Source organism: Schistocerca nitens, chromosome 2, assembly GCF_023898315.1.
Source record: "Schistocerca nitens isolate TAMUIC-IGC-003100 chromosome 2, iqSchNite1.1, whole genome shotgun sequence".
Classification (NCBI taxonomy): Eukaryota; Metazoa; Arthropoda; class Insecta; order Orthoptera; family Acrididae; genus Schistocerca; species Schistocerca nitens.
The window spans coordinates 675,799,451-675,943,629 of NC_064615.1; the positions used below are offsets into that span (position 1 = coordinate 675,799,451).

Below are 144,179 nucleotides of genomic sequence, written 5' to 3' on the forward strand. Positions count from 1 at the left end.
CGTAATCTGAAACCGAAAGATTACAGGGGTTACTTGTCGACTTTATGAGCTTTATGTGAAAAGGTTAGTTTCTTGACATAGATCTGAGAAATCAATACAGAAGGCTGATGGATCACTGAAGATCAATATTGCCGGTCAATGCTAAGGGCAAGGAGAAACCGCAGCAGCTAATATCCCAAAGGATGCCTCAAATTGTTTAGCCAGGAGCGAATGGAGAGATAAAAGTAAGGAAACTGGGATCACTGGTTATGCGAAATGAACCAGCGATCCTGCAGAAGGAACCACAGCAACGCATCTTAGGTCATCATTCCTCAGACTCATTGTGGAACTAAACTTAGCAGGGCTGCAAAGTTGCAATATGGAATACGAGAATGCTGACAAGAAACTGGAAAGTTAGAAAAGTAGATAATAACCAAGAAGGAAAAAGAATCAGATATGTTAGTTGTAACAGAAACTGGAAGGGGCGATCAAGAAGAGTCCATTCGAAGGGCATACAGTCCATAGTTGGAATGCCAACCTCGCAAAATCCGCCATGAGCACTGAGCAATAATCCCACCTACGCACCAGACTGAAGACATCCATTTGGTAAAACACCGTGTCGTGCTACGTGAAGAAGTCTAACTGTGCGCTGCACATTTTCGTCCGCCAGGAATCGTCGACTCCTCAAGGACTTTTTTAAGGGGCCTAGGGCTTGATAATCACATGGAGAGACATAAGGACTACAGAGTGAGTGCTCGAGAGTCTAGCAGTTGAGTTGGCGTAACTTCAGCGTTACGACGTTGGCTATATTGGATTATGAGGCGTCTTGCGTCAAATCGTGACCAGCACGGAGCACGGCGCATCATTCGACTACGATGGTTTTTTAAGGACATACTCCCCATATATATTCTTCATTCTTCGATGGATAGCTTTCGGTGTTTGTCCTACCGGAACCAAGAAATTAATAAGAGCACGCTAGTCCTGATAGGAATAATTTGGTAATAACGTCGCCTGAGACCTGATAGTCAAGGTAAGGCAGGATTCAGTTACGATTGTGGACGGCGCTGTAATCAGTTACTATTGGTTGCCTTTTACAGTTACACGCAGTTATTTATAAAACAGTAATTCCGGACTCAAAAATAAAATTTTAAAAAGCAACATGTTATTAATGAAGGAATAAACAACTGTGTAAATAATAGTGTTTTCAGTGCATTAAAATTTAGCAAATCACCATAAAATACAGATACAGATAATGTTAAAAAAAGCAAGCCACTGTGATCACGGCTGAAGGCCTTACATGCCAAGAATGGCAATAAATTAAGAACGTTTAAGAACTCGCTGCAATTACAACTTACAGGTATTGAAATATTAAAAAGTAAGTGGCCACAAACACACCAGAAGGTATCAGATGCCAGGAATGGCAGTAAATAAGGTTTTCAGGCTTATTGCTAAAATACAAATATCGAATTATTTTTTTCAGAGCAAATGACCACAATCACGGCTGAATGCCTTACATCCCAGGAACGGCAATTATATAAAAATTTAGAAACCTGCTGTAAAACATCAAATACAAGCAGAGGTTAATTAAACGAAACAAGCAACTGACAACCAAACGGGAGAAATAAGACGATGGTGACCTTGTAACACAACCCTTACACTGCTAGATTTATTCCAGAAGGCGACCGGGACTTAACTAGACATACATAACCTTTTATGTAGGCATTACAAGGTATGGTAAAAAATAATACAATAATAAAACACAAGGACCAATCACAGACGCTGCTCCAGGAATCGACCTCTGAGAAGGTCCAGCAACAAACACTTTCGCGAGCGATGAGATAGGCAGCCAAGAGTTGCATTCTGTTCACAAGGTGGTAACTCACACTAGTGGCAGTCTGTTGTTGTGGTCTTCAGTCCTGAGACTGGTTTGATGCAGCTCTCCATGCTACCCTATCCCGTGCAAGCTTCTTCATCTCCCAGTACCTACTGCAACCTATATCCTTCTGAATCTGCGTAGTGTATTCATCTCTTGGTCTCCCTCTACGATTTTTACCCTCCACGCTTCCCTCCAATACTAAATTGGTGATCCCTTGATGCCTCAGAACAAGTTCTACCAACCGATCCCTTCTTCTAGTCAAGCTGTGGCACAAACTTCTCTTCTCCCCAATCCTATTCAATACCTCCTCATTAGTTATGTGATCTACCCATCTAATCTTCAGCATTCTTCTGTAGCACCACATTTCGAAAGCTTCTATTCTCTTGTTGTCCAAACTAATTATCGTCCATGTTTCACTTCCATACATGGCTACGCTCCATACAAATACTTTCAGAAACGACTTCCTGACACTTAAATCTATACTCGATGTTAACAAATTTCTCTTCTTCAGAAACGCTTTCCTTGCCATTGCCAGTCTACGTTTTATATTCTCTCTACTTCTACCATCATCAGTTATTTTGCTCCCCAAATAGCAAAACTCCTTTACTACTTTAAGTGTCTCATTTCATAATCTAATTCCCTCAGCATCACCCGACTTAATTCGAGTACATTCCATTATCCTCGTTTTGCTTTTGTTGATGTTCATCTTATATCCTCCTTTCAAGACACTATCCGCTCCGTTCAAGTGCTCATCTAAGTCCTTTGCTGAGTGGCAGTCTAATGAATGAATAATGATAATCTTGATGAAGCTACCTGACGTCCAATAAACCAAATGTGAGAATGGAACAACGTGGTAAAGCCGGAACAGACTGCACTACGCCCCCAGAATTATGTGCTTAGAGCGCCCGGAATGAGAAAGGAACCACTACCACCAGAGTAGAAGCATCACAAACGGTTCACAATCAAGAAAGCAGTCAAAACTACTTGCCTTACCCGACAGCAGCGGCAAGGCGAGGAAACGTATAGTGCCGTTACATACATTAACTCCCAGGGCAGGTAACTGGGGCGTTAGTGGGCACCAGGCAGGAAAAATACCGCTGGTTGAACTTAACAAATTGTAACAATCTGACGTAGTAAATGGTAATAAGACTTCGAGGAATGCTAATCAGATCCGCTTTCCCCAAGCACTCCACTCGCTGCTCTTCGCCTCGGAGACGCTAGGAGCAGCAACACGAACCCAAGTCACTGGAGCGTCGCGAGATGTCACAGTGGTGGAGGTTTCTCTACTTGGATTGAAATGCACTCACCTTAAAGTTTGCTGGATCCGATTTACTACGAAGTCTTAAGCCCTCGTGACCACAGCCCTTCCATCTGGCAGTCCATGCGTGCCAACAGTGGTCCCGGCGTTTTCTCGCACTGCGCGAACTAGGCTCCTCCTGAGTCCCCAACCGAACTGCCACACTCACACGACACGGAGAAACAACGACGTCGCCCCAAAGATAGGGTAACAGTTACTACATATCGATAACCGCCACTGCTGTCACTGGCGGACAAGCAACGCCTGCGAAACTAGTGGCGCCAGTCAAGACGAGAAGAAGACAGAGAACTGCAAGTATGCCAACTAAAGGATACGGTCTGGCCTCCAACAGAGGGCGGAAACCTACAAACAGCAGCAACGCCAGCAGCAGCGCGGCTCATCGCCATTGTTCTAGATTTCGCATTTACCACAAACACGTCGGAAAGACACTAATGGCACTCTAGCGCTTTACCGACAAGTCGGTACATATACACCAGCATCGTAGTAGCGCTAAGTTGCATATACGATGCAGTGAGTCCTCTAAAGGAGACTTTTTGATCGCCCTTATGTACGTGAAGCCATGAGAGACTTAATTCGAAATGAAAATTAGGATTATGTGTTATAACAATTATTATTAAGGGTAATTGGAAGAACAGCGTGGTTGATCTATCCACATTACAAGTTTACTTACTAACGACAAAGAGAAAAGATGAAGGTATCAAACATGTGTATGCAAATAATTCTACAAAATGCGAAATGGACCAATAGATATCACGAGAGGAGGAACCCCCAGTGTCTAAGGAGGAAGCGTGTATTGTGTTGTCAGTAGAGCCACAATGACAATAGAAAGGGCCGTTCACAAGAGCTTAGTGGCTTCGAACGTGGACTAACCATTGGATGCCAAAAAATCCATCAGTGACTGTTCAACCCTTCTAGAGCTACCCATATCGACTGTTGGTGATGTGACTGTCAGCTGAAAACGTAAAAGAACAACCACAGCCAAACCGAAACGAGGCAGAGACGGACAGGGACGGTCGAATATTGTGGAGGTTGGTTGCAAAAAAATTCCATAAAATCAACGGAATAAATCACTCGTGAGATTCAAAGTACCATCAGAAGTCCAGCTAGCGCAATGGCTGTGCTTAGGGAGTTAAAATGAAAGAGCAGCTCCTCAGAAGTCATACACTGACATCCAGAGTATTATGACGACCTACCTAACAGCCGCTATGTCCACCTTTGGCACGGATTTCAACGAAGAAACGATGTGACATGGAAACAGTGAGGCCTTTGTAGGTCGCTCGAGCAGTTGGCACCACATCTACACACTCAAACCAACCTGTTTCCCGTAAATTCTGGGGAGAAGTGCCATGAGCTCTGACACCACGTCCAATCACATACAAGATGTCTTCGATCTGGTTCAGACCTGGCGAGTTGGCGCGCCCACACACCACCTGGAACTCGCCATTAAGTTCCTCGAACCACTCCATCACACTCCTGGCCTCGTAACATGGCGCATTATCTTGAAATATGCCACTGATGTCGGGAAATATGATCGTCACGGAGGGGTGTACGCTGTCTGCAGCCAGCGTGCGGTACTCCTTGGCCGTCATGATGCTTTGCTCGAGCTCCACTGGACCCTTGGATGACCACTTGAATGTTCCTCTAGCTTAATGAAGTCACAGCCAGCTTGTCTCCAGCCCGCAGTACAGGTGTCAAGGAGCTGTTCTCCTGGAATACGACATATTCGCGCCCTCACATCGGCATGGTGAAAAGCGTATCGGGATTCTTCAGAGCGTGCAATACACTGCCACTGCGCCAACGTTCAGTGCCGATGATCGCGTGCCCATTTTAGTCGTAGTTGCCGATGTCGTGGTGTTAATATTGGCACATACACGGGTCATCGGCTGCAGGGGCCCATAGTTAGGATCGTTGGTTGCACTGTGTGTTCAGATACACTTATACACTGTCCAGCATTAAAGTCTAATGTTAGTTCCACCACAGTTCACCGCTTGTTCAGTTTTGCCATCTGCCCAGCCTTATGACACCCTACATCTGTAATGAGGTGTGGCACCCCAACCTCATGACGTCTCGAAGTGGGTTCACCTTGATTTCGGCGCTTATTGAAGACACTCAGCACTCTTTGAAAACCCGAGTCGTACAGTTTCCGAAATGACCGTGTCGAGCCTCTGGGCCACCAAAATCTGCTCTCGATCAAACTCCGATAGGTCGCGCGCCTTCCCCCTTCTGCACACGGACGCCACGCTCACTGATACTACACGCACCGTATGTGTTCCTCGCCAGGTGACGCTGCTGTCGTCTGGACGGGTTTATATCAATAGTGGCTCGGTGGACATAATGTTCTGGCTGATCAGTGTACATTTCTATACTCAGTACTAAGACATGCTTGAGGTGGTGTAAAGAATGACACCACAGCACAGAGGATGACTGCACGAGAGTGATTCGGAGTGATGAAATCGCTGTATATCATATGGCAGTCTGATGGACGGATTTGGGTATGGCGAATGTCTGGAGAACGTTATCTGCCATCACGTGTAATGCCAACGGTGAGGTATATGGAGGTGATGTTATGTGTATAGGCAAGATCCCCTCATTGCACTTAAGAAAACACTAAATGCGAAAGGAGATGAACAAATTTTACAGCGTTGTGTACTGCATACAGTAAAGGAACACTACAGAGACGATGATTCACTGTATCAGCACAACATTGCAAGCTGTCATAAAGCAGCATCTGTGGGACAAGTTTATGGACAATAACACTCCTGAAATATACAGGCCTTCCCAGAGTCGCAGCTTGAACCCAATGAAAAACTTTGGGATGAGTTAGAATGTCAACTTCCTACATTCTTTGGTTTCCAGTCTTGAGGAAGAACGGACTGCCATTCTTCCACGGACGGCTCATTGAAAGTGTCCCCAGAAGAGCTGAAGCCACCATAAGGACGAAGGATGGATACATCCTATATTAATTGCACTAATAGATATCCGTATACTTTTTGTCAGATAGTTTATGAAGAAGCAGAGAAAATGCTATGAATGCCAAAATAATCAAATAGCTAAGGTTTTGATAATAGGAGACTTTATCACCTGTGTATACAACCACCAAAATCGAAAATTGGCAAGTAAATTTGGATTAGGAAACATGAATGATAGAAGCGAAAGCTTATGAATTTTGTAATCACTATGAAATGAAATTATGAAACACTTGGCTCATAGTTCCTGGCAGAAGAGGATCTACGCGAGAAATATCAAGATAGCGGGCTAAATTCCAAACAGGTTGCATACTTGTCAAATAAAGACACAGACCCAACAAATACGTGATCTGTATTCAGTAACACTTTAAACAGTTTTAGGAGCAGCGAAGTGACAGGAATAAACAATATCTCTGAATAATGCCGGAGACAAAGTGAAACAACATCTGTATGGAACTACTATATGTGTGTATGTTAGGAGAATGGATCACAACCAGCTGAGTTCACAAATGGTAAAAGTATTTCCATTTCTGAGACATGATGTGCCAGTAAGATTTCAGTCTGTACAGCATTGACGATACTGCTACTTGTTGCCGACATTTTGCTAAAGAATGATTAAGAGAGAGAAGAACCTGGATTTAGGAAAAAATAATTTGGATTTGGGAAATGAAAAGGAATAAGAGAGGCTCTAGCAGCACGAGAAGCTGAGAAGAAGAAAGGCTATTTGTATGCAATGTTCGTTCACTCTGAAAAGTTTTTAAGAAAGTAGATTACAAGCTACAGTTATGGAAGCGACCAATACGAAAGTAAACTTGAGTGGTAAAACGTTTACTCTCGATCCATACAAAACCCAACGAAACAGACATTCATTGCATTAAGAAAGAGGTTAGATTAATAAACGTCTAGGATAAGCTTCAGCGCTCTCTTCCCATTTATTCAGTTGGGTTACAGTTAGTTAAATGGACACAGTAAAAAAATCAATCACGTGTCAAAAATGAGAGAATTGCACTAGATTAGTGGATAGTAATGCATTCTTAGCAGGTTCAGAAACGGACATGAATTACATGTTATAATCTCGACTGATGCATTGTAAAACCATTTTTATATCTGTTAAGTAACTTAAATGTCTTTTCAGTGTTCTGATTGGCTATGTTTTATACAGCTGTATAAAGCATAATTTTCCCATGTATTTACTTACGGAGACAGGGACATGCATTCACCTACCCAACCCACCTCTATAGCTGAAGTTAGTAATCCTTACCTATCCTGAGGCGCTCAACTACTAGATGGCTGTTTGGAATCTTTTCACCACCACTATTTGGCCGGCAAGAGGAAGAGACGTAATGTGTAAAGTTCCTGACCGCGTCACCCTGACAGGCAGCAGGGCACCGAATGACAGGCTAACTATTTGGCAAACATGCATGGCAAGACGACCTCTTCACAAGAAGTGTTTTACAGCCGCATGCCCAGTAACTGCCGTGTTTGTCTGGGGGAAGAAAGATTTCAACTCACATTAACTTTGGCGACTTCCAGCCATTGTAATAAGATGAAGCGTCGCTGGCACGACTTGAATACAACACGCCCTGAACAGGGCATCGAGCGCAGTGGTTAACCAACTCAGAGAGCAGTCTGATGGAATGGCGTTCGCATCCCAATCCGGCATCCAAAGATCCAAAGTTAGGTTCCCATGATTTCCCTAAACCACGTAAGGTGAATGTCTGTATGGTCCTTTCGAAAGACCTCAGCAGATTTCCTCTCAAATCTTTGCCCATATCAAGTTCGTCCTCTGTCGCTAATGACTTATAGTATTTGTCAGTGGGACATTAAACCCTGATCTTCCTGCCTACTTGAGATGGATGAGTTCCTTCTCTAGCAAAAGGATCCACCACAACGTGATGCGTATAAGAATCAGTATACCTTCTTCCCAATAATGCTCTAACCAGCCAAAAAAAAAAAAATGTTACTTTTAGCAACCTTCTGTATCTTTTCGTACTGACTGTCGAGTTTGTCTTATGTTCAGCCTTTTTTTATTTGATTTGTTATTTCTATCGTTCTATGAACTGATTTAGAATGTTATCTAACACAACCCCAATGCCTTTTAAAACTATTGGTGAACTATTTGGCTTATCGTACGTCGGTAACGACGAAATTTAGCTAGGAAAAACCATAATGACGAAATTTAGCTAGGAAAAAATATTCGTTTCATCCTCATTAAGGTACACCAATGTTTATTGCAAAAATATTATCCAACTGTGTACATTTATCCCGACATCAAAACGCTTTGCTGCTTGATGGTGGCTTGATTGGGGATGACAGTGGTGACATGACTTCGCTATCGACTGAACTTTTCATTTATGACGCGTCATAAAACGTTGCAACTGAACTATTCACAGAATCGGTATGAAAAGAGAATTCATAGAGGTAGCATAAAGCACTCATTCACAACATATAAACTGCCTACCTCAATCCAGCTTTTCCTTCTAATGGTACAACATACATATGCGCACACCATTCAGAAAATACTCAAGAACACATTCACCGTTAGGTACAATCTCTCTCGACAAATTTACTCGCGGTAAGGGTGATCCAAATAAATGCCAGAGGCTAACCGTGTTCAACACAGACAGCTGAAAATGTGCACGAATCATATTCTTCGCTCCAACAAAACTGGGAGCAAACGATGCGGCCAAAAAATGTAACTTACTCTGTACGGCTATTCACAGCGTCTGCAGTCGTCATAAATATGTACACAAATCACAGTCATTGCTCGATTGCTACTATGACATATATTCAAATCAATATTTGTTAAAGATTTTGTCGCAAGTCTTGGAGGACTTGTTAACGCTGACCACACGCTCTCTCACTGTACTCTTCCTTTCATGGGTTGCCATTCCGAGGTTTGTCAGTAGTTGAATATAACAATATTTAAGCGTTGGAAGGATTCCTTATTGTTAAGACCAAATGCAATCTGAAATAACTTTGTCTCCCTGAACCTTAGGGAATATTACTTTCGTAGTCGGGTAAGCAATACAGTATGAGCAGTCACATTTTATTAACTAGTTATTATATGAAAGATTAAATGCTTCTAAGACAACACATACATCGCATAATGTTTCATTACTTAGCGAATACATCTCTAAAGGACTAGTGTATTGATTTCACTACAGGATATAACATATGCTTTCCCAATCCCAGTTTATATTCTGGGGAAACGTAAACGTCAATATTGTAACAGTCTTCATTTTGTTTCGCATACACTTCTAAATCAACTTATTCATTAAGTCCTTTCTCTCAGTACACGTATATCCAGTTTTTAAAACACGTAAACACCACTCACGGGTTAGGCCGACTTCTGTCTACAAGGCAGCACGAGCAGCAATCTATGATAGCGGGATGCGTGGTCAGAGTGTCACCAATCACTCCATCCTTATAACCAGATCATATCGAACCAATATAGATAGTGGAATGACAAGTCTGCTATTTCTTTTCTTATGAAAGTCGCCTTTGATAACCACAAACAACAAGCAACCAGAAATTCATGATGCTGACTTTAATCAATATGTCATAACTGTAATACAATACTTAACATAGTGAATTGTATTTGTTGACACAGTAGTATTAAAAACAACACGTCCAAATCCACGTTAGCACGGGTCAGAGCATCTTTTGCGCGTGGGTGTAGATGATTGCATTACGTTTCATTTTATCTGACACAATGCTCTTATTTTTTTAAGAGTTACCTTGGAAATTAATACTTAAGATTTGTAGACAACGTAACTGTTAGTACAGATGTAATCTGCTAAACAAGTATTAAATCAGAGAGACCTAATTATTACAGTATTTCTTAGACTTTTTAGTAATTACGGTACTACAATAATCATAGATATGTATTTTGCAACATACATTTGATATCTTTAAAACATTATAAATAGATGTGTTAGCAATTCATACATACTTGAATGAGATAGTTAGAGAATCCCGATCATTATTGGAATGCCAGATGGCAAGTTTCACCATTTCACTTTTCTTGTAATTGGTCTGCGTTCACAGCCACCACAAGGAGCCGCTCAGCCGTCAGCTTAACAAGATCAGAAAACACGGCGCCAAAATTTCACGGGTATGCTATAGATTGCTGAAAAGTATCAACAATAATCCACGGTTAACAAATGACAGATGAAAGATTATACAACAGAAACAATGGAACGTTCTATGTGTGATGTAAGGAATTACTGTTTCTCCCTCTTCTCTCTAATATTTCGTATGTGTTTGTAAAATTTCTCCTTTATTTTATGTCAGTTATAGTCTCATAAATCAGAGCGAATGTAAGGTATTATATTCTATCTTTAATTTATTATACTTACCAGCAACTTGGACGTGTGAGGTGTTAAGCTGATTATCCAATGATTCTCGGATTTATCTGTTCTTGCTACCTTCGGAATTGTGTGGATGATAATTTTCCGACAGTCTGATGGTATGTCGCCATTGTCATAGCATCTAGACACCAACTAAAAGTGGTTTATTTCAGAAACACCAATTGAAATTATCGTTTTGCTTCCAGGTCACCTACTGATTTAAGGAATTACGATGTAGTGATATGTGTCTCTTCAGCCTTATTTGATCTCAGGTCTTCTAAAGCTCTTTTAAATTCTGACCATAATACTGGATTCCCTAGCTCTTCGATATTTACACCTCTTCCTTCTTCTATGACTAACAGACAAGTCTTCCCACTAGTAGAGGCCTTTAATATATTCTTTCCACCTAACAGCTCTCTCCCGTGCATTTAACAATGGGTTTCCTATTGCACACTTAGTGTTGTCGCCCTTGATTTTAATTTCACCGAAGGTTGTTTTGAGTTTTCAACATGCTGAGTCAGTCTGTCCCACGATCGTTTTTTTGTTCAGTTTCTCCGAATTTTTCCTGCAGACATTTAGCCTTGGCTTCCTTGTACTTCCTATTTATTTCATTGATATTTATACTGCTGTATTCATATCTCTCTCTGAACGTTTTTTTTTTTTCTTTTGCTTCTTTCTTTCGTTGATCAATCGAAGTATTTCTTCAGTTACCCAAGATTTCTTCGTAGTTACCTTCCTTATATCTATGTCTGTCCAACATCTGTTACTATTGTTTTTAGAGATGTCCTCTCCTATTCAACTGAACTGCCTGCTGTGGTATTGCTTATCGAGTTGTCCACATCTTTAGAGAACTTCAAATGCTTCTCATCATTCATAAGTACTTCAGTATCCGACTTCCTTCCACATTCACCATTACTGGCTAACTTCACTGCAGAATGTAATTAGCCTTTCTCCTGTCTCCTTTCCACTGGCAAGCCCATATTCTCCGGTACGTCTTTCTTCTGTTCCTTCCCCTTCAATCGTAGTCAAATCCCCGACAAATATTAGTTTTTCATTATCCGTTTAACATCCTGATAGGCTTTCTGTATCACAGATTTTAATCAGGAAAAGGAATAAGTGCTCGCTATAAGTACCTACTGCACGAGGAACCATTTTCAAGTCACGAAAGAAAGAGAACTGAGCAATGAGTGGACAGGAAGAGCGTTTAATAAATCAGGCGCTGATTCATCCTATGTCAGGATACTGACATGCTGCTGCTACAGTTGTCATTACACTTCAGCTGGATACTGAAAAATTCTAAATTGAAAGATCAGCGCAAGCAGTGGGGAGATATATGTTGGAAGTTACTAAGAGACAGGGAAAAAAAGTCAAGAAATGGACTGAAGTCAACATTATGTCTATAATGTCAATGAAATTGTGATGACTAGGGCATGTAGTCAGGTGAATGTTTGGTAGATGGACCATGTAATTGCTTCACTCGATTCCAAAGGACAAGAAATGACCGAAGTAGCAACAAAAATCTAAATATAAAACTAGTTACATCTGGAAATCAGTATTGCACATTAGAAAAATAGAACCGAACAAAAAACAAGAACACAACTGTATAAGTTTAGATCTTTCAGTGTTACTTTATGAGAATGAATACGGGATACCTAGGTATACAGTTACAGTGTACCTACAATATGAAATCAAAATTTATTTTTCAGATAATCATAAAAGTTTGCCCAATTGCGTACAATATAACGAATAAAAGGGTATGAATAGAGCTACAGGCAGATATAGCTTACTATACCATACTGGTAGACACCAACAAACGATACAAACAAATTTGAAACGATGGGCGATAGACTATTACCCATATTAGCATTGGTTTGTAAAACAGCAGGTAGAAGATATGCAGAATTACTTAAGACGGGATTGAGAAAGATTCTGTCAAGATCCATCAGGTTTAAGTGTAATCCATGAAGGCAGAGAAATTGAATTTTAATTTTTGTTAGCACATTTACTGACATAGTTTTATTTTATTTTATTTTTTCACCATGCATTTGAAAAACCTGTTGTGTTCAGAGTAATTTACTACTCTTAAATATACAAATTTTAATAAAAATTTCAGCACTAATTCAATGTAAACTTCTGCCATTTCCTAAATAACTTATTTAATTGCTGTTTTTTAAATTTATTAAATAGAATTAAATATCAGACATCACATTTTATAGTAGTATAATTTTCAAAAATCTATTATCTACCCCACATACACATTTATGAAATAGAACCAATTTTTAGCATTTGACATATCTTTCAATCGACGATACGTATGTGCTACACGTCTTAGAAGTTCCTTCGAGAGAAGTCTTTAATAGGAATGCAGCTAATTTTCCTTTCCTTTTTTTCAGTTTGTGACAGTATATTTGATATCTCACAAAAAGAAACGTTTAACAGCAAGTATCAAAATTTCCTCTATAGTGCTACACAAAAAGTAAGCCCAATCACTTTGCAAATTCTCGCCAACGATACGCAACACCACATAAAGACACGCTAATACGGATCAAAATTTGTTACCTTAGGGTGCAAAGCCAGTCGTTACAACAAGTACGAGTTAATACACTCTGCTGCCTTTCCTTTGTATAGTTACTCCATATTACAAACTAACGTGAGAATCATTAACCGATATTAGTATGAAAGTTAGATAACGGTAATACTAAAAAAACTCTTAAACGATGAACTATTTTTCGTGACGAATCGCTAACTCGATTCTTAATGCATATACTGGTTTTACTTGTGAAAATGTACGTGAAGTCAACTATGTGATTCTATGGACTCTATACGAGAACTTATTAGAATAATAAGATATCTATTTCTCATAATAAATTAGAGTCTTACTTTTCTTTAATTACTAATGCTCTTTGTACTTAGCGTGTAAACATAACTATATTAAAACTGAAGTCGTGTAGTAGTGTAAGACAGAGTGGATACGCATCCCGGAATACTACTTAATATTGATATAAAAATTGATTTAATATTGATATAATGTAGAATGGCAATGGCAAGGAAAGCGTTTCTGAAGAAGAAAAATTTGCTAACATCGAGTATAGATTTAAATGTCAGAAAGTCGTTTCTGAAAGTATTTGTATGAAAGTGAAACGTGGACGATAAATAGTTTAGACAAGAAGAGAATAGAAGCTTTCGAAACGTGGTGCTACAGAAGAATGCTGAAGATTAGATGGGTAGATCACATAACTAATGAGGAGGTATTGAATAGAATTGGGGAGAAGAGGAGCTTGTGGCACAACTTGACTACAAGAAGGGATCGGTTGGTAGGACATGTTCTGAGACATCGAGGGATCACCAATTTAGTATTGGAGGGCAGCGTGGAGGGTAAAAATCGTAGAGGGAGTTGAATACACTAAGCAGATTCAGAAAGATGTAGGCTGCAGTAGGTACTAGGAGATGAAGAAGCTTGCACAGGATAGGGTAGCATGGAGAGCTGCGCAAAACCAGTCTCAGGACTGAAGACCACAACAACAGCATTGATATCTCTAACTCTGTATATAATCAACGCACAATGTCTCCGCGATAAAATCTTAGACAAATTTACTGTTTGACGTAAACCAATTTACAAGAGTAATTCAGAGGTTTAAAGTCTGTTTGACTTGCTTATCCCAGTTTCTGCAAAACTGGCAAGACTACTTCATCTTTTCTTCCATAGCGCTTTCGATAAGCAAGCAAAGATATGTTTTTTGTAAATAGTCAGATATATAATATTTGCCCTTCATTTCATAAATTATTTCTTGTAAAGTCAATATTTATGATTCTTACTACAGTCCGTGCTTGATTTTGTACACAAGACGTATTACATACTTATTACTCGTAATAGAAAGAAGCGTTATGCTTTCGTAGTGACATCTTTACGTTAATGTATCTTTTATTATTCTCTCATGGAACCAGTTACTCTATAACAGGTGTCGAAGCTATCTCTACACTAATTATTTTGGGCCGGCCAGCGTGGCAGAGCGGTTCTGGGTGCTTCAGTCTGGAACTGCGCGACCGCTACGGTCGCAGGTACGAATCCTGCCTCGGGCATGGATGTGTGTGATGTTCTTAGGTTAGTTAGGTTTAAGTAGTTCTGAGTTCTAGGGGATTGATGACCTCAGAAGTTAAGTCCCATAGTGCTCAGAGCCATTTGAACCATTTTTTTGAACTACTTATTATTCTGAACAGAAATTAGTAACACATTTTTCCCATTAACTGGTGCCCTATTAGTTGAAAACTGAAATTTTATTTTTCCTTAGTATTTTCTTTCCTTTTTCTGTCTTGTATAATATTTTAATCTTTATCTCTTCAGTATTGGTAATTGATCGTGGAATTGTGCAACTGGGGCAAACTAACTAAGTCGAGAGTCTCGGTGTTAAGTGCTTCTGAAAAACAACATTTTTATTTCTTTTATTTCCAGTACACTCTTTCCCCTCTGTTGCACAAGTGTTCGTGTACCCTAGAGCAACTAACCAAGATCCAGACAATAAAAAACTCGCTACCGCAACTTGAGCTCTATATTTAACAGATAGTCTATCTCAGACCTGATCCAAGCCTTTCCTCGGCCAAAACTGTACTCAATATTAAAATAATGTGAAGCCACTGAGGAATCATTAGGAACGATTAAACGAACAACTTTATTAATACTTTTAACATTTAATAAGTTGTAGTCGTAGGCCATCGTAACTCAGACAGCACCCAGCTGTGGCCATAAATGCGGTCTTCGTTGAACACGATACTGTTTGGCTGGAATACTCCCCACAACAGTATTACCAGCGTCCTTTTCTCATCTCCCTCTTCCTACAACAGTACATATACAACAACTTATAAACATATAAAAATATTTTACAATACAAACATTTTACCTATACATCGGGCTGCAAATTATTTCCGTAAGGCGTTGAGACGATAAGTTTGCCTGCAACATCAACCACAGAATTTTGTCACGTTGCGTCTTCCAAACCCTTGAGCGCGTAATTTCCAAGAAAAAGAATCAGGGTGTTCAGAGTTCTTAAATATTTAACAAAGGCGCAAACAGATTTGTAGGAGATTAGTGACTGCTCCATAAAAGTAAAAAATGACGATATAATATATACTGCCAAGAATTTTGCAAGTGTTTCAGATAAATTACAACAAAAATTCCCCCAAAAATTATAGAAGTTGCAAATAATTATGCATCAAGCACCTTAATGCTGTTACCAACCACAGAGCATGAAGTCGGTAAAACGGTACAAAAGCTAAAAAATAAAAGCGCAGCAGGCCTAGATGACGTACCAGTATGTGTGCTGAAACAGTTCATAAAGGGCGTGCAAGCACCAGTAACAAATATAATAAATCAATCATTTGCACCCGCGAACTTTGGAGAGTAGTTGAAAGTGACAAGACCTGTGCTTCTGATAAAGGTAATGTAGACAGCATAGAAGACTACAGGGCTGCAGACATTAGCAGGTCTACTGCTATCGTTCCCAAAATAATAGCAAAGCACGACAGACAGATTCAAGAATTACGTGAATGAAAACAACCTTCTGATGGCGCCGCAATTTATGTAATGAAGTGGTACTTGTGAGTCTTGACGAAGATGAGTGTGTCATCGCCATTTTCTTTGCTATTACAAGTCTTTCGATACCGTTGGGCATTACATTATGTTAAATAAGTTGGACTCATTAGAATTAAGAAGTATAGCTAATGAAGCGTTCTGGTCATACCTATAAAATAGAGCACAGAAAATAGGGATAACAGAAACCTCGAATAAGGTTAAACGTTTACTGTAACACTTATCAAAATCAAACAACATAAACACGTAATTTTAACGGAAGCAGATTACAACCAACACTGTTCCTGACGTGCATCAATGACTTTCCCGGAAGTGTCACTCATGGGTAAAAAATTCATTTGATTGATGACAGGAACAAGTGAAATCCTTAAGGAGGATGACTATACAATGAAGTTACACTGAACGCAAAGAAAACAGATGGTACTAATTTCAGTTTGAAGAGAAAAAAATGACGCTGTCACGACGCTTGTTAACAAACAAAACATTTCTAGAAGTGTGTATTGGTTGTCAGATGAAATGGAGTGAACACACGGATACACTTACAAACAGAATGTCAACGGCGACTTATGGCCACGGACTCCTGCCGTCTATGTGTAACAGCCAGTGCGTTCTACATACGTAGTATTCGTATGTATTCTCAACTGCTGCAACGGAATTCTTTTCTGGGGAGAAAACGTACACAGTATACAGCTTTAAAATCTCCGTGAAGTATCATAGGACTCATAAGAAAAAAGAGCAAAGACGCTCATTATACATATCTGTTCAAATTATTAGGAATTTCGCTACACTGGGTAAGTACATTTACCAGTAACTTATGCATGTAAAAGTCCTTGGTAATTACTGTAAAACAGCTCTGTCCGTGAACATGGAACAAGATCTAGGCTAAACTCAGGTTTACTAAATGGGAATGAACACAAAATTCAAGACAGATCAGATAATAATCTATACAATAAAATGCCAAAGGATATAAAAAAGATTACTAGAATAGTCTTATATAAAAAGACAGTTATATGACAAGTAATACTTTAAATATGAGTATGAAATATGAGCGCCTCTCTGCAAGAATTTATAAACAAAACATTGTTGCGGTTTCGCTATTTTTCGTAGACTGGCTTTTTTTTACCAATAATGGGGGATTTAATCCACATCCAATAATTCCGATTTATGTCCTCCATGGCTTCTCTAAATAACTTCAGGCAAATGTTGATATTGTTTCTGCTATATGGCCCAGGACGACCAATGGGTCATTTCTTGTCAAACTAGAATTGATTAAGTGCGTAAGTACCCCTATATATGAATCTGTTTTTGTTCTTAACTGTAATAAAACGATATGTCCAGTATCTTCCTAAAATTCATCGAAGGATGAATAAAACTACTGCCGCCATCACCACTCATACTACACGCCTACGTATAGAATCACTAGCTGTAACAAAGGCTGCACTCGCTTATCGGTAGTTTTCTTATAATAAATGACGGTGAATAAAAAAGTAAGTTATAGAAATCTGTTTATATGGTGGTTTAGATTTTCTGTGTGTGTGTGTGTGTGTGTGTGTGTGTGTGTAGTGCTCACATATTGGTACATAGTGAATATGTTTCTATTATTTTGCCATATTTCAATTTTAATTTAAATTTTGAAATTACAAAGTCTTTTCTTCATTTCAATTATTTGTTGTATGATCTTAACACGGTTTTGTAAGCAATGTTTTTGATCTTCCGTCTTTTTGCAAGGACGTATAGATTTTGTGGGTTGCATACATGTGAACACATCACATAGAGTTGTTCATAACAAAAACATGGTTTTTTCCCAAATATACACTGTCAACTTTCGTTTTGCCTAGGGCTTTATTTACGGTAATTCTAAAAGAAATCTTTAGTGGAAATTACAGTCTCTTAAATTTATTAACAGATGTTCTAGAAATTGAAAAGATGAAAAACTTTTTAGAAATTGAAAAAAAATAACCGTTACAGAAACAAAGAAATTACTAGCTAAACAGCTGCTCAGCTGAACTGGACTTTTGTAAAATTACACAAAAATGACTTTGCCTATGTAAGTTGTACACGATTTATAAAAATCAGTAAAAAATTTTATTACGAACAGTATCACGTGGAAATAAACACAATAAATTGCTTAAAAACTGTTTAATTTGTGTCTATATTATCAAAACTAAATTAAAAACGAAATGGAAAATTACAAATTATCTGTAATATACTACAAAATGGATTCGTGTTTCAAGAATAAAGCTGGTCACTAAAATAAAACATGGACTATTCTAAAATTATTAAATAGCGTTGTACTGACGAAGGAAGAAAATAAATAATTTTAGTACAGTGCAGCGCAAATTTTATAATGCTTGAACGTTCGATTATGTCACCTGGTTTCGCGTATCTTCATATACCGCACAATTTTACTTCCTTCATAATCGCCAGAGGAAGTAAAAATTACCTGACTCACGTACATATGCCACCAATGCAGAAAATTGGAATTAAATCACTCCAACTACTCAGGGTAATATCATGATTACGCCAGGAATTCAAATAGCTCTGAGCATGGAATGCACAGCGCCGCTCCAGAGCTGTGCATGCACAGGGGCAGGGACAGGAGTGCACATCAATGCACCGTGTTATTGAAGTAGCTATACATTATACACTGTTTACATGATACAACAAGCCCAATAATTTTTAATACTTGTTTGTGTAAACTGATGATAAAAAAGACGCTTCCATTGCTTACTGACCCATTTATGGGTCTATTTTTTGCAAAAGTATTCCACATTCTCCTTCAGGGTTGAAACTATCTCCATTGGAAATTTCACAAACATCGGTTTATCAGTTTAGTCTTGTAAGCGTAGCAGACAAGTTACTTTCGCATTTGCAACATTAGTGTGCATAGGAAATCAGCTGAAATACCTGGTAATCTTTATTCATCTCCATTTGTGCTTCGTTAAAATTACTTCCTTGTTATTCTTTGAAGACAACGAACTTATTCGCAGTAAGAACTGTACTTATTTAAATTAATATGTTAAAGAGAAACGACATTGTTTTTTGTACCAGCAGATAAAATTTTCTTTATTTCGCAGTAGGATAGTCATTATTTAACAGGCAGGAGAGGTATTTGATTTCCCAGCAGAGCATTATAGTGAGTCTCATATCCTTTTCAAACTTCTATATAAGTATTTTGAGTGATTTTATTCCAAGATGGCGGAGTAGTGTCTTGTCTATGTCACTTTCTCTGCCGATTATGAAGGACGTAACACTTTCCACTTGACTTATTCCTCCAGGCATTCAAGCGTAAGAGCCCTCATAGTAACAGAGGTGTCAGTGGAAATACGTTTTCCATCATTTTTGTGCGTCCTTTGTTTACATCCCCCTGAATGTTCAGTTAAAGACTACGAACTCATACGCGTTGTTCAGTACAATAGAGTGATACCTCCCCACAGCTTTGTCATCTTCTTCTATTGAGCAGAAAATAATACTAAATAATTATTGCAGCGCTACTTAATTTTCGAGTGGAACAAGGGGTGACTATTAAAGCCTACTCTGTAAAGAAAAACGTGTATCACTCAAGAGATGTTGAGCAGGGGAAGATAACGGAACAAAATGCATTACTGCATTACGGGCCGTCTTCGTCGTATCACTAGATGAAAAGGGCTTTTACCAAAGAAGACTTTTTTTATTAAGACAGCATTACTCGGAATTTAATAACCTGCTTTCAAAAGGCGATGGCTTATCTCTCAGAACGCTCTCGTCGGATTTGTGTGCACAGGTCCTCTGTAGATACACCTCCTTTAAGCGGGGAATGTGTCTTTTGTGCGCAGACAAAAAGAGTCTTTTTCATAAAACGCAACGGCCCATGCTGTGGCAGGGAGAATCTCATGTAGCAGAAGAGCGGCGAAAATACTTGTTTTACAGACTTTTCAGTGGAGACTTTTTGCATTATTATTCTCCCTTACTACGGAATTGTTATGACGGAAGCTGTGTAATGCAGTGTATACGAATTCCAAAAGACGTGTTACTACTTTCTCGTCGACCTTGCGGCCCACACACACACACACACACACACACACACACACACACAAACACTAAAGATTTCGGCATTACTACTTCCTAAATAACAGACAACCACAAATCTTATACTCCTTCGATCACAAAACTCTTAACTTTTCTCACACATAATTCAGACGGCATTTTATATTTAACATACTCCATGTTTCTACGAAATTGTTGACTTTTTTCCTACGATCGTGATTTTGCAGAGATATTGAAGACCTAAATATTGAGCCCTCTTTGATCGTCCATCAGTCCATCAAACAAGTATTGTGATCTAAAGATATATTTCTCTACTTTCTCAATTTGATATACAAATAGCTAGAGTTGAAAGACTCACTTTTTATTTAATTTATTACTAGTTTCGGGTTACCTAAACTCATTTTCAAATCGTACAGACAGACAAAATAGTATTTTCCTAAATAGCATATAAAGCATGTCAAGGTGTTACATATACGTAACAATGTCAAGTTTAATCACGAACAGTGACAGAACAAACACATTATACATACAAACACAATGCAGTGAAGTTTAGCTATGAACAGTGAGAGAACAACTGTATGGTTATTCTGCTATTGTTCATGGTTAAACCTCTTGACATGTTCGTATGCTGTTTTGGAAAACACTGTTTCATCGGTGTGGAAGATTTGAAAATGGGTTCAGGTAACCCGAAACTACTCATCCGTTAAGTAACAAGTGAATCTTGCAACTTTCGCTGTTTCTATATCGAACTGGGTAATACAAGTTGCTGTTGAACCAGCTCGCTGGAAATCCACGTCAACTTTCTCAGTTTACCGGTACTGTGCAAACGAACGAATATAAGTTGACCGTACACGCCTGTAACTACCTACTGCGTCTGATGCGATCAACCACTTGCCGAGACAATTTGCCAACTGAGCCGCGAGTTCTAGCACTAAACAAGATGGCAAAGTGTTGAAATGATTTATTCATGTTTCGAAGTCTCTGCTATCAAATGACAATCTGATAATACTAAATTTTCGGAGTTCGCACATACTGTTCTGTTGTAGGTGACGTGTTTGGCAACTCTGCGCATGTCTGCATCTCCGGTGAGTTACGGTAGTTTGGAACTTCTTCACACGGTAAATGGGCACAGAGCCGTATATAAACAACAATTTCCAACATGAAATTTTCACTCTGCAGCGGAGTGTGCACTGATATCAAACTTCCTGTCAGATTAAAACTGTGTTTCGGACCGAGACTCGAAATCGGGACCTTGGCCTTTCGCGGACAAGTGCTCTACCAACTGAGCTACCGAAGCACGACTCACGACCCGTCCTCACAGCTTTACTTCTGCCAGTATCTCGTCTCCTACCTTCCAAACTTCACAGTGGCTCTCCTGCATACTTTGCAGAACTAGCAATCCTGGAAGAAAGGATATTGCGGAGACATGGCTTAGCCACAGCCTAGCGGATGTTTCCAAAATGAAATTTTCAGTCTGCAGCGGAGTGTGCGCTGATATGAAACTTCCTCTTCCTGGAAGATTAAAACTGTGTGCCGGACCATGTCTCGGCAATATCCTTTCTTGCAGGAGTGCTAGTTCTGCAAGGTATGCAGGAGAGCTTCTGCGAAGTTTGGAAGGTAGGAGACGAGGTACTGGTGGAATTAAAGCTATGAGGACGGGTCGTGAGTCGTGCTTGGGTAGCTCAGTTGGTAGAGCACTTGCCCGCGAAAGGCAAAAGTCCTGAGTTCGAGTCTCGGTCCGGCACACAGTTTTAATCTGCCAGGAAGTTTAAACAATTTCCAATATCAAAATGCATATTTCAATGGACAGCTACGTTGACATCGGTGGTAAACATATTTAAAAGCTCTATTTTCAGCTGAATATGAAAATGTTAAAGACGTACGTCACAAATTTATCAGAAGCTTCAAAATATTAATCACGAACGCACCGTGCTGCGATCAGTATAGCAGTTCCACAGTCATAAAAGGTGCAAACGCTATCAAACATCAAGTCATTATTACTTGTAGCCTCTGTTTCATATCTGTTTACCACGATGAGTTTGGTGACCCAAATAACACTCCATATCTCTTCATAAGATGTTAGATACAAATAAGGAATCTAAGAGCCAGGCAAACTTCGTGTAATTAGAGAAATGGAATGAAACTGCCTAAAGTTCCCGTCCCTTGTGACCTTGTTGTGACCGGCCGTGGTGGCCGTGCGGTTCTAGCCGCTCAGTCCGGAGCCGCGCGACATGCCTCGGGCGTGGATGTGTGTGATGTCCTTAGGTTAGTTAGGTTTAACTAGTTCTAAATTCTAGGGGACTGATGACCACAGATGTTAAGTACCATAGTGCTCAGAGCCATTTGAACCATTTGAACCTTGTTGTGGGGTCCTGCCCACTCGGCTCGTATAGAATGCCTAAGGGACGCTGCGTTCTCGGAATGCTGTACAACAATTCAAGCAAATCACATTAATAGTTTTTATTACAAATTAAGAAGATTAACAACACTTAATTTTGTGTTTATAAGAACGTGTCGCAAGCGATGGCCGACATTCTTCGCTATAAACAATGTCCATGTAAGCAATGGATATGGATCACACGTCACTGCTATCGTAATGCCGGGTCCCCTACTGTGCTGGTCTGCGAGTGCCGTTGTAGTACTCTGAGAATGCTCTGCGGCCGACGTTGGCAAGAACGGCGCTTATTTTCTCTTCGGCTAGCGGGCGCTCCTGTCGTGGTGCGGTCCTTGTCAGTGGGCTCTTGGCTTAAGTCGTCTCACAGCCTTCTTTGCTCTTGTGTTCTTCATCTTCGTGCCGTCGCTTATCGTTACGCAGGAACATTCCTGGCCCCCAAAGCGACGGACCGTCGTCGTGTAGAGAGAGCGACCACGGCGGGGAAGGCAGGAGCGTGGTTGCATCGCCTGGCCGGAAGCTGTGGCTGAAGGGGACGTCAAGCTTCCGGCCATAGCCCGCCATCAGGCCTGCGCTCTGCCGGAAACGTCCCCCGGAAAACAACCAGAAGGGTACGCGTCCACCACCTGCTGCCAGGGACCAGATGAAGAAGGCGGCGACTCCTGCGGTGTGGGCGGATCCAGCTCTATCGGTAGGACGAGAGGAGGCGGAGGAGGCGAAGGCTCCGTCTCCATGAGGTCGTCCCGCGGTGCGGTGATGACATCTTCTGGCGGCTGCTGTGGCCGCGCTGTCCTCTGGACCTGTGAATGTGGGGGGAAGACAGACCAAAGATCATCGTGTACATGACGGCGGCGCGACCTGAAAGAAGGAACATGCAAGCGCCAAGTCGACGGACGATCTCGCCTCGCGCCCACGGTCTGCTGCCGCTAAAAACCCTTTACAAGACAATATCATGCGGTGCGAAGCTATACTTGCGGCCTTCCATCGGCTGAGGAGGGTGGAGAAGGTGGAGCAGTGTCCGATGGTGGCGGCCGTGAAGCAGTTCCGCCGGTGATTGTCCATCTCGTGGGTGCGAACGATATGAGGCGAGAAACAGCCGGAATGCTTGATCCGGAGCGAAGTTTGGCCATCTGCTGCTTGAAGGTTTTGACATTACGTTCCGCTGCGCCGTTTGACTGTGGATGGAACGGTGCACTAGTTAGATGCTGTGTGCCATTGCGTTCACAGAATGTTTCAAATTCATTTGACGTGAACTAAGGACCGTTGTTTGATACCATTACTTCAAGTTAACATTCCAGGCAAAAAAATAGAGAACAGCACCTGAATTGTGCTACGTGAGGTGGTTGTTTCATCGGCACAGCAAAAGGAAACTTGCTAAACGAGTCAACGACAATAAACCAACGAGTGTTCGAAAAAGGTCCCGCAAAGTCTACGAGCACGTGTTGCCATGGTGATTGCGACTTCGGCCAAGTAGAGAACTTTTGTGGCGGAGCGGAATGATTTTGTGCATATGGGTGACACTGTGACGTCATCTGATCTATCTGGGTTTCCATACCCTGCCAAGTGCAGTTCCGACGCGCTAACTGTTTCGTACGAACAATCCCCCAGTGTCCTTGGTGAAGTAACTGCAACACTTCTTTTTGTAAATATTTGGGGATAAACACACGTGACTGTCCACTGTCAGTCTGAACAAGGATCACACCTTTCTGTAGAGCGAGGCTATGCCGACGGGCAAAATATTGGCGGACTACGGGGTTCTGTATGCTATGCAAGGAACGAGGCCAAGATGTGAGAGTGTATTTTTGCAAAATGTTCTAGTCTGGATCAGCTTCAGTGGCCTGTGCAATTTTTCTATAGTTCAGAGGAAAAGTCTGAAGGACTTCAGAATCCTGAGCATCTATTTGACGACAAGAAACAGCAGAAGCGTCAAAGTCTGTATCAGGGCCAATCGGAAGACCTGAAAGTGTGTCCGCATTATCATGTTGAGCCGTCGGACGATACGCAATCTCGTACTGGTATTGAGACAACAACAACGCCCATCTTTGTAATTTTTGGGCAGTTCGCACAGGAACCGGTTTCGTCGGATGAAACAAGGACTGCATGGGCTTATAATCAGTTACTAAGTACAATTTTCTGCCATGCAGATAGTGGTGGATTTTGGTGACACCATACCCAAAAGCTAACGCCTCTTTCTCTATTTGTGAATAATTACACTGAGAGTTGGAGAACACTTTTGATGTGAAAGCAATAGGCCCGTCTTTATCATAAATTCTGTGAGAAAGCACTGTACCGATTCTGTAAGAGGGAGCTTAAACTTGCATTACAACTGGTTTCTCAGGATCAAAGAGAACTAAGCATCGATCACCGAGCAATGCCTCTTTCAGATCTTGAGAAGCTACTTGGCACTAATCCGTCCAAACAAAGGGGACATTCTTGCAACGTAAGCAATCAAATGGAGCTGCGATTTGTGCAGCATTCGGTATGAACCGAATATAATATTTCATTTTCCCTAAACCTGACTGCAATTCTGTGATGTTGTGAGGAACTAGCAGGTCTTGTATGGCTAACAAATACGACTGAAGAGGGTAATGCATAACTTGACTGTTTATGACATGACCAAGGTACTGCAAATCAGATTTTAAAAAAAAATCACTGTTGTCCAGTCTACACTTCAGTCATACATGAGATAACACACGAGACAAAGAACGTAAATTTGCAATATGCCCTTCAGGTCTACGACCTGCTAGGACAACATCGTCCAAATAGTTGAAACAGTTTGGCACTTGTGCAGTCAGCTGTTCAAATTACCATTGGAAAATGACGGATGCTGAAGGACTACCAAAAGGCAAACGAAAATATTTAAACAATCCCATGTGAGTATTGACTACACACACTTTTTGAGATTCTTCATCGCGCGGTATTTGAAGATATGCGTCGCGCAAATAAATTTTTGAAAAGTAGCTTCCAGCGCCCAATTTGTCCATGAGATCCTCTGAGCGTGGCAATGGATAAGTAAGAATGACAGTTCTTGGGTTGACTGAAGACAAAGTCAACGCAGAGGCGAATGCTACCTGAAGGTTTGGGGAGCAAAACCAGTGGACTTGCCCACTGACTAGTTGATAGGGGCTCAATAACTCCGTTATCTTTCAATTCTGTAAGTCCCGTAATGCAATGGGAACCGTTCTGACCTGGAAAATTTTCAGCTGAGCATTGTCTTTCAGCGCAGTATGTGCGGCAAAATTGTTAGCCTTGCCTAAATCTTCAGAAAAGAGCTTTGGGAATTCTTTAACAAGATATTTACGCTTTCTTTTGCATTAATGGCAGACACTGGCAACACATTGTCCTGAATGTGAAAGCCAAACAACTCAGAAGAGTCAAGAACAATATGTTCTTACAATCACGTGATTGTAGCACTGTAAAAGTCACTGTTCACTTATGTGAGTGATACATGGCAGGCAAAGTACACTTTCCGAGATTGGGAGTGTCTTGTCCATTATAAGCCATCAGTACCGTGCCAGGTTTAGCCAGGCGTGGGGTGTCTAACAGTTTATATGTCTGATGATTTAGCAACGTGACAGAAGCACCCGTGTCCAACTGAAATTTCACACGTTTCCCACAGAGAAGTAAATGAACAAAAAGTTTGTTCGACTGGCGTACCACTGAAGAAACTGCACGCTTGCTAGTTGTGCTAACGTCTGTTGCAGACTTTGAATGTACTGCATTAATGACATGGGCCTTGTGACTAACCGAGCGAAGTGGCGCAGTGGTTAGCATACTGGACTCGCATTCGGGAGGACGACGGTTCAATCCCACGTCTGGCCATCCTGATTTAGGTTTTCTGTGATTTCCCTAACTCGCTGCAGGCAAATGCCGGGACGGTCCCTTTCAAAGGACAGTCAGCTTTCGGCCGGTGAGCGACGAGGTCACCGAGAAAACATAAAAAGCGACGTCGGACACCCTCAGACGATTGCCTCCAGCGGACGTCTTCTCCAGTTGACGACCGGTCGGCTGACGAAACGACGAGGAAAATGGATGACACAGGATCGCCCTCACCCGTCACTTTGTCTGATTTTGACAAACCCGATTCCGCTCTCTCGGGCAAACAAATGGCCAGCACAGCACCCGCCGTTGGTACACAACCAGAAACAACTGCGGATTCACCCTTAGTCACTCAGCCCACACGTGTTCTACCGCAGCCACTGTTAACTTACGGACCTTGGGCGGATGACATTGAAGATGATTCTACGCCCGCTGTGGTGGATGAGGAGAGGGGTCTCTCCTCCCACACCTCGGCCTCTCCCGAGTAGCAACAGTTGACGGCGCGGACGCGGCCTGCAGATCACAGGCCCCACCTTTTACGACAACACTGACGGCGGCCCCCACCTCAGGAGACGATCTACAGACCTATCGCTTAACGACCGTCAACATTAACACCATTCGGACACGTACGAAGTTGTCGCTGCTCCAAGACATGCTCAATGCAGCAGACGTTGACACTGCCTTTCTCTAAGAACTCTTCGTCGCCGATTTCCCGGGTATGTATGGTTATACTGCTCATGTGTCCCACGCCTCGCCAACTAACAGTGGAGTCGCAGTTCTCCTCAGAGAGGGCCTCGAGACGGACGACGTCCGATATCTCCTCGACGCTAGAGGAATGGCCGTAACGGTGCAAGGCGTCCCGTTTATCAATGTGTACCGCCCTTCCGGAACGAATCGCCGTCGTGACCGATCGCTCTTCTTCGCAGAAGGAATAGCACCGCTTTTTCAGGGCAGGTACGATGACTTGATATTAGGGGGCGATTTCAATTGCACCCAAGCACCTAAAGATCAGCTGCCACGCCATTCACCGTGCCCCGAACTTGGGACACTCATCGGCGATCTCCAGCTGGTAGATACATGTGAAAATGTCCGAGGAAATAGACCGGGATACACCCATTTCACGAGTCACTCGTCTAGTCGTATAGATAGGATTTACGTCTCCCGTTCTCTCGCGGCAACGGTGAGTGACGCGCAGGTGTGGCCAGTAGCCTTTTCTGATCACGAGGCCTATATACGTGCCGTCACCCTTCGTCGCCAACGGGTGTGGCGCAGCCGACATCCCTGGAAATTAAACCTTGCTCATCTCGCTTTTCTGGATTGTCGACGCGACATCGAAGACACGTGGAGTTTGTGCGTCCGCCGCCTCCAGACGTATCCTACGTCGATTAGTTGGTGGTTAAACAGCGCCAAGCCGGCCCTACGGCGAACCTTTATTACGTATGCTCGTGAGACTGCTGCTTGGAGGCGGCAGACCCTCGACTTTTATTTCACCGGCCTTCGCGAAGCGCCTCCTTGCCACCCACACCGGAATGACAGTTGACAGTTCAGCGTGCGACGGCACAGATCGTAGCCCATATGCGCCGACACCTCGATGGGACGATCGTCCGAGCGCGAACACAAGACAGACTCGCAACGGAACGACCCACCATGTACCACGTCATCCGAGAACGTACACTGCGAAGACAGGCGCTGATACATGCCGTCACCACTGAGGACGGCCGTCATCACACCACACAACGCGATATTGCTGCAGCCTTCTTCGACCATTACGCACGACTTTATTCTGCTCAATTTTCCTACCCAACGACGGTGACAGCAGTCTGACAACTGGTTTACGGCATTGTCCCACAGGATTTACAAACTGAATTATTGAACGACATTACGGAAGACGAAGTTATCGACGCCATAGGTAAAGGAGCGGCGAATAAGTCTCCTGGCCCCGACGGGCTCCCTGTGGAGTTTTATAGAACTTTCCAGTATTTATTGGCTCCGAAGTTGACAGACATCTGTCGGGAGCTTATGTACCCCTGCGACCTTCGTAGAAGGAATAATTATACCGGTTCACAAACCTAAAGGTGGGGCTCGAATACAAGATTACCGCCCGCTAACACTCGTCAACTGCGACATGAAGATATTCACCGGACTATTAGCAAACCGTCTACGACCGACCCTACCCTACGTCATCTTACCAGATCAGACTTCCCTAGGGGGTATCAACAACATTCACCCAGCACTGTGTCGATACCGTGACTTAATAGCCCTAGCCAGGGCACACCGCATCCCGGGAGCGCTGGCATCATTAGATTTTAGCCAAGCTTTTGATCGAGTGGATCACGCGTACCTAACGTCCGTTCTCCAGCACATGCAGTACCCACAGCAATTCACAGACGTCGTGATGCGCCTCCTCCGAGGGGCGACTTCCAAAGTGCTCGTTAACGGGCGTCTCTCGCAGTCCCTCCCGATTTTCCGCTCCGTGCGTCAAGGCTGCCTCTTGTCGACGTTACTATATGCTCTGGCACTGGAACCGCTCCTCTGTGGCCTCCGTCAACGCCTCACCGGTCTTACCTTACGTGACGTCACATTTCGCTGTACAGCATATGCAGACGACCTGGTTCTCGTGTTCCGCAATCGCGACGATGTCATCAGAGCACTAGAATGGATTACCACGTACGGTGTGGCTTCCGGCAGCTGCCTCAACGTCGCCAAATCGGTTGCCATGGCCATAGGAGACGGGTTGACCCCAGCGTGTGTCGAACCCCTACAGCTTCGTGGCACTATCAAATGTCTCGGAATAGAGTTTCACTAAGACATACGGCGCACTGCGGCTCTTAACTACCGGCGCTTATTATAACAAATTCGGGTCCAGATCTTCAACCTTCGTCTGCGGACCCTCGACATTCTCCAAAGGACACATTTTGTCAATGTTTACCTCGCATCGCGCCTTCCACACATAGCGCGTGGTCTTCCAATACCGTTACTGATGGCTCGACGGCTATTAGAGGCATTCGGAGCCTACGACAGTACAGGCATGCTCTTCAAAGTCATTTATGGGTCGCTCACCCTTCCCACAGAAAGGGGAGGTCTTGGTCTAGTCCATGTCCACGACAGAGCTGTGGCCCTGTATGTCAGCTCACACATCAAGCTGTGGCGCCACCACCCGGAAAGTTTGACAGGTTTGCTGTTGGAGTCCCTAGCTCCACCCTCCCTTATGCCCACACTGACGACGCAAGAAATACCCCCACCCTTCTACTACTTCGGGAACTTTTACATTGAACACAGCTATGTCCGTATCGCAGTACCACCGACGAAACAGGCGTCGGCGCGGGATGTATATCATGTCCTACAGCAGAGGCGCCCACCAAACATCGTGGAGACCAAAAGCCTTCAGGTTAATTTGAAGGTGGTGTGGAAGACGATTCACGCGGTTACACTGGACCTGTGTCCGATCCACATGGTACATCACAGTCAATGGTAAACAGGTCACCCGATCACGCCTCCACAAGATAAACATGGCGGAATCGCCTCTCTGCGTAGACTGCGGGATGCCAGACACGGACGAACACCGTCTCACATGTGGCGCGGAAGAAGACGTATGGCGCTTGGTGCGACAAATTTTGTCGTATTTTCTACGAGTGACTCCGGAACACATTACACCTCGGTTTCTACTATTTCCGGATCAACAGTATTTCCCGCGCGCCAAGACCAACGCTGTCACGTGGATCCGTGCGCATGCGGTACACTACTTATTTCACGATGGACCTAGAGATGTATTCGACTTTTGGAACTACCTACAAGAACGTCATTGCAAGATCGTACGGAACCCAAAATACAGACAGTACTTTTTTAATTACTTAGGGAGTGCCCTACGCGACCCTCCACGCAGTTGGATCATCAACAGGTAGGAGAAGATACCCACTGAGTGAGCTGACAAGACTAAGTTCGATTCTCGGTGGAATAACATGACATACGTGAAGACTTACCTGGATGATGAAGCGTAAGGAGAGTAGCGACACACCCTTCTGCATCCTGTATGCAGCACTTTTTTTTAGTTTTTCCCCATATACATTACCTCGGTGTAGGAACGTGCCGAGATATTCTTTTCTTTACTCAGAGCACGATGCTGTGCTAGATACATTTATTTTTTTTGTGGTATAAAGTAAAACCACATTAAGAATGTATTAAAAAAAAAGGTACTGGAATCCTACTGATCTAGTATTTGCACTACCTGCTGAAATGGTGGATTGGACTATTCCAAAATTTGTTCTCTGCGTTTGACATCAGGTACATTGTACTCGATCGCATAACATCTGAATATTACGCTCCGCAAGCACATTTGAATTTGCATTTCCTTGTCATGCCCTGCAAATCTGTTACCCACTCATGATAAGTTTGTTCTGACAGTTTTTTTGCAATTAAAAAATTGATACCTAGCTGCTACCGCATTCACTTGTTGGTCATAATAGTTTGTTAGTGATGCTGCTACTTGATGGTTACTTGGAGTGGCGGTAGGGAAAAGTTTTGTGATTAGGCAAAACACTGCACGTCCTACCTTGGATAATAGACATGGAAGTTTCACAGTACCTGGTACGTTGTGAGCTATGAGGTGCGCCCAAACTTTGACAACCATTTGAGCTATTCCTCTTCTTGGTCACGAAACTGTCGAAAAGGCGGAATAGCAGCCGTAGTAGGCGGTGCTTGTTCCATCGGGCCTGCACCGTTGGCCAGTAGCTGCTGCACCGTGTCGCGTAACGTACATATCTGTTGCGTCTGCAACTGAAACATCTGCGTTAACTGTATGGCATCTAACGCTTGCAGCTATGGCGTCTGAGCAGGGGGGCAGGATAGGTGGGATGGGCATATAGGAAGACACAAATGCAACGAAGAGACAAGGCAAGCAAAATAAAAAAAAGGAAAGAAAATGTCTGCAACGCCCACCTGAAAACACTGATTAGCAAAAACGACAAGCAAATAAACGCCCGTGTAAATGAAAGACAAGAGAAATGAAAGGCGCCAGAAGAAAAAAGAAAAAAAGAAAAAAACAAAGAAAAAATCAGAAAATTCAGTGGCCGTCATTCGCGGAGTTCAGTTGTGCGACCTCATCGCCAATGTGGGATCCTGCTCACTCATCTCGTATAGGGTGCCTAAAGGACGCTGCATTCTCGGAATGCTGTACAACAATTCAAGCATATCACATTAATAGTTTTTATCACAAATAGAGAAGATTGACAATACTTAACTTTGTATTTATCAGAACGAGTCGCAAGCGATGGGTTACATGCAAATAATTAATGTTCTTCGCTAAAGAAAGTCTCTCTGGCAGGAGCGGCGCTTATTTGCTCTTCGGCCAGAGGGCGCTCCTGTCGTGGTGCGATCCTTGTGAGTGGGCTACTGGCTGAAGTCGTCTCACAGCCTTTGTCGCTCTTGCGTTCTCTTCGTGCCGTCGCTTATCGTTACGCCGAAGCACTTAAATTAGCTGGAATAACTACGAGAAGCACAATATACCAGAGTACTCCATAAAATGTTATAAATTATCTCATCCAGGAGCCGTGCATCTAACAAAATAATTTTTCAACTATTCAGTACGGTACATATTTTTGCTACATTCAGAAAGTCAGTTAATTTCAAGGGAAATAATCATAGCGTTTGGCTGGACGTGGAGAGGAGATTACTTTCCTCTCAATATCACAAGATGTAATTACTTTTTCTGGAAACTTTATCGAGGATGTTGCCAGTAAGAAAAAGATAAAAAAAATGTCGTGGGACTAGGGCCTCACGTCGGGTAGACCGTTCGCCGGATGCAAGTCTTTCGATTTGAAGACACTTCGGCGACTTGTGGGTCGATGGGGATGAAATGATGATGATAAGGACAACACAACACCCAGTCCCTGAAAGGGGAAAATCTCCGACCCAGCGGGGAATCGGCCGCGCTGACCACTCAGCTACCGGGGGCGGACAAAACAAAGATAATTCTCACCTACGAGCAATGAAGTCTGTAGCATTTCGTCTGGTAACAGATGACACGATGCACCAGATTCTTTTTTTTTTTTTTTTTTTTTTTTGGCAATATTGCATTATTGAATCATAAGCAAAAAAAATGTAACCCTCCGACAAAATTATTGCATTACAATGGGGTGACAAAACCCTTGGGATACCTCCTAATATCGTGTCAGACCACCTTTGGCCCCGGGGTAGTGCAGCAGTTCAACGTGCCATGAACTCCACGAGTCGTTGGAAGTCCTCTGCAGAAATACTGAGCCATGCTGACACTATAGCCATCCATAATCGCGAAAGTGTTTCCGTTACAGAATGTTACGTCAGACGATATGTGTGACCACATCATTCGCCGAATTGTCCAGAATGTTCTTTAAACCAGTCACTAAGAATTGTGGCCCTGTAACATGGCGCAGTGTCATCCATAAAAATGTCATCCTTATTTGAGAACATGAAGTCCGCTACAAATGGTCTCCATGCAGCCGAACATAAACATTTCCAGTCATTGACTCCTTCAGATGGACCATTTCACGTAAACACATCCCTCATCATTATGGAGCTACAATCAGCTTGGACAGTGACTTGTTGACAAATTGGGTCCATGGCTTCGTGAGGTCTGCGGCACACTCGAGCCCTTCAGTCAGCTGTTACTCAAGTTAAATCGGGGCTGGTCTCACCAGGCCACGGTTTTCCAGACGTATATGGTCCAGCCGATATGGTCACGAGCCCAGGAGAGGCGCTGCAGGCGATCTCGTGTTGTTAGCAAAGGCAGTCGCGTCGGTCGTTTGCTGACGCAGCCCATTAACGCCAAATTTCGCTGCACTGTCCGAACGGATACTTTTGTCGTAGCTCCCCGGTTTATACCTGCGGTTATTTCACACAACGTTGCCTGTCTGATGCCACTGCTGTCGATCGTTAAGTGAAGGCCGTTAGCCACTGCGTTGTCCGTTGTGTGAGGTAATGCCCGATATCTGGTATGCTCTTGCACACTCTTGACACTGTGGATCTTGGGCTATTTCCGAAACTGAATGTCCCATGAATCACCTATACAAATGACAGTTCCACCTATACACTGCCCTTTTATACCGTGTGTAGGCGATATTACCGCCATCTGTATATCTGCGTATCTCTATCCCATGGCTTTTGTTCGCCTCAGTGTATGTCTTTTCTTCCCCTGAGGGACTTAAACTAATTCTGGAGGTAATGTGCCATATTCGTTCTCTGCATCGAATACTGAAGTATCAGCTTGTTTATCACTTGTTATTGCTACTATATTATGTTTCATCCTATATTGTCTATTGTAGTATTATTGAGCTTCCACTTTTAATACCTTTGTTTATCTGTATCCTGGTTCGGTACATTTAGAACGACGTAAGAATTTTAATTCAGATTTGTTAATGATAAGAGAGAGATGTTTTCAGTCGCACTGATACGATAGATTGCTAATCAACAATACTGTTCAGGCAGTCTGATGTACATGGCTTATGACCATGTACATCAGACTGCCTGAACAGTATTGTTGATTAGCAATCTATTTGATATTTCACAAGACATATCGTACAGTGTGTAGCAGTGGTTCTACTTTTCATTAAACGTAACTCGAATCTGAATCACTGAATAAGTACCTATCTCTAATAGTTTAAATGCTTTTTCAGCAATTTGTTTCACTATATTTTACATAACCGTATAAGGAATAACTTTCCCACTCATTTATTTAACTTTGAATGATTCCTGCTTTATTGTAAGATACATGACACTGTCTTTCCTTGTGTGCGTGTGCACGTGAGCGTGTGCAGGTGCAACGTTGTTACTGTCCCTGAGAAATTAGTATGAGATGAAACTGGTTGTAACAGATCAGAATAAAATTGAAGACCCAACATTCTAAACGTCTTAAGGACCAAACTAATGTTTTAAGATATAACAAAGTAACAGTATTGTATAACATACCAATTTAGCACATACATTTTACTGTATTAATGCATTTATTAACATACAGGAAATATAAACTATACTAAAAGTCCAGAGAAAATTGCATTGAACTGTCCACAAAAAGAAAATTAAAAACTTGAGAGCAGAAGTTGTCTCACACATTATCTTATTCAGACTAAATGGCCAACGTCGAACAGAGATATCAAGCTGCAATGGTTGACAAAACGTACCTAAATACAAGAGATGATAAGCAGTATGCAACAAATATCGTCAGCTTGCAGTATAAATACACGAATCAGTAAAAAACTGCAGTTGTTGATGTGGTATAAAGCGTATCATAGGAAGCAATTCCTTTTTCTTTCCAGCAGACAGTCATGGAGTATGTGGCAATGCTGAAAGTTGTGTACAAATGGTATGAATGGAATAGTCAACAGTTTTGCCTTACTTTAGGATGTTTACACTTTCCCACTGTTCATTATCACTGAATGTCCTTTTGATGTACACTGTTCCAGGTCAGATGATTCTAATTTGTGGAGCAGAACTGATGTGTAGCTTTGTCTTGTTGATGACCTTATCAGCAGCAGCCTGGGAGTCAAAAGTCCTTTTATTCCATTATGAGTCTCTTGAATGGTAAAGAAGGGCATGCTGAAGTAATTTCTGTTTGTAAATCATCATGTGCGTAACACTTAACTACTTTCTTTCTCTTTTCTATCAAGGCAAAATTTCTGTCGCAAGATAGGAAACTGTGGCCTGAAACCAGATACTTAAGTACAATAAAGTCAAATAAGCCACAAGCCACGACAAACATGCACATACTAGTATATATGAGTACATGTTTTTGTTTTTCCACAGCAGTTGTCACTCCAAATCACAGGTTTCCTTTTGTTACCAGTTGCATTGACAGTATTTTTAGTGCAATTCAGGACATGGAACATACGTGATATTACTTTGTTAGCTCTACAAGACCCTTCACCCTCACGCCACAAAAACATTATTGCCTTCCTCTTGTCATGAGCATGAACACAGGAGTTGTAACGAAGGCTGGTGTAAGTAGAACATATCCGAGTGTGTAAGAGTTGGAGCAAGCAACAATCAATACTTGTTGCAGATTGATTGCTAATGTACACGTGTTACTTCCAAGCATAGTTGAAGACGTCGCTTCATTCTTCATGTTTGTCATTGCACTTTCTGCCTTCCTAGTGTTTTCTGAGCTGTTATGTTCTCTGGTGAGTGTAGCGAGTCACATGTCTTATAAGTACCTGACCTTGGTCTTCAAAATGATAGGTTTGAAAAGTTTTAACGAAATATCCTTCTATATTGCATTTCATTAACTTTGGTCTCTGGCAATTTGACTTTAAATGTTTTGTGTAAGTGACTAATATTAAGATCACAGCTCAAGTATTCTTTGGAAGACTTCCTTCTTCTATAATGAGTGTTTCCTCTTGGAATTGACAGTATATGTTGCTTTATGAGCGGAATATTGTCATAAATATATCTGCAGTAATATGCACCACCTCTGTTATCATGGTACGACACTTCACCCATCTTCAGTTTATTGGCTAATGTGACAATCCTCCTCTTTGAAACACAAAATACGTCCTTGAATCTTTTACGGTACACACTGTAAAGACCACTTTTTCCATCAGGAACCATATACACTACATTTGATTGACGACGGCTTTTCTCAGGTCCGACATATTTATCACAGTGTCGCCTGGAGACTAGTACCATTTTCATTAAACGCATTAGAAATGTGCCTTGCGTAGTTTCATTTTCCTTATGGAAGTCGTGATATAAATTTATTCTTAATTCATTCAACAAGGGCTTGCATGATAAGCTACATTTGCAGTTCAACTGAAATGGGAAAGGTTACTTACTGTAGTCTCGATATATTTAAAAGCATTGGATGAGGAATTCCACCTTTCGGAAGATTTGTTTTACCCAGATATGTTTCAGCACTTTTTGAGCTATCTTCAGTGGGTTACTTCAGTCCCTTTCTGTACAATTGTTATTACGTATTAACGTTTAGAGAAAACATTTGGTACAAGACATTTACATGTGTGAATGAAGCGACTGTTCTCAAATATTATACATGGTTTACATATGTTTTTGGGTGGGGTCTGCCTTTATCAAAATACAGTTTTGTTTTTTATTCCAAACATATTTCACTGCAGTTGCAGCATCATCAGTGTGCTTTTATTTCATGGCTCTTAAATATAAAGAATGTTATTTGCTGTTTGTACACATGTAAATATTAGTTTTTAAATCGTAATTACAGATTTTCGAAGAAACACATAAAATTATGAATTCATACCTTTTTACTAGCTGGTGTTGTTTTCCTGATGTGTTATGCTTTTACAGTGACTGATTTCTTTCACAGTTTATCATCTGCAAACATATACCACTTAATGCAGACAAATTATTTAAGCAAAAAATTGCGATCTGGAACCTCTTATCGCTATGCCTGAAATTAATTAATTCTATGTGGAAGGCTATATATATGTGTGTGTGTGTGTGTGTGTGTGTGTGTGTGTGTCTATTTACATTATGTTTCACGTACGTTTTCTGTTTTCCTCATCTTCTTCACAGTGACGTTCTATATACTGAGCTGTCACTGCCGCTGTTTCACAGTTTACAAGCTGTAAAAACAAGATGGCTGACAGCGGAACAGGTGAAGGTGTTCATGGTGATTGTTCTGAATCTTTCAGAGCTGTCTGTGCATTTTGTGTATGTGTGTGGAGGGGGGGGGGTGTATGTGAAAAGGCAGAGAGAGAGAGAATGTATGAGGATGTTTATTATTATTATTATTATTTTACTTCATTTTTATTTTTATTATTTTTGTGTGTGTGTGTGTGTGTGTGTGTGTGTGTGTGTGTGTGTGTGTGTGTGTGCGTGTGACCCGCCAGGTTAGCCAAGAGCGTTAATGCGCTGCTTCCTGGACTCAGGTATGTGCGCCGGCTCCAGATCGAATCCGCCTAGCAGATTACCAACAAGGGCTGGTGTGCCAGCCAGCCTGGATGTGGTTTTTAGGCGATTTTCCGCATCCCACTATGTGAATACTGGGCTGATCCCATATCCTATCTCATTTACATGACTCGCAGACATTTGAAAACGTTCACACTATTTCATGGCTTACACTAGATGAAGACAGCTAGGGTACACTACTTCCATCCCGGGGGGTATGGGTTGGCGACAGGAAGGGCATCTGGCCACTCTCTGACACTAACATTGCCAAATCCATAGTAACACGGCCAACCCCACGTTGATGTGGGACAAAAGGTGATGATGATTTGTGTGTATGTGCAGGGTGAGGATGGGAGGGGGGGGGGGGGGGGGGGACTCTACAGGTTGGTGTTATCTAATAATTCTTTGAGAGAACAGAGTTTCATTGCAGAGAGCTGTGTATTCATTTATTACTTGTTTTCCTTCGACTATGGCTTTTTCTACTTGATAGTTTTCTTCAATTATTAGTTTTTTTGGGAATTTCTGCCTATTCTTCTAAATGTTGTTTGATGTTGATGGTTTCTGTGTGGGCATATTGCTGTACATGGATGTGATGTCAAATGATGTGAATACGGCTGTTGTGGGTATGTTGATGTCTTTGATTTTTTGTATCAGCTGTTCAGTGTTGTGTATGCTTCTGTTATATGTGTATATGTAATGTTTCTGTAAGCATGTGTGCATTTCTCTGGCTCAGTGGTATGTGGGTGCACTTCTGAAATTGACAAAGGGGCATATCAGACTGCCCTCCTTGTAAAGCTTCGGTAGGTTATTCAGTGTGGGTGCTTGGGGATTCTTTTGTTTCAGCCATTTCGCTTTCTGATTTTTGAATATATGTCAGATATTTTTAGAAGTGTTACTGCGTTTTTCTGGTATCTTTATGATGGGTAGCTGGTTATCTTTGTTATGTTGTTGTCTTCCAGGAATTTTAATGTTTTATCCTTGTATTCATCCTATTTTGTTATTACCATGGTGCTGCCCTTGTCTGATCTCGTAATGAGTGCCTCACTGTTTTTAAGTTTGTTCTTTATTTTTCTCGAGGTTTTTCCTTCTTCAGTTTTTGTTCCTGAAACACTCTAAATGACACTATGAACATAGAATGTTACGGTTATTACGTAGTAGGCTCTCCTTCTCCCTTTATAATCTGTCGCCTTATCCTTGCCATGGATTCTACTGGAAATTCCACCGTATGCACTGTAATTTGATACCATTCCTCTAGCTCAGCGTTCTTACATCATTTCTATTGCATATCTGACGATTCCTCGCATTTTTGTCGAGTAAATACCATAATTTCACTATTGAATTGATATCATACGTGGCGGAAAATCTGTTTCCAGCGGGAAATGCTATATAACAGCCACAGCTTTGCATCTAGATATGTAAGTTTTGGATCATTATCTTGTAAGAGAATGTATTCCCCAGAAAGACCCATATTATTCACACTTCTGGGTAGATGTATAAGTAAAACCTGACATCCATAATTCCATAAATAAAACAAAACTCCCCTACACCATTTGCACTTGCAGCCCCAGACAAGTACTTAACCTCCCCCATGTTTAATTGTGGTTGTTACATTTGAACTGCGACAGCAAGTTTTGAGCTCTTTCTTTTGATTTTTCTTGACTTCTCTAAGCAGCTATCGCTTTTCCGTCTCGGATAAATCAGCAGGACAACCGCTTCGTAGGTCTTCCATTGGTTTCTCCGATTTCTCGAAAAGATTTAACTTTTAGAAACTATTAGAGGCAGATTTCTCTGGCATATTTTGGAGTTTCACCACGTTTTCGACCCATCTTAATTCACTGTCACTCGAACTTTGAAAACAGAGCGGGAACTATGAACTACAGTGGATGAACACAGATACATATGGAAAGGGAGGGGGGTTTGCGTTTACTATACGAATACTTGTCTGACATCAACTGGGGCATGATTTTAAATAACGTGGATCTATACATAGATTAAGCAACATACGAACCCCAACAGCGTTTTATTCCTAAATGCAGATATTAACCGATGTAAGGAAATATTTATTGTCCGTTTCTCAACTATAGTTTTGTGATTGTGCCTGGTGGGACGAATACTTCCTGGAGTCATTGTATGAGATCCATTCACTTTGATTGCCTTAGCGCTTCCACAAATTTTAGTGCACTTGAAAACTTAATTAATTTCTTTGTTTCCGTATTCTGCAAGACACAACACTTACGAAACGGACACTCTACTTTGTATGCCGATGAGAAATACAGAAAGATTTCCACCAGAAAGATTTCAGAAATGCTTGATGAGGATGAGGATATTTTTGCGGATACTTGTAAACTGTTCTTCAATATTCTATCCACTTCTTCGACTACAGCGTCTATAGAGCGAAGCATTCCCTGCTTGATATATGCGTCTAAAAAAAAGACACCTGAGGAAAGCGGTCTCAGAAGAGTACGAATATTTCAGTTCAGAAAGAACTTCGAGCGCAGTAGGTAAAAACACAGCCATTGTATGAAGACTTTATCGAGACGTTTCCAGACTTAAAGAACCGAAGGATTAATTGGGTGTACAAACAATAGATAGGTTATCTGTTAAGATAAGCTTTGGAAATATAGGTATATTTTTCTCTCCTACTAGCTCTTCACCTGACTTCCCAGCCATGAGTCGCCACAGCGTGAGTGAATTTCTTCCATTGCATTAGCCATTTCTCCACTCACAGCATTCTCTCGACTTTCTTTGGCCTTGATCCTAGATTTGTGTTTGTAATACCGATCGGGATCTCGTAGAACAGACCCTCAATTAACGTAAGATTAACAGACTGTAACCAACGATAGATCGCGTCGTCGCTCTAGTTATGGAGTGCGGTCGTTCGGGACATGTGTAGGGTACCACGAAACTGGTTGGTCGGTCGGTCGGCCGATCGATAAATTGGTGTCTATTAGCGCTATTGACAAAATATCGATATATATCGGCGACGTATTTTCCACCGGTACATCTATATTACAATGGCAATATTGAGTGCCGATATTTTTATTTTATATTTTTTCACAATTTTCGGAAAATATTTAAAATTGTTCTCTTGAAATTGTAGTAGGACATAATTTTACTTTCCCAATGTGAAGGAGTGTTACTAATTTTTGAGCCTCCATCACGTCCAATCTTTATCTTTGTCTGCATGACGCATGTAAAGGCGGCATGAAGAATTACTCCAATTGTAACGAGACGGGGGGGGGGGAAGGGGGTGGCGGTGTGAATGGAATAACAAGACTTCCGTTGTGAAGAAACAGCACACCAGTTGCTTTTAACGCCGCTAGTGTGATATTTCTTCACTTCGAGTTCCTTCAAAAACAGTTGCTGAAAATGATGAACAAAAATTTAAACGATAAGACTGGTCGGTGCGGTGGGGGGAGACAGGTGAGGGTAAAATGTCGTCGTAATCGGCGCTCGGCGCTACTATCAGAAACTGCAGTGATTAATTGAACCATGCAATTTTGACACTGCAGCTGCTGAGTCGCTAGCGTTTGCAGAAATGAAATAGCAGGGAAGTCGACATGAAGTGTTCCAGATAAACCGATATGTGACGAAACCGAACGATGGACCAATCAGACATCTTTTATTGTACCACTTACATGCAGTTACCATTGTTAGCAAGCGTAAACTTGCATCGTATTCCTTTCAACTCTTGCTCTAGGTGGAGTAGGCAGGTTGCCAGCTTATTGATTTACAGAACATCTAATAATAAATCAATTCTTAAACATACAGCTCAAAAACCAGCAGTATGTTTACAGCCTGCAGCCGATATTTTTGTAGGCAGGTACGTCGACATTTATTCCGCCGATATATTGATACGTTTTTTAGATGCATCGAGAGCCGGTAATGATATTTTGTAAATATCAATATAACGGACCCCTTATATTTTTAAAAATATCTGTGGTCCTAGTGCCTATGCATGGCGCTCATGGGTTGCATTAAAAGCCTTTGGTTTGTTCCAGATGGACTGTTTACATCTGTGATTGGGGCGACTGACCTGTTGAGCAGAGCCTAAACGGGAGTCAGTATGTCGCAAGCGGACTGAGTCATTCGGTGGCCGGCAGTGGCGGCTCAGCTGCAGACCGTGGGCTCGCGTGCTGCGCGCTGCAGTTGCGCAGCGTGCCGCGAGGGACGGCCTTACGTAATCCAGAGGTTCATTTGGAGCGACCTTTGCATGAGTCCTCCCACCAACGGCTCCCTCCGCGGAGATCTTATCCGCCTTCCATTGCCTACGTGTCTACTGCGAGCCGGCGCTCGTACTGCCGCGATTCGCTTCGCTTCCAGTATAACAACTCCCCGCTCCTGACCTTAAAGGAAGCGGCGAATAGTGACTGTGAAAAACCGCTGTGCTACTTATAGCTGTGCTTTTGGGTTTTACAGAAATTGTCAAGCGGGTCCTTGAGACCACAAAATATCTGTAGCCAAGTAGTGCGTGTTCCACCAACACCGACTCAAAGGAAGGCTTCGGCGCTTGTTGTTAACGTCACGTCAGCTAGGCACGGCGAACGTCATGTTTGTTGCAGGCAGAAACGCGTGGTCGTGCTTGTCACTATAAATCTCTTATTTTTGGACAAAATGTGTGGTATTGTTTTGGATTCTGCAGTTTTATTTAGATGAAAGATTTTCTTACTCTCGTAAAGCTACAAATGAAGATCATAGTTCTGTATTACTGAATCCTGTCGAAACAAACATAGATCAATATGAGAAGATGCTTTGCCCCATTGCAAGCTTCGGAAATTTTACATTCAAGTAACTATATTTACTTGATCCATTTTGCTATCGAAACTTACCCCAACCCCCTTACAATTAACTCATTTATTTTATTTATTTATTTATTTTCGTTTGACATAGTCACTGGAATTGTGAACTAATTTACATGTGTAAATGTCCAACTGTTGCCAGTCATTAGATTACAGTCGTTTTCAACGAAAGGAATTCTAAACACGAAACAAAATAGCTTTATACATCGAAAATACTGCTGAGCTTAAACTTTTTTAAATATGCACATTAGAAAAGATAAATATTCCCCTCTTGCAACTGAAAGGAGAAACTTTATAAGATAAAAAAATTTTGTTTGATAAAACAAGTATCTCTCTTTCGCCTCTTCTTCTGTCCCCCACCCCCTCCCCCAACGTGTACAATCGCAAGATATTTCATTAACATTCAGTGCTCCTCACCCCTTAGTCAACCAAGATACCTAAAGAAGAGCACCAATATGCTCACAGTTTCTTGTAAAAGCAACCCAGTACAAACGTAACTTCCTCACATTTACAAATAAGGTAAAGAAGCACGAATTCTGTTGCTGCTCGACCGTGAAGTTATTTTTGTATGTCAATCCCTAAAACAGGTGGAAATTTAAGTTCAGGAGTAGACTATTTATTAAGAAGTGTAATGAATGGCACAATTAATTGATTGCAGAAATCTCTCAGAACAATGTGTGTTGGTCAACTACCGCCAATAGTTTCACATTTTCCTGTGTCAGAGAGTAAGACACCACCATTATGAGTATGCCTGCAACAGACCTGGCGTTCGCCGTGCCTGGCTGACGTGACGTCACGAACAAGCGCCGATGCCTTCCTTTGAGTCGGTGTTGGTTCCACACGCGACCCAAATGCTGTGTCTAGCGTTTCGCGCTGGCCAATGCCCGGGATGCTATCTTCGATTGCCACCACCAGCTTTTGCTGAAAGACATCTTGCTGTAGACCCAGCAGACAAGATTTTCACCAACATTTGCCTTTTTCTGTTCAAAATGCGACATAACTCGAGAATGAATAAAGCAACGCTCAAATGAAAGACAATATTTTTTCGTATAATGCTTTATCTGTATGTGATGTCACGTGACTGACATCTGAACTGAAAATAAGGAGTGGCATCCATAATGCTTGCACAATGGCTGCCATTTTGGTAACACAGGCTCACATATTTTACCCCACTTCCATCGCAAATTTTAAGTTTCTGTTTATTCCCCTTTTTTCTTTTCTCCAGGGGGTCGTCTACACCTATAGCTTATTTTATTTCAAGTAACAATATGGAAATGTTGCTACAGAATCCTTACTTTTAACAACGGGTAAACAAAAAAATTGTATCAACGGAGAGACGAACCGACGCGGACAGAGGCGGAATACGATGATCCATATACTTCCTTCCTCAAACAAGTGTGCAGTGGATTGAAATCGCTAATTCTTCGATTCCTCTGAAATTATCAGGTTGAGGGAGTGAAACGATTAAAGCAAATATCCTTACTTTCGAGGGTCTTTTCATCATGACCTTTGCTCTACAGACGAAAACTTTGTGTTATAACGTTTATAATAAATTAAAACAGCTACCAGAGGTATGGTTTAAAACGCTTGTTTTAAAACAAATTATTATCTCTTTCGGATTTATTACAAATCCATCATCAGACGGCTCTTACATTGCTTTTCAGCTGGGGTCTCGTCTTTATTCGTCATTGGTTTTATGCACTCAGATAACCTAAACGTATTTCTTTGAAAAATCAGTAAACTTACGTATTTTTGTTTTGTTTTTGTTTTGACGTTCACAGAAACGGAGAAGAACTTATTTTAAAGTTATTAAAACATGAAACGTGCGGAAAACTAATGTGACGTCTATTTTTATGTGAGGAATTTTTAGTGTATTTGTGTTATACATTTTAAAGTTAACACAGAGAGAAGCTTTACCGAATTTTGAAACGAAAACTTTTTGCCTTAGAGTGCAAAAACGGTAAATGGTATAAAACGAGATCCCAGAAATAAAATATGTAATAGCCATCTGAAGGTAGATTTGTAATACATCCGAGATCAGTAATGGTTTGTTTTAAATGAACTTTTGAAACCATACCTGTGGTTGGATGCTGTTTTAAACTACATAAACCTTATAAGTGTACTACAATGACGGTTCTCAATATGTCGACAAGATGGCGGGAAACGTAGTTATCTAAACCATCCACAGGAGGAACTTTCGAGTGGCTCCCGACAAGTGTGCCGAAGCACGCTGAAATCCGTGGGCCACGGTCTGCTTCGTGCTTTGCCCTAATTGTGTCCTCAAGATGCAATTACAGATCTTATTCAGTGTCTACATGGACCTACAGGCGATAATGAAGGCCGTGGAGTAAGTTAGAAATATTCCATATACAAACAACCTTAAGCGCTACGATTCTTCCATCACAGTGCAAGTCTTTCAGCACCTGCATTCAGATGACCTATAATTGCAAAACTGCCATGATGGTTTCGCAATTCGGTAAAGATATCGGATTAGCTCTCCATTCGGTTCTGCGGAAGGTAGTTGCCAAGGGGGACATGATCATTGGCAAAAGAGTGAATAAACAACGAATGGGTAACATTCTTGGGATCGGAGCATGGAATGTCAGAAGTCTGAACGTAGTAGGAAAGCTAGAAAATCTAAAACTGGAAATGCAAAGGTTCAATCTACATGCAGTGGATGTCAGTGAAATGAAATGGAAAGAAGATAAGCATTTCAGGTGGGACTAATGTAGGCAGCAGCAAAAAATGATATAATGGGATAGGATCTGTCACGAATAGGAAAAGTGGCTGCAGAGACTGAGTTACTGTACACAGTTCACTATAGGAGTATTCCCATCATAATCGACAGCAGCTCAAAGCCGACAACATTAGTTCAGTTACAGATGTCTACTTCACACACAGAATATGAAGAGATAAAGTATGTGAGGATACAGAACATGTAATTCATTGTGAAAACGGAAATAAATATCTAGGAGCGCTATAGTGGAGGAATTAGTGGGCGACAGAGTCACGGGAGAATAGCGGCTCGGAGGTAGGAATAGTGGAGAAAATCTAATTAAGTCCTGCAAGGAAGTGCAGCTGATAACGGCGAATATACCGTGCAAACGTCACAAGAGGAGGAGATATGTTTGAAAAAGACTTGGAGACACGGGAAGATTCCAGCTATAGTACATTATGATCAGACGAGGATTCCAGAACAAGATTTTGGGTTGTAAGATGTAGCTGCTACCAGATACCCAGATACAGACTGAGATCACAATGTAGTAACGACGAACAGTAGACTAAAACTTTAGAGAATGGTTCGCGAGACCAATGTGGAAAAATGTGTGATACTGAAATAGTGGAGAATGATGATGTTCGTTTGAAGTTCTCTGATGCTTTACACAAAGGGGTCCAAAAAAATATATCCACTGTTTAAAAGTCCATAATTGGTAAACTAATTGACAGAGTTGTCTCATCTTTGGTAGTGTAATAGTTTGTAGTTCCGGCAATCGCCACACAAGCGTTGCATTGCGTTGTTTTGTTTTGTCAGATGACAGTCGCCAGATAGTCAGTGTTTTGTTCTTAGTTGCACCTAGTTACTCGAGTAAACATGGCTGGCGCAAGGCTTACCTTCGATGAAACGAAGTCAGTTTTGAAGTGGTATTTTAAGTACGAAAACGTTTATGAGGTTCAACGGCAATGGCGAAATGAGTATCAAACAGAGCCACAGACACGTTTAACGATTCGTCGCATTCGAGACAAATTTGAAGCCGAAGGCTGTGGTAAAGATGTACACAAACAACGATATGGACGACCTGTAACAGTAACAAGTCCAGCTAACTCCCTTCGTGTCTTATAACAATTTACTCGCTCACCACAGAAGTCTGTGAGACAGTGTGCCCGTGAAACTGGAGTGAGTCGCTCAAGTGTTCGGCGAATTTTGAAGACAGCAAAGTGGAAGTGCTACATCCCACGACTGCTACATGCAATGAACGAGGACGACCCAGATCGTAGAATGGAGTACTGCTAGTGGTTTACTAACATGGTGCGCAACGATGAAGAGTTTGCAGAGATGATTGTGTGCTCTGATGAGGCACAGTTCAAATTCAATGGTACAGTAAATCACCACAATTGCATCTACTAGGCTGCCGAAAATCCGAACGTCCATGTAGACAAAGCCGTGAATTTGCCAGGAGTAAATGTATGGTGTGAGTTGTCTTACCGGGGCTTGATTGGGTCATTCTTCTTTGACGGCACAGTTACCGGTGAGGTGTACCTTCAGAAGCTTAAGACATCCATTTTACCTGCTATCCGAGACTTGTATGGAGACGGAAGAGTTTGCTTTCAACAAGATGGTGCCCCATCCCACTACCAAAATCGTGTTAGGGCGTATCTCGACGAAAATCTACCAGGAAGATGGATAGGCCGTAGAGGTGCTGTGGAGTATCCACCATGTTCTCCAGACCTAACTCCTCTGGACTTTTACCAGTGGGGAACGCTAAAGGACGTCGTTTATCAACAAAGGCCACGCACATTGGATGAAATTCGAGAATCCATCGTACATTCATGTGCAAATATCCAGCTGAACATCTTGAAGTCAATAGTTCGTGCTGCAGTTCGGAGATGTCGTTTGTGTGTGGATGTTAGTGGTGACCACGTCGAACACCCACAGTGATATGTTTAAGTTGGACTTTAAGCTACACTTTCACCAAAAATGAGACAACTCCGTCAATTAGTTTGCAAGTTATGGACTTTTCAACGGTGGATACATTTTTTGGACCCTTCTGTATAACGCGATAGTGAATACTACAGTACGCTGTTCAGTTGAAGAGGAACAGACATTTCTAAAAAGGCAATCACAGAAGCTGGACAGGTAGATAACGTATGAGAAACGTAACTCCGAAGAAACCTTGGGCAACAGAAGAAATATTTCATCTGGTCGACGAAAGAAGTCAGTACAAATACGTTCAGGAAAAGGCAGTAATGGGATAAATAGGAAGTTCAGAGAGGCCAAGCTGCTGCTTTCCAGATACATACTGAAAATAGCAAAAACGTTTTTAAAGTCTTTTTAATTCTTACGTGACAGACTTCTGTCATATAAAGAAAAGATTAATACCATCATAATCACCACCTTTAGTAAATACCATTGCTGCCCATTAAAATTACACCAAGAAGGATAACATACAACTAAATATTTCTTACTGTTGGTTTACAGTACACTATGAACAACACGTGATTAAATCTGCATGTGATCTGGTACACAGAGATGCCTCTTCTGACACCAGCAGTGGCTCTATACCGGGTCAGCATCGACTGGTACTGAGCTCTGACGACAGATACAGGCACGTCACTGCATGTTGCTTCAACTCTACAAATATGCCTGTGTTCATCTACCGTAGTGGCTGTCAAGTGTTGAAATGTCAGTCTCTACCTAGTCCATGATAGATATTTTTTAATAGTTAAGAAATATTGACAAAGTGCTGCCAGGACGCACTCGAAAGCTCTACGTATAGAGGAAGGCATCTCTTGTTGAGAGATGACGTCACGGAAACAGGCTGTAATACGCCAGAAATGTAACTCCCGATGTCCCAGTTACCGTCTCTGCGAGCGAGAGGTGAAGGTGGTGTGTACCAAATGGCACATCTTATCATCACGCCAGGTTCTGAGCACAAATGACGGCGAGAAATGCTATATCACAACGGTCGTTATCCTCGTAGCTACCATATAGGGACCCGTACATCGTGATTCTGTATGAAGAACATGGATTGGTTTGAAAGGACGATGTGGTACCGGTACCATGTACAGCGTAGTAGTTGGGCGCACCACTGCGTCGGCACACCTCTCTATGCTGCTGCCTCAAGGAAAGCCGCAACAATTATCGTTGAGATTCTGAACGGTGTTGAGTATGGCCCTCATGAACACCTCGATTCCACATGCGTATGTAATTCGTGGGATCCCGGCCAACTCTGAGCACCGATATCGTGGAACGACAAGCAGAAGTGACACTAGGCCACTATCCCGCCGTTGGCGAATTCCTGCAGTTGCTGGTAGAAATGGCTAAGGAATATGGAAAACGTGACCAGGACCGGGGCACAGTCTTACGCTAGACATAACACAGTCTTCTCGCATATAAAGATAAAGAACACCAAAATGCAGTTTCTGAATGAGAAAGCAGCTGAGTAACGTTTCCTCGCATACTGAATGCAGATGCCGTGTCTCTAATGTAATATGTGCAGTTACGCTGCATTGCTAGTAGCCAAACACGAAATATACTTCATGGCAGTCTGATGTTAGTTTCATGCCGCCTTCTTAGTGATGCATTTTTATAGTCAGCGGTATAATACTTTCGTTTTAGATTTTCGCTTCAAGTCAATGACAGATTATTGTTTCATTTGCGGAAAAATAAAGCGGGTCTCAGGAACAACACCTGTGTCATTATTTCTGATGTTGTCTGTAATTTCTAGAATTGTACTTAAGTAGTCCAAGTTTTCATACGAAATATGTCAAGTGTCTATTACCTCTACATGCCAGTTTCAAAAAAATAGTTATCCGTGACGATGAATTAAATAAGTGTTATTTCTTGTGTTCTTGCAAGTTGAAGCTGACGCCTACTTTCCCAGATTCGTCTCTGACAAAAACAGTATAACGAAAACATGTTCACGCTACGTCCTACATTTTTCATTAACTTTATATGAGAAGAAAAGTCAGAGCATCCCCCCAACACCTGAAGCTGTGAACCCAGTTGCAAGTCTCGGCAGAGCTTGTGACTACGCCAAGCTGTTAGCCGACTGAAAGCCCCTGGGAGTTATGCAACTCACAATGCACACGTGTGACGCGCGTCATCTGCAAGCTCGGGGAATCACATTTTGAAGACCATTCAGCTCGCAAGTTTCCGAAACATACTGCTTGACATGCTCATCTGTAGTTAACGTCAGTAAGAGTAATTAAAAAAACAGTTGTTAACTACCAGTTAGGTAAAGAAGAAACAGGTATGTGGACATTAAACCACAAACCATCATCGTCATCATCATCATCATCATCATCATCATCATAATTATCATCTTCAGAAGCTAGATTACATTGTTATAGAGTTCCAACTCGGTGTCATACGCGTTAAAGCAAAGTAAAAAATCAAATGATAACTAGCCTCAGCGGTTAAAACGAATGTATTCATATTCATAACTATTTTTCTCAAGAACCTCTCTATTCACTTCTGAAATTAACAGATCAGATGTATAAAGTTTTAAGACTACTGTTTCAATTTTTTAATTTGTTTCCTATTTCCTCACAGTTGTGCTTTCAGAATGTTTTGTTTTCGTTCAGTTTTGCATCTTCAACTTTATCATTCTAAGAGGTACTACGAACATTTCTTGGTAGTACATTGCGCTGACAGTAGTTTCCTTCCACCCGCAGCCGGGTCATCTACGACTGTAAAGAGCGATATTTTCTAAAGAGCGTCATTTTCCAGTTCTACAGGTTATATCGTAATTATGACGGAAAAGTGATACTGGTGGAAGTACACGACAACAGAAGCAAAAGCGGAGGTAAACATTGGTCTGAAAACGAAACTTTTGCTATATAATTGCAGATGTGTGGCTACGAACACTCCCTGACTGCAACATGAAATACTGTCCTAGATAAAGCAAATCTACGAGTGGTATTGAGTAAGTAATGTAACACATTTTTTTCTCGACCAATTTCGGTTGAAAAAAATGCAGAATTCATTGTGAGACATCGTCGAATATTGCCGCTACAGGTTCCGATAGATGGTGTTGCTATACGCAACTTTCGAAATGGCGTCTGTAACATATGTGCGTTCCAAGCACAGAACTGTCATAGTTTCTTTGGGCGGAAAACCAGAGCTCTCCGTTCATTCATAGGCGCTTGCAGAACGTCTATGGAGACCTGACAGTGAACAAAAGCATGGTGAATCGTTGGGTGATGCGCCTTTCATCCTCGCAACAAGGTCGCACAAACTTGTACGATCTCCTGCGTGCTGGCCAGCCGCACGAAGCTGACAAGGGGAGGTCGCCAATCGGGACACTCCGATTTCGCCCAAATTGCGTTTGTAGAAGTAGTTGGGTCTCCACATCACGTGCCTTAAATTTTTCTCCTGAGTGTCCCTTGGAAAGGAGAAAATGCTCTCGAAAGTTTTTCCGATAGCAATATTTACCTTATTTAGTGCTCTTTTCGTAGCAAATGGCGTACCGTAATGGTCAAGCGCATTGATTACAGAACAGGCGACTTGAGGTCAAACCCGGGTGCTTCCTAATTTTTTTCTATTTTTTCTCATTGTTATTTTACTTCGTTTCTTCAGATTGTTCAACTATTTACCGTAGAATTTAAATACATTTAAGCTTTCGAATCAAATATAAAAGAATCATATCGTAAATGACGTACAAAAAGGTTAGAAAATAAAATATTATTCTTATTATGTATATGACGCTAACAGACGTTACCCTATCTGACCGCTGGAATCGCAAGCGTCGTGTCAGCTGACATTCGGTAATGGATTTCTCACCAGTGAGTGTCGCAACTGTATGTATTAGACTGTGCTTCTGCTGTCAGTTCGCAACGATTCGTGGAGCTGTGAGTATCGTCGCGCCAAAATCATACAAGGCACCCCAACAAAAAGTAACTGATAATTTCGAAATGTTTCATGAAGATTTCAAAACAAACTTCACCAGTGCTCTTTCCTACGCTTTTTCCATTTATAAAGAAAAAGGGATGATCACTGACAATCCTCCAATGTCCTTCAGTCCTACAGAAATATCACTAGCTGAAGAAATTGCAGAGGCAGTTATGAATACGCATTTCATAGAGCACGGCGAAGATCTGATACTATGCACAGAACCTGATGAAAATATTTATGAAAAGGTATTTGGAACATCTCATTTTCTCTCTCTCTCTCTCTCTCTCTCTCTCTCTCTCTCTCTCACACACACACACACACACACACACACACACATACACACACGTTTATCATATGCAGTCTATGGTATATTGATAATTTTCACTTATGGACCGTCTGACAGCAACTGAATAAAACACAATTTTAGTGCCATACGCGTTTCGCCTTTATTTTCTGCAAGGCATCATCAGTGGCCTGGAATATGTACATATGTTAGCTATTTTATTTACATTTTTGTCACTGTGCCTATAGGTTATAAACAGTTCTGTGTGGTTGGTATTTCCTATTAAGTAGTAATGTTTTGAAGTGTACTTACAGGTTGCGTAGACAGTTTCTTACATATTACGCTCCTGTTGCATTTTTGGTGTTGTTCTTCTTCCTATGAGCGCCAATTTGCTGTTTTTTCCGCATTCCACAGCACTATGCACTGAGCGCTTGTTTTAATGCAATGTTTTGGTTTCTGTTGCCGACTGTCAAATGTTTTTGCCAAAGATCGAATATTACTGCCAAACTTATGAGTGTAACTATTGAAGTATCTGTGGTCTGTTCGTGTATGCATTTGTGTGTGTGTGTGTGTGTGTGTGTGTGTGTGTGTGTGAGTGTTTTTTGGTGTCGTATTAATTTAATTTAATTTAATTTTATTGTATTTATTTTTGTTTTTGTCCTATGTATGTGTGTGTGCATGTTTTGGTGTAATATATTTTTTTTGTGCTGTGTGTGTGTCTGTCTGTATTTTGGTGTTATGTAATTTTTTTTTTTTGAGGGGGCTGTGTATGTGTGTGTATGTGTGTGTGTGTGTGTGTATTTTGGTGTTATATATATATATATATATATATATATATATATATATATATATATATATATTACGTTATCATTTCCTTTATTAAGTGTAGTAGGGAGCCTGTGTTGATGTGTGTTTGTTCATTTATCACATGTTTGTTTTCTGCTATGGCTTTCTGGATGTGGAAGTTTTCTTGCATTTGTATAAGATGTTTGTCATGGTTGCTTATTCTCATTATTTTCATTTCTTGTTCCATGTTTGTAGGATGATGGTTGTAGCGTTTTAAATGCTCTGCAAATGTGGAATGGTTTGTTTCATACTTCCAACATCTGATATGTTCTTTGTATCTTGTTTCAAAATTCCTGCATGTCATGCCTATGTATACTGCATCACAACTTTGACATTCAAGTTTATATATTCCTGATTGTTGGAATTTGTCCCTCTTGGTAGTTGGCTGGCTTAGGTGTGATTGAAGGGTTTGCCCAGGCTTATATGCTATTTTGAAGCCCTGTCTCTTCAGGATGTTTGCAACTCTGTGTGTTAGTTTATGTGTGTAGGTCATGGTGTACCACCTGGTTCTTTTCTGTGTGGTGTTGTCATTGTGTGTGTTTGTTGAGTGTGTTTGTAAGTTTTCAGCTTGTGAATTCTTTTGTATTGTGGAAATGTTGTGTTTGTTTTTTATTTGTGTTTTTATTTTTTGATTGAGCCTGTGTACCACATGTGTGTCATATCCGTTGTTCCTAGCTATTTGTATGATTGTGTTCATTTCTTGTTCATAGTTTCTCTTGCTGAGTGGGATTCTGTTTAATCTATGTAACATGTGTCTTAGTGCTGCAAGTTTCTGGCTTTGGGGGTGGTTGGATGTGGAATGTATTATTGTGTCCGTGGCTGTTGGTTTTCTAAAGATGTTAAATGTATGTTTTCCATTTTCTTTTTTAATTGTAATGTCAAGAAAATTTATTTGATTTTCTTTTTCTTTTTCAAGTGTGAATTTTATGTTCTTATGAGCTTTGTTTATTTCTGAATGGAGTTCATCTATTTTTTCACTTGGCTCGTCTACCAGACAAATAATGTCATCCACGTATCTGTACCAATATATGATTTTGAAACTTTCATTTGTGGCTATCTTATCAAATATCTGATTTTCAAGGTGACTGATGAAAATGTTTGCTAGTGTTCCTGATATTGGGGATCCCATGGGCAGTCCATCAGTTTGTAGATAATACTCTTCCTCAAACTGAAAGTAGTTTTGTTCAGTTGTTCGTCTGAGCATATCTGTTATTTCTTTTATTGCATCTGTGGTGAGGTTGCTGTGGGATGAGAGATTTTGTTCTATGATTTCTATTGTTTCTGTGATAGGGATGGAGGTATACATATTTTCTATATCGAATGAAATCAGTGATGCTGTGTGTGGTACCTGTATGTTCTGTATGTTTTCTATTAGGTTTCCTGTGTTTATCACTGTTCTGTTGTTTTCTGTTGTATTACGCGCAACTGAGGAGGACAGGACCACAAAACGTTGAAGATGTCATATGCAGTCTCTTTTTACCTGTCACATATGACTTCTTCAAGTACAGATGAGGATTATACTCCTGAAGATTTCTCCACGAGTTCCTCGCGTACATCAGCAACACTGGCTGACACGAAGAATGTCCTGGAATTTACTGACGAGTACGAAAATGTTGTCGTTACTTGTGCCATGTCAGGGAAACTAACAAAAGAGCTTTATGCAGCATTCTTGGAAACAACATTGAATTGCTCCGACAACAGCGAGAAATATCATCAAGAGAAGATGCAATTAAAATACATTCGATCGTGCAGCATCAATTCAGCGCTCCTATGTTTACCGCTATGATCCAGTACGTTTGGTTTGCATCCAGACTGATAGCGAATAAACCGTCGTTTCAAAACTTGAATGAAGTGTCCTTTCCAATGACGCATGTTTCGGCAAAATGTAACTGCTCAAACGATGCCTTCATAAAATGTGTCTGGTGTGAAACATATATATGTTTCACATGTTTCTGTGATAGATGTCACCATAAAAATTGCAAATCTTCTACTGTGATAATGAATAAAAAGAAGCGCACCTAATCACAAGAATCTTTGGAAACTTTATTTTCATTATCACTTTCGCCTAGTTATATAAATATACTGCTTGATGGTGTTTAATTTCTACGATAAATAGTTGAACAAACGAAGTAAAATAAACAGGGGAAAAAACCAGGAAGCACCTGGAATTGATCCGAGTGCGCCTGATTTGTATGCACTGCGCATTACCATTACGCTACGCCGTTAACTCGGAACGGAGTGATGATTAAGGCATATAGTGCTACCCGAAAAACTTTCGAGAGCATTTTCTCCTTTCATAAGGCCCACTCAGGCGATATATTTAAGGCACGTGATGTGGAGACCCACCTCCTTCTTCACACGCAATTTAGGCGAGATCGGCGTGTCCCGATTGGCGACGTTCCCTTGTGAGACTCCTGCAATGTTGGAATGTGCTGACACTCTCATTGATATGATCGATGGATCACAATCAAACACCTCACTGTTCAGCTGGATGTCTCTGTTGTTAGTGCTGACACTCTCATCCACCAGTTGGAGTACTCAAAGATGTGCCTCGGTTGGGTACCTCACCGCCAAACAGAAGATCATAAAGAGCAACGACGGACGATCTGTGCGGAATTTCTTGCGGGTTGCGAGGCTGATCGTGACCATTTTTGCGTCACAGGCCGCCACAGGCCATGAAACATGGATTCATCAGTTCGAACCCGAAACAAAACGGTAATCCGTGGAGGGCGTCTCATCTCCTCTCCTGCGAAGGAAAAGTTCAAAGCCACTCATTCATCCCGTTATGGCGACGGTCTTTAGGAACTCTGAAGGGGCTATTCTGCTTGATATCTCTCCTCGTGGTTCAACGATCAGTTCAGAAGTTAAACCCTCCGGAAATTGAAGACTTCCGCATGTTCATCGCCACAAAAATGCTAATAAACGCCTCCTCCTCCATGACAATGCATGGTCCCATTAGTGATGGGAACAACCGAATGAATTGATTCATTTGGTTGTTGGAAAGTAATCGACTCATTCGGTTGCAGTTATACGTATCTGCTGCATTATTCGTTCATTCTTTTGAGTGAAACAATTCTGTGGGAACAACCGAATGAAAGCAATCGATTCAGTCGGTTTGACTAGTCATTCATTGTTTCATGTTTAACCAGTTTGTGGGAGCAACAGAATGAAAACAATCATTCAGCTGGTCGAACTACTCATTCACTCTTTTGAATGAAACTAGTCTGTAGGAGCAACCGAATGGAAACAATCGACTCAGTCGGTTGTGATTTTACTTGTAGATTTTTTTTTTTTTTTAGTGAAAGCAATGGGAGCAATCGAATGAAAAGATTCGACACTATTATAACTTTGCATATTGACTGAACTATTCATTCTTTCTTTTCAGGTGAAAACAGTCAGTAGTTTTTCTGTCGGTTGAACCATGTACTCAAACAGAATTGACTACTGTGGGGATCTTCACCTCCAGTTATTGTGCATGAAGTTCCTCTGTATGGTGAATGTGTCTCCGTATGGTGTGACTTCAAGGCTACATTCATCATTGGACCATTCGTTTTTGAACAGATTGGTGCTCAAGAACCGAAGACGTGCTGTGTGACTGGAGAGCATTACTGCGATATGCTTCGCCAGCTGGCGATATGGATCTTATACGGATACCATTTGGGAATGGTTCGAAGCAACTTCCGTACAGTGGTCCACGAGATGTCCAACTGTCGTGACACAGCATGCACTGCCTGATGATTGGGAACTGAGCGCAGCGTTGTCTGCCATTGCAGCAGCGATTTCATCAACCACAACAGGTCTTCGGCCTCTTCCTGGAACGACACCCAATTCTCCAGTTGATTCGAACTTCTTCACCACACTCCGCACAGCAGGTGGAGAAGAGGACGAACTGCAACTGCAGCATTATTGTTTTTTTTTTTTTAAATAACAGAGCTTACCAATAATGCCCTGCTCCTTTTGTGCAAGCTCATTTTGACAATTCAACAAGTGCACTGTGACTGGTCAGGAGACTATGAATCACGATGACTGATCACGGCACCTGGTGGTCATAACTGGAACTAGACGGTGGCTCTGTGACGCATGGAAATCACGCACCCCATACTCTGGACATTAATGCTACCAAGTTTGGTACTCGCACAGTAATTAATTTCTATGTTACAACGTTTTAAATACGGAAGTTTAATTATAACCACCCAGTATTTTATCTGAGTTCTAGCTACTTACATTTTCTTACGAATAACTGGAGCACATCGTGGGTTTGAAAACAGCACAATGTGAATTCATTGTCTAGTTTATCAGGCAAAAATATGAACACGAGCTTACATCGAAAGTGAAGGAACTTGGAGCCCCAGACCTGACCTATAGATCTATCAAGACAAAAATAGTGCAAATCAGGGCAACGGTGTGTATGTAATTTAAAAGGGGCAATGTAACGTGTTTATTCACCGATGTCACGTTTCCCTACACTTTTGAACAACAAACCATAACAAAAAGGACATGTTTTAGACACACATTTAATGCTGAGTACCATTTAAACTGCGTACTTTTGTGCATATTTCTGTAACGCACCAGTATAAATTAGATAATTAACAAACATGTGATCTCAGCTTCCCAGATACTTAACCCAACGTAAGGGCTGCTCTTTTTACTTCTGTCAGCCAATCACACCAAACGGCCAGTGACGTCACGGAACATCACTGTATTGTCACGCAAACTCGAGCACCGTGGATTATAACTGTATTTCCGTAGTCTCTTCATACTTGCTCAAAAATGGTTCAAATGGCTCTGAGCAGTGGGACTTAACAACTGAGGTCATCAGTCCCCTAGACTCAGAACTACTTAAACCTAACTAACCTAAGGACATCACAAACATCCATGCCTGAGACAGGATTCGAACCTGCGACCGTAGCAGTCACGCGGTTCCGGACTGAAGCGCCTAGAACCGCGCGGCCACCACGGCCGGCTCTTCATACTTGCCTCTTCGGTAGGAAGTTAGTCCATAGCCGTGAAACTGATAACCATAACATATAGTGGATGGTGTCTGCTTAATAATGTACACAGCACAACAGTTTTGAATTCACTTTTTTACGCATTTGTTATATTTTACATAATGTTGTCGGAACGATAACCAGTTTCTTACCCCTCTGCAGGTCCGGAGGTTAGAATAGACCCCGAGGTATTCCTGCCTGTCGTAAGAGGCAACTAAAAGGAGTCACACGTTTCGGCCTTTATGTAGGGTTTGACCTCCATTTTTCAAAATTTTCCCGAAGAGCGAGACACTTGTGGAAGGGCGACTTACATGGTGCATAGTGTCAATCATGCGCTGAGACCTCTCGCATCCTTCGTCGTTGTGGATCTGCACTTCCGCTCATATTCCAGCTGTTGGGTGATGTCACTCTCCTGGATGCGTTTTCCTCCATCCTCTGTGCAGTATCGCATTCTGGACTGTCGACGACGATAATGGACTTCCTAGTTTGTTTGCGCCTGATATTCAGCACGGTAGCCAGTCCGTTGTGGTGATGCCGCCATGTAACTTGTTTGTTGTAGCCCCCTGACCACACAGGGATAGCTCTGCTGATGCCTGCGCCGTTAACTCCCCATTATGCCAAGGAGTAGATGCCCATCACCCTGGGGCATTGGGGCTCCTGGCAATGGCCATCCTACCAGGTGTCCTTTGCTGCGGCTGGATGGCGCCCATGGGGAGGGCTCCTGGTTGGAGTGGGTAGCATCAGGGCACATGACACGCCATGACGCGTAGTACGTCATCTCTTGCTGGTGGTCAAATACCAGCAGCCTCTGAGCGGTGAAGATCTAGCTTCAATGCTAAGAAATACGACCACAAATCGTGCCCCCCCCCCCTCCCCCCGCTGGCCGCACAATGGGAGGAACGCCAGGCTAAGGATGTCGGTGGTGAAGCTTTATTGACTGTGGAACCTCGTATGTACAAGAGTTGATGGGGAATCTTTCTTGTCAATGAAACCTCAGTTTTTTGTGGTGCATTTAGAAGAGAAGATTGGAGAGATGGAGGGCTTGTCCAAAATGCGGTCAGGGTCGGTCTTGATCAAAACAGCATCTTCTGCCCAGTCACGGGCACTGCTGACCTGCAACAAGCTGGGGGATGTTTCTGTTTTCATCACGCCCCATAAGAGCTTAAATATGGTCCAGGGTATCATATTTCACAGGGACCCTCTTTTGCAGTCTGGCGATGAGCTGCACACCTATTTAGAGCGGCTAGATGTCCATTACGTCTTGCCCATCCACTGGAGTCCGAGAGATAATCATGTTGTCACTGGTGCCTTCATCTTGGCCTTCGACAGTGACACATTACCCGAGAAGGTCAAGGTGATGGTCTACCACTGTGACATAAAGCCATATATACACCCCCGGATGTGGTGCTTTAAGTGCTGGAAGTTCGGCCATATGTCTTCCAGCTGTACTTCGAGCGTCACCTCTCGGGCTTGTGGACGTCCTTCACATCCAAATACACTCCCTGTGCCCCACCTCTCATCTGTGTCAACTGCAAAGAGCATCACTCGCCTTTCTCGCCACACTGCAGGATTCTCCAGAAAGAAAGAAAAAGAATGGAATACAAGACGCTGGACTGACTAAGAGAAAATATGAGAGGCTACATCCTGTGCATATGACGTGAACCTATGCCGCCACTATGACAACGGTTCTACCATCTTCCATTCAGCCACATACAGTTGCCTCTCCGAGCTGTCAGACTCCACATGCCCCCGTGATGGTTGGGGCACATCCCTCCATGTTGCTCCTGCACAACCTACTTCAGAAGCAACACCCCCAACCATCGGAAACGTCAGTCCCCACTTCTGCGCTGAGAAGCGTAAGTTTTCTTCAGCTCCTCTCGCCAGGAAGGGATCTCTTGGGTCCCTCCCTTCCCAGTGTCAGAGCTGACACTTTCCAGTGGCTGAAGCAACCACAGATTGTCCCTGGTTGTAGGGATTCATGGTCCTCCTCAGTCCCTGATACTGAATCAGTGAAGCCTTCCCAATCGGACAAGCCTAACCTAAGGAGCAGAGAGAGAAACCTAAAAAGAAACAGACCCCCAAGAACCAAGGCACTGCTGTGGCACCCACACCACCCATACCTACAATCCTTGTGTCTGAGGATGATGTGGAGATTCTGGCGTCCGCTGAGGTCCTAGATCTCACTGGGCCAACGCAATGGATGTTGATCTCACAGGTACTTATCTGGTGGTAGCAGGTGACCTGAGGCATAGAAAGCCTCATTTAGTGTTTCACGCCTTCCCAGTCGCAAGATCACGTAATCCTCCAGTGGAATTGCGTTGGTTTTTTCAACCACCTGGCTGAGCTACGGCAACTTTTAAGCTTTACACCTGCTTTCTGTATTGACATCTAGGACACCTGGTTCCCAGCAATGCAGACCCCTGCCCTCCTCGGCTATAAGGAATATTACAGGAACCATAGAGACTACAACAGAGTTTGCGTCTATGTCTTGAACTCAGTATGTAGTGAACCTGTGCCCCTTCAAACCACTCTTGAAGTTGTGGCTGTCAGGATAACGACGACGCAGGAAATAACTGTCTGCAATGTATATCTTCCTCCAGATGGTGCAGGACCCCTGAATGTATTGGCTGCACAGATTGGAACTCCCTGAACCTTTCCTACTTTTGGGAGATATTAACGTGCATAACCCCTTGTGGGGTGGCCCCATGTTTATTGCCCGAGATAGGGAGGTCGAAAATTTGCTGTCACAACTCGACCTCTGCCTCTTAAATACAAGTGCCCCCCACACATTTCAGTGTGGCACATGGCACATATTCGGCCATTGATCTCTCAGTCTGCAGTCCTGCCCTTCTCCCATCTATCCACTGGAGACCACACGACGACCTGTGTGGTAGTGACCACTTCCCCATCTTCCTGTCACTCCCCCGGCGTCATGCTCACGGATGCGCACCCAGATGGGCTTTAAACAAGGCAGACTGGGAAGCCTCCACCTCTGCTGTCACCGCTGAATCTCCCACACATGGTGCCATCAATGTTGTCGTTGAGCAGGTCACTACAACGATCATTTCTGCGACGGAAAAAGCGATCCTTCGTTCTTTAGGGTGCTATCGACGAGAGACAGACCCTTGGTGATCGCCGGATGTCGCTGAGGCGAGCTCTACAGTGACATAAACGGTACCCTTCCCTAGAGCACCTAATAGCCTTTAAGCGGCTCCGTGCCCGCGTTCGCCAGCTTATAAAATGACGGAAACAAGACTGTTGGGAGAGGTACGTCTCGACTGTTGGGTGTCATACGTCACTTTCCCAAGTGTGGGCGAAGATCAGGAGTCTTTTTGGGTAACAGACCCCAACAGATGTTCCTGGCATTAAAATCAATGGGGTGTTATCTACCGACGTAGATGCGATTGTCCATCACTTTGCTGAGCACAATTCTCGACCCTCTGCATCGCAGAACTACCCCCCAGCCTTTCGCAGCCTTAAACAGCGAATGGAAAAGAAAGTCCTTACACGCTACAGTGAACCCTAAAACGCCCCATTTACAGAGTGGGAGTTCCTCAGCGCCCTTGCACATTGCCCCGACACAGTTCCTGGGCCGGATCAGATCCACAGTCAGATGATTAAACATCTCTCGTCTGACTACAAGCTACATCTCCTCGTTATCTTCAACTGGATCTGGTGCGATGGCGTCTTTCCATCGCAATGGTAGGAGAGTACCATCATTCCGGTCCTCAAACCCGGTGAAAACCCGCTTCATGTGGATAGCTACCGGCCCATCAGCCTCACCAACTCTTTTTGTAAGCTGCTTGAACGCATGATGTGTCGACGGGTGGGTTGGGTCCTGGCGTCACGTGGCCTACTGGCTCCATGTCAGGCAGCTACCGCCAGGGTCGCTCTACCACAGATAATCTTGTGTCACTCGAGTCTGCCATCCGAACAGCTCTTTCCATACGCCAACATCTGGTTGCCGTCTTTTTGATTTACGTAAAGCATACGACACGACCTGGCGACATCATATCCTTGCCACATTGTATGAATGGGATCTCCGGGGCCCGCTCCCGATTTTTATCCAAAATTTCCTGTCGCTCCGCACTTTCGGTGTCCAAGTCGATGCCTCCCATAGTTCCCCTGTATTCAGGAGAATGGCGTTCTGCAGGGCTCCGTATTGAGTGTCTATTTTTAGTGGCTATTAACGGTCTAGAGGCAGCTGTAGGGCCGTCGGTCTCGCCGTCTCTGTCTTCTACATTTCGTACTGCTTCTGCAGTACTGGTGTTTCTGAGCGGCGCCTACAGGGGGCCATTCACAAGACATAGTCATGGGCTCTAGCCCACAGCTTCCAGTTTCCAGCCGCGAAGTCGTGTGTCATGCATATCTGTCGGCGTCGCACCGTTCATCCAGAACCGGGACTTTACCTTAATGACGATCCACTCACAGTAGTTGAGACATATCGATTCTTAGGACTGGCTTTCGACGCCTGATTGACTTCAGCTTAAACGGAAGTGCTGGCAGCACCTCAATGCCCTCCGCTGCCTGAGCAACCCCAACTGGAGTGCAGATGGCTCGACGTTGCTGCAGCTCTACATAGCCCTTGTTCAATCCCGCCTTGACTACGGGAGACTGCTTTACGGTTCGGCGGCGCCCTCAACGTTGCTTTTACTCGACCCAGTGCACCACTATGGCGTTCGCCTAGCGACGGGAGCTTTTAGAACGAGTCCGGTGACCAGTGTCCTGGTGGAGGCCGGAGTCTCTCCACCGAGGGTTAGGCGTGCACAATTGCTCGCCAGTCACGTTGCACACGTTCGTAGTTCTCCTGCGCGTCCGAACTACAGTGTTCTTTTCCCAACCATGGTGGTTCATCTCCCTCATCGGCGGTCCAGGTCAGGGCTTACGATTGCTGTTCGCGTCCGGTCCCTTCTGTCTGAACTGGAGTCCTTCCAGTTACCTCCTCTCCTCGAGGTCAATTCACGTACACCTCCATGGTGTATGCCTAGGCTGCAGATTCTTTTGGACCTTTCGCATGGCCCTAAGGACTCCTTTAACGCTGCGGCTCCCCGTTATCACTTCCTCTCGATTCTCGACGTTTACCGGGCCCATGAAGTGGTTTACACCGATGGCTCGATGGCTGATGGTCACGTAGGCTTTGCGTATGTTCATGGAGGACATACTGAACAGCACTCCTTGCCAGATGGCTGCAGTGTTTTCACTGCAGAGCTGGCGGCCATATCTCGTGCTCTTGAGCACTTCCGCTCATACCCTGATGTGTCATTTCTCCTCTGTACGGACTTCTTGAGCAGCCAACAAGCTATCAACCAGTGCTACCCTCGCCATCCTTTGGTAGCGTCCATTCAGGAATCCATTTCTGCCCTGGAACGGTCCCTTCTTTTAGTGTTGTTTGTGTGGACCCCAGGACAGGTCGGAATCTCAGGCAACGAACTTGCCGACAGGCTGGTTAAACAGGCTACGCGGAAACTACTTCTGGAGATGGGCATCTCCGAAACTGACCTGCGTTCTGTCTTACGCACCAGGGTTTTTCGGCTTTGGGACACGGAATGGCATAACAATAAGCACAACAAACTGCGTGCCATTAAGGAGACTACGAATGTGTGGAAGTCTGCCATGCGGTCCTCTCGCAGGGAATCAGTAGTTCTCTGCCAGCTCCGCATTGGCCATACTTGGCTAACGTACGGTTACCTCCTCCGTCGCGAGGACCCATCTCGGTGTCGCTGTGGCTCACAAATGACGGTCGTCCACCTCTTGCTGGACTGTCCACTTTTTGCCGCTCTGCGGCGAACTTTTAACTTACTTAGCACCCTACTTTCAGTGTTGGGCGACAATGCCTCTACAGCAGCTTTAGTTTTACGTTTTATTCGTGGGGGTTGATTTTACTATTTGATCTAAGTTTTAGGGCATGTCGTTTGTCCCTCTGTGTCCTCAACCCTAGTGCTTTTAGGGTGGAGGTTTTAATGAGTTGCAGAGTGGCTGGCTTCTCCTTTTTATTCTCATGGTCAGCCAGCCATGGTAATCTGCTCTCTTGTTTTGATCTCTTCTACATGTTTCTTGCGGCTCTCTGTGATTTTCTTGTCCGATTTTGTCCATTTTAGTGTTTGTTGCCCTTGTGTCATTCTTGTGGTTTTCTCCTTTCTTCCAGCTCTGTTTTGTATGTCTCCGTTATTTTACTCCCACCCTTGTGGAATTATTTTAATCGGAACGAGGGACCGATGACCTAGCAATTTGGTCCCTCCCTCCCCCCCCCCCCCCTCTTTTAAACCAACCAACCACCCAGTTTCTTACCTTTCCAAAGCAAGTAGCGCACAAATCAGGTTAGCTCTCACAACCAACAAGAGTCCAGCGGCAGAATTTATTATATAAATCATATCTTTATTGAAGCAAAGTTTTTAGAAATGCTGTCCAGGAATCAACAGTTGCTCTGAAACCCTCCAAAGGAAAATGATTGAGTGTAGCGCAGAATACGGTTCATAGCTACATCATACATCACAGTAAACTCTATGAAAGTACGTTACACGGTAAAAATTCACTTGGTCCAGTCCTTAAAGAAGGTCGTACCGCGCAACGATGACGAGGTAATTTACGTAAATTAACAAACCTGGAATACAAGGACACAAAAGAGAATGTAAAGCCTAAAAGGTAGGTATACAATTAAAATATGTCTAATTTCGAATAAAAACTGTAAGATATGTTTTCAACTGAAGATTCAGAAAGTGAGTGAAAATATTTCTTTGTCAGGAATAATTTAAGTTTCCTTTTAAAGATATTTACATCATGTGCACGTAAGTCTTTTGGTAATTTGTTAAACCAGATTTGACCACTGTCAGTGTTGGAAGTGGATAGTGTGTCATGTCCAAAAACTGAAATTCTGGAAAATTACGATTCAAAGTTTTACAACTAATTCAAAATTTTGTAATGGTTGTAAACAACTATTTTGGTGCTTATTGTATTCCTAAACTAGCTACTTCATCAGTAGACATTGATTTTCTGTTTCAAATAAAATTTGGTCACTCATATTCAATATTAATAGTAGTATGTATTAAAAATTAGGATTTGACCCGTTGTTCACTCATTCTTCAGTGTGGATTTTAGCTCCGGTGCTAACTTAAGAAAATGTAGCTCCTCAGTTTCTTATGAACGATTAATAATTTAGGAGATGGAGCATAGGTATTCAGGAACAGAATCTAATACGAGGAATTCCGCCTTGTGCAAGACACTTTTTTCTGTTTTGTTTCAGCCAGACATGTTTCAGCACTTTTTGTGCTATCTTCAGTGGGTTATTTCTATTTTTTACTGTAAAATTGTTGTTACATATTGACATTTAGCGAAACTTGTGGTACATAATATTTACAATTGTCAATGAATAATTGTTGTAAAATATTATACATCATTTGTTCATAGTCCACATTTGATATATGTGTTAACAACCTGATTCACTGTGTGTTGTTTATAACATTACGTTAAAGTTCTATTTGTAGCCTAATTGGCAAAAGAGTGGATGTATCCATTAGTTTATATACCTTAGATGATCCTATTGGATATTTATGTTGGTAGCTAGTCTGCTACACAATCTACAACTTCTCATCTGCAAACAGCAAAATGTTAATTTTATTTCTGTGTTTATTATACATTTACAAACGGAAATGAGTATATATCACCTTTTTCTGTGGAACTTACGGTTTTGATGTTGTAGTGCTTTCTCTTATGTTGTTGGCAAAAAGAATAGGCTGATTTCGTGAACTATGGTCGCTTTACACTGCCCTTTCTCCGATTTTTCAAAACATAGGCAGAGTTTTCGCCACCATTACGTGTTGTTGTGGCTGTGCAGTATTCATTTGTTCCGTAGCGTGTTTGGCTGGGTGAGGTGCGCGTGTTTGAAGTGTATTTGGCGTTTATGGTGTTTGGTTTGTGTGACTGTGTGTGAGTGTGTGTGTTCAGGACTGTGTCAAAGGCAGAGGCAGACAGAGAGAGAGAGAGAATGTTTTTTTTTTCCCTCATCAGTAATGTTGGTGTGGGTATTATTTGTATAGTTCTTCTATTGTGGCGAAGAGGGATTTATTGCACAGTGATGTGTATTCATTAAGCACTTTCTTTCCTTGGGCTACTGATTTTTTGATGTGATAGTTTTCTTCTGTAGTCAATTTTTGGTATAAGCTGCTATTGCTTTTAAGGATATGTAGGTCAGTTTCAATGTTTGTTGGGTGTTGATTGTGTGCTATCAGGTGGTCTGCGAATGTTGACTGTGAGCTATTGCTTTTCTGTGCTCTGAGGTGTTCTGTATACCTGGTTCTGAAATTCCTATATGTTTGACCCACATATACAGATTGACAGCAGTTGCAAGTAAGTTGGTATATAACGGATTGTATTTATCAGTGTTGATGGTATTTCTTCCAAGACTGTTTTGTATTGTGTTGCTGATTTTGTATGCTATGCCTGCAACACCACAAAATTATAGGAACAGAATCATTTATTCTATACAAATATTGGACGAAACCAGTGAAAAAAAATTATAATTATTTACAAAAAATTAATAGTGCTTCATATTGAACATCTGTACCAGGTAAATACGCCAGCACATCTCGATATTGATAATTGTTGGTAAAAATAGTGAAACACTGGAGAAACAAAATTTCATAAATCCATCAAGTCCTTATTTTTCTCAGATGAAGTATCGCACGGTTCGGAATACTTCAGAAGAGGTTTTCACCGCCTGCTGAAGCTCATAGTTTTAAACGGTTCTTCTTTTTGCAGTGATATTTTATAAAGAATAATCCATGGCTGGCCTCTCTCGAACTGAAGACACCTGCCCTGATCCCTTTGGAATGGATTAGCGTTATTGTCTTTGGTGTCATATTGTTACTGAGTCTCCAAGAGGGCAGTGTAGTCAAGAAAATAGTTTCCCTGTATTTCTACAGCAGTGAAGCTCTTTTTTTTCGGTATACCTAATCAGTTGTGTTTAGTTTTGCGGGTGTTCTATGGTTTCGTTGAAAGCTTTCCTCTTCCTCTGTGACAAACTGTGCGGTGAATCGCACTACACATGGGTGTGCCCAGGAATAAGAAATTTATGATCTATTATTTCCAAGGTTGGGGACTTCTGTAGGGCAAACATGCACACTGCAGTGTGGGAGTTCTTTTTTTGGCCTGGACAGCTATCGGAATACACCATCAAAATCTGATACCTTGTATGAATCTGTACAAGCAGAATCCTACCAAGCAGAATCCCTCTTCAGTAGTTCCTCTTGCAGCTAGAGCCTTACTTTTGTAAGCTGCATTAGCCGCCTCGTGCGTTTCACTTCCGGAACTTCTCACGAAAATTCATGTAGGACGCTTTGCCATTAGGCATTATTTCCTCAGCGTACTCTTTGTGTGGGGATGTAATCTTAAAGGGTGGGGCAAATGACGCATTACTGCAGTCTCTTCTCTTGAGTAGTCATACCCGTGGTTTGGAATTTTCCTGAAAAATTCTCTGACACTATCTCTAATAGATTCCTTTTTCCACTCTTGCACCGATCAGTTTCTCGTATGTCAATTCGAATTATTCCAGACGGAACTTCTTTTTTTCACAGCAGTATTCTTTTTCATCATTAAACAGTACATAGCACGAGACGGTTACTGCCTTGCAGCTGCGTTCTCCGAATCTTGTTCTTTCTGGGTCTCTTAGTTCTACATGTACAATAACCACTGGTTGAAATCCCCTTTCCCCAGTATTTCGTAAACAATATTAGACGTATTTCATTTCTTAATTCTTCTCAACACTTGTCCCTGCACAAGAGTAAGGGTTCGATTCTCTCATGGTGTATTTTTTTCTTTTTATCTCCCAACATCTCATATTCCAACCCCAAATTTCTAAGCATTCTACGAGAATCACTTTTCATCCGTGTTTCCCCCTTCAGTCCTTACTTCCTGATAGTCCCCTTTTTCGTACTGTGATTCGATAGCTAGTAATCACTGGTCTTATCATCAGGTTAGTTGGCTGTGAGATGACACAGTCGTCCCCTTTCCTTTGAAATTACCAGGCTGCCACCGTTAGAATCAAGGGGTCGTATCAGGATTTGGTTTGTGGTTAGAATATGGTTTGATATGCTAAGACCCGGAAAAAAAGTCATGAAGTTCTTTACTTACGCGGAAATACGAATTGTTTGTTAATTTGTAGAAAAATATTATGGCAAAGACTATTATTCATATTACTTGTTTTGAAAGCAGATAATAAATGGTCTTGGCACCTGAAACTGGACGCATTGTGGCCACTCATTTTTGGCCCTCGTTTTCGGCTAACCTTTGCTGCGAAAAGTATACCATGTTTGTATGTATGTATGTAGGTAGGTAGGTAGGTAGGTAGGTACGAATTGAAAATACAATAGGTGCAAAACTGAGAACAAGGATTAAGAAGACTTTCCTCGTTATGCGTTTTCAGTATGGTCATGAGCGAGCTGTTCCACTTTATGTTCATCACTGATAACTTGTGTTTGGGATCTCCAGTTACGATGCACATAGCATTTTGTAGCATTTCTTTCTCACAGAACTCAAGACGTGACTGACGTCACGGCCCTTAGCACGGGTCAGCTGACTTGGTCCACTATACACTATGTGGTCAAAAGTACCCGGACACCTGGCTGAAAATGACTTACAAGTTCGTGGCGTCCTTCATCGGTAATGCTGGAATTCAGTATGGCGTTGGCCCACACTTAGCCTTGATGACAGCTTCCACTCTCACAGGCATACGTTCAGACAGATGCTGGAATGTTTCTTGGGGAATGGCAGCCCATTCTTCACGGAGTGCTGCACTGAGGAGAGGTATCGATGTCGGTCGGTGAGGCCTGGCACGAAGACGGTGTTCCAAAACATCCCAAAGCTTTTCTGTGGGTCTCAGGTCAGGACTATGTGCAGGCCAGTCCATTACAGGGATGTAACCACTGGGCCACAGCCCTAGCATTATGAACAGGTTTCGATCTTGTTGAAAGATGCAATCGCCATCCCCGAATTGCTCTTCAATAGTGGAAGAAGAAGGTGCTTAAAACATCAATGTAGGCCTGTGTTGTGATAGTGCCACTCAAAACAACAAGGGGTGCAAGCCCCTCCATGAAAAACACGACCACACCATAACACCACCGCCTCCTAATTTTACTATTGGCACTACACGCGCTGGCAGACGACGTCCACCGGGCATTCGTCATACCCACACCCTGCCATCGGATAGCCACTTTGTGCACCGTGATTTATCACTCAGCACGTTTTTCCACTATTCAATCGTCCAATGTTTACGCTCCTTACACCAAGCTGGGCGCCGTTTGGCATTTACTGGCGTGATGTGTGGCTTATGAGGAGCCGCTCGACCATGAAATCCAAGTTTTCTCACCTCCTGCGTAACTGTCATAGTACTTGCAGTGGATCCTGATGCAGTTTGGAATTCCTGAGTGATGGCTTGGATAGACATCTGCCTATCACACATTACGACCCTCTTCGACTGTCAGCGGTCTCTGTCAGTCAACAGACGAGGTCTTCCTGTACGCTTTTGTACTTTACGTGTCCCTTCACGCTTCCACTTCACTCTCACATCGGAAACAGTGGACCTAAGGATGTTTAAGAGTGAGGAAATCTCATGTACAGATGTATGAGTTCCGCGGAGAGCCCCATTCTGCCCTCTCACGTTGTCTAATGACAATTTAGGTCGCTGATATGGAGTACCTGGCAGCAAGTGGCAGCACAATGCACCTAATATAAAAAACGTATGTTCTTGGAGATGTCCGAGTACTTTTGATCACATAGTGTATACACTCTCAACCGCACGGAGCTCAGGGATGTATGTGTCATGCCGGGATGGTGGGACTTGACACGCTGTTCATTCCACCATGTCAACATCAACGAACATAACGCACTATACACTAAAGTACCGATTGCGAGAGATACCAATAAGACTCGAAATAATGTTCCCAGGCAAGAAGTGAAGAGCCTGGGAAGTGCACACATCAAAAAAGTATTGCATCATCCCGGTTCCCAGAACTCCTTAAGATATACTTTGACTGTAGATATTCTATCGTAGACACATTCCCTTTGACTGTTCAGAGATGTCACTAAACCCGCCCAAAGATGTAAACAACCATGCATAAGCAGTGCGTATTAGACGGAGGGGTCCGACAGCCGCTCAGTTCCAGTCATTACACCAGAAAGGAGGTACACAGCTAGTGTTGTCTGTAGTTCAGCCATGTCTATACGGTCAATACCTCGGTTCGATGGCGTCCGCATTGTGCCAGGAAGGGCTTTCAACAAGGGAAGTGCCCAGGCATCTCGGAGTGAACCAAATCGATGTTGTCCAGACATGGAGGAGATACAGAGAGGCAGGAACTGTCGATGACATGCCTCGCTCAGGCCGCCCAAGGGCTATTACTGCAGTGGATGAGCGCTACCTACGGATTATGGCTCGGAGGAACCCTGCCAGTAACGCCACCATGCTGAATAACGCTTTTCGTGCAGCTACATGACGTCGTGTTACGACTCAAACTGTGCGCAGTAGGCTGCACCATGCGCAACTTCACTCCCGACGTCCATGGCGAGGCCCATCTTTGCAACCACGACACCATGCAGTGCGGTACAAATTGGCCCAACAAAATGCCGAATGCACCGCTCATTATTGGCATCACGTTCTCTTCACCGATGAGAGTCTCATATGCCTTCAACCACATAATCGTCGGAGACGTGTTTGGAGGCAACCCGGTCAGGCTGAACGCCTTAGACACACTGTCCAGCGAGTGCAGCAAGGTGGAGGTTCCCTGCTGTTTTGGGGTGGCATTATGTGAGACCGACGTACGCCGCTGGTGGTCATGGGATGCGCCGTAACGGCTGTACGATACGTGAATGCCATTCTCCGACCGATAGTGCAACCACATCGGCAGAATATTGGCGAGGCATTTGTTTTCATGGACGACAATTCGCGCCCCCATCGTGCACATTTTGTGAATGACTTCCTTCAGGATAACGACATCGCTCTACTAGAGTAGCCAACATGTTCTCCAGACATGAATCATATCGAACATGCCTGGGGTAGACTGAAAAGGGCTGTTTATGGACGACGTGACCCACCAACCCCTCTGAGGGATCCACGCCGAATCGCCGTTGAGGAGTGGGACAATCTGGATCAAGAGTGCCTCGATGAACTCGTGGATAGTATGCCACGACCAATACAGGCATGCATCATTGCAAGAGGACGTGCTACTGGATATTAGAGGTACCGGCGTGTACAGAAATCTTTACCACCACCTCTGAAGGTCTCGCTGTATGGTAGTACAACATGCAATGTGTGGTCTTCAGGAGCAATAAAAAGGGAGGAAATGATGTTTATGTTGATCTCTATTCCAATTTTCTGTATAGGTTCGGGAAGTAGCGAAACCGAGTTGACGCAAAACTTTTCTTGGTTTGTGTATTTGTGGACTTAGCTCGTTTTCGCCACTTTTGGATTTACCACGCTATCCACTGCAAGCACAGAACTGTAGATTTTAGAAAGTATTTTTTGGTGATATTTGTCTGGAGTATAGCCTTCTACTGAATTTAAACTTGGACGATAACTACTTCAGGCAAAAAGAGAATAAAAAATGTTCAAATGTGTGTGAGTTCTTAAGGGACCAATCAGCAGAGGCCAGCGGTCCCTAGGCTTACACACTACTAACTTCAACTAACCTATGCTAAGAACGACACACACACCCATGCCCGAAGGCGGACTCGAACCACCAGCGGGAAGAAAAAGCAGAATAAAAGTTTTTGAAATGTGGTGCTTCAGATGAGCGCTGAGGGTGAAGTGGGTGGATGCGTTGTGAGGAAATACTAAACTGAGTTGGAAATAAACGAGATTTATGGCACAACTTGAATAAAATACGGAAATCGGTTGATGGGGTACATTCTAATGCATCAAGGAATCGTCAGCTTGGTTTGGAGGGAAGAGCTAGAATAAAAAGCGTAGAGGGAACCCAGGACTTGGCTACAGTAAGCTTGTAGTAGATATACAGAGCAAACAGACTTGCACGGCATAAGCTAGTGTGGAGAACTGCATCAAAACAATCTTCGGAGTTAAACCACAACACAAAATTTCAGGCCTAAGGTACCAATGGTGGCCAACTGCTTTCGGCAGCTGAGTTAAGACTGTTTGCACGAGTAGCAATGAAGTGTAGGCTGCCTTCGGCAAATTTCAGATACGGAGACCATGACTTACGCTGCATTACGTGGATTTCTTGAAGAACTGACAACTGTAAGACAATATTAACAACTGAATTTGATAAATATGTTACATACACTAACTATAACTATTTTCATGAATTCTCTTTTGGTGGTTCCTTAGTTATGCTGAAAGGTATACGCATTTCGCACTTCTCGTCTTTCCTCAGCAACAGGTCTGGCAAAGATTCCTGACAGATTGAAAGAGTGGACTGGGACTCGAACCTGGGACCTTATCCCCTTGTTAGCAGGCGCTCCACCGACTGAGCTAACTAACCACGACTGACGACACATCTTGACTGCTTTAGTTCCGCCGGTACCTCCATTCTTACCTTCCAAACGCCAGGGAAGTTTTGCATACCTTGCGGGACTCGAGTGCAGAGTGGAAATTTGGTTCTGAAAATAGGTGATTAAGAGTTAGGGGATGCAGGAAGTGCTCGCAGCACTGCGTGTGTCGGTGGTCGTGGATAGTACTATAGCAGAGTACCTGCACATTCAGCTTCAGATAACCTCCATGCCTGTAGCTGTTCAAAAATGGTTCAAATGGCTCTAAGCACTATCGGACTTAACATCTGAGGTCATCAGTCCCCTCGGCTTAGAACTACTTAAACGTAACTAGCCTAAAGACATCACACACATCTATGCCCGAGGCAGGATTCGAACCTGCGACCGTAGCGCGGTTCCGGACTGAAGCTCGTAGAACCGCTCGGCCACAGCGGCCGGCCCTGTAGTTGTGCTCGCTGGTCTGCGGTCCGAAGTTTCTGTGACCACAAGTGCGGCATAGTGAATAAGCTAATGTAAAATATCTCATTTGGTATTAATTGTTGTTTGCAGTCAATGCTCTGAGGACAAAAGACTCGAGCACAACCCGCAATGTGTATAAGTTATCTCAATCTATTAGAAATAAATCTTCCTTCAGTTAGAGGTACATTCAGACTGACGTAATTCTGTTACATTACTTCTTACCATATTTTTCAGGACAAAATATATTTTTGGGAAACGTTAAAACAGAGAGATTCAAGTCCTTATAAGAAATAGCAAACATGTGGCCCGTGTCGCTAGAATGAGGGTAGATAATCCTGTGGTGCACGGCTGAATAAGTTACACTGTCCACATCAATGTGATCACCTGTCAGAACCTGAGTTACCACGCCTGGCAGTGCGAACCGCTTTGAGATGCGCAGGAAGAGAGTCAGTGAGGTTCTGGAAGGTACCGACAGGGACGTGGAGCTGGAGCCATGCCGACTCCAAAGCCGTGCCCAGCTGGGCTAGGTTTCTTGGTTGTGGATCCATGGCACGAACAGCCCGATCGAAGCGGTGCTACAGATTCTCTGTTGGGTTTTGATCCAAGGAATTTGGTAGCCGGAGAATACGGTAAACCCATCTCGATACTCTTTGAACTATGTAAGCACACTGCGAGTTATTTGTCACTTTGCATTGTCCTGCTGGTAGGTGCAATCGTGCCGAGAAAAGAGGAAGCTGCACTTAGGGGTGGACATGGTCCTCAAGTATAGATGCATGCATGTGTTGATGCATTGTGCCTACAGAATGACGAGATCAGCCAGGAAATCCCCTCCGACCTTGACACTTCCGGCGTTCGTAGTAGGGTACTTTCTTTCACATCTGTCACGCCGTACGCTTCAACGGTCTTCTGTCCAATGGAGCACGAACGTGATTCACCCGAAAAGGTTATCTGACACCACTCACTGGACGTCCAGTTGCGGTATTGGCGTGCTACTTCCAGCCTTTGTCATCAATGAGAAGCAGTCAGCATGGGTGCACGAACCAGGTGCCGACTGGGAGGTCCGTAGCAGCAACGTTTGCTAAACGGTCGTTGATCAGACACTGTTAGTAGCCCCTTGGTTCGTCTGGTCGGTCAGTTGCTCAATAGTTGCACGTCTATTCGTCCGTACACATCTCTGCAGCCGCCATTCATCCCTGTCATCTACGGCTCGTGCTGCACCACAGTTGCCTCTGCGGCTGATTTGGGTAGCGTCGTTTTTCCATGCACGGTATACTTCAGCCACGGCAGCACGAGAATAGTTTACATACTTAGCCGCCGGAAATGCTTCGCCCTTAGCCCGAAAGCCGATGATTATGTCCTTGTGGACGTCAGATAAATCGCTCCGATTCCACAGTACGACAACGACTGTAGGCCTACTGTTCCCCCCCCCCCCCCCCCTCGCCCAACCACAACATGCTTTGTATACCCTATACCCTCAATTGCTAATGCTATCACCTGTCGTCTGTGAGTGGTTATTGCACATTGACGTCGAGCATAGGCGGTGGTCACATTGTTGTTGTTGTTGTTGTTGTGGTCTTCATTCCTGGGACTGGTCTGATGCAGCTCTCCATGCTACTCTATCCTGTGCAAGCTTCTTCGTCTCCCCGTACCTACTGCAACCTACATCCTTCTGAATCTGCATAGTGTATTCATCTCTCGGTCTCCCTCTACGATTTTTACCCTCCACGCTGCCCTCCAATACTAAATTAGTGATCCCTTTATACCCCAGAACATGTGCTACCAATCGATCCCTTCTTCTAGTCAAGTTGTGCCACAAACTCCTCTTCTCCCCAATTCTATTCAATACCTCCTCATTTGTTATGTGATCTACCCATCTAATCTTAAGAACCTTCTGAATCTGCATAGTGTATTCATCTCTTGGTCTCCCTCTACGATTTTTACCCTCCACGCTGCCCTCCAATACTAAATTAGTGATCCCTTTATACCCCAGAACATGTACTACCAATCGATCCCTTCTTCTAGTCAAGTTGTGCCACAAACTCCTCTTCTCCCCAATTCTATCAATACCTCCTCATTTGTTATGTGATCTACCCATCTAATCTTAAGAACCTTCTGAATCTGCATAGTGTATTCATCTCTTGGTCTCCCTCTACGATTTTTACCCTCCACGCTGCCCTCCAATACTAAATTAGTGATCCCTTTATACCCCAGAACATGTACTACCAATCGATCCCTTCTTCTAGTCAAGTTGTGCCACAAACTCCTCTTCTCCCCAATTCTATCAATACCTCCTCATTTGTTATGTGATCTACCCATCTAATCTTCAGAATTCTTCTGTAGCACCACATTTCGAAAGCTTCTACTCCCTTCTTGTCCAAACTATTTATCGTCCATGTTTCAATTCCATACATGGCTACACGCCATACAAATACTTTTAGAAACGACTTCCTGACACTTAAATCTATACTCCATGTTAACAAATTTCTCTTCTTCAGAAACGCTTTCCTTCCCATTGACAGTCTACATTTTATATCCTCTCTACTTCGGCCATCATCAGTTATTTTGCTCCCCAAACAGCAAAACTCCTTTACTACTTTAAGTGTCTCATTTCCTAATCTAATTCCCTCAGCATCAACCGACTTAACCATACAGTAAAGCTGCATGCCCTCGGGAAAAATTACGCCTGTAGTTTCCCCTTGCTTTCAGCCGATCGCAGTACCAGCACAGCAAAGCCGTTTTGGTTAGTGTTACAAGGCCAGATCAGTCAATCATCCAGACTGTTGCCCCTGCAACTACTGAAAAGGCTGCTGCCCCTCTTCAGGAACCACACGTTTGTCTGGCCTCTCAACAGAAACCCCTCCGTTGCGGTTGCAGCTACGGTACGGCTATCTGTATCGCTGAGGAACGCAAGCCTCCCCACCAACGGCAAGGTCCATGGTTCCACATTAATGTATATAAACGGGACAGAGACGAAAGGGGAATCATTGTTGCAAATGGGGGAATCCATATGAGTGTGGTTTAAGAGGACGCATTTGGACTCGTCCAAGGTTTCCACTATCACTCGACTCTTCTTTCACCATGCCTCGTTTCCTGCACATCGGTACAGTATCAATACTTATGGTTGCCTTGCATTTGAGGGTGATTCTGAGACAGAAGCTGATGTAAACCATATTTTGTTTTGGTGTCCGAAATTTGACAACAAACGATCGCAATTTTTGTAGATTTTCATGAGTGTGGGTTACCTCCTCCCTCACACAGAATCTTCTCTTTTATTTTATAAAGTCATTCGATTTTATGAACTGATTGTGAGTTTCCTTAATAGTATAGGTAAAAATCTGTAGATTTTAATAGTATCAGTATTTTCATTTATCTGTATCGTTTATTACTAAACATAAGGAAAAGCCTGAATTGATAACATAAAAACATCTTGTTCACAAATCACACTTGTTATAAAAAAAATTGAGAATCCGAGCTTTCACTTCCGTAAATATACATTCTCTCTGCACAGTTATGTATTCTTTGTAATTAAGTGTTTTCATTGCTAAACCGAGTACAAACGTTGGAGGCTAAATGAAAAGAAACAAAACGTAAGTGACTTTGATAAAGCACACAATTTTATGGCCCGCTGCTTGGCAACGGTAATCTCGGAATCAGCGAATTTGTTGAGCTACTCTTAAAGATATCTGTGGAAAGCGGTTGATGGACGGCAAAAACACGAGTACGTGACAAGGCGCTGGATGTCCACACCCCATCACAGACCGTGGAGGACGAATTCTTGCTCGCTCTGTAAAGCAGGATAGCAGCGGTCTATGGCAAATTTGAGGGTAGAGTATAATACTGGTGAAGGAATAAGTGTTGCTGAACGTCTCAGAGTTCCCTGTCCTGGTATGGAACAGGGTAGATACGATAACGTGTACTACGTCAAACGATCCTCAGATGTCACTTACTGTCCGTTTTGCTGTGAGACCGAGTCAATACCTGTGCATAACCGCTAGAGGAAACATGGTGCAGTACACGTTTGCGGAATACACAGACATGCTCCTTGTGTATGACGAAGCTGAAGGTAACGGAAGAGCTGCTAGTCGGCTGCATCACGAACGTTTTCCACACCGTCACACTCCATCGCACAAACTGTTTGCCCAACTTACACAACGGCTGCGAGAAACGGGTACCTTCACCGTGAGGCGGCAGGACTGGTGCTCCACGGCGACGCCGCACTCCCGAATTTGAAGAAGGTGTACTGGGTCGCATGGAAGATAGCCTGTCAACGAGTTCGCGAACAATTGCGCGTGCAATGACTGTTAGTCACAGTACCGTCTTGGACGTGCAGGATAAACAACAATTACATCCGTACCACCTACAAAGGGTACACGCTATGGGTTCAACAGACTTTCCACAACGCGTCGCCTTCTGCACATGGTTCCTGCACCGTTGCATCGACGCGCCCCAGTTTCCACGTCGAGTTCTCTTCACAGATGAATGTAGGTTCACAAGGGATCTACATCTACATCTACATCTACATGACTACTCTGCAATTCACATTTAAGTGCTTGGCAGAGGGTTCATGGAACCACAATCATACTATTTCTCTACCATTGTGTTCTGAATGCTCGAAATAGCCATGTCTGGGCGGACGAAAACCCTCAAGCCATGCACGTTCAGGGATTTCAAGACGTGTTTGGAATTAACGTGTGGGCAGGTATTCTGGACGGTCATGTGATTGGACCATACCTCCTTCCATCCAAGCTCACAGGTCCCGCATACTTAGTCGTCCTACGACACGTAATGGACCCGTTCTTGGAAGCTGTGCCATTGAATGTCCGTCAGGAAATGTGGTTTCAGCATGATGGAGCACCACCTCACTTTTCACTGGCTGTCCGGAGACATCTCAACAGACGGTATGGTGAAAGATGGATAGGCCGTGGTGGTCCAAACGCGTGGTCGCTACGATCGCCGGATTTAACCTCTATGGACTACTTCTTGTGGGGTCGTATGAAGAGCCTAATTTATGAGACAACAGTACAGACAGAGGAAGATCTGCTGGCACGAGTTGTGGCCGCTGCACAATACATTGAAGAGACACCAGGTGGGATGGAGAGAGTGTACCAGAACATGCTTCGGAGGTACAATGTGTGTAACAACGTTGGTTGTCACCACTTCGAGCCGCTGTTGTAATGCATCGGTGCGTTGCGGCTGGTGCCGTCAAATGCGTAAATAATAACGGAATGAGTCATTATTCTTTTCAAATGGATTGCAACAATTGCCGGCCGGTGTGGCCGTGCGGTTCTAAGCGCTTCAGTTTGGAACCGCGTGACCGCTACGGTCGCAGGTTCGAATCCTGCCTCGGGCATGGATGTGTGTGATGTCCTTAGGTTAGTTAGGTTTAAGTAGTTCTAAGTTCTAGGGGACTGATGACCACAGAAGTTAAGTCCCATAGTGCTCAGAGCCATTTGAACCATTTTTTTTTTTTTTTTTTTTTCCACAATTGTACTGGGTCACGCCTAAGTACATTCCCCAAGTGGGTGCGGATGAGATAATCATCTGCATTGAAACTGTCGTAGAACGGAAACGATACGTTTCCGGACATGGGTTCCTATTCAAAATGTTATGTACTCACTACCCTCTACATGTGCTAGAAGTTTGTAACGGGAATTTCCGACCACCATATATATATATATATATATATATATATATATATATATATATATATATATATTGTAACACACACACACACACACACACACACACACACACACACACACACACACACACACATACACACACACACACGCACGCATTCCGACCACCCTATATATATATACACTCCTGGAAATGGAAAAAAGAACACATTGACACCGGTGTGTCAGACCCACCATACTTGCTCCGGACACTGCGAGAGGGCTGTACAAGCAATGATCACACGCACGGCACAGCGGACACACCAGGAACCGCGGTGTTGGCCGTCGAATGGCGCTAGCTGCGCAGCATTTGTGCACCGCCGCCGTCAGTGTCAGCCCGTTTGCCGTGGCATACGGAGCTCCATCGCAGTCTTTAACACTGGTAGCATGCCGCGACAGTGTGAACGTGAACCGTATGTGCAGTTGACGGACTTTGAGCGAGGGCGTATAGTGGGCATGCGGGAGGCCGGGTGGACGTACCGCCGAATTGCTCAACACGTGGGGCGTGAGGTCTCCACAGTACATCGATGTTGTCGCCAGTGGCCGGCGGAAGGTGCACGTGCCCGTCGACCTGGGACCGGACCGCAGCGACGCACGGATGCACGCCAAGACCGTAGGATCCTACGCAGTGCCGTAGGGGACCGCACCGCCACTTCCCAGCAAATTAGGGACACTGTTGCTCCTGGCGAGGACCATTCGCAACCGTCTCCATGAAGCTGGGCTACGGTCCCGCACACCGTTAGGCCGTCTTCCGCTCACGCCCCAACATCGTGCAGCCCGCCTCCAGTGGTGTCGCGACAGGCGTGAATGGAGGGACGAATGGAGACGTGTCGTCTTCAGCGATGAGAGTCGCTTCTGCCTTGGTGCCAATGATGGTCGTATGCGTGTTTGGCGCCGTGCAGGTGAGCGCCACAATCAGGACTGCATACGACCGAGGCACACAGGGCCAACACCCGGCATCATGGTGTGGGGAGCGATCTCCTACACTGGCCGTACACCACTGGTGATCGTCGAGGGGACACTGAATAGTGCACGGTACATCCAAACCGTCATCGAACCCATCGTTCTACCATTCCTAGACCGGCAAGGGAACTTGCTGTTCCAACAGGACAATGCACGTCCGCATGTATCCCGTGCCACCCAACGTGCTCTAGAAGGTGTAAGTCAACTACCCTGGCCAGCAAGATCTCCGGATCTGTCCCCCATTGAGCATGTTTGGGACTGGATGAAGCGTCGTCTCACGCGGTCTGCACGTCCAGCACGAACGCTGCTCCAACTGAGGCGCCAGGTGGAAATGGCATGGCAAGCCGTTCCACAGGACTACATCCAGCATCTCTACGATCGTCTCCATGGGAGAATAGCAGCCTGCATTGCTGCGAAAGGTGGATATACACTGTACTAGTGCCGACATTGTGCATGCTCTGTTGCCTGTGTCTATGTGCCTGTGGTTCTGTCAGTGTGATCATGTGATGTATCTGACCCCAGGAATGTGTCAATAAAGTTTCCCCTTCCTGGGACAATGAATTCACGGTGTTCTTATTTCAATTTCCAGGAATATATATATATATATATATATATATATATATATATATATATATATATATATATATATATATATATATAGGGTGGTCGGAATGCGTGCGTGTGTGTGTGTGTGTGTGTGTGTGTGTGTGTGTGTGTGTGTGTTACAGTACACCGAGATTTTCATGGCTGTTATGGTGGGCAGGAATGTGTGTGGTTGAAGAGGTGCGTTCCGGCAACTAAAATTTCAGAAATTAAGCAGTGATTAAGACTGCCGCGTGGATTGCTTGAAACTTGCCGCGTAGTGGAATGAACGACGTTTCGTGTTACACCAGGTCTAAGGGGGGGGGGGGGGGGTCATTCGGCTTTGCTACCAAGGAGCTTGCAGTAGGAATCGAAGGCACCAGGACAACTGTCGGCTACGCGGACAGTATTGCGAACCGTCTTTATACCTTCACGTTTGATGTCTTCCGCGATGGCGATTCAGTTTTCCAGTGGGAGAGCTGTCAGTGTCACAGTGCCAGTCATATTCGTGCTAATAGTAAGTTCACCTAATAGTAAGTTCACCTTGATGCCTTGGCCAATAAATTTGCATGATCTGAATTGAATTCGATAGAACGCATGTGAGACTCAATTGGGTGCGAAATCCGTGCCCACTATCCGTAATTTCGTGGCAATTGCCTGACTCGTGGCTAGAAATTTGGTGCTAGATACCTCCGGAGACCTATGAAAGACTTGACGAATCCATGTTATGAGGAATCGCTGCTGTATTGCGTTGAAAAGGTGCACCAACAAACTATTAAGTAAGTGATCATAATGTTTTGGTTCATCAATGTACACAAAATCGCAACAGTGTAATTTAAAAAGTGAAGGTTCAGGAATATTCTTAAATTTTCGTTAACTGTATAAAAAACACAAAATAAAATAAAAAGAAGAAGCAGAAAATTTAAAACCTATAAAAGCAGCGTTGTCAATTCAATAGAAATTGAAGGACCTGCACTTGGAAAGTACAGTTGGGAGAGACATGGTAAGATGTTCCGTGCGGTCTTGGGTTCTCCATATAATCATACGGTTGCGGATGTTAGTAACTGTGGACAGAATTTAGGTCAGTCAGCAGGAGTCAGAAACGGGTTGTGGATAAATATCGGGGCAGATTTCATGTCTGGGAGAGAGAGTTTGTTTTAGTTTCGTTGGGAGAGAATAAGGAGTGCTTAGCTGTAGGTTTTTTGGGATGTGTCGGTACAGGGGCGTCGGCACACCAGGGTTGAAAACAAAAGTAGAAGTTATGGGCCTGCTGAAAATGACCCAAGCAGGGTGGGAATTTGATGGGGTGGTGAAGGATGTATGTGGGCGAAGGTGAACGGATCTGTGCTGTCTGTATGACTTGTTGCTCGTACACTGTCCTAAGGTTCCTCAGATTCATTCAGTCAATTCGTTCCGAGTACATTCTCGTAACAGTCACCGTACAAACATACGTTCAGGAGTAGATTAGTTTCCATGTGTTTCAAACAGGCCGCCGTAGACACGCGAGTCGCGTGCTCCAGATCTGCAAGCGCAGATAGGGCGCCGGCAAGTACTTGCAAAACGGCTGCCGTGAGCGGCCGGTTCCAGCCCTTCACGCCTGACTCGGCTGTGGAGATAACGCCACAGCACGCGGGCGCTGCTTTCGCTTTCTCGTGTCTGTCACCGCCACCGCCGCCGCCACCGCCATCGCGCCTGTTACATGGAGTAATTCCACTGCTGCGACCTTATACACCCTGTGTCGGGCGAAAGAGGTGATCACAGGTCTTATAGAGTACGACACGTGGAACGAGCAGCAGCAGCACTCCAACTTCAGGCCACAAGTGGCCCATCGGGACCATCCGACCGCCGTGTCATCCTCAGCTGAGAATGTGGATAGGAGGGGCGTGTGGTCAGCACACCGCTCTCCCGGTCGTTATGATAGTTTTCTGTGACCGGAGCCGCTACTATTCGGTCGAGTAGCTCCTCAATTGGCATCACAAGACTGAGTGCACCCCGAAAAATGGCAACAACGCATAGCTGCCCGGACGGTCACCCATCCCAGTGCCAGCCACGCCCAACCGCGCTTAGCTTCGGTGATCTGACGGGAACCGGTGTATCCACTGCGGCAAGGCCGTTGCCACACGTGAAATGAAGTAGAGAACAACTTCTAAAGACTTCCTTGAACTATTCGCACTGTCGTATGAGACGATCTCTTGAGCAAGTTCGTTTCAGAACCAATGATATATAGGTAGCCGTAGAAGCCAATGTGACGGTTCTGTCACACTGGAAAAGTTTTCTCATGGGAACTGCCTACAAAATAGGGATATACTTTCTTGCTGCCCTTGGTCAGACAGCTCATTAACGGAAATTTCTATCTGTAGTTCACTGCGCTCTTTCTCACATTCAGTGCCATACTGTAGAAGACAATTAAGAGAGAAGGGACAAGACGGAAAAAGTTTAGCGATCGTGAGCTGCGCTGACGTTGCGATGGTAGACAATCCCAGAATGTGCAACACCTATTAAAATTATCATTAATTCTTAATATAAAAGTACGCCATTTATGTTTTATAACTAGCGCTGAGCGCCAAGTCTTGAAGCCCCAAACAATTTCCCAAACGGCAAGCGAATTTCGCGATTGAGAGAACACACTTTGTAAGTTAAATTACTTGAAGTGATGGCGTTGCTAAAGATGCTTCATGCGAGGGATGAAATGAGACAGTTGACAATGTAGCCGGTCAAGGCTGACATAAAAGTTTTCTGAGTGCGATAACGTTTCGGCAACTGTAACCGTTGGCCAAAATGTTGGTTTGTCCAGTACAGTTTTTTACATTATTAAGGGTTAGCGCACCAAGAAAACTTTTATGTTACCTGACTCCGAGCGGAGGTAAACGGAACTGTATATGCTCATGGCTTTACCAGCTAATTAATCAGATCAGTTGATTATAGTTATACAGCGAGCGCCGTGATTTCAGGAAAACAGTGATTCTGAATGACATCCATGACTTTTCTGTACGATCATTCACAGTCCTTTCGCTAACTCCAGAGCGCCAGTCGGGACAGGTACCTATAATTGCAGCAGCGACGCAGGTGAGGTGTCTCCGGCGAGATGAACAATGACCATTGTGCGCTCACGACTGACCGACTGCCTGCCCATTCCAACAGTTTGTCTCCTGGCCACGAGGCGAGTACTGCCTCTCTCGATATCATTACATACCGTGGAAAGTGAAGTTCGTGGCAATGGTGACGCAATAACAAACACTTTTTGTAAGAGAATAAAAAAGAAACTGTAGATCCCAGAATGAATTTACACTCAGCAGCGGATTGTGCACAAATTTGAAGCTTTCTGGCAGATTCAAACCGTGTTCCGGACAGGGACCCGAGCATGATAAATTTGCCTCTCACGGGGTTAGCTTTCCTGACCGAGCTATCCAGTGAGGTAGGTATCCCAAGAGAGGTGCCGACACGTCCAGTGTCCTTACCACGAAAAATACCACCCGGCGCCCCCGTTACCAGTGCCGTTGACCTGGCCGAACCTCTCACCAATGATTTATAGAACAGGTGCTTTTAAATACCACCCTTAAGAACAGTTCTATCATCTTACTTACATCAAAAAGATGACTGTAATGTTTTATGCATACTAGTAACACACCGTAGGACGAATGACTGCCAGCCAAGAATTGATGGCCTGAGACTACTTTCATGCCCATAAATTAGGATTAGTGCAGAATGTGGTGCCACACAACGTGACACTACACAAAACTGGCGCTAATAGCATAGGCTCATAGGGAACACACACGACACAGATCTGTAAATCCACAGTATTGATGATAAGTTGAGAAAACCGACCCCGAAAAACGTGTCCTACAAAACTCCATTGTTTCCTGCGCATGTACCTCGACATCAATATGGGATATGATCACCATGCACACACACACAGGTCGCACAACGGTGTTGACATACTCTGGATCAGGTGGACGAGCAGCTGCTGGGGTATAGCTTGCCATTCTTGCACCAGTGCCTGTCGGAGCTCCCGAAGTGTCCTAGGGGTTTGAAGACGTGCAGCGATACGTCGACCGAGAGGATCCCAGCCGTGCTCGATGGGGTTGAGGTCTGAAGAACAAGCAGGCCACTCCATTCGCCTGATATCTTCTGTTTCAAGGCATTCGTCCATGATGGCAGCTTGGTGGGACCGTGCGTTATCATCCACCAGGAGGAAGGTGGGATCTACTGCACCCTTGAAAAGGTGGACATACTGGTGCAAAATGACGTCCCGATACACCTGACCTTTTACAGTTCCTCTGTCAAAGACATGCAGGGGTGTACATGCACCAATCATAATCCCACCCCACACCATCAAACCACTATCTCCATGCAGGTCCCTTCCAAGGACATTAAGGGGTTGGTATCTGGTTCCTGGTTCACGCCAGATGAAAACCCGTCGAGAATCACTGTTCAGACTATACCTGGACTCGTGCGTGAACATAACCTGGGACCACTGTTCCAATGACCATGTACTATGTTCTTGACACCAGGCTTTACGGGCTCTCCTGTGACCATGGGTGAATGGAATGCACCTTGCAGGTCTCCGGACGAATAAACCATGTCTGTTCAGTCGTCTGTAGACTGTATATCTGGAGACAACTGTTCCAGTGGCTGCGCTAAGGTCCCGAGCAAGGCTACCTGCAGTAATCCGTGGCCGTCTGCAGGTACTGATGGTGAGATATCGATCTTCTTGTGGTGTTGTACACTGTGGACATCCCGTACTGTAGCGCCTGGACACGTTTCCTGTCTGCTGGAATCGTTGCCATAATCTTGAGATCACACTTTGTGGCACACGGAGGGCCCGTGCTACGACCTGCTATGTTTGACCAGCCTCCAGTCGCCCTAGTATTCTACCCCTCATAACGTCATCAATATGTGTTCTTAGTGCTATTTTCAACACAGTCACCATTAGCACGACTGAAAACGTCTGCACACTTACTCGTTGCACCGTACTCTGACATGCACCAACACACCTCTGCGTGTGTGGACTGCTGCCAGCGCCACCGTGCGACGACCGCAGGTCAAATGCACCGCATGGTCATACCCCGAGGTGATTTAAACCCGCAAACTGCCCACCAGGGCGTTGTTTCATCATGTATCAGATTATCCTTAATTTATGAGCTTGAGTGTAGTTACAGAAAGATCTCACTCAGAGTATCGAAGCGTAGTGATAAAATTCGCTTGTACACTCCTGGAAATTGAAATAAGAACACCGTGAATTCATTGTCCCAGGAAGGGGAAACTTTATTGACACATTCCTGGGGTCAGATACATCACATGATCACACTGACAGAACCACAGGCACATAGACACAGGCAACAGAGCATGCACAATGTCGGCACTAGTACAGTGTATATCCACCTTTCGCAGCAATGCAGGCTGCTATTCTCCCATGGAGACGATCGTAGAGATGCTGGATGTAGTCCTGTGGAACGGCTTGCCATGCCATTTCCACCTGGCGCCTCAGTTGGAGCAGCGTTCGTGCTGGACGTGCAGACCGCGTGAGACGACGCTTCATCCAGTCCCAAACATGCTCAATGGGGGACAGATCCGGAGATCTTGCTGGCCAGGGTAGTTGACTTACACCTTCTAGAGCACGTTGGGTGGCACGGGATACATGCGGACGTGCATTGTCCTGTTGGAACAGCAAGTTCCCTTGCCGGTCTAGGAATGGTAGAACGATGGGTTCGATGACGGTTTGGATGTACCGTGCACTATTCAGTGTCCCCTCGACGATCACCAGTGGTGTACGGCCAGTGTAGGAGATCGCTCCCCACACCATGATGCCGGGTGTTGGCCCTGTGTGCCTCGGTCGTATGCAGTCCTGATTGTGGCGCTCACCTGCACGGCGCCAAACACGCATACGACCATCATTGGCACCAAGGCAGAAGCGACTCTCATCGCTGAAGACGACACGTCTCCATTCGTCCCTCCATTCACGCCTGTCGCGACACCACTGGAGGCGGGCTGCACGATGTTGGGGCGTGAGCGGAAGACGGCCTAACGGTGTGCGGGACCGTAGCCCAGCTTCATGGAGACGGTTGCGAATGGTCCTCGCCGATACCCCAGGAGCAACAGTGTCCCTAATTTGCTGGGAAGTGGCGGTGCGGTCCCCTACGGCACTGCGTAGGATCCTACGGTCTTGGCGTGCATCCGTGCGTCGCTGCGGTCCGGTCCCAGGTCGACGGGCACGTGCACCTTCCGCCGACCACTGGCGACAACATCGATGTACTGTGGAGACCTCACGCCCCACGTGTTGAGCAATTCGGCGGTACGTCCACCCGGCCTGCCGCATGCCCACTATACGCCCTCGCTCAAAGTCCGTCAACTGCACATACGGTTCACGTCCACGCTGTCGCGGCATGCTACCAGTGTTAAAGACTGCGATGGAGCTCCGTATGCCACGGCAAACTGGCTGACACTGACGGCGGCGGTGCACAAATGCTGCGCAGCTAGCGCCATTCGACGGCCAACACCGCGGTTCCTGGTGTGTCCGCTGTGCCGTGCGTGTGATCATTGCTTGTACAGCCCTCTCGCAGTGTCCGGAGCAAGTATGGTGGGTCTGACACACCGGTGTCAATGTGTTCTTTTTTCCATTTCCAGGAGTGTATAACAGATGATGACGACATCGAAATCCTCACTGTGGAACTCGACAGGTGCACTTTAATTTATGTCCACAAAACCCTTTGTCGCTAAGTTTGTTTTCCGACACCCAGGAAATCACCACTTCAAAAATACAGAACGGTTATAGGATATTCAACAGTCACCACATTGATTGGGGATATAGTGCAAGTAACAATGGAGTTGAAGTAAATTGTGAACAGAGTGTTAGCAATTCACTCATCCATAACTCAAAGCAACCAAAGACATTCTGTTACTGTCCATGGAAGAAGATTTACAACCCTGATCTCCTTTTTGTCAGCAGTGACATCAGCCAAACGATAAAGAATCAGCTTCTCCAAGCAATACCCTCCACACAACACGGACCAGACTCAAAAATTTTATAACCTCAAGTCGTACGCCTTAATTACTGACTCACCTTTAAAAAGGCCAAGTGTGAGTCTTCAGCAAAATGGTTCAAGACAAATCGATGGGAATTGATGCCAATCCAAGGAACTATGATGCATTCATCAAGCTTCTGCTTAAAGCTGCTAGTGAGAGAATCCCAAGGGGCTGCAGAACAAGCTACGTACCAGGGTTACAGGATGACGATGCGCTGCTATATGCCGACTATTGTCGCAGCTTTGAGGAGGACCCTTTTCCGACGTAGCGAAGGAGTTAGGTGAGAAACTAAGGCAGAGAGTAGGTTTCACTCGCAGAGCTTAGTGATGCAGGTTGACGACATACCTCGACTTTACTCACAACAGAAAGAATACCTGGTCCAGAATAAAGAAATTATCCAACGACTCTCACGAACCTGTACGATTTAGCAACCTCACTGCGAATGAAATCGACTATCAGATTCTACACTACTGGCCATTAAAATTGCTACACCAAGAAGAAATGCAGATGATAAACGGGTATTCATTGGTCAAATATATTATACTAGAACTTACATGTTCAGGCAGTTTGGGTGTATAGATCCTGAGAAATCAGTACCCAGAACAACCACATCTGGCCGTAATAACGGCCTTGATACCCCTGGGCATTGAGTCAAACAGAGCTTGGATGGCGTGTACAGGTACAGCTGCCCATGCATCTTCAACACGATACCACAGTTCATTAAGAGTAGTGACTGGCGTATTGTGACGAGCCAGTTGCTCGGCCACCATTGACCAGACGTTTTCAGTTGGTGAGAGATCTGGAGAATGTGCTGGCCAGGGCAGCAGTCGAACATTTTCTGTATCCACAAAGGCCCGTACAGGACCTGCAACATGCGGTCGTGCATTATCCTGTTGAAATGTAGGGTTTCGCAGGGATCGAAAGAAGGGTAGAGCCACAGCTCATAACACATCTTAAATGTATCGTCCACTCTTCAAAGTGCCTCAATGTGAACAAGAGGTGACCGAGACGAGTAAGCAATGGCACCCCATACCATCACGCCGGGTGATACGCCAGTATGGCGATGACGAATACACACTTCCAATGTGCGTTCACCGTGATGTCGCCAAACACGGATGCGACCATCATGATGCTGTAAACAGAACCTCGATTCATCCGAAAAAATGACGTTTTTCCATTCGTGCACTCAGGTTCGTCGTTGAGTACACCATCGCAGGGGCTCCTGTCTGTAAAGCAGCGTCAAGGGTAACCGCAGTCATGTTCTCCGAGCTGATAGTCCATGCTGCTGCAAACGTCGTCGAACTGTTCGTGCAGATGGTTGTTGTCTAGCAAACGTCCCCATCTGTAGACTCAGGGATCGAGACGTGGCTGCACGATCCGTTATAGCCATGCTGATAAGATGCCTGTCATCTCGATTGCTAGTGATACGAGGCCGTTGGCATCCAGCACGGCGTTCCGTATTACTCTCCTGAACCCACTGATTCCATGTTCTGCTAAAAGTCATTGGATCTCGACCAACGCGAGCAGAAGTGTCACGATACGATAAACCGCAATCGCGATAGGCTACCTTTATCAAAGCCGGAAACGTGATGGCACGCATTTCTCCTTATACGAGGCATCACAACAACGTTTCACCAGGCAACGCCGGTCAACTGCTGTTTGTGTATGAGAAATCGGTTGGAAACTTTCCTCATGTCAGCACTTTGTAGGTGTCGCCACCGGCGCCAACCTTGCGTGAATGCTCTGAAAAGCTAGTCATTTGCATATCACAGCATCTTCTTCCTGTCGGTTAAATTTCGCGTCTGTAGCACGTCATCTTCGTGGTGTAGCAATTTTAATGGCCAGTAGTGTACTTAATGGGATGTGCAACAGGAAGCATCTGAAGACTATTGATAAGGTACATGCGATATAAAATCTGAAACTGAAAATATCAGAAACCCCAGCACAACAGAACAAATCACTAACGGTATCTGAGCAACGAAAGATGGTAAAGCCATTGGTGCAGACAATGTACATGAAAAATTTCTAAAAAATCTTGGCAAAAAAGATACTGACTCGTTCAATCAAATGTTCAACAACTGCCCGGAAACTTTCAACATTCCGAAGCTCTGGAGACAAGCTTACGTTGTCGCTCTGATCAAGTACGAAAAATCACCAGACGACCCGAAACGTTTTCGGTCTATTACTCTGCCATGCGCTGAAGCTATCTGAACGAATTATTCTAGCCCGGCTCATCCCACTCATAGAAAAAAAAAATGGTTCAAATGGCTCTGAGCACTATGGGACGCAACTGCTGAGGTCATTAGTCCCCTAGAACTTAGAACTAGTTAAACCTAACTAACCTAAGGACATCACAAACATCCATGCCCGAGGCAGGATTCGAACCTGCGACCGTAGCGGTCTTGCGGTTCCAGACTGCAGCGCCTTTAACCGCACGGCCCCACTCATAGAAGATAATCTCATTAACAACAAGCCAACTTCCAACCTGGGCTATCTTGAACAGGGCAGATATTGAATCTTACCCAGGAAATCCAGGGCGGCTTCGAAAAAAGTCTTGTCACCATGTTGCCTTTGTTGACTTGAGTACGGCCTACGACACAGTAAACATCAGGAATCTTCTCCCAAAGGTTGAAGACAATCAAATATGAAGGCCTTATGAAGATCACTACAGAGCTGCTCAAACAAAAGATTCTATGTTAGTTTTCAAAACACCAAATGTCGGTAGCGCAAAATAAAAAATGGTCTTGCCAAAGGAAGCGTTCTTGCTCCAACACTATTTAACCTGTACACTAACCATGTAACTAGACTTGCACCTCATTTATTTATGCCGACGATTTGGTACTCTCTATCCAGCATAAGACATTTAAAGGCGTTGAAAGACACCTTTCGTCAGCTCTTGAAGACGTGGGAAAGTGATACCAGACCAGCAGCCTGAAGCCAAATCCAAACAAAACAGTAATCAGCGCTTTCCACCTCAATAAAAAGTATGCTAACCACATGTTAAAAGTCTCATGGCTAGGAACTTCTCTCAGTCACAGCTCTACCCCTAAATACCTTGGGGTTGTGCTTGATAGGTGTCTGACATTCAAGGAACAGTGTGACAGTGTTAGAATGAAATAATATCATAAAAAAACTCAAAGGCACAAGTTGTACAGCAAATCCACATGTACTTCGGACGTCGGCTCTAGCCTTGTGCTACTCAGCAGGAGAATATGTTTCCCCTGTGTGGTACCAATCCTTCCACTCGAAACAGGTTAACATTGTTCTTCACTAAACCTGCCGCCAGCTGACAGGATCCTTGACATCTACCCCAGTCGAGAAGAGTCGGAATAGCTCCACTCGATATCAGGCAGATAGTAACAGCAAAATCCGAAAGGAACAGTGTCAACACTGACCACAGACTCCTACTTCATGAGCATCATACCTGTTGCTCGGCTTCTTCGCTGCAGGGAAAACTTCATATCAGGTACCACCCCATTAGTGGATTCAAAGGCGAAAGAGGGGTTTCAACGCTGACAGGAAAGAGATCAAAATTATTGGATACCACCAAAAGAGGAACTACCCCCAGGAAGCAGCCCGTCATGGCCAACAGATAACTTAATCGTCTTCGTGAGGGCACTGGCCGAAGTGAAACTGCCATCTTAAAGTGGGAACTCTGTGATAAACAATATGTGTCCTGTGTGTATGGTGTTGAGCTGACGGTGATCCATTTCCTTCGCTGCCCTTTTTACACCACCTCCGCAGACATCTTGATTTGGATCAGGAGGCCAGAAGCAGTGCACTTTGCTGAGGCACTATAATCCATTTAAATGGCTGTTATCGGCTAGCTAGAAGAACAAAAATAAAAAGAAGGTATTCCAGTGCTGTCCAGGGCGCCTCCAGACACGTCCTCGATGGTCATCGGGGCTGAGTAGGAAACGTGACTCATCACTGAAGACAATTTTACTCCAATCGATGAGATTTCGGACCGAAGACGTGTCTGGAGACGCCCCGGACAGCAGTGGGACACCAACCTTACTATTGCCCGCTTTCAGCCTGACAACTGGGGGTAATGAGCTGGGGTGCAATTTCTTTGGTTATCATCTGTGGCAACTTTACAGCGCAGCGGTACGTCGATGACATTCTACGCCCAGTTTCGTGGTCCTTCATAGTGTGCCACCCTGGGATTCCATTTCAGCATTGCCCGCCCACACGCGGCGAGAGTTACTACCGCTTGTCTTCGTGCTTGCCAAACCCTATCTTGGCCAGCAAAGTCTCCAGATCTCTACCCAATTGAGAACGTTTGGAGCATTATGGGCAGAGTCGTCAAACCACCTTGGGGTTTTGATGATTTAAGGCGCCAATTGGGGAGAATTTGGTGTCACTGATGTTTCCATGTATGATTTTCGAACACTGCCATCAGCAGTTACCTTCTGCAGTATAGTGGCGTAGCACCACACCAGGTAGCGCTCTCTATTAAAATCGCTGACTGCTCTGTACGCAGTCTGTGGCTGATTGGACTCGTTGTTGGAAGTTATTCGCCAGTGTAGTGTCGGGCACTTGGATGTGAACAGCCCGTAGCGCTGTGCAGTTGGAGGTGAGCAGCCAGCAGTGGTGGATGTGGGGAGCGAGATGCTAGAGTTTTGAAAGGTCACTATGAGCGGACGCTCTGGACGTGTGTCCATCAGAAAAAGGAAATTTGTTAAACTGTAAGTCACGAATTTATATATGTTATGGCTTTTGAACACTATTAAGGTAAATACGTTGTTTGTTCTCTATCAAAATCTTTCATTTGCTAACTATATGCCTATCAGTAGGTTGTGCCTTCAGTAGCTAGAATCTTTTATTTAGATGGCAGTATTGGCGCTCGCTGTATTGCAGTAGTTCGAGTAACGAAGATTTTTGTGAGGTAAGTGATTCATGAAAGGTACGGGTTACTGTTAGTCAGGGCTATTCTTTTGTATAGATTATTGAAAGTCAAATTGCGTTGAGCTAAAGTATTGTGTGTCAGTTTAGAAATGATCAGAATAAATAAAGAGAAAACAGTCTCAGTACGTTCAGTTTTACTCTGGAGTTTGAAAATCAAGTAACGTAGAAGTTTTACCAGCTCAGTCACTCTTTACATTCAAAGGGGAAGTTTCAAAATGAATTAAATGTACTGGAGTTAAGTGACAGGAACGATACGGATAATCTCAATGAATATGCAGTGACATGAAGCATGATGTATCACTGCATACCGTTCAGCTACGCTGAATGTAGAATGTAACAAAAACGTCAAGCCATATTATGTATATTGATTTCACCCAATCGATTCACTCATGTAATATCATTTAACTTCAATTTATTTAATTAATTTTACAACTGCAGTAAATAGTGGAGACAAAAAATTATCTCTCGAATAAAATGTAAATACGAGGCGGTCCTGAAAAGAAATGCCTCTGAATTTCTAATGTGAAAATTCTTAAAGCTTTCTTTAAGTTTTCGAAACAAATGAGAATCGGATGGGGCCAAGTCGGAACTGTGGAGGATGATCGTCGACAGTGAACTGAAGATTGTTGCAGCTGCCCAGAGCTGGTGTGTGTGGTCTAGCATTGTCTTGCTGAAGGACAGGGTGGTCCACGTGTGGACGAACTCTTCGAATTCGAAACGCGATTACAGCACGCTGTTTCACTGATGCCGACGTAGTTATGTTACACACCGCCACGTTATACGCTGTAATTTGGAGCTCTCTAGCGGCAGAGGGATGTAATTATATAGATACGAAGAATAAAGATGTAGAATGCTAATAACATTCCTTCTACTCAAAAAGCCTTAAGAGTTTACACAAAACAATTCTGGTGCCTTACTTGTCAACACGCCCTCATACTTACAGGAATTAGTTTGTCGTACTATTTTTGTACGAAATCAGCAAAGCTTTCACTTGCTTAAACAATAGAACAAGTTAGGTCGGAACAGGAAGCAGTCCGAGTTGTATTTCGATTGCATCGGTAAAGGTGGAGCCGTTACCTGATTTTAGATAATCTCGTAACGGTCAGAAAACAATATACTGCCACGCCCTAACCCATTCTCTGATCAAACGGGATAGATAAACGTATTTTATTTCCACTTTAGGGTTACGGTGCTGGAGCCTGTTTCTTACAGTACAGCCGCAAGTCATGCACTCCGGTGCTGGCGCTGCATTTCACAAATACATTCCCCCCCCCCCCCCCCCAACGCCTTATAACTAATCAGTTTTCTACTTAAAAAGGACGAGCACATGACAACGATGAGCGAACACATTTCAAACTTCGACCTTCTGCCTATTAATAATGGTACACTGGGCGTCAAACAGAACGGTGGTGAGTGCTTGTACGATATAGTCGGAGGTAATGTCAGCTAAAATGATGATAAAAAAAATTGCTCTGAGCACTATGGGACTTAACATCTATGGTCATCAGTCCCCTAGAACTTAGAACTACTTAAACCTAACTAACCTAAGGACATCACACAACACCCAGTCATCACGAGGCAGAGAAAATCCCTGACCCCGCCGGGAATCGAACCCGGGAACTCGGGCGCGGGAAGCGAGATGATGATAAAAGATCCGAGACCCTATACAAGGTGAGACAGATAGAACAGGGCATCCAAAATACACCCATAATGAATAAATACATTGAGGCGCAGTTTCCACTAAATTATAGTGGATGATACGGCGAATTTCCTGATGTTCGCAAATAATTTTTGTCGTACGGTCGCCAAATTACGACACCGACTTAGTTTGTTTCCCCTAGAGGAACTACTTACATTTTCCTGTGGCATCTGAAAGAAACTTCTAAGAGAACTTCAACGACATAACATGTATGGGACTCTATCAAATTGTATCAAGGTAACAACAATCACATTACTTGCTCGTAAAACCACTGAGACATTCACATTGTATACGACATTCGAAGAAGTGAGTATCGTTCATGGCGAATGTAGCCAAACTACTAGAGCAGCGGTGGGGTTGTAGGCTGAAAAGTATACAAATCGTTCCAAACACTCACGATCTGTCATTGTAAACGTTATAAAAAAAAAGAAAAAAGAAATAAAAACATTCTAGAAATTGGAAGTTTGGGGAACAAAGTACACCAATGAAAAAACGAACAGCTGACGAAGGAAAAGAAACTAACAGTTTAGCAACAGTAATGCTCGAAGGAAATGCCACTAAGAAGGACCTCGCAAGCACGAGAGTGATCAATTAAACGAGTGTTTTGCGAACACTACATTCCATCGCATTTCATCATCTTAACGTTTCGCATAATCTACAGGTTCATGGCAATGGCATACGAAATTGGTTACACTTTTTCGAATGTTTTCAACTAAAAGAGGAAAGTGATGCATCATATCTACGCAAAATTTTGTTCATGGAAGAAGCATCGTTTACAAACCGTGGAAAAATCAGTCTTCACAAAGCGCACTGATCGCCAGTTTAAAATCCACGCTGAATCAAAGGAGTGGATAAAAACAACGCTCTTCGTCCATCAACGTTTGGTGCATGTTTTTCAAAACCCCCCTCATTTGCCCCTGTTTCAGTTATGGGAATCTAAATACACTAAAATATCTCAAGTTCCTAAGATATGCTGGTGCCTCAGTTATTGGAGGACATTCCACTGGACACAGGCAACCAGTGTGGTACCAGCATGACAAGATGTCTCTCCCATTCCGCACACGTGATGACAGAACGCCTTAAGAGAGCATTTGGACAGCGTTGGAACGATTGTTCAGGAAACGCAAAACAGTCTGCTCATTTACCAAACACTTCTACACTTTCATCTGCGACGACTCCAGAAGGCATACCTTACATCAAGGGCCTGTGCTGCCATTCACTCCGGATGAAATTCAACGTGCAGTATTGTTTCTTCAGAATCAGTTTATAACGTGTAGCAGCCCTCATGGTCAACATTGTCAGCAATGATAATAAATACAGTACATGAGTTATGTGGTTGGTTACACTGATGTAATAAGGTAGACGTTTGTGGAAACACTCCTCCTTTCGGCAGGACAGTGGTTTGTGGAGCGGCTATCTTTGTTTGATCAGGTCACATGCATGTTGTGACGTTGAACTTCTCTTGGACGCTTCTTTCAACCACCACTGAAAAAAGTATATAGTTCCATTAGAGAAAAAAAGTCGGTGTCGTAATTCGCTGACTATAGAAGAATAAAATTAGTTGCGAACGTCTGAAAATTCGACATGTTTTTCTCTATAATTCGTCGGAAATCGTTCCTCGATATATTTACTCATTCTGGATACTTGGGGTGGGCTGTCTTAGTTGCCTCGCCTTGTATATGAAAAATTATTCCAAATAATACACTGTCTGGTTTATACTTACATTATTTATATTGGTTCTTGCGCCATGATTGATCTGTAATCTGAAACTTACGTGACGCTGTGTGGTGTAGGGTACTTCTGGTACCATAATAATATGCATCGTTTCCTGTACATCTGAAATGGCGAACAGGAAGCACACACATTATTAATTTCCATTTATCCGGTGTACTTAAAAAACATGAAACGTTAGGATTTAGTACCACATTGGTAACGTGGTCATTAGACAATGTGAACAAACTTGGGTTGGACGAGGATGGGGGAGGGGAGGGGGGAGGAGGGAATTAACAGTGTCCTTTTCTAAGAAACTGTCTCAGCATTCAACTTAAACACTGTGAGGAAACCATAAGAAATCTAAATGGGGTTCGGCCGACGGGGAGAAAAAATGGCTCTGAGCACTATGCGACTTAACTTCTAAGGTCATCAGTCGCCTAGAACTTAGAACTAATTAAACCTAACTAACCTAAGGACATCACACACATCCAAGCCCGAGGCAGGATTCGAACCCGCGACTGTAGCGGTCGCTCGGTTCCAGACTGTAACGCCTAGAACCGCATGGCCACTCCGGTCGGCGACGGGGAGATGAAGACCTTCCTCGCGGATATGAGGCCTGTGCCTTAACCAACTAGATTGGACGAATATATTTCACTGTTGTCCGTTTTATGTACAGACGTGTTCAGCGAATATGTGACAGCGTTACAGTGATTTGACGCAACAGAAAAATAAAACGGTTATCGGCCGTGAACCATTGCACATAATATTTTTATGTGATATTATTTATATTTGTATTTTTAAATTATTTCACTTGGAATCTGACGTGCTATCATCTCATCGTCGGCCAAAAATGACCCATAGTTAAGAGTGTGACTTCGGGCCGCTTCCGTCAAAAGCTCTTGTGCAGACACACTGTCGTAAGAGACGTATCTCGCAAATTCACATTCTAACACCTAATTAAAAACACAAGCTGCAGCTAACCAGTATAATAAGACGATTTTCACTCAATATCTGTCACTATTTCACCGTGAAATACAAGTAGCTTATAATTACAGTTTTTCTCATGTCCACTGTGTCCTGCTGTACCCTCTCCCTACATCATCACTAGTAAAATAAAGCTACGTATTTGCAATGTCTGTTAATCTTTCTCTTTTGACTGTCCTGTTTGTCACTGAAAGTGGTAAAAACACCATTCCCAACGCCCCGGTCTCCAGCTATCTTTTGTTGACCTCCACAGTTTCAAGGTATCAAAGTCTCTTATTAGTATGTCACTTCCAGTATTGCACTGCAAATTCTATCTCTCACTTTCTGTTTGCATGGTTGCAACATCTACTTTGATTTTACTGTGGTATGTTGCGCCAACTTGGTTTTTGTTTTAGCATGTTAATTCATATACACGACGCAAATAACAGAAATAACTTTATCTGGAACATACGTGAAGGAACGCAGCAATAATATTTATGTAACGTAATTTAGCGCATTGTGCTGCATGGAATGTTTCGCATGAAGTCAGACTAGAATTTGATTATTCATTTACCCACAATGTCAGACAAACTGCGCAAAAGAGAACTTCAAGATTTGTTGAATACATCAACACATTACCCAAGATAAGTAACGATTTTTAACTTACAGTGTGCCACAATACTAGTAATTTTTGTTAGCCTTTTTATGTTTTTATTAGAGTCATTATATGAACATTTAAATTAGTAGTTGTCTCCTACTTTCCAAAGAGCTGTTGTATTTCTGTTCGTAAATATCAACAGGTAAAGAACAATTCGGAATCAGCTTAGTAAGATGTGTAACATATAAATGCATGAGATTCTTCAAGTTTGCTACTGTGGCTATCTCGTACTATTCATGTACATAGTTTTCTTAACGCAATTGTATACTGTGAGTACAATATCCGATAAAATGTTTGATTAGCATCAATAAAAAACACATACACGTGATTACCTACACGGTGAGTCAGGAGGAAAGGTACGTGCGTTGAGGGGTGAAAGTATTGGTGCTCCTGAACAAAAAACTTAATATAGACATATAGCCTTCTCCGTAGGGTTTCCCGAGACAGAGCACATTTAATGTACCTTTTTATTCATTTTCTGTATTATTCAAACATTAGTCACTCTGTACGACGTACCACAGTTGTTTACAGAAAGTTGAGACTAACAGTTTGTTACAGGTCGCTTGTGGTCTGTCACATCGGGAAACTACCTCAAATCGGCCTACAAAGCTACCTAAGCTACAGCGCATGCGCGTCATGCGAGATTTTTAGTATTCTCACGCTCTCTACTCGCGAACTATTGATCCTAGAGAAAAAATGAGTACTACCTTTTTTGTAGGAAATTTAATGCAATTTAAATTTGTACTATAACAAATTTTCGCTGGAGAGTGCGGTTTTCGAGTTATTCAAGAAAAAATACAAAAGTTACATTAAAAGTGTTCTATCTCAGAAACCATTTGGAATAGGGCATACGTCCATACGAAGCTTTCGTTCGGAATCACTAATACTATCGCTCATCAAAGCATGTACCTTTCCTTGTGACTCATCCTATAAATACAGTAGTGAATAATAATGAAAAGTACGCCTAGAAGCAGAAATCATGCAATAACGAAATTTTATTCACATATTATTCATATTGTACATTGTACATATGCATAACCGCACTGTCATATAGCAACAGACATATCATGTTCAGCAATTATTTGTAACATCCTCTACCTCCAATGCAGTCCTGCAGAGGGACAACCAAGAAGAAGTCATATTTAATCTTGCAAGAAAATGATTTATTATACAGGGTGTCCATAAAGTCCCTTTACAACTTCAAAACTTCAAAATTTTATTACAACGGCAGTTGTTGGAGTATTTTAACATTTCTTTTATTGCAATCAGTATTGATAAAAGTTTTTTTGACCGTGTTTAATAGACCTCTATATGAGCGCCATTAGTTGCACGAAGCACATCAAGACGGTACTCGATTTCTGCCATGTTCTCTGTAGCATAGCGTCATCAATGGTGGCAATGGCATTATGAATCCTTTGCTTCAAATCGGCAGTGTCCCGTATCTACGTTTTATACACGATATCTTTTACATACTCCCATAAAAAAGGCCAAGGTAGTGATATCTGGCGAACGCGGTGGCCAAGGAATTGGCCCATTCCTCCCAATCCATCTGCCTGGAAATGTTTCATTGAGGAACCGACGACCATGCAGTCCCCAATGTGGCGTTGCACCATCTTGCTGGAAAATGAGAGTTAGTTGTAAGTCAATCAGGTGTTACGCTACATATTCGGTCACAAGATCGAGGTAATCATCTGCAGTAATTGTTGTCTCGTTGAAGAAAAATGGGCCAATTATTCCGTTGCACATGATTCCACACCATACATTCACCTTTGAACTATCCCGGTGAAGTTCCCTAGCCACATGGGGGTGTTCAGATCCCCAAATTCTCACACTGTGTTTGTTTAATGTCCCAGAAACATGAAAAGTTGCCTCGACACTGAAACAAACTCGCTTGAGTAATGCTTCATCCTCCGAAAGGCGTTCCATCATGCTGAGTGCAAACTCTGTCCGTTTTGGCTTGTCATTTGGCTCAAGTGCCTGTAACAGTTGTACTTTGTAAGCGTACAACCGTAAGTTCTTGTGGAGGACCTTATGCACAGTCGAACGTGGTAGTTACAACTGTCTAGCAGTAGTGCGGATGGACTTCGTAGGTGAACGAGTGAAGACGTTTAAAACGAGATCGATGTTTTGCTCGGATGTTCTTGGTCGCCTGCTCCTCCCTTTATCCAACACTGTCCCAGTCTCCATAATTTTCTTTTTGTGCCATGCATGGATTGAAGGGCATGATGATGGATGACTTGAATACTTCGTTCTGAAGTTTCGTTGAGTTTGAACATCCGATTTTGTCTCAATAAACCAGGACACATATTGTACCTTCTCTTGAGGATTTGTGATTTTATTGAGTTTCAATTCCTTCCATCAACAGAGTATCTGAAACACAAAATTTTAGAATATACACTCCTGGAAATGGAAAAAAGAACACATTGACACCGGTGTGTCAGACCCACCATACTTGCTCCGGACACTGCGAGAGGGCTGTACAAGCAATGATCACACGCACGGCACAGCGGACACACCAGGAACCGCGGTGTTGACCGTCGAATGGCGCTAGCTGCGCAGCATTTGTGCACCGCCGCCGTCAGTGTCAGCCAGTTTGCCGTGGCATACGGAGCTCCATCGCAGTCTTTAACACTGGTAGCATGCCGCGACAGCGTGGACGTGAACCGTATGTGCAGCTGACGGACTTTGAGCGAGGGCGTATAGTGGGCATGCGGGAGGCCGGGTGGACGTACCGCCGAATTGCTCAACACGTGGGGCGTGAGGTCTCCACAGTACATCGATGTTGTCGCCAGTGGTCGCCGGAAGGTGCACGTGCCCGTCGACCTGGGACCGGACCGCAGCGACGCACGGATGCACGCCAAGACCGTAGGATCCTACGCAGTGCCGTAGGGGACCGTACCGCCACTTCCCAGCAAATTAGGGACACTGTTGCTCCTGGGGTATCGGCGAGGACCATTCGCAACCGTCTCCATGAAGCTGGGCTACGGTCCCGCACACCGTTAGGCCGTCTTCCGCTCACGCCCCAACATCGTGCAGCCCGCCTCCAGTGGTGTCGCGACAGGCGTGAATGGAGGGACGAATGGAGACGTGTCGTCTTCAGCGATGAGAGTCGCTTCTGCCTTGGTGCCAATGATGGTCGTATGCGTGTTTGGCGCCGTGCAGGTGAGCGCCACAATCAGGACTGCATACGACCGAGGCACACAGGGCCAACACCCGGCATCATGGTGTGGGGAGCGATCTCCTACACTGGCCGTACACCACTGGTGATCGTCGAGGGGACACTGAATAGTGCACGGTACATCCAAACCGTCATCGAACCCATCGTTCTACCATTCCTAGACCGGCAAGGGAACTTGCTGTTCCAACAGGACAATGCACGTCCGCATGTATCCCGTGCCACCCAACGTGCTCTAGAAGGTGTAAGTCAACTACCCTGGCCAGCAAGATCTCCGGATCTGTCCCCCATTGAGCATGTTTGGGACTGGATGAAGCGTCGTCTCACGCGGTCTGCACGTCCAGCACGAACGCTGCTCCAACTGAGGCGCCAGGTGGAAATGGCATGGCAAGCCGTTCCACAGGACTACATCCAGCATCTCTACGATCGTCTCCATGGGAGAATAGCAGCCTGCATTGCTGCGAAAGGTGGATATACACTGTACTAGTGCCGACATTGTGCATGCTCTGTTGCCTGTGTCTATGTGCCTGTGGTTCTGTCAGTGTGATCATGTGATGTATCTGACCCCGGGAATGTGTCAATAAAGTTTCCCCTTCCTGGGACAATGAATTCACGGTGTTCTTATTTCAATTTCCAGGAGTGTATAATAACTTAAGCAAACAGTGATTACAATAGAAGAAATTTTCTTAAAATATTTCAACAACTAATAATAAAATTTTGATGTTGTAAAGAGACTTTATGGACACCCTGTACTTCCACCTCTTGCACTCACAGAATCTACTCCACATATCATGGTGCGTGGAGCTAGAACCCAGTGTGAGCATACCTCTGGTTTCTGTTGAAAGAAAATGAAGCAGTGGACGGTACGTCCAAATTATCGTTTACCTCATCGTATTACCGTTGCCGCAAATTTCGACAGAACCACTCTCTTTTAAGACAATGCAGTAGCATAAACTTTTAACGTTGCACTGTGTGCTTTCATCAAAACTAACCCAAAACTACCTCAGTGAGCATTTGTGAGGAGGGGGAGGATGTGACATCCGATCCAGTCAACATCCCTTGCTCCTTTTTGACAGAAGGTGGAAGTATGTCTTAATGTGACATCCGACAAGTCTAAATGGCTCCGTGTACAGGATTGCAAACTACTTTATAGGTAGAAGATGGTGTACAAGGCAAGGAAATTTTTGTTAAGCGCGAAGTGACCAGGTGCATGCTGGGTGAGAGTTCGATGCGCACAGAAGAGTCGCCTGCAGAAATTGAAGATAATTTTCAGACGAAAATTCCTCTCCAGTGTTTTTTTCCACAGTTTAGTCAGTAACCAACTTTACTGAGTTTTGTTTATAAGAACAACTTTCAAACACAGCCTGAAAATGGATCATGCATTCAAGTGTGAATGTCAAGAGAATCATGCACGAGGGAGACTTTCAGGATTGTGTTGGCAATACGTGGCAGATACATACAAGGAAAAGCATACCACATTTTTCGACAACATTCGCCAAATTTCTCTGTCAGCGATAGCTAGAGGAAGTATGCTGTCTACATTGTACGACCCTCTTTCGCTTCGTTCCCTGCAGAAATTGTTCGTGCATTTTGCATGCAATGTGCATTGTATAGACGAAGAAAATACATGAAATGTTCATAATGAGATCATATTACGTTGGAATTAGTAATTTGTTCTTCTAATGTCTTACTCATAAGCCACAGGAAAGTAACAACTGGTCTGTAAGTATTGCTTTCGTGAAAATTAAAACAGAATTTTTCGTTTCCTTTCAGCGTTAATTGTACGTCGCATGGTTTTCCGTACAGAGCAGATCCATTGTTTGGTGGCTCAGGGTCTCGGATACAACTCTGTGGCCGGCCTGAGTGGCCGTGCGGTTCTGGGCGCTACAGTCTGGAGCCGAGCGACCGCTACGGTCGCAGGTTCGAATCCTGCCTCGGGCATGGATGTGTGTGACGTCCTTAGGTTAGTTAGGTTTAATTAGTTCTAAGTTCTAGGCGACTGATGACCTCAGAAGTTAAGTCACATAGTGCTCAGAGCCATTTGAACCATTTTTGAACAACTCTGTCGTCCCTGTGATTGTTTCTCTCATTTTCGTCCCTTCGCCTCTGGCAATGATTGTGAAATGTGAAATATGCCAGTTTACGTTTCAGAATCCATATCAATCTCAATCTCTAGGACCCCGTGTTAAAGGCTGAATAAGTCAGTTCAATGGTCGGAAGATGGCAACGGTACATAATCTCCAATTGGACCACACCATGTAAACCACTGTGGTGTTTACACTAACATTGAGGTTGACGACAACATTACACTTTTACGAGGGCTGATTAACAACAACTGAGACCGACTTTTTTCCTGTGTTCGCTAAAAGTTTCCTCTCTGTACCCTGAATATCTGAAAAGAGCGGGCGTTTAAGCACAATGTCCACAGGCTGCAGCAGGCTCGGTAGTTTGGTGGTAGTGCTCTACTTTGTATACCATCTTTGCATTCCGCATACCAAACAATAGAGGCGACGCTAGAGGAGCAGTAGTTCGACGCAATAAAGTTTTATGTTCATTTAAACCACACACCAATGAAACATGTGAAAAGTTGCAGCAAGCGTACGGTGAAGATGCACTACAACGTGCAACAGTGTGTAAGTGGTTCAAGGACTTCAAAGAAGGCCGACTTTCTGTGTTAAACATGGTGGGCCTGACTTTTAGGCTTTTGCTCTGACTGAAGTCAACATCAACAAAGCTGCTGCGATTGTCTCTGAGGATCGGCGGATAACATCACGCGATCTCAGTGAAGCGTTGAGAATTTCATAGGGCAGTGTCTTACGATTATGCATACGCATTTGCATATGATCCGTCCTTGTGTCCGTTGGGTGCCACGTCCGTTGACTCTCGAACAAAAGACTGTTCGAATGGAGACAGGCCATGGGGTGCTGCGTCTCTTTGCGTATGGAGAAGTTCCGTTTCTGCAATCAGTTATTATCGGTGACGAGTCATTGCTGCATCATTATGATTGTGAAGGAAAACGAGCCTGCATAGTGTGGAAAATCTCATGTTGTCCAACACCAAAAAGGCCGAAACTTGTTCATTTGCTGGAAACGTGATACTGACCACATTTTTTGGCTGTCACGGAGTGATTTACCAGCATGCAGCTCCCCCTCACACCGCCGTTACAGCATCATAACACACATCAGCATTGCACATTGCAAGAAACAACCAAAACTTTCTGCGACTGAACGACGATTTCATCATGATAAAGTGCGGCCTGACATCGCATATCAAGTCACGCAGTTTCTGGCTCAATACAACATTGCCTGTCTCCCGCATCCGCCTTACAGCCCCGATCTTGCAGCCTGAGATTTTTTTTTTTTTCCACTCCCATCACTAAGGGCAAAGATTCTCGGCATTCGATTTGAGAACTCTGAAGCAGTTTTGAAGAAAAATGAAGCGATTCTCAAGTACCTGACAAAGAAAGGTATACACCATGTGTTCGAGGACTGACAGAGACGCTATAAAAGTTGTATTCAAGTAGGAGGAGAGAACATCGAAAAAAATCATGTAAACATTGAAATGAATTAATAAATATCACTGAAAAAAATCAGTCTCAGTTTTTGTTGATCAGCCCTCGTAGTATCATTTATAGTGTACCAGCTGGATACAAGTAACCATTACTTCAGATTGTACATTATTTTTCCTCGCCATTGTATTTACTGTGATTAGAGGATCGCCTTCCGTGGGCGCACACAATACGTGATAAACTTAGTCACCACCAGAGTGCATCTGAAAGGTGAAACCCTTAATAAGATAGTCACACCGAACAACCATCATTGTGTTTCTAAGATATAGTGTCACCATTTATCATACAGATTACAGCACGCTTTCTACTAAGAGGTACGTAAACAGTCTTTTGCGTAGCAATTGCTGGATAGATCGGTGACGTTTCTAACGTCTAGTACTCGTATGAGACTCGTGGAGAAGTAACTGGACTAAGAACGCCTGCAACACACTGGCGGCAGGCGAATGCCAGACACGTGCAGTAAGCCCCTGTCCTGAAGGATGCCTTCCGCAGCTGGGGGTCAGGGCCCTGCAAAGTGAATCACGGCGCCGCGCCGCGCCCACGGCCTCCGTCGCCCACGGCCCTGATCATCCCTCCTGCGGTCGCCACGATAGTTCTTCTCAGAATGGCCGTGCGGAACTCCATCGCTACAGGTCACTGCTCTGACCAGGCACCTGCGTGCGACGACTCCGTTACCACGCCTCGTAGCCTACAGCGACCAGCGGCACAGCTGCACTGTTTCTTGCTCCTGCCTTTGGCGATAGTATGCTTTCTCTCTCCCAGCATGCCTTGGATGCAGTCAAACTAGAATTACTTCTACAATTTCAGCATGGGTCCGACAGAAATCCACATTGTATACTGATACGACACATGGTAAACGAGAATTCCTCACTCATACATCACAGTACATTGTTTTGGATAGGAAGTTATTGGAAACAGAAGCGTCCCAAGCAAGCGCAGTTGAACAGCTTTCTTATCATTGTAAATAAATTATCTTTACACATTTTGAAGGCTAATCATTGATCATTTTCTGCCTATTGTGTAAAGAAGCTAATGAGATATTTATCTCAATATACATTGTACCGAAAAACTTGCTTCTTTTCCGGAAATAGCCTGTTGTAGGTCGCTAGAGGAACGAAGCGTTCAATACAACTGGAAAATTACGCGAGTCAGAGCCATTACCAAGAAGGGTCGTCGAAATGAAGCAACTATAGGCCTATATCATCTGACGTCATTCTATTGTATAATTCTGGAACGCGTTTCTGGCTCGCGCATTGCAACATACCTGGAGAACAAAACTCTTTTTAAAAATCAACATGTATACCTCAATTATCGTGTGAAACCCAGCTGGTCATGTTCTGCCATCAGACCCAAACGGCACGATACACTGGCGCCCATGCCGATTTGGCGTTCCGTAAGTGGGGGTCTGCGACACAGTTCCGCACTGACGTTGTCCAATATGAGGAACATAAGGTCAGCTTTCTGATTGCCCTGAAGAGTTTGTAACAAATGTGATTTTTCACAGAGAGATTTCAGACCTAAAAGTGGCTTCTTGCATATCGCACGGGAGTTGTATACATGCTACTGAGCATTACATATGAGCAATAAGTGACAATGCAAAGACTACATAGTCAGGGAAACTACAGCAGCGAAAATGTATCTTGGAAATTAGAAAATCTCTTCAGCTTTATGAAAATCCTTTTTTATCGGACACATGACGGATTTGTGCCATTACAACCACATCTTCAAGTGAACATATCTTTTAGGTCATAAGATGATCACAATGGTGACATATGGCAAACCCAACATTCGTCGTCAATTCGAAAAGAAAACTAAGCCGCTAAGGAGGAGGTACGACGAAAATGAAAGGTGCAATGTAACGGTCCAGTCGGTTTTAGTAATTAATTGGAAATTGGGCCTGGACGTTGCAGGTTTTGGTGTCGACGTACCACCTCCGTAGTGGTTCAGTATTCATTCTAAATTGACAACGAATATCAGGTGATACCTCATAAAGTCGTGTCGTACCTCCTTCTGCCCGTCGTAGTGCAGCAGTTCGACGTCGCTTGCACTCCACAAATGCTTGGAAGTTCCCTGCAGAAATATTGAACCATGCTGCGTATGTAGCCGTCCATAACTGCGAAAATGTTGTCGGTTCGGGACGTTGTGCACGAAATAACATCTCGATTTTGTCACATATATGTTCAAAGAGATTCATGTCGTTCGATCTGGGTAGCCAAATCATTCGCCCGAAATGTCCAGAATGTTCTTCAAACCAAAAGAGTACAATTGTGGCTCGGAGACATGGCATAAAAACTCCAGTGTGGTTTGGGAACATGAAGTCCCCGAATGGCTGAAAATGATCTCCTAGTAGCCCAATCAATGATGGGTTCAGTTAGACTAGAGGAACCAGTCTACTCCACGTAAACACAGCCCACACCGTATGGAGCCGCCACGATTACCCTGCATAGCGCCTTGTTGACAACTTCTGTCCATGGCTTCTTGGGGTCTGCACCACACTCAAACCCTTCCATCAGCTCTTACCAACTGAACTCTGGAGTCATTAGGCCAGGCCATGGTTTTTCAATCGTCTAGGGTCCAACCGTTATGATCACGAGCCCAGGAGAGGACCTGCAGGCAATGTCGGGCTGTTAGCAAAGGCATTCGCATCGGTCGTCACTTCCATCACTCATTAACGCCAAATTAGGCCTCATTGTCCTGACGGATGCCTTCCTCGTACCTTTCACATTTATTTCTGCAGTAATTTCACGCAGTGTTGCTTGTCTGTTAGCATTGGTAACTCTACGCAAACGCCGCTGCTCTCCGTCGTTAATGGTAGGCCGTCGGCCGCTGCGTTGTTCTTAGTGAGAGATAATAATTTGGAATTCTCGGCAAAGTCTTGACATTGTGGATCTCAAAATATTCCATTTTCTAACGATTTCCGAAATGGAGTGCCCCTCCATCTGAAACCTTTACACATGAATCACCTGAGTACAAATGACAGCTCCGCCAATGTTCAAAATGTTCGTGGCCGAGCGGTTCTAGGCGCTTCAGTCTGGAACCGCGCGACCGCTACGGTCGCAGGTTCGAATCCTGCCTCGGGTATGGGTGTGTGTGATGTCTTTAGGTAGCTAGGTTTACTTAGTTCCACGTTCTAGGGGACTGATGACCTCAGATGTTAAGTCCCATAGTGTTCAGAGCCATTTGAACCATTTTTCAACTCATGAATTGTTGTTTGTGGATTTGGATTAGTGGAATTATTAATCTATGTGGGGTCAGATTTAGTGTTCCCATTACCGAAATAGGTGTGGCCCAGAATCCTCCAATGGTGAAGCGTGGTATCTGAGTGAATTGTGGTGATTAGTTCTGTGCAAACTGCAGTGAGTGTGTAGTGACGACTCATTAGCGTATTATAAAAAGGGTTTGCTCTACTCATTACGGTTGTGGACCTATAGATTCTTAATACAGCGTAAAGGTACCCGAAGTGTAGCAAGATTTCCATCTCTTTTATTACATTACTTGAATTAAGAAAGGAATCATTAAGGCAAGCCACGAATAGTGTCAAAAAGAAAGAAATCTGTAGCGAGTGTTCGAAGTGTTGAACAGTTCATGGCATAAAGAATTTGTCGGGAGCCAATGTTAAATGTTGATTTAAAGTAGCGGTGGCGACTTTTTGTGGTTATTTAGTGTTTGGTTAGATATTTTGGGGCACACGGACATTCGTGCACATCGCGAACTACTGTATTGGCACTTTAAAATATAAAAAGTTTGTTACGTACAAAAATTAAATTCCAGGTTCCCGATTTCGCCATTTTACCCCATAAAGTATTAAATGTCCAACGATCTATTTTTATACATCCATGTAAGCGTTGATTCTAAAAAAGTAAAAGAAAAAATAATTAAAACTATACAATTAATAGCCTCAGCTGCATTTAATACGAAAGAAATATTATTGTTTTTATAATAAGAATAATTTTATCATACCAAGAATACAGTATTGCAGAGACAGTTTTTAACGATGCTACTGCATAGGCTTAGTTGGTTTTGCGTAAGAATAAGTAGAGACATATTAACGAAAAAGAAATCTGTACAATAGTGTAAGACTTATTCCACTTACGACAAACAAGTATACGTAATGTACTAAATAACAACTAGATAAAGAATATCGAAATAAATGTAAATATTAGTTCACAATTAACTTCAGTAGAATATCGAAACAAGTGTAAATAATATATCGCTGACTCTGAGATTAAATATATCTTTGCTTCCGTGTCGAGATCATAATGGAACAAAAGACAGTATAAATCTCTACAGATTTGGATAAACAGGGTTAAGTAAGTAAATCAGTCACTTTAAAATTTGGTATTTGTTTTGTACGTTAAAAAGTGTATGTTTCAAGGTTTTTAACGCGGAGATTATGTGCGATGCGTATGTACATAATCAGGGATATAAATGTTAGCTAAACATTCGTGAAGCGTATGTACCATTTGTAAACGCCATTAAGGAAATTCGATTTACACAGCAGTTACTTCATGCGCCCAGTACATTGACTGATTAGCATTAATAAATGACGAATAGTGAGATCTCCTAAGGAGGAAATACTAGTGTTGATAAATCATCTTAAAGAAATAAAACTATATTTTCTGTGGCCCGCAGAGTGACGTAGTTGAAATGACGTACGAGCTTAATAAGTTAACCGAAGTTTACTGAGTGAACTGACTCACAACAGAAAGTTTTTTTCTGTTCCTAAACTGAACATTATCTAGTAATTAAATGTCATACCCTTATGTGATATATGCTGAGTCTGTAATATACGAAGTGTTAGTTACAGCCACAATTAGAGCAAGTGTTGGTATACCAGTGAAAAGTCTGTTTAGTAATGGAGAAAATTCACGATATAAACATCACGTACCAACGATCTTAAAACATTAGAACTAGAACCACTGAACAGATTATCACATCTGATGTGTTGCTGGTCGGCCGGAGTGGCCGATCGGTTCTAGGCGCTACAGCCTGGAACCGCGCGACCGCTACGGTCGCAGGTTCGAATCCTGCCTCGGGCATGGATGTGTGTGATGTCCTTAGGTTAGTTAGGTTTAAGTAGTTCTAAGTTCTAGGGGACTGATGACCTCAGCAGTTAAGTCCCATAGTGCTCAGAGCCATATGTGTTGCTGCGAGATTGATTGTGCGCGCGTTTAGCAATAATCTTTATAGGCAAGAAGGCACGTACTGTGAATAGTGGACGGTTTATATCTGGTTTAGATCCATGTCTGCCAGTCGTTACAACGATCGACGTAACAGCTTCGAGGACTTGCAAAGTAACAGAGCGTCCTTCATGTACCATTACACAGTCGATTACAACGCTTGTAATGAACAAGTGTTTTGTTGCGCACTTCACATCGCAGATTTACAAGACGCGTATGTGTCCCACTATTCACCTAACAATATTGTCTTCAGAAAGCATGGGGATTACGTGCAAGAAGTTACTGTGTCTGTAACCTTTCCACGTGTGACGTTTCACCTAGTATGACCGTCAATATTCAGTTTTAATTCTCAGATACAGTGTTAATTATAGGTGGTTTTCGTCCGTCATCAGAGCTGAGCGGACAAGCGTGCTACAAACGAGGGAATTTATTTGTGCTAATGGGTGGAATAATCAAATGGTTCAAATGGCTCTGAGCACTATGGGACTTAATATCTGAGGTCATCAGTCCCCTAGATCTTAGAACTACTTAAACCTAACGAACCTAAGGACATCACATACAACCATTCCCGAGGCAGGATTCGAACCTGCGACCGTAGCGGTCGCACAGTTCCAGACTGAAGCGCCTAGAACCGCTCGGCCACACAGGCCGGCTTGGAATAATCGTGTTGCAGGAGTTCTTTACATGGATAAAGCCACGCAGTATTCGATTGTGTTGGTGGAGAGAAAGGTACCTGGCACCAAACAGCGTGAGCCGCAATAGCAAGGCGACAACCTACCGACTGTCAAAGAGCGTCCAGCCGCCTCCGCTACAGAAAATTTAATCTAATTTGATATGTACCTTTCTTATTTGAATTGTAGTCTGGAACTATTGATGCGCCAGGCCAATACCGTACTTAATAATGAATGTTACTGAACATGACTGACGTTATTTAGGGAAAGTGACGGTGTATTATGTGTGTGTGTGTTCTATAGACAATATATGCAAAGTGAATTTTACCTTTTTGTGATTCTTCTACGTAGCCTGAAGTAGTGTGGAGGATAGGAAGGGACTGTGATCCACAGTTTGAAGATACTTGTACCGTGAAATACTTTAACTCAATTGGAAATAGGTATGTGAATTAGAGGTGACTAATTAGAAACTCCGTATGTGTTGAGATTTCATTACATTTTTACCTTTAAACTGCATGCAGTTATATGAGAACATTCGTGTCGGGGCCATAATAAGTAGTAACCATTGCTCAATACCAGGTAATTTATTTTAGGGCCCTCCAGTTGGAGCGCACTTCGATTAGATTGTAGAATCTTTGCGAGTCAGCGTTCGGGACAGTGGGAAAGTGAACTGACTAACGTTATACATAGTTCAGTCACATTAATGCGACCACCGCGCATATTTGGCATCACCGTACAGCATACACTCGCAGACGGCATGTGGCAGCGCTAACAGTAGCGTGGATATAAAGCTTGTCGGATAGGGCACGAGCGTTGGCTTTCGGAGTGAAGGGCAAGAGCATTTCCGAATACGCTAAGTTTGTAAACTGTTCGTGCGCCTCTGTGATTGAAGTATACCGTGCATGGCAAAACGGCGCTGTCCGAAACACGCACCGTGGCGACTGTGGTGCACGAACAGTGTTCAGCGAACGTTGCTGTATATGGGCCTCCGCTGTAGGCACCTGACTCATTCACCCACTATGAATGCTGTTCATAGGTCACGAAGACATTAATTTACGAGTCAGTACCGCAACTGGAAGTCCGCTGAGCGGCCACAGGTGACCTTTTCATATAAATCACGTTTAGTGTCCTTCGGCAGATGACCGTTGTTGTGTAGGGTGTGGAACATCTGAAAGCAAACAAAAAGTGGTTCAAATGGCTCTGAGCACTATGGGACTTAACTTCTGAGGTCATCAGTCCCCTAGAACTTAAAACTACTTAAACCTAACCAACCTAAGGACATCACATACACCCATGCCCGAGGCAGGATTCGAACCTGCGACCGTACCGGTCGCGCGGTTCCAGACTGAAGCGCCTAGAACCGCTCGGCCACCCCGGATGGCTGAAAGCAAACACCTTGCAACAATGGTCGGAAAGGTCCAGTCCAGATGGTATTTCCTGGCTAATCTCGTCATTCTGGAAGACCATCTCTACATGCAGTTTATTTTTCCTCGGTATGACGTCATCTACCGGCAGTAGAATGCAACATGTCATACATCTCTCGGCGTACGTGCGTGATTCGAAGGCCACCAGGATAAGTTTACCGTACTCCCCTGCCCACCAGAATATCCAGATTTATACCCCACAGGGAATCTGTAGGACCATTTCCACCGGGCTGCTTCTACCACGGACCGTCAACCGAGAAACCTTGCGCAAATGGCCACGGTACTGGACTCGGCGTGACTCCAAATCCCTGTCGGTATCTTCCAGAACCTCACTGAGTCCTTCCTTGCACGTCTCCCCAAGGAGAGATGCATATTTGATTTGACCCATTTGGCTTTCAGAACGACGAGATCGCCCAGGGAATACAACGAAAACATTCCCTACGTCATAACGCTCCCCAATCTGGCACGGACCCTTGCTTTCAGACGCTTCACGCCGTACAAGCCGACAGTCATCTGTCCGATGGAGCTTACTAGTGATTCCTTAAAAAGGCCACCTGTCGCTAATCAGCGCACGTCCAGTTGAAGTATTGGCGTGCAAATCCCAGTCTTCGTCGCGGATGAGCAGCAGTCAGCACGAGTGCACGAACTGGGCTCCTGCTGCTGTGGCCCATATGCAGCAACGTTCGCTGAAAGGTCGTCGAGGAGACAATGTTAGTAGCCCCTTGGATCATATGGGAGGTCAGTTGCTCAATAGTTGCACGTCTTTTCGCCCGTACACATCTTCACAGACGTCTTTCACTCCTGTCATCTACGGCACGACAGTTACCTCGGCGATGGTTTTAGGTAGTGCCATTTTGCCGTGTCAGATACGCTCTAACCAAGGCATGCGAACCGTTTACAAACATAGCCGTTTCGCAGTGGTTCCAACACTTGACCCGAAAGCCAATGATCATGTCGTTCTGGACGTCAAACAAATCGCGCCGTGTCCACATTGCGACAAGACTGCACTGTTTACTGCCTACCCACGACACGCTTTATATACCCAGTACTGCTGGTGCCGCCATCTGCCATTTGAGAGTCGTTACTGCACGTAGACGTGGAACATGGGTGGTGGTCAAGTTGATGTGACTGGACCGTGGTACATCTGCATTATACTTGGTATGGATACTGCAGTCTCCAAGATGACAAGAGCCGTGTTCAGAGATGTTACTGGTTTGATGAAGACTCAGGAACACTTTTGATCCTCGACCTTTCATGCGATTCAGTCCAATAGAAATTGTCTGGGACTGTCTGAAATTACGGGTGAAACGTATCAACGAACATTCCCGCAATTTGGTTGTTCTACGGGATCTACGGGATGGCTGGCTTCTACTGTGTGTGGCTTACCTGAAGAAATTTCTGCACTCTCTCCCTCGCCGAAGTGTGGTCATTCTCAAGGGTAGACGTGGTATTACACTGTCTCAGCCTACTGCGTTCTAGCGCTCTCCAATTTTTGTCCTGTTTTTCTGCTCTTCGCCATCTGAGGGCTCACTAACCATCTGTTCATCTATATAGACATGGCTTCTTCTGAAGAGTCACCTCGCGTCATTTCTGTGATTCTAGCAAAGGTGCTTTTTTTTTACTAAGGTATCCGACTGTGGAGTAAAGGGGAACAGCACTTGCACGAAGTCATCGGTAGAAATACTGAGTATCATTCGTGTTCCACTGTTTGTCAATAAATATCATTGAATCGAGAGGCCCAACAGAGCAATTCGAGGTTGAACAAATATTTAGAAAACATTTTATTTATAATAATAACCAAATACGCTGACATCGAGCATTATATACAGCATTACGTGAGCTGTTTTTTATGTGGCTCCCTGCTAACACTAAATGAAAAATGATTTTTCGAGAATGCCGCCATTTCGGCGACTTGTTTGTTCGTTGTTTTAGGTGTAAAGATTTTTATAGTGACAGTGGAGAGTGAACATAGAACTATGTTGTAGATCTTGTTGATAATGCAGATGACAGAGAATGTAGACAGTAAAACTTGTCTGCAGGAACATACCCTCTCGAATATCGCAATAATGCTGCCGAAATTAACGTTGCTATTGGACGATAACGGATGATCATCAATAGTATCATGTACCCTCACTATTTGATAGAAGTTAGTAATTTAACCAGGCTGATGGTGAGGTATTTAAAAGTGATCTTTTACAGCTACCACTTCCAGACACTCGGTGACGGTGAAAATTTCTTCTGTCACCAGGATTCGATCCCGTCACTTTCTCACAGAGCACCGGCTGTGTGTTGTTGTGCTTAATAGTGGTGAAACAATATGCAATGAGGTAGGTGGAACTTTTTTTTTTAATCAGCGTAGCCTGATATGGTCATAAACTAACCTAATAAATTACGTTTTTATTTACTTTTCTTGGATGTTTGAATGTGAGTAATGGTATGGTGCAAGTCAGCCGACAATGCTGCGTTGTTGTATTCCGCCTCTAGTGAAATGATGTTGCGCTCTTTGCCTCCCATCATCGTGACTCTAGAAGCAGCAGTAATGCGTCGCTTCCTTGCTTTGAAAGGTCTCTCCATCGAAACTGCAAGCAAGTCTTCCAACCGGCGCCCGCGCACGCGATCCTGACGCAATCTTTGCGCTCCGTTAGCTCACGCTGTCGGGCATCCCACACGGGCTAACGGTACCCATCGAGTCCGACACCTCCGCCCTTCGCCGAGCGTTATAATTGGCTCCCCTTCCTGCCCGCTCAATCTCTTTCCGACGCTTCCTTTCTAAGCGGCAATGAAAAGCAAAACGTGCAACGCGCTACCACGAGAGGGGCTGTCTAGACGGTACTTGGAGTGTATCTAAGTACTTATCTCGCATATCGTCTGCTCGGCATCCAGTCTCTTAGCCGTTTCCTAGACAAGAACTCGCACCCAGTCATGCCGTAGCTTCTTGCACACAGGATAAGCTGAATTCATCTACATCTACATGGATACTCTGCAAATCACATTTAAGTGCCTGGCAGAGGGTTCATAAAACCACCTTTACAAATCTCTATTATTCCAATCTCGTATAGCGCGCGGAAAGAATTAACACCTATGTCTTTCCGTACGAGCTATGATTTCGCTTATTTTATCGTGGTGATCATTCCTTCCTATGTAGGTCGGTGTCAACAAAATATTTTCGCATTCGGAGGAGAAAGTTGGTGATTAGCTGCAGCTTCGAATCGACTGATAGTACATTACGTGATAAAAAAGTGAAGCGCCCAGAAGAAATGGTCGGATGTCATTGTGATATTGTAGACATACACACCATCGGCTGGTATGTAAGTGTTTAGAGCTGCAATTCTGTGTGACAGGTAGAACGGTCACCTGAGTGCAGTAGTGTTGTTTGTGTTCATTGTTGCTAGCAGACCTGTTTGGGAATGTACGGGGCGCGAACAGCGTCAGATGTTGAGGAGACGAAGATGTCGTGTACTCGTGTCAGATACCGTTATCTGCACCAGACAGGGTTAGAAATGGATCTCATCGTTGGTCTCCATTTGGCCGACTGGTCTAATCAAGAAATATTCAGATTTATGGAGCATTCGGACCTAACAGTGGCCTGATATTGGACCGCATCGTAACGAGAAGACAGGTTCGCTCGTCATCAAGATTCTGATCGATCATGTCTGACCACCACAAGAGAGGTTCGTCATCCTATGCACCCAGCACAAAGTAACTGCTTCACACCTCTGCCTACCATTCACATCTGAGAACAAGTTAGACTTCCTGAAACATTCCGTGTCATCCAGAACTAGTGGTCGGAGTACAGAATTATGTAGGAATACGTATCATTCCGTTAACATCATAACACATACGGTGGTGACGAGACTGGGAAGAATGGACTGCTGATGAGTGGCCTCGCATTGTGTTCAGCAGTGAATCGTGGTTCCGCGTCACCCTGGATGACCATAATGGCGAGAATTGCGGCGACCTGGTGAGAGATCCCATTCTTCCAAAGTTTTGGAGATGTACAGCGGTGTTACTCCTGGCGTAATGGTGTGGGGAGTCATCAGATATGACTTCAGGTTATGGCTAGTAGTAATCAAGGGAACTGTGATGCCACAATGGTACTTCACGTACATCCTGTATCCTCATGTGTTTCCTCTCATGCTGCAGAGCCGTGTTGCCATTTTTCAAGAGGACAATGCTCGTTCGCACATGATAACGTGTCTGTATGAACTGTCTACATGATGCGTAGGTAGTCCCGTGATCAGCAAGATCCCCATATCTGTTCCCGATAGAACTTGTGTGTGACCAGTTCAGACGTCAGGTTCGTACCAGTGCCAGTATCCACGATATCGAGGACCGGTTACAACAGTTGTGCGCCAGCTTGCCTGGGGAGACGATGCTACAGCTTTACGGTACATTTCCCAAGCAAGTCAGTGCATGCATGCAGGCCTGAGGGGGTGCACTGTCAAATTTATAAGTGGACTTATATTACCCTAGTTCTTTGTAAGTAAGACTACGTCTTGAAATCACTGAAATACAAGTAACATCACATACTCTCTCAGCCTTTGAAGTTTCATTTTCTTTCCTGCTCCTCTTTTGGGTGCTACTTTTTTTCCGGAAAGTGTGTTTTAAACTACATTGCTCTTTACAAAAATAGTAAATCGGAATGTTGTCAGCCAAACAGAACCACTGTGCAGAAAACGTGAAAAAACAGCATCTTAGATTCATACCTCATAAATTATTTTTTCCAAAAAGATTAACTGTAGTTATAATGATTTAAATAATAAAGTACTTCAGCAGTTGAGCAGCACGGCGCGTTTCAGGAATTTATTCATATTTTCAAGTGGTTTGAGGGTTTCTATTCCTATTTAATTTGATGTCTGTGTATGCGTTGTCGTTCTTCTGTTTGCCTGCTGTCGTCACTTCATGGTATTACTGTAATCGGAAAACTGAGGAATATAAGACTTCGTATTTTATGTGCTGATATTACGAGTAGGTACTGAAATAGAAACCAGATCTACAAAAAATAGTTTTTACAACATGGGCATTTAAAATTGTATTTTAATAGCTTGAAATTGCAGTAATACCATGAAAAGACAACTGCAGGGAGAGAGGAAGGACGGAAGGACATACAGTCAGCTAACGCACGCAATAGGAATAAATTTCTGAAATTCGTCGTGTTACGTGTGGAAAAACGTAACTGGTTCAGTACTTCATTGCTTAAATCATTAGTTTAGAACGGGTTGGCGGTATACTAATTCTATGAGTCACAACTAGCAATGTCAGCTACCTCTAGCAGCTCATCAGCTTGTACAGCGAAATTTGACGATGGTTATGATCGTGTCTATGACTGCCAAATAATGTGGTTGCCGTTCCTCAGGGCATTACTGCAAGCATCAACACGTCTGAAAGAAGTATCCAAAAGAGCTACATGGCATTCATGTCAGACGATTATGCTGGCTATTAAATGCTGTGAATTGTTTGCTGTAGAAGATATCTTTACTTGGAGAAAGTCTTCCGTATTGCAATATTTTTGAGCAGAAGAACGGATTCATTCATTGGGGCAAGAGGAAGCCAAATGTTTATTCAAATTAGTTTGTAGAATCAAGAGCAATGAAGATATACCAACGGAAATTCGGAAGAATATTATTCAAGCTTCCGAAAGTAAAGCAAGGTAAACACTATAATTATTGTAGGCCTACGTCTGCTTGACAACCAGTTCATCAAAGTTTCCGACCAGAATAATACACAGAAGAATTAAGAAGAAAACTGGGGATATGTTATGTGACGATCAGTTTCACTTTAGGAAAGGTAGAGGCGCAAGAAAGACAGTTCTGACTTTAAGATCGTTAGTCATATGGTAATATAGGGGGCAATCAAAAAGTTTCCATTCGAACACCGTACAGTCCGGAATCGGTATACCAACCGGGCAAAGTCGCCGTGAAATTGAGACAATCATCCCACCGATGGGCCAGGTTGAAAATACGCATCTGATAAAATACCATGTCTTGCTGCCTGGAGAAGTTCGTAACTCCCTCGTATGACAGCAATCGCGGACCCTTCAGGGCCGAAAGCGCGACAGTCCTATAAGGCGGGTGCTCGAGTGCTTCCCACTTGAATTGGCATAACTTACGGGCTACGATGTCTCTGATGCGAAGACGTGCGTTATCATGAAGCAGCAGCATCCCTTGGCGCACCATCCCACAACGGTGTTTTCCGACAGACATGCTACCCCATACACATTATTCATTTTCAGATGGATGTCCACCGGTGTTTGTCCTGCGGCAGCCAAGAAAAGAATAAGAACATGTTGGTCCTGTTTGGACGCATTTGGCATTAACGCCGCCGTAGTTCACTTTCCCGCATTTACCGGACGCACGTCGGAAAGACACGAATGCCACATTAATCCCTTGACTGCGTGTCGGTACTTGTATGCCCGTAACTGAATTGCGTTACATTGCATGTACACTGCAGCAACACCCTACAAACCAAAGTGTTTTGATCGCCCCATATATCAGCACATGAACATCGAAAATGGAAGTACCCATTTTTAATATTAATTATACAAGGAGGACAACGAAACATATAAATCGCAAGGTACTTTGCCATAGACGCAGATGTATGTTGCCACTGTATATTTCCCAATGTGCTTTTCACTAGGTCGTCGTCACAGTAAGAACTTTTTACATCCAGCAAAGAACATGCTTTCCTCATCCCCTCGGGAACGTGCCCTTCCCGCAGCCACCCAGTGTGTTCGCTAGTCCATCTGTTTGTTTCCCTCTCTGTTCCAGTAACCGCCATCATACATCTCCCCATTCTTCTTTGAACAGTCTTTAGTTCTGAGCGGTTACTTCACGTGAAGTTATGTCTCAGTGCCACGAGATAGAACTACCAATACATACTGATTGTAAACTTTCAGTTTCGGGTACAATGGAAGCTGTGTTGTGAAACCATGCTGTTTTTCCCCAAAAAGCTGTGCAGCGTATTTTCATTCTTCTGTTAACTGCCTTAGTTGGACATTCGGTATTAATAGTAGCCATTTTACATTACCACTCACTCTGCTACCACCTGCTTTTCATATTTGCAAATTCCGTATGGGAATGCATAGGTTGGAAGATAATTTTCACTGAATGGTGGCAAACGCAAGGAAATAACTAAATTTAGAGCATGAATTCTACGTAGTGAAAACTAAGACAGGCTGCAATTACTCTAACTTTGTAAAGACTACATACTGGCTGGCAACATTTTGTGGAATGCTTGGTGTCAAGTAGTATTATTATCGGTAAAGGACTTAAAAACACCATTTTCAATCACCACAATTTGCATGTGTGAAAGTATATTTTCGGCTATGGTAGCAATGAGGCAAACGCAAGAAAATAACTGAGCCATGACTCCATGCAGTTACTAGACTGTTCCGTCTGGCGCCACTGGCTCAGGTGTAGTATCGACTATCTCTCTTGCGGCCCCGTTGCCAATATTTATAAGGAAGAGTTGGTATCTGTGGGTTGTATCCTTAGAAGCTCTTTGCTTGCCGATTTATATAAGGTTTCGCTAGCCCTAGAGGAGGAGGCACCGAGTTTGAGGATTGGCGGTAGCGTCGCGACAAGAGGCGGTCACGAGGTCCGAGCGGCCGAAGCCACGAGCTACGCAAGGAGGGCCTGCACAGAGTAAAGATACCGGAGTACTTCTCCGGTCTCATCTTCTGCTACAAGCAGCAGACCGACATCCCGTCCGTTGGTTGGACGACCCTTCTACCTGGCTGTCATCGGCACCACTCAGTAACCACTGCGACGCACCGTGGATCCATGGAACTGTTTGCTGATAAAGGGGAATAACATTCTGTAATTATCGTGGTCATTTGTGTCCACATGCCCTGATTATTGTTTGGTTTCTACCCGACCTTCAGAGTTTTACTCGATCGGCTCTTTGGTCGTAAAGGTAGGCCGTAGCATTGTTCTAAGATGCTGGTTGTCGTTTAAAAATTTGTCCCGTTACTGTATTACCTTTCTTTATTATTTTCTGGTTTGTACCCAACCCGGTCATTAACGTTTTAATGAATCAGTTCCTGTTTGTAAATACAGTCGGAACAATTGTACCAAGGCACAGGTTGCCGTTAAGCAAACAGAGGGCTTTTGGTTAGATTTAGATGTTAACCGGTTCAATTCCTTTATTGTAATTGCATTAGTTTTAATTTGAACAACCTGTTGTACTAAGCTGTACGTTGCTGTCTTTGAAAGAGCGGGTCATTATTGGTGTTTTTTGTAATGGATCTTGTGGTTCCACCGAGTGAGTTCTCTTGTAATAAGTGTTCATACGTAATGTTTTAAAAGGTTCCTTCAGAGCGGCCTTCATAACTGATATCATATTCACTTTCGAAATATTAACAGCCAACTGTCACCAGGGCTTTATTCAGAGCACGATTGTCAAAAGGGACGGGTTGGGATCCAGTCGCACCTTGGTTGCTGATTGAAATGAAAAGGTTTCTCGCTTTGAAGCAAGCCTTATCCTTGTCTTGTTTCGTAATTTGTTTAACCTTTAAGCATAGGTGCGCATCTTAGCCCCGAACCTTACTACATACAGTTTCCAAATTAAAAATTACGTCATCTATTTGAGTAATTGAAACACTCTTGTCATCAAATTGGTTTTATAGTTTTCATGTGTTACAGAACGGCATTTAATAAGATAGGCTGTGCCAGCGCGGTAGTGAAAACCGGTGTTTCATCCGACAACGGGCGGCTGCAGGTCAAGGCGCCTTGTAATTATTGTCATGTTGCTCTTTTTTTGATTTCTCTTGCAAAAGCTTATTCATTTTTTAATTTTGTAAAGAAAAACAAAATTTATTATTATATACTGTAAAATAAACAGTTTGTGTGTAAAGAAAGTTAGATTGATAGGTCCTACTTCTACGTTTGCCTTAGTTCCAATAACTAAATTTAGAGTATTACTTTAACTCCACAAAACCACACGTAGCCTGCAAGATTTTCTAGAATTCTTAGAATCGAGTTACTGGTGATTGGTCAGACTGACTGTGACTCGCGTAGTTAACTTTCGTAAGACAACGAGATGGTGGCCCAACAGCGTGGCACATTCAGAGAGAGATCATGTACAAAGAATTATATAGTTCTAGCAAATGAATTCGTAAGACGTTAGTTTAACAAGCAATCTGTATTGACTTGCAAGATAAGAAATAACTTTACACCTACACAGGGATATTCCAAGCAACTTTAAAATTTGCATACCATAACAACATCGTCTGAGATACGTGATTGTTGTGCCTTGTAAAATTAATTTTACACTTCAGGAAAACGTAAAATGTTTGAAATTAGAATATCACGGTATTACATAAAGCAATCAGTGACGCAGTAACCAGCTTCCAACCAGTTCATGTAGCAATCTTCGAGCATGTATTGCGTTTTGTGGAAACACGCGACTGGATAGCTACGCGTGGAGTAATGCAAGCGAAGTATCCCAAACTAACTTCTCCTCAATTAAACGATCTTCATAGCGTAAATAAGTTCAGCTGGTTTCACTCGGTTCCTTATGCATTGCAATGTCTTCTCAACAACGTAATCTCAGCCAGACAAATGCAGCTTCCTTCTAAAAATCAGAAACACTGCGTAAAAGAGCGACCCTATCGTACCAAGTCGCGACAAGAAGAGTCCAAGAGTAATGGCGAACTACTTTCAAACGAGAAAAATCACATGTTCCATACAAGCCAATGAATACTATTGACCTTGAACAAAACAGACTCGCCGAAGTGAGTTTGTCGCAGTGATCAAGCAAAGGCGCTGCTGAAGAACTTATCTCAATATGTCCAAATTGGTTAGAGCAAGCTTTCATAGATTATAGCAAATATAAGCTTTTCAATAAACAAAAGGCGAAATACACTATGAGAAAATGAAAGTATTGAGTAACTGGCACCTTTCAAATTTTTAATTTTTCTTTCATTTTCGTATTATTGTACAACTTCAGCCTTCTGTAATTTTCAAGAATCTGGACACATTTTTTAGGGTTTTGATCGTAAATTGTCTGTGATGGTAAATAGAAAACATTCTGTCCGCAGCTCGTGGTCGTGCGGTAGCGTTCTCGCTTCCCACGCCCGGGTTCCCGGGTTCGATTCCCGGCGGGGTCAGGGATTTTCTCTGCCTCGTGATGACTGGGTGTTGTGTGACGTCGTTAGGTTAGTTAGGTTTAAGTAGTTCTAAGTTCTAGGGGACTGATGACCATAGATGTTAAGTCCCATAGTGCTCAGAGCCATTTGAACCATTTTTTGAAAACACTCTAAGTTCGAAACTGTACGGGGTTATTCAGAAGTATCTTTGGGGATTTAGAAGACAACTGTGCAAAAATTACAAGAAATATGGGAAATAGACATATATCAGTGGACAGGGCACCTCTCAAAGTTTTTAACTCACATTACAAGTGATCAACATGGGCCCAGTTTGTTACGCAGCAAACATCAATACGCGCATGCAACACACTGAAATCCCTGTTGCTGCCGCCTGGGAAGGCGCAACTGAATCAGCCTGCCCTGGAAGTCTGTTTATTTGGTTCCGTAAACGCAGGTGCGAACATACTAGATGTGACACTAAGGAGCGGATGAACTGTCGCTATCTTCTGACACGCCCGCTCCAACTATGCCCGTGACAAGTGTTGCGAACCGAAACTATAAGTAATTCCCTATCCAATGGGATGTGTCATTTTTCTGTGTGTCTTGTAGTTATCGCGCAGTCGTCTTCTGAAACTCTGGTGGTACTTAGTGGAACAGTCTACACGAGCACCAAAAAATTGAAAATTAACTAATTACTATTCATCTTTTGTCACTTTACAAACGGTCCTTTTAATATTCCCAAACCCTCAGTTACTGAGGTACTAAACTTTGGTTAGGTTTACTGGCTGACATCGGGTGTTGATCAGAAATAATGGTCGCAGAAAGGCTTGGAGCCACTGATAGCAAAGTACACACGAAGAAATAGTGCGATGTTTCATGTGAGAGTGGATTGGTATACTGTGGATACGACGAGTGCTTATAGAGTTTAACGTCGTAACTGATTTACATAGCTGATTATGAACGATGGACGCACTTCAGAGTCTGATGTCCCATCAGCGACAAGGTCTTTAAGTTCGCAGTGCAAGCAATGATATGTGATGCACGTAAAACTTGACGGTCGCGTCGTTTTGAAATGAGCATTCCTGGTATTCGCCCTAAGTGATTTGGGAAAGCCTAAATCTGGAGTTTCGAACATCGGTTTGAATCCAGTTCCTTCCTAATGATCTAACGGCTGCTCCATTTGACCCGGCAGCCTAATTGTGTGAATTAAAGCAAGGCAAAAGTGAAACTCAGTGCCGGAATATTGCGCTACTTATACCGAATAGCACTGTGCGAGCTGCCGGGCAGTTGACGAACGGGTCACCATTAACAGTCACATATACTCCTTCTGTGACGCATGAATAAGTTTATTATTTCCCCCCACGCTGTTGGCGTGCAGTCAAATGTTCTGTAACTCCAAGTTACTACCTCTTTGCCATTCAAATCCTGGCGATTAAAATGTATTCCTCCACTAGGAACTAAACTAGTTAATTCCACACAGGATACCACCGCACTCGCTCAACTGTCGTTTAACAACAAACCAGTACATCTGTGGCTTCGACAAGTGTTGCGTATTAGCATATGCGTCACAGTATTCTATACTTAACTGTAATAAATGACACACATATTTACAAAGCTGATAGTGTGTACTGTACTTTATTCGTTCAAACCATGATTTGGATAATAATACGGTAGGTCGTGTACCGGTTATTCGATATTATTTATTTTTTAATTGCTTATACGTTTGTTTGGAATGTGGCTCCATGTCGATGACAGGTGCGGGACAGCAGTAAAGTAATAAATCATCTGGCTATGGAATGAACAAGAATAGCGTATGGCAGACAACCAGTAGTGGGACACAGGAAAGCAGTGCTAGAGCTATACGCACTATTAGTACTGGGACGTGAACCGTGGAACTGTGCAGATGTGGGAAACTACTGTTCTCGTGAGTCCGTTTATATTTGAAAAGCCTTTAAGATAAACTGCGTCGTGCGTCCAAGTCGTGAAAAGGAGGCACGCAGTCCAGAATTTCAGTGGGAAACGTTTTAGTGGTAGCTAGTGACGCAAGGTCTACAGAACCTCATGGTGAATCTTGCTTAAACATAAACAAACAAGCAAAATACCATTCGTGATCCTAAATGTCACTGTTCTCATTTGGAACCCCTCTTATCCCAGCCACCAAGAATTCTCGTATTCTTTTGCAAATATGTTATCAGCTGGTCTGTGTAGTAACATCCGCCTATTCTTTCTATGTATGGTTTGTAAGGTGGGACCTGTCGAAGCTACTGTTGGTTCTTTGATAGCTCTGGGAGAACGCTCATCAAACTAGAACTCATGAAATATTTGTTCATTTTATTAATAAATGAATGAAAGATTTACTTAATTTTAACTCATTTCTTAGCACAAGAGTATAGAATAATTTACACCTGCCACTGGTAAGCAAAGCATCACTTGATGCGCTACTTAACACAGTTTTCTCGAGGTGCAGTGTTCAACATTTACTAAGATACAGGTGTTCCACACTATTTTGACGATTTCAATTTCAATAACACTGAAACTAATCTCGAAACAAAGTTGAACATTTTACACATGGTACAACATTTATTCAAGTTTACTTATGAATTATTATATCAGACAAATGACGACCTTTCGCAGCTACACAATACTCGAGGTGTCTGGCCCAGTTTTGAACACATCTGTCGTACCTGCTGAAGGAGTTCTCGAAATTTCAGATTTAATTAGAATTTATAGAGGTTCTCGGCCCGTCGGAGTACACTATCGCCATCAAACAACCCCTTAAGTAAAAGTCTGGCGCGTTATATCAGACGTGCGAGGCAGCCGTTCGACAGAAGCGCTTCACGGAGAACTTGCAGGGTCTTGTTGGGTTTATGGTATGTCGCACAGCTTTGTTGGAACTATGTTTTAGTAACGAACGACGAGGACTTGCCTGTAAGCTGCTACGCACATGTTCGGTGTTTCTCTGGAAGTCGGACGTGTTTCCGAGGGCCGGTTGACTTTCGATTCGATGCACTGGGAGTTGCACGGAAATTTCTTACCCAGTTCCATATTGTTCCACGAACAGAAATTTTATAAAAATGGTTCAAATGGCTCTGAGCACTATGGGACTCAACTGCTGTGGTCATAAGTCCCCTAGAACTTAGAACTACTTAAACCTAACTAACCTAAGGACATCACACACATCCATGCCCGAGGCAGGATTCGAACCTGCAACCGTAGCAGTCGCACGGTTCCGGACTGCGCGCCTAGAACCGCGAGACCACCGCGGCGGGCAGAAATTTTATATTGCTGCTGAATCATGAAATGGTTATGAAAGGCTCGTAGCGAAAATAGTACTTCACCGCTAACGCACGATATTGCTTCGATCTATACGACGTGTTTACTGACCTGCATGTGGGATGAGACTTGACACTCCGCATTACAAACAGGCGGTGCCTTCGCCGCTGTATCCTGTTCTTATAGCACGTTATTGAAATTTGAAATCGTCAAAACATTGTGAAACACCCAGTACGAGTTCATAAGAAACTTTAACAACTCGTTGGTCCTACACTATGATGTGTACTCCTTCACATTGAAACAGGTTATTGGATGTTTGTTATTTGTATTTCTGTAATTTGTACATACTTTGGATGTCTCAAACGCTAAGCGACAATTTTGAATTGCTTATTATTCGTGCGCAGTCTTTGGTCAGAGTAGCTGTGTCGCTGGAAGATGTGCTTGTTTTTTCATCGCTGCTTGGCGGCGAGGAGCGCTAGAGTTGTATGGTTGGAAGAATGGTGAGACAGACGCCGAGCGCAGGACTCGTGGCAATGTAGACCTGAAGTTAAGTGCGTTTGTATCTAACTAAAATGATTTGTGTTTGAGTGTTGTGAAACAGGTGAGAAAGATTCAATTAGTTATTTAGAATGAAGTGAGCTGTGATGAGATTAGAGAAACTTATGAAGAGGAATGAAGGTAATATTTTTTATTTAGTTGCATTGCTGTATCGCGTAGTTTGGAACCAATGTTGAATGAGACATCCATACCAGGGAATTTTAGATTTTTTAAATTAAAGACTGAGTGATTTTCACTGTAAGGTATTTTTCATGTTTATTAATTATCTGTCTAACATTTGTGAGGGTAAGAGCTTGATGTCAATGCTGCCCATTGTCAATGTTAATGACTGCTGTAACAAGAATTTCATACAAGTAATAATCTACCAGATAAATTAATAACAGTTTGTTAAAGAAGCATTTCACCTAAGAGCATTATTCACATTATCGACCCAAATCATTTTTATTTAAAGAGTGTTTCACTCAATGGTGTGTATAGAATAGTTGACTTATTGTTGGAGCACTGTACTAAGCTCTCAGCATCTGTAGTTACCAATTTGCACCTGGCGCATAGAGAGCAGCAAGCATCGCGTCTCCAAGCAGTTACATTACGAGGTAAGATATTTTCATTTCAGGATCAGTTTGCTACGAAATTATCAACGCACAAGGACCATTTCATGAACTGCTTTATTAGGCAGATCATTAACGCATAGCGACCACTTTGTTTGATTACAAAGTTCAGGATTTAATCAGTTTGCACGCTTTTAGAAAGATTTATGAGAGGGCCAAATTCATGCTGTATTCTCGCAGGCTTTTGGTTTCATTCACAGTCGAAATTGCACACAATCACACAGAGTCAATCAGTAACATAATGAGTAATCATCAAAGCCAGTACGGGTTCAAAATTAAAAGAAAACAAATTTAAAAGACAACCCTCAAGATGAAGTCACAAACTAGACAGACCACTTCCGTGTTCAGCTCTGTACTGACCCCTGGTGCGAGGCACTGCAGTGCTGAGAAGGGAGGCGTTTTCTTCAGGAACGCCTTCTCTATGTCGTAACAGATTGTAGCGTATGTGGTATCGATAATTATTACCGAATTTGATGTGGTATTGTGATCTCTGGTAGATACCATATTTTATAATACAATAAGGTAGTAGCCAGTTACGAATATCATGTGTGTAAACATGACCAGTGCCTGAAATGCTAACTTTGAACATGTACGTTTCGGTCATGTAGTTATTGTACCGCATTTCCAGAACACCGTCTTCGTATGGGACTGAAGACAATAGATTTTGGCCCCGTTGAACAACAATCACCATCAGCCTTTGTCTTTCGTTTTCGTAATTATAACTGCAGCTCTAGGAAAGATAACAAGTGACGAAATTTTGCGAATTCTTCGTACTCAGTGCAGTATGCCGAATACAAGATTAGATTTGTGGGTATTTTGGGGATTACAAGATGCCCCTAATCAGCCACCTCTGGGGGCAACAAACGCGCAAATTCCTTTCAGCCCAACTAGGGCAGATTGATAGATATGACTACATAATTCCATGCTGCTTCAACTCTGTACCATTCATCACTCGTAATGGCTGGCGAGTGATGGAGTGCCAATCTCTCTCAACCCACGATCAGATCATGGATAGAGGGCAACAGGCACTAGAGTGCTACAACGCTCAATGTCTGACCGGTCACGGCTCGCCTGTTGACGGGGAGATCGAGCCGCTCGTGTCCGGCCCCACACGACTCGGTTCGGTCACGTACTCGCCCCATATCTGTTGTCCGGATTCCGGGCACGCGGATAACAGAGCATGACCGGTCACCGCTGACGTCTCACCTCGCCTCGCCCCGGCTCGCTGCACTGTACTGTACAAATCCAACGCCTCTCTCTCTCTCTCTCTCTCTCTCTCTCTCTCTCTCGCACACACACACACACACACAATGTACAGTATTTATCTCTGTCTCTCTCTCTTTTAATACAAAAGTAACGTTTCCAAGAACGGGTACGTAACACAGCTAAATTCATAGAGCACTTTTTTTTATAACATTTACTCCCGTCTTCCTAACGTCCAGCCATCCTGATTTAGGTTTCCCGTGATTTCCTTAAATCGCTCCAGGCAAATGCCGGGATGGTTCCTTTCAAAGGGTACGGCCGACTTCCTTCCCCGTCCGTCCCTAATCCGATGAGAACGATGACCTCGCTGTCTGGTCTCCTTCCCCAAAACAACCTAGGCGCTATAGTCTGGAACCGTGCGACCGTTACGGTCGCAGGTTCGAATCCTGCCCCGGGCATGGATGTGTGTGATATCCTTAGGTTAGTTAGGTTTAAGTAGTTCTAAGTTCTAGGGGACTGATGACCTTAGAAGTTAAGTCCCATAGTGCTCAGAGCCATTTGAACCATTTAATAACTTCCGCAATAACAGAAGGCATCATGTTGTTTCGTATTGCATCAGCTTGTTCTTTGACATGTCTGCTTATAGTAGAGGGATGTGGCATGACATCTGCCACGTTAACTTCTCCATAATGGGCACATAGATGTATTAATTCTTGGCCTAGTTCTCTGAAACCACCAGAAACAGCATTGAAAGGTCTCATATCTTTAGCACACATTGCAACACACTTTGCTGTAATACTATTTTTTATTATTGCCGGTATTCCTGAAGGAGCTGTATCTTTGTAAGGTTTCTTGCAACTGTGTTTCTTTTAATGAGTGGTTCCCGATTGGAAACACAATAATGTGGAGCAGTTTATGCACGATACGTACCCAGTAGACGCACTGTTTTCGTCTACAACCAGCAAAAATATGCTCCATACTTGGGTTTTTAGACCTTCCCGTCTCTTCAATGTTTAAACATTGGTTTCAATCTTACGTCTTACTGCACTGGCTTCCTGGTGCTGCTTGATTACAGAGAGAGACGCACCACAAATGAGAAGCCCGTACTGGCTGCGGTCTCACACGGATAATGACACGTGTAATGTGTCTGAAGTTCCGTGCTACGTATTCGGTCACGGCTTCTATGCTCGGTGACTAGAACTAGTGCGGGCAGCCTATCCAGTTAGGGTGTGCTCGCCCCATCTCGTATTTTGTGCTCGCTTACTCGGTCATGCAGGACTCTAACAGGCACACTGCACATTTCTAGATTTCCTGGGAGCGTTTGACACGGCGCCCCACTGCAGACTCTTAACGAAGGAATTTGCATACAGAATAGGTTTCCAGATATATGAGTGGCTGGAAGATTTCTTACGTAGTAGAAGCCAGTACATTGTCCTCGACAGCGGGTCCTCATCAGAGACAAGGGTATCATCAGGAGTGCCCCAGGGAAGTGTGACGGGGCCGCTCTTGTTTCCTACATACATAAATGATGTGACGCTCAGGGTGAACAGCAATCTGCTGCTGTTTGCTGATAATGCTGTGGCGTACGGGAAGGTGTCGTCGTTGAGCGATTGTAGGAGGATACAAGATCACTTAAACCGAATTTCTTGTTGATGTGATGAATCTCAGCTTCTTTTAAATGTAGAAAACTGCAAGTTAATGTAGTTGAGTAGGAAAAGCGATCCCGTAATATTCGAATACATCATTTGTTGTGTGTTGCGTGACACAGGCACGTTGATTGAATATCTAGGTGTAACATTACAGAACGATGTCAAATGGAACGACCACGTAAGGAGTGTAGTAGAGAAGGCGAATCATCGACTTCGTCTTATTGGAATAATTTTGGGAAAGTTTAGCTCATCTATAAACGAGACGGTATGTAGAACACTAGTGCAACCTATTCTTGAGTACTGCACGTGTGATTATGATCCCCATCAGGTCGGATTAAAGAAAGATCGAAGCAGTTCAGAGGCAGGCTGCTGCATTTCATTTGCTACCGATAGCTTCGATCAATGCTCGAGTATTATGGAGATGCTTCGTGAACTCCAATGGGAATCCGTGAAGGGAAGACGACGTTGTTTTCGTGGAACACTGTTGAGAAAATTTAGAGGACCGACATTCGAAGCTGAGTGCAGAACGATATCACTGCCGTCAACATACATTTCGCGTAAGGACCACAAACGAAGGAGATGAAGAGGCCCTCGCTCTTTTTGTGAGGGGAACAGGTAGGGAAATGACCAGTAGTAGTTCAAAGTAATCTCAGCCAAGCACCATATGGTGGCTTGTGGATTATGTGTATGATGTAGATGTAGATAATTTCAGTGGGTGAGACAGATGGAGATATAAGGAGAACGTACTGGTAAGAGCAACAGTCGAACACAGTCCAAACCAAGATAGGTCACCATCGATAACTTGCGGTTTTGCATTATTCTGTTCAAAGATAAGACCTCGCAGACAGGGCATAACTTCTGGTCTTAACACATAAATGTAACACCAGATGTTCAAATTATCGGCTCTGTGAACCAGAGATGATCATGGTGTACAGGCAGGTGCGGTGCTGTAGAGATTTTGCATGAAGTTGAGTGTCGGTCTCCCCAGGCCGTCGATTCCATATTCCCGTGGCAGTAGTCATAGGATCCATATGGACGCAGTCAGCAATATCGTGGAACAATAAACCACAGTCTGGATTGGCCATTATCCTGCCACTGTTCAAATCTGTGGCATAACATTATCTTCTCACAGACAAACACTATTCAAGGCGACTTCTTAATGATAAACCTGCTGCATAATCGTTCCTTGGATACATAATGCAGGTGGCGTTAATGCTACGTACTTCTTACGGGTCACGCTCAATTTACTGATTTGAAAACTCAAGCGTGCTAGTTTAACGTTTGTTCCATGTAGTTTTGTTGATGTTCCAGTTTTAATGGTCACCAGTGTAGGTACCTGGAAGTGCTCGTCATCCTGACTTTTTCTTCCCCTTGTGCCTTTTCACGTTTCTCTAGAGGTCGGCATTGTTATATGGGTCAAGTCACTGTTACTGACAGTTGGTGGCCGGATGCCTTCCAGGCGCCGCCAGTGTGTATGCTGTCTGTCTGCGTCTACAGGAGATCTCATGTTCAAGTGTGAGAATATTTTCTAAATGTTTGTGTAGCGAGTACCTGAGGCCACAAGTGTGTACCAGCCCGGTATTCACGTAGCTGAACTTGGAAAACCACCTAAAAACAGCATCCGGGCTGGCTGGCTAGCCAGCCTCGTCGTTAATCTGCAAGGCGGATCTGATCCAGGGCACAGTCGCATCCCTGTATCCTGGAAGTGACGTGCTGACGCACTCGGCTATACAGGCTGTGGTTTTCAATCTGATGGACTGGTTATACATAAATTTGTTATTAACGTACAGTTCTCCTGTAAAGTTTGCAAGGTAGGAGACGAGGTACTGGCAGAAGTAAAGCTGTGAGTACCGGGCGTGAGTCGTCCTTCGGTAGCTCAGTTGGTAGAGCACTTGCCCGCGAAAGGCAAAGGTCCCGAGTTCGAGTCTCGGTCGGGCACACAGTTTTAATCTGCCAGGAAGTTTCATATCAGCGCACACTCCGCTGCAGAGTGAAAATCTCATTCTGGAAACTTCCAGGTACTTCTCTCCGCAGTCGTCGCTCCGACTGGGACATTTGGCGTAGTGTTGTACCAACTTTCCAATACCCTGTGGTTTCCGCCACTTCTCTACGCTGGTCTTCAGTTCGTTGCTTGTGCCAAAATGTTGTCTTCATAGCCAGTGGTTCATGTGAGCAGCGATGGACGTCACAGGGAGCCAAGCCAGGGCTGTATCGTACGCGATCAAATACTTGACACCGAAAGCGCTGTAGGGGCAGCGTCATTGCCCTTCAGTGTGCGCCCAAGAATTGTCCCGAAAGGGGATATGCATGACAGGTACGTAATGTGGGGTTGGATGAAATCAGGAGAAACCACGCATCGGGCACCCATTCTCGGCGGGAGACACTATTGTTCTAGGCCTCTTTAACTGATCGCTGTATGCTCAGGACTGAAAAGCGCGACGTGACGCGATCGACAGCATACTTGGGCCACATCTGTGAAGAGCTCCATCGAATTTTTCACTGTCGTTTCCATTTCACGACCTATCGGATTTTACTTTCCGAACAGCCTTCGTATTAAGAGTGTTTTAAGGTCACACCAAGGCATGAAATAGACAGCTGAGTTATATTTCCCTTGCCGTATGCATTGTGAGCATCGCGTTGACCGCGAGGACGATGCTAGTGAAAGCTCGTTTCGTGACGAGAAGAGGAAGAGGAATATCTCAAACTTCAGTTCGATAAATGGTGTAGCGAAATCTTCACAGGGAGTCAGCTACCAGCTGGGTTTCCCTGCATCCGTCCGACAGGCCATTCTGTGTACTGCGGCGAGTGAGCGCATTGCGAGTTGGTGGCCTTTCAGATCTGGGCGTGGTCGCTCTGGGCCGCGAGCTGCAAAGGTCGAGGCGAGACCCGGGCACGTCGCCTGCCGCTGCTGCTCTCCTTGGCGACACCCGGCACCGTTACTGGGTGTACAGGCGGGGTGCGACACCCGACACCACAGGCCGCTACCAGGTGGGCGCCCTGCTCGACAGGCTGGAGAACCCCAAATAATGCGCCACCATGCACGTAGTATGACACTTGTTGACTTCAGCACTGGTGAATTATTTCTCAAAATATTTCACCACCAAAGTAAAAGCTGGGTAGCAACTTAACGCTTGCCACACAATCATTGAGCAGTCGACCAAGCTCTAGAAGAAAATTATATCTAGCAGAGTAATTAACGATGGCAGAAGCGATGTACAGACAATATTAAGAAGCTTCTTAAAAATAAGTGTCTACTACACAACAGGTACAGAGCAATGCATAAACCTGCAGATCCGTAAGTGTTTGTTGTTTTCAAACATCTGAAAACAGCAAGAAAATGTCCAATGCAAGAAGTCAGTAGTACGTCAGTGTCAAAAATCGTAGCATGATCATGGACGCTGAATCAGTGTTAGAGTGAGAGAAAGAATTTTTAGCGAATTACTGAACTGTCCTAACCCAGAGCTAAGTTTCGGCTAAAACCAAAAAGAACTAAACAAGACAGTGACTGACTTCATAGTTAATAAAGCACCAGGAGATGATAAGGTCCGTGCAGAAACATTGAAGTATGGAGTAAGTAGACTATACATCGAGCTGTGTAGAATCATTTCGCTCATTTCTGAGACTCGCATGTTGTCAGACAGCTGAAAGATACAAGTCATTTGACAATATACAAGAGAGGAAGCAAGGTGGACTGCTCGAACAACCGAGGAATCAATTTACTTAATTTGGCATACAAGGTCCTTTCTACAACGATTGTAGAAAAGCAGAAACCATTTGCAGAAAAATACCATTGGAGAATGTCACACTGGATTCGCCGTGGCAGCAAGTAAAAATGGTTCAAATGGCTCTGAGCACTATGGGACTTAACTTCTGAGGTCATCAGTCCCCTAGAACTTAGAACTACTTAAACCTAACTAACCTAAGGACAACACACACACCCATGCCCGAGGCAGGATTCTAACCTGCCACCGTAGCGGTCGCGCGGCTCCAGACTGTAGCGCCTAGAACCGCTCGGCCACTCCCGCCGGCCAGCAAGTAAAGCAGGACATTTTTGTGGTAAGATCTCATGGGACACTATTTAACCTAACCTAAACTAACATACGCTAAGGACGACACACACAGCCATACCCGAGGGAGGACTCTAACCTCCACCGGGGGTAGCCGCGCGGACCGTTACAAGACGCCCGGGACCGCGCGGCTAAAGCACAACTACTCGTCAATAAACAAAAACCAGAACATACGCAAGCAGGCAGAACTAAATACGCACTAGAGCATACCACAGTTGTCGGAGACAAGTTCAAGTATGTCGATCAATTCAAGTACCTGGGAAGTTGGTATAATTGTTATCATCAAATATACATAGATGTAAATGAAAGAACTTCTGCTGGCTCCAGATGTCTAGTTACCTTTAAAAATAAGTTCACCTCTAAAGCCATATCACATGCTTCGAGAATTAGGATCTACGAGCCTCATTCACCTCTACGTCGCAGAACGCTGGACACTCACCAAAAGCGAGAGGCAAAAGCTTATAACATTTTAAAGAAAGGCGATGAGAAGAATCTGGTGCCCAGTAAGAGACATAAGTACTTGGAGGGTAAGAAAGAATAATGAAATTGATGATGTTTGCAATATCACAGTCCGCAGCTCGTGGTCGTGCGGTAGCGTTCTCGCTTCCCGCACCCGGGTTCCCGGGTGCGATTCCGGGCGGGGTCAGGGATTTTCTCTGCCTCGTGATGACTGGGTGTCGTGTGATGTCCTTAGGTTAGTTAAGTTTAAGTAGTTCTAAGTTCTAGGGGACTGATGACCATAGATGTTAAGTCCCATAGTGCTCACGCCATTTGAACAATTTTTTTTTTTTTTTTTTTTTTTTGGCAATATCACAAGAGCAGTCGATTGAAGTAGACAGGTCACGTCTTATGTACGCCAGAGACTCTACTTCGTAAGAAAGCATTCATTGCTCATATTACAAGAAACAGAACACTGGCTATGCCAAGAAACAGGTGGAAACACGTGTAAAGAAAGATGCGGAAGCCTTGAATGTAATGAACTGGGAAGAAACATCAACGACAAAATGCAGCGGAGACTGACTACTGTCTCGGGACATGATCTACTGAATCCTTCAGCAGCTTCCCAGCACTAGCCTCTAAACCATAAACAATTTTAATCATCCACATCTACAAGGTCGCCTTCATCAGTCCCTACAGAGTGGAAAAAACAATCTGGAAATAACGTCAGAGTGGAGCTGAGGGCCAGCTCCAGGTCGGAAATGCACCGTTGTGAAACTATGGCCATAAAACTATAACCAATCAGAGGCTAGCACACGGGGCTTTCTCCTGTAAGCGAACAGGTTTGGTTATGTCTAACACATAGGCATCGACAAGGGGGGGAGTGGGGGGAAGGGGGAAGGGGAGCGCAAGAAAGAACTCTTGCTCCTCCTGGAATCTGGATACATACTTTTTATTAATTAAAGAATTTTTTCAAATTTACAGCAGCAATTGCCTGCGACTCGATTAAACTGGAGATTTAACATTGCCGATTGGGACGAGAAATACTCTACTCCAGCTTTAGCAGTCACTAAATCTTTTGAGTTTTCTTAGTTGTCATTCCGTTCATGGAAAATCACGCCGATTCCTTGGAGCAGTCTCGGCACCTATCTGCAGTCGAGATGCACACGAAACCTTACAGAACCGTGCCGAAATAATGCCTTCAATCTTTTTCTGTTGCTTCCTCGTTCGCACTTTCCAAAACTGCAGAAATAAACTGGTCTAACACCCCGGTGCACGGATTCCTTCACCGATCCCCCAACACACAAACATGGCAGTAGTATATGTGCCAGTCGTCCGTCCTGAATTCCCACAAGGAAGCCCCAGTGCCTGACGCATAACGGGATCACAACAGTAGTACACAATTTGTAATCTCATGATAGCCCGCTGTTTCTGCATTTAGGTTTACACGACAGAGCTGTCGTAATGCTCTGTGAAGAACAAAGGCATGCTATACATGTACTGTAGATGTGTACATCTATACTTAATCCCAAAGACATCAGAAGAAAAAGAAATACAGTTTTCTGCAGTAGAGGAAAGACATAAAAGTGCGATATTTCAACGTCGAAAATGTTTGCTCTCCAGGAATGGAGAGTCTAAAGGAACAACACAGCGCCACATGCAGTCACAGAGCAACGCATCCTGTGTTCCAACTGGCACGCTGTACAGCAATGTGACAAACCGGAGAGACGAGGATTACCTCAAGTGTATTTCTAGACTGCTGAAAGATGATTCCATCGGCCACTTTCAGGTTGGTCTTGGGAGGTTTCCCAAATTCGTCTAGTGGTACATTGTCCCTTGGATTCATTTTACCTAACCATCCCGAGAAAATGTAGCTTTCAGAACACATTTTGTTCATCTGCCAACTCTAAAAAATATAGACATAATTAAAGTAACGGAATAAAACCATTAATGTGAGCAGATCAGAAGCTTCAAAAGTAAACAAAGTATCACAGATAGCGTCAAAGTCGAATTAGCCTATTTTAAAAGTTGATGTCGTTTCTCCATTTTTGGTGATATCCACCAGGAATTTCTCGTCCATTTCCTGTTTCAAATTTTTAGTTTTCGGTTTCAAACTCACAAATGGGAGTGTGAATAAATTATTTTTTCTAACTTTTTCTAGCTTTATTTCGTGACTCGTTGGGGACTGTCGATTTAATCATATGAGGAGGTATTTTCAGATCGTTGAATCAAGAAAATGGCATTCATACACAAACAGGTTTATTCCAGTCAATTGCGGCCCAATGCTACAGTAAATTTGTATTGTGATTAATATTAAAAATACGGGCCTCGGTTGCCTATTGTGCTTTAGTGGTTCAAAAACATGCAACAAAGGTTATTATGCACCCTAGGACTGTTTTTTAATGTTAAACATAAAAAGGTATACTTCTCATATAGTACTGAAGTACAGACCCTACTAACGTTTGTAACAATTAATCTACCTTAAAAATACTAAGTAGCAATATTTTGGTTTGTGAACTTGCTGTCAAATTTAGTTCTTGAGGTACGACACGTCTTGAAACTCATCGAAACAAGTACAGCAAAACTGGCAAGTTTTGAAACTTTCCCCCTCTGGCAAACATTTCCGCGGACGCCCACTCCCTGGTATTGCAGTTTTGTCTGCCTAAGATGCAGCTGAGTTGTACCGTGGGTGTGCTGTTCGTGCTCTCTGAACATAAGAAAACGTTTAAAAATAAAGCCTTTAGATTTCTTTATTAATAACGATGTACCTTACAGAACCGTATGTCAACTATCTTATTACAGTGCTGTTTCTTCAGTACAGCTTAATACCTTAACAAATGAATGGTTTTGCGGTACATTTTAGTGTAGTTATTTTAATGGTGAAGCTATAACCAGTAAACACCAGCACAAGTTCACGTCCAGCGTAATGAGCCATGGACAGGAATTTAATATTTTCCAAGCTTTGACTGCTCAGCGGAAACTATTTTCGTTAGCTGATTTAATTAACAACTTTGGTGAAACGAGTTAGTTTAGACACAACCACCTCCAAGCTCCACAACGGAGCACTTCCGACACATGACTACCAGGAAAATTTTGCACAAAGCAATGTCCCTCACCTTACCGTGAGGTTGGCTTTCTCTGCGGTGTAAACTCCGCAAGCCGTCCTGTTTCTGTCGTGAAAGCAGCTTCTGGTAAGTCATGCCCACTCCTCCCTGTTCTTTTCTATTCGTGAATCCCGTGGAGGAAGAACGACCGTCGGCAAGTCCTCGTATGCTCTCTAATTTCTCTGATTTTTCCCATTTCGCGAGATGTATGTGGAAAGAGGTAAAATAATGATTGAATCGTCTCCGTGATACACCACGCCTTTCCTCCAGTTTGGTGAGCTCTTCGTAACGCTGTCACGCTTCCTAAACGAAGCCGTAATCTTATGTCGTCCATACTGGACTGTTGTAAGGAACTGCGACTGACTGACAGTAAAAGTTCAAAGAAAAAAATTACCTGCATCGGTCGCTCAGATGAAGATAATTGTTTTATTTGAACTGTTAAACAAAACCGTGCAGGAATGTACGTCTCTTCTACACTGACGAGCCAAAATATTACGACCACCTACTTAATAGCTTTTGTCCTTCTTTGGAATGAGATACGTCACTGATTCTGCGTAGCACGAATCCGACAGTTTGTTGGTACTTTTGTGGAGATATGTGGTGTAGTGGACTGACAAGGCAGGCAGTCCACAGAGACGGGTAGCCGAAAGGGCACACGTACACACACGCCGACTGGCGCGAAGTCTGGAACAGGATTCGTAATGAATGTGATAAAGAAAAGAACGTAGCTACTAGAACACTTAACTTTTATATCGTCCTTTGGTATACAGCATTCTTGATGATACAAGTGAGACTCTTTAGATTCATGAAGTAACTAATGGCGCCTTGCTAGGTCATAGCCATGGACTTAGCTGAAGGCTATTCTAACTGTCTCTCGGCAAATGAGAGAAAGGCTTCGTCAGTGTAGTCGCTAGCAACGTCGTCGTACAACTGGGGCGAGTGCTAGTAAGTCTCTCGAGACCTGCCTTGTGGTGGCGCTCGGTCTGCGATCCTGACAGTGGCGACACGCGGGTCCGACATGTACTAATGGACCGCGGCCGATTTAAGCTACCACCTAGCAAGTGTGGTGTCTGGCGGTGACACCACATGTGGCATTAGATGTCTACGTACATGTCATGCAATTCGCGTAAATAACGGGCCGATGATAAGAGTGCGCGGCGATGACGCCCAATATCGACGCAGATGGGCCCTATGGGATTCACATCGGGCGAATTTTGTCACCGAGACGTCAACGCGAGTTCACTATAACGCTCCTCAAACCACTGTAGCAAAGTTCTGGCTCCGAGACACGGATAATTATACTGCTGAAAGATGGCATCGCCGTCGGGAAAGACAACAAGCATGAAGAGATGCAGGTGCTTCGTAGCTCTCAACATATGAACACATGGGAGTGGTTTTCTGGGGAGCTCCATTTTCAACAATCTACTATGTGCGCTCTGCTCCGAAACAAATATGCGTGCACCAGCATTGTGGTCCTTCGGCGGAGATACCACAGATCACTATCATATTTTACGGAGCAGACAAGCCTTCAAACCCCACGTTCTGTGAAGAATCGTAGAGTCCAGCCATTAGCGTCTAGTGTGGTAGTTTCACTGTTCTTCTACCTCTTTGTGGAATGCTCACGACAGTGCCACGTGAACATTCAACCAGCTTCGCCTTTTTCAGGATGCTTGTTCAGAGGCTCTGCGTAATAATAATCTCCCCTTTGTGAAAATCGTTTAACTTAATGGATTTCTACATTTGCAGCCCATATCTTCGCTAGGGTGATTCCAGTCCGTTTCTGCTGCGCTTATATACTTCTCATAGCGCGTTACGCGCCCGCAACGTCACCATGTGCCCTCCAACCTCGCGGTGGACAGTAGTCATAATCTGATATGATACATTATTAATGGTTCTGAAAGCCTGCGACTGTGATAAGAATAGGTTTGTTAATAAATAACCCATCTGCTACCAGTCACGATTTTCTTCGTTTATTTTTTTTTTTTTCGCACGACGCGTTTCGGGAAATGATTCCCATTTTCAAGTGCGTGTTTGTATTTGTTATACCACTTCTATGTGATGTTGTCGATGTGTGAGAGTCTGTTTCATTTCGTTGATTTTACCGCAATATATAAGAAAACACGCGATTTTTAATTGGTTGTCGATCTTTTTGTGAAGTCAGTGGCGAATTTTAGAAGAATTTGTACCAACAGTTTCCTTACGTTCCATTTGTGCAGAGCATCCATCACACTAAACATCGTACACGACTTGTTGTACACTTCTAAACATTGAAAACATTTAAAAATGTTTTCGATGTTTAAAAGTGTACAACAAGTTGTGTGCGATGTTTAGTGTGTGTGTGACTGCATAAATGGACCGTATGGAAACTAAGTACAGATTCTTCTAATTTTCGCCACTAACTTCACAAAAAGATCGGCAACCAACTAAAAATCGCGTCTTTTCTTATATACTGCGGTAAAGTCAACGAAATGAAGCAGACAGTGACACACATTGACAACATCAAGTAGAAAGGGCATAACAAAAACAAAAAATGCACTTGAAAATGGGAATCATTTCCCGAAACGGGTTGTGCGAAAAAAAAGAAAATCTTTACTGGTAGATGAGTTATTTATAAAGAAACCTATAGTAGTCATAATGTTTTGGCTTATCAGTGAATGTTAATGCTACCTAGCAAGAGTCCCATACTGAAGAGCAATACTGAAGAATCAGATGAACGAATGTTTCTTGCCGGCCTGTGTGACCGAGCGGCTCTAGGCGCTTGAGTTAGGAACCACGCTGCTTCTACGGTCGCAGGTTCGAATCCTGCCTCGGGCATGGATGTGTGTGATGTCCTTAGGTTGGTTAGGTATAAGTAGTTCTAAGTCTAGGGGACTGATGACCTCAGATGTTAAGTCCCATACTGCTCAGAGCCATTTGAACCATTTGAATGTTTCTTCTAAAACAACTTCTGTCATGGGTGGTTCTTCCAATGAATGTCAGTGTGACATCTGATTTTCTAATAATTGGTTTTATGTCGTTGTACCACTTAAGGTTGAAAACTTTCTCTATTTACTTTCGTATCTCATTTTCTCCTCCGAGCACGTGGAACCTGTCCACCTACCATTAAAATCAGTTGGAAGAAGCTCAGTGTCAGAAAATTCCTGCAGAGGAACTTCATAAGCAGTATGACGTCAACAAGCGATGACAGCCGTTATCACTGTGCAAAGACGGCATGGCGGATCAGACGAGTCCCCAAACAAGCAATGCTTCGAGCCACTTCGAGCTTCAGCAATCCATATGGACCATCAGCATGGTATGAGGCAGATGAAGTGACAAGCCAGCAGTATGCGTATGCAGTACACGGGATTGGGGTGATGGTAGGGGGCGGGGGGGGGGGGAGGGGGGTTAGGGGAGGAGGCTCACCAGTGGCATTATAACCACACAGCTTCTTTGTGAAGCGTCACATTATCAGGAAGGGAGACAGCGATCTTAATGTAATTTATTAAAATTAAAAAATATATATACAAACACTTTTACAACCTAGACAGCAATTTATTATAGACAGCTAAAACATGATTAATTGTCTAATGTAAATTTCCGTCTAGGCTGTAAAAGCTTTTTTTGTACAAAAAACTTTAATCTCACAACTTCTGACTCATCTAGCTAAGCGATTCATCATCCAATTATTGATATATGTGAGTGAATCAATGACTCCTATGCTTAACTATCTGATGTAGGTACGAATAGCGTAGCTTAGCCGTTGCTCACACAACACTACATGTTATCATCCCTGCATGTCGCTGTTCTCGTTGCTTGAAAAGTACCACAAATTTCCTTAGACCGACAACAAAAATTTTGGCCTACACTAATTGTCATAAGCGTTAAGAGGCGGAGTTTTCTTAACTTATTTTCTTCATTTTACGCTTCTCCATCAACCCTGAAAGTTTTTTACGTCACGGATATACACTGCTGGCCATTTTTTTTCTTTTATTGTTTTAGTCTTGTGACTGATTTGATGCAGCCCGCCACGAATTCCTCTCCTGTGCCAAACTCTTCATCTTGTAGTAGTACTAGCAACATATGTTCTCAATTATTTGTTGGATGTATTCCAGTCTCTGTCTTTCTCTACAGTTTTTACTGTCTTCAGTTCCGGCTAGTACCATGTAAGTCATTCCTTGATCTTTTAACAGATGTCCTTTTATCCTGTCCTTTCTTGTTGTCAGTAATTTCCACATATTCCTTTCCTCTCCGATTCTGCGCAGAACTTCCTCATTTCTTACCGAATTAATCCATCTAATTTTCAGTATTCGTCTCTAGCACCACATCTCAGATGCTTCGATTCTCTTCTGTTCCGATTTTCCCATAATCCATGTTTCACAACCATACATTCTCAGAAATGTCTTCCTCAAATTAAGGCCTGTGTTTGATGCTAGTAGACTTCCCTTGGCCAGGAATGCCCTTTTTGCCACTGCTAGTCTGCTTTTGATACCCTCCTTGCTCCGCCCATCATTGGTTACGCTGCTCCATAGGTAGTAGAATGCCTTAATTTCATCTAATTCGTGACCATCAATGCTGATGTTAAGTTTCTCGATGTCCTCATTTCTGCTACTTCTCATTACTTTCGTCTTCCTTCGATTTACTCTCAACCCATATTCCTTAATCATTAGACTGTTCATGCCATTCATCAGTTTATGCCGTTCTTTTTCATTGTCACTCAGGATAGCAATGGCTCAGCGAATCGTATCATTGATATCCTTTCACCTTGAATTTTAGTTCCACTCTTGAACCTTACAACACCAGAAACGACAGAAACTAAGTGCATTTCGCTTATTGTGCATTTCCAGAGCAGTAAAAGGAGTCGAGAGCGTCAACCTCTTGCCATCCCATGACCAGATGTTTTCAGCGGGTGAGAGATCTGAAGAACGAACTGACCATTACAACAGTCTAAGGCCCTTTGTATCGACACCGATCAGAACCCAAAGGTTTAGTGTTTCGAAATATTCAGTGCAACACTGAAAATATTTCGCACCTTAGCGACAACAAGTAAATAAAAACCACTTTACCTGAAAGTATATTATTAAATATTTGTGAAACAATTAAAAGAAATACATCTCCTTTCTATTTCAGGTTGAGCCCGCGACTTAAACATAACGCGGTTCCGTGATTATTTACAGATGAGGCAGCTCGGGTTTTCTACAGTGAAGTAACCGACAGCCAGCGTCCGGCAGTATCAAGAAGTTCTTTGCACATTATTATAGTGAAGTGATATACATTTTGCTATAAAATATGATACTATGTATTAAGCATTTGGAGGAGTATTACCTGGCTGCTCGTGAAGTTTGATTTTGGACGTGGTCTGCTGTTTTAATTGGTGTCACAGTTCTGAAACAAATAAAAATCGATAGCAGTTAAGAAAAATAATTGATAATATTTTGGAGTAAGAATATTCATTTCATCTAGTAATTCCCAGTTAAATACATCAGCACATTGTCTATTTATTTACAGTATATAATAAAAACAAAATGCTTAAAACTGAGATTGACTTAAGAAATGATAGTATTCGACGCTACAGTATCTCTTGCAGGGAAATGCGCTGATTTCGGTGAACTTCTCAGTGACTTTGCTTTTAACTATTGCGAGAATTATAAGTTACAAGTGATTAAATTGCGAACAGTCTTACTGTTCTCGTCTCCATACCTGCCCGGGTTTCCATGTGTGTTGAGGCGACCGCTTCGGGGATGGTGAAGTATGCCGGCCCCAAATGAAATCCACTCAGCGAATTAACGACGAGGGTTGGGTGTGCCAAGTAGATTGGGGTAAGTTTTAGGCGGTTTCCACATCCCACTAGATGCATACAGGGCTGGTTCCCATATTCCGCCTCATATACGCAATACGCAAACAAACACTTACTCAGCATCAGCAACTTTTACGTTGAGTAAAAGAACCTGCAGTCAAATAAATATTAATCAAGACAAATATTCACACTATACCAGTTAACCGAAATAAAAAGAAATATTTACGTTCGTTTACGGCGCTGCTATTGGGTATAGGATCATTCACGTCAAAAAGAAGTCCAGATGTTAGGCCTTATCCGTTAAGTGGTTGTTCACACAGTGATATATCAGTCGTGATGATACACGTAGAGCTGTGAGTAATCATAAAAGACGAAGTCTTATGTTGTCGCCATACCTCTCTCTCTGCTGCCCTGTCAGGGACGCAGCAACAGTGGTACCCGTGGGAACACTCCGCACTATTCCAGATGTCGTCCTACTGCCAGTATGGAAAATTCTTTCGCTGTAAAAAAAAAGTGTCCGTTTCCTGACTTACGGGGCATGACGTGATTGTACGTTCACGCACGAGCAAACAATATGTATATCCTCTTGGGTGCTAGTGGCGTGGTGCCACTGAGATCCTGCATGGCGTGGGGAATGACCGTCCTGACCCCATCAATTTCATACTTACATAAGGCACCAGGCATCCTCACAATGCGAGCAGCAGAATTGTGGAACGATAAACTAACTGTTCTCGATCTTCCACGATCGTGCCGCTATCGAGTTCCCACGTTTCTCCTGTTTAGATTACACATAACACGATCTTTGAAAAGTGAGAAACAGTCATGCACGATTTCTGAATATGAATGTAGATCTCAATCCTGCAGTGAACTGCTAATCATTTGCACGTGCAAGCATGTATAAGAGGCGATCAAAAATTTTCCGTTTCAGAACTTTGCTGCATCCTATACGCAACGTAATGGGACTCCGATGCGGTTAGGCAAGGACTAAGTGTGGCATTTGCGTCTTTCCGACGTGCGTGCGATAAATGCGAAAATGTACGCTTCGGCGACGTTATTACTATGTGCGTCTAAACAGGACCAACGGGCTGTAGACATCCATCGGGCAACGAAGAATGTGTATGGGCAGAATGTCTGGCGAAAACCACCGCTGTGGAGTGGTACGCCAAGTTCTGTGTTGGTCGCGATTCGAAACAAGACACGGGTCGTTCTAGAAGCCAGCCTCGACCGCTAAGGACTAAATCAAGTAGAAATACTGGAGCACCGCCGCTATAGCCATGACCCCTCCCCACGCGAATATCACACCTTCAGTCCTCCAAATAAAAAAATAATAAAAAATTTTTAAAAAAATAAAAATATCATTGAAGGGTCGACGATTCCTGTTTGTCGGACGAGGGGGTGCAGCAGGTACTTACGGACTCCTTAGGCAGCAGGACGCAATGTTTTACCAAACAGGTATCTTCAACCTGGTACGTCGATTGGTTCAATGCTCACGGCGATTTTGCCTGATTGACATGCCGATTTTGAACTATACGGTCTTCAAACTAAACTTTTCGATCGCTCCTTATCCTATCATTCATCGGAATTTCACATTTTGTGCATGCCACTTTCATGTTGCTGTATGTTTTACAACTAGCACTCTCGTTGTAAGTACCACATTGTAAAGAGATGACCTCAGTTAAAAAAACTTAGTTATTCAAAGAAACTTTGCCTTTATATCGGTTGGGTTAAGCAGAAGAAATCTCTACGCAACCGATAAGATTCGAACGAGACACCGTATTGGAAGTGTGACTGTATCAGAAATTGAGACCCGCTTATGGAGTGAGTACCTTCAAATTCAAATGGTCCAAATGGCTTTGAGCTATGGGACTTAATATCTGAGGTCATCAGTCCCCTAGAACTTAGAACTACTTAAACCTAACTAACCTAAGGACATCACATACATCCATGCTCGAGGCAGGATTCGAACCTGCGACCGTAGCGGTCGCGCGGTTCCTGACTGAAGCGCCTAGAACCGATCGGCCATCTAAGTGCGATGACGGTATATAAGGAAACAGCATATCTCCACTGCAAAAAATCCAGGTTTATTGGTGTTTGCTACGGAACTTGCGTTCGCGTGTTAATCGACGCGCATCAGATTTCCCTTCTGCGGTTTTCAGCAACGGAAATGCCCTAAGGTAATGCCCGAAGACGCAACGCCCCGAAACATGATTCGGAGCGTGGCCGTTACCGCGCAGTTTCGGCTGACCGGAGCTCCAAAAGAGGAACCCACAGTGTCTTCCTGGTAGGCGTCATCAACGTGTAACACGTCAGCTCTTGCCCATCCTCTGCATAAAACGAGCTCTGAAAAAACGAATAACTGTGCATGTTACAAACTGGTTGGAGAAAAAAGCCTGCCGGCCGCTGTGGCCGAGCAAGCGCTTCAGTCCGGAACAGCGCTGCTGCTACGGTCGCAGGTTCGAATCCTGCCTCGACAATGGATGTGTGTGATATCCTTAGGTTAGTTAGGTTTAAGTAGTTCTAAGTGTAGGGGACTGATGACCTCAGATGTTAAGTTCCATAGTGCTTAGAGCCAAAAACAGCCTGATTACAAGGCCAGAGTATGGCAGTGGAAACTGAACGAGCAATGTTTTCCTGTCTGACGTAGATGGGAATGCACTGTATGCAGTAGTAAAACGACAGCCGATCAGTGACGAGTGAGTAGCTGTGTTTGCATTGAGCTACCCTTGAAAGCCTCCTAGCTTTGATCTGAACTGAATACACGAAATATGTGACTTCAGTAAAATCCCCAAAAATATGCCCGTCACATACAAAATAGTGACCCAACAATAATTACTAACGCTATCTGACCACTGCTTAATGGAAATATTCAAGACTAGGAGTTGCTTACATTACGAAATGTAAAAGATTCGGCTGCATAAGCAAGTGTTTTAACGAATAAGATGACGATGATACGTAGCTCCGGCATTGCATGACTAATAAGTGTAGATGTGACCTCCCTCAATAATAGCAGATCACGTGCAATGAAGATGTACTATCATACACTGTATGCTGAACGTCTACGTAAAAAAAAAAAAAAAAAAAGGGGGGGGGGGGCAAAAAATCTTGGACTGAACGAAATCTCGTAGTCCTGGCAATGCCGACTTGCCTTTGAAGCTGTAAAGTCATGTAAAGAATTCAAAATATTCCTGCTGATAGCAGTTCCTTCCATTTTGACTAATAATTACGCTGAAGACAGGTTCCATGAAAGTCTGCACTCAAATCAACTACAGTCCCAAGAATAAATATAATGTCATGCCAATTTTATAAATGAGTGAGGAAGAAAAATAAATCAAAGATGTTTCGGTGAAATTCCTGATTATTATTAGGAAAATCAATGAGCGATGACAAACAATGATTTTACACTTGCCCCATGATGGACCACGTGGTATATAAAGTCCACGATAATTAAAACCAAACCAAACGAAGATTCCTCCTACACCACACTATTTAAAGCAATATCAAGTCAGCTGGAGTGAAACGAAGCCAGTACAGAAACCTCG

General features: G+C 43.5%; 1 pseudogene; it reads right to left on the minus strand.

Annotated features, from left to right (window-relative positions):
- Positions 1 to 80,898: 80,898 nt before the first annotated feature.
- LOC126238524 (5S ribosomal RNA) lies at positions 80,899 to 81,016 on the minus strand (annotated as a pseudogene).
- Between the last annotated feature and the right edge of the window lie 63,163 nt (positions 81,017 to 144,179).